This window comes from Denticeps clupeoides, chromosome 6 (genome assembly GCF_900700375.1).
Source record: "Denticeps clupeoides chromosome 6, fDenClu1.1, whole genome shotgun sequence".
Taxonomy (NCBI): domain Eukaryota; kingdom Metazoa; phylum Chordata; class Actinopteri; order Clupeiformes; family Denticipitidae; genus Denticeps; species Denticeps clupeoides.
In genome coordinates, this window is record NC_041712.1 from 1,787,259 (window position 1) to 1,931,437 (window position 144,179).

At 41.0% G+C, this 144,179-nt stretch overlaps 1 protein-coding gene and 1 non-coding gene across 3 annotated transcripts; both read right to left on the reverse strand.

Annotated features, from left to right (window-relative positions):
* Positions 1-553: 553 nt before the first annotated feature.
* kirrel3a (kirre like nephrin family adhesion molecule 3a) lies at positions 554-115,422 on the reverse strand. 2 transcript variants are annotated; one of them, XM_028983589.1, is made up of 16 exons: positions 115,084-115,422; positions 52,946-53,095; positions 47,429-47,578; positions 36,033-36,190; positions 31,884-32,034; positions 22,405-22,510; positions 7,908-8,056; positions 7,705-7,832; positions 7,458-7,584; positions 5,522-5,622; positions 4,780-4,978; positions 3,958-4,065; positions 3,720-3,800; positions 3,452-3,561; positions 3,257-3,343; positions 554-1,959 (listed from the first exon to the last, which is right to left on the reverse strand). In XM_028983589.1, the coding sequence occupies exons 1-16, from the start codon at positions 115,124-115,126 to the stop codon at positions 1,489-1,491; spliced, it is 2,319 nt and encodes a 772-aa protein (XP_028839422.1). In that variant the 5' UTR covers positions 115,127-115,422; the 3' UTR covers positions 554-1,488. The 2 variants fall into 2 exon arrangements, with proteins under 2 accessions (XP_028839422.1, XP_028839421.1); XM_028983588.1 differs by having other exon boundaries at positions 3,720-3,803.
* Positions 39,127-39,198, reverse strand: trnae-cuc (transfer RNA glutamic acid (anticodon CUC)). The gene has a single exon. It is a non-coding gene; the product is annotated as a tRNA-Glu (tRNA).
* Positions 115,423-144,179: the final 28,757 nt, after the last annotated feature.

The following is a 144,179-nucleotide window of genomic DNA, read 5'->3' on the forward strand; positions in this document are numbered from 1 at the left end:
AGTCAATTTAAAGCTGTCGGATAATCGCCTAACAAAATGCATGTCTGATTAACGTTTCAGTGCCGAAGAGATGGATGGATTAAAGACCTGGGACATGAATTTATTTAAATAGGTCATGATGCCACCAGCACTCTCTCAAGACAGAGGATGGACAGAAAAAAATATGGAAAGAAAAAAACTGAAATAAAAGAGTCTGTAATTTATTGAAAAAGATCATATTGAAAATGACATTTATTGAAGAAAAAATATAAAGATGTTGAAGATAGCATTCATCCACATTTGAATACGACTCTACCTTTTTGCATCAAAAATGTGCTGATGCTGTTGGCAGAGTCGTACTTCTTCACAAGCAATTGTCTCTTACAGTTGAAATGCACATTCAGCAAAGAGAGATTCAATCAAGAAAATTGGCGGCTTTGTCAGTTCAACTTCCACAGCACGGTCATACCAGTGTTAACACAGGATAAAAAACATGACTTACCAATAGCTGCAGGTGGAACTGTGGAACACAAACTCTATTCAGAACATTTCAAAATGATCAAGACCTTCTACACAAGCAAAGCAACCAGTTTATTCAGGTTTGAAATCATTTTTTGTTGCGAATGCATCATGCCATGAACAATGCATTTTGTTTATCTGCCTTTTGTCTGATTTGAAAAAAGTAAGCACACTATTTACTGCAGTGAAACACACACTTGACTCCCTCAATGGCAGCGCTACAGTCCAAAAAGCAACGCTGATGAGACTAAATGACTTTGTCTTCAGGGTGCGTTCCAACGTTTGCTGAGGTAAACAATATTCTCTTCTTCTTCTCCAGCTCATTCTCCATGTTTAGCTGTGCCTGGTTACCAGTTCCTCTTCAGACGTGCTTCCCTGTGGACAAACGGCTCAATAAAAATAAAAAACACGACAGAAGATGACAAAGAAGAAAAAAAGGGTCTATGCACATTTGAGGGACCTAATAGAGGTCAGAGTTCACATTAAATGGGAAAGTTCACTTGAGTCAAGCATTCCTGCTCTTTACTTGTAAACATGTTGTCAGGGTTTAAAAAGCAGGACTTCATGTGCCTGTGGTGCGTTTTGTGCAGATGTGAGATGTTCTTACAGGCCCGTTTCTGGAGGTAAAGGATGTGCATCTTCACAGGTGCATTTATTCCAGATAAAATTCGCTTTTTGCGTTAAAGAAGCGCTGTTGGCAATTACAGATAACTTTGTGCTTTGAACCACAACAGAGATGGAGGACATGAAGCCAGGCTCTTACAGGTTGGAAGGGGGGTTACGATGCAAATTACTGCGAAGCGGCCCCCTCCAGGCTAAAATGAAAGAGCCGGATGGGGACAGACCATTGGATCAGCCTCCTGATTGTCATGTGACTGAGCTCAAGCACAGCAAGTATCTGTCACGGTGGAGCTTAGGGGTTCCACAGACGTATACACAGCACTCGCCACCTCCCATGGAAAAAATGAGGGTCGTTCTTGTCACCCACAGCTAAACATGGGTCTGCATTCGCTTCTGCAGTGGCCGTGTCAGGTCTGAGTTCTGGGAGGAGGACTGAGAGTAGTGGGACGAGGACGACGCCGAGGTCTTGCTGGACTTGCTGTCGAACGGCACGTAGCCATCCTGCTTGCTGTAGCTGCTGACGCTGCTGTCGCACTGGGCGTCCAGGAAGGAGCTGGAGTCGCTGAGCGAGCCACGCTGGAACTCGCGCTCACACAGTTCGATGGAGCTGCTCCCCATGCCCAGCACAAAGCGCTGGCTGTAGTCATATAGGCGGTTGGGCCCGGCACCGAGCGTGTTGTAGATGTTGGTGAAGGACATGCCTGTGGGCACTCTGTGCTTGCCGATGGTGGCTGAAGCTGTATTTCGAACTTCACTGGTCTGGTTACTTCCTAAAGTGATGGTTGGGGTAGAATGATGCTCCTTGAATGTGTTGACACTGTAGTAGCCATTGGTTGGATCCTTTATCAATGAAGGGAAAAAAAATGTTTCTATTAAGGACCTACAGACATCTTTACAATGTATCCACAAGAGAAAAGACTTAATGAAAAATATTAGTAACACTAACCAACATTTACTTTTCAAATGCTCTTTCTTATTAATTTAGTCTGTAATGATCACATCCACATATCACAACAAGGCAATATACATGTCTGCATGTTCACAATCAGACAACGCCACCTGGTGGTGCTTCCTTATAAAGAACAGACTTTTGAATGGGGATCATCACCTTGTAATATTTTCAATTTTCTTGGCATGTTGTCATGCTTTTTAACAGTGTTTTTCACCAACAGTGAGTGGTGCACCATTAACCAGTACAAAAGAGGTGCATTTCACAAATGGCACTCCTTACAGACACAGGTAGACACTTGAAGTGCATTTTACTTTATTTTTATTGCAATTGGTTGATTCATGTAAATGTGTGAATTAGTCGTATTTAGCATCAGTCCAAAGCCTAATTATAGGTTGCTAATTTGCCAATCATTCTGTTTTGCTCTGTGTTATGAAGATGTGGGTTATTTCAGACCTTTAATATTGGGAAGCAGGATTGTTCGAAAGTGTTTTTTCAACATAGATTAATACATTAACCAAGGTCATGATGCACTGCCACTAATTCTAGCCAGATGTGATGTGAAAATGAAGAAAGAGACAGATAGGAGTAGCACGTGAGGATGATTACAAGGTTTAGTGGCGTGAAAGAGTCATCGACGGCAGAAACAGGGAAATCCTGTTATCAGCTAATTAAACGGGCCTTGATGATTCATGTTGCCAGTGCATGTGTAATGTAATCTGTGCACACCCATACTATTTATTTTTGGTCACGTCTGTAAGATACATATTATTTGTATTTTATCTCCACAGCCTCATTTCCCTTTTGAAAATGAATTGACTGTGGTATTCCGAGAAAGGAGAGACTTTTGTTGCCTGTGTGCATTCAGTGGGAGGAAAAATGCTTAATTTACTGCCAAGACTGCCAATATCTCTCCCTGCACTCGTGTCTCTGGGCTATTGTGAAAAGCTCTATTAAGGATTGCAAGATATACATGGACTCTATTCCTAGTGGCAGTATAATATGGAATCTTTGAAGGATGACAGACAGTAATAGGAGAAAGAAGACAGTAGCAGACAGGGGAGACAAAAAAGTCCTGTCATTATTTATTTTTTAATATGCAAATATTTGTAGTGACTTATTTATTTTAAACATATATGTAAATAAATAAAATATGTTCTTTATTATGAAATATTTGCTTCTACCCACTTTGATGTGTTGGAACTCCTTTTCTTCTTCCTGTAGGACCTCGAGCTGCTTCAGCACAGACTCCTGCTGAAATTCACAGCGCTCCATCTGAAAGACACAGACACAAATTTATATGCCATATTATTGTGTATATACATGTATGTACATATGTAACCTCTGCAGAGGAAGCTTCGTGGTGCAGAACATTATTCTCACCATTATTTGCTTCATGGCTGCATGCTCCTCTGGTTCCCTCGTGGCTGTATGATCCTTGTGAACAATCTCTACCCTGATATCATTTTTTGTGGCAACAACCCCTTTGAGATCTGGAACAGAGATTGCACTGAACAGCAAGTCTGCCACCTCCAACCCTTCAACTTCAAAGATCCCAGTGTTTTTGGAACCAAATATTATTATCAGATCTATCAAGTTAGCAGGTGCAATAAATAGTGGACATTTTGATATAATTTTTTAAAAATCTTACTTTCGTTTTTAACTGCACTGGAAATATCCCTCTGGTGAGCTGAGATGGAAACAGGCAGTGATGACATGACCAGGTGAACATCTTCTGTAGCAAAAACAGAACAACCCACCACTGAAACTAGCATCACACAAACACACAACATATTGAGGTTATTTTGGATGTTTAACTGCGTTACATACTAATGATGACAGATGGGCATCATCAGACACTAAAATAACAACGTGTGTCAAACACTTACTCCTTTGGAAGTGGGAGCAACAGAAAGCTCCCAGAGTACCCAGAAGAACAATGAGAGCCAGAAATGCCCCCACCGCTACCCCAATGATGACTGCAAGTCTGAGAGACCCTGACAACAGACAGATACAGAATGGGGAGCATGTAGTTATAAAATGACGCCGTTGTTTAAAAGTGCTGCTCATGCTAAATTGTAGACTTTTAAAAAACTGTCATAAATGTTATTTTTGAAGAAAAATATACTGTTTATATATATCACTATGGTGTGGTGAAAATATCAGAAAAAGATTTGATCAGCACAAGGTTTCAACTTCATCGTATCAAAGGAAGTCTTGAAGTTAAAAATCCAACTTGATTTACATTTACATTTATAGCATTTATCAGACGCCCTTATCCAGAGCGACTTACAATCAGTAGTGACAGGGACAGTCGCCCTGGAGCAACTTAGGGTTAAGTGTCTTGCTCAGGGACACAATGGTAGTAAGTGAGATTTGAACCTGGGTCTTCTGGTTCATAGGTGAGTGTGTTACCCACTAGGCTACTACCACCCTGGTTTTGTGTTGCATCCCTAGTATGCAGAGTTTCTGAATTGAATTAACATTATCAGTACAAGACTGTCAGCATTAACACCCAATTTCTTTGTCAATTCATTTGATTTCCCACAAATGAAATTAGCATTAAAATGCTATAATGCACCCCATATAGAACACAAACAAATCAAGCCTGAAAGTCCATACATTCTGAGACCAACCGAAACTGGGCTTAACCAGCATCTCAGTTCAGGTTCTGTCCCACCGGATGACTGTATGACCAGACTTGCTCCCACCTTGCTCCTTCAACCGAATTATTTCCGTGTCCGAGCCAAAACTGTTCCAGGCTGTGCAGTTGTAGATGGTCTGGAAGTCGGCAGGGACAATGTTGCTCATGGTCAGAGTGGAGATAACTCCTCCTTCCGTGGTTACCGTTTCCACCGTGTACCGTCCAGATGTCCCCGATTCCAGTACCGTCTCTTTCCAGGACCACGCCTGCCGCATGTGACAAACAGCAGCAGGTTGAACAACATCAACATTCAACAACCAATCAAAGAGTTGTATTCAGCTCAGCTTTAGTCACTAAATACAGAAATATGCACATAAACACTGGCGCAAGACATTTTGATGCTTGGGACAATCGTAGTAATGCTACTACTGTGCATCAGAGCTCTTAATTTTTCAACCACTCTAAAAAACAAAAGCTGTAAAAAGATGAAGTCAACACCAACTCACGTATTGATCAATTCCAGCCTATTCTGCAAATATATGGTCAAAAAAAAACATCACACACTGGGACGCAGTGTGCAGGAATTCTGCTATAAATTTCCAGCAATAAAACCTGTGACACAAATGCATCGTAAATATAGATCTTTCCATACAGAGGGCCACCGAATTTTATTATTTTAGCAGAAACGATTTTGTGAGAGTGGATTTTTGGTGAAATACAGCTGGCAGTTATGCAGCGAGAACACAGAGTCGCGGCCATCTGGTTATATGTGTGCAGGATTCCGCCAGTAAAAGATGCGAATGACTCACGATGCGGTCTGGAGGAGGGGTGCTGCGGATGTGACACTGGATCTGTCCCTTCTCGCCGTACAGAGCTTGCTGGGTACGAGTGCTGGCAATGGTAGGGGGGCCTGGAAAAATGGTGGAGCAAGTGGTCAGTGGCACACAGGGACATATGAGCTTTTGAAGGACAGCTGAAAATGGGGACAAGCAATAATTCATAACCTGATTTGATTTGTATGTCTCAAGGTGAGACAGGGTATTTTCCAGATAAGGCTATTTTTATGGATGAAGGCATGACGGATGATGAGAGGTCACTTTTTTTCTCCACTCAAATTCCTCATGATTTTTTGAAAGGCTTGGAAATATATGAATGTGATGAGAGCTCCGCTGTGCACTCATACATTTGTCTCCATTGCATTAGAATCCATGAAAACCTGATTTTATGCCACATACAAAAGACAAAAGCAGCAACCAGCTACTGAAAAGTACGTTGCCTTTGTTTCCTTCTGAAAACAGGTCAATGTTGCGGGAGAAAATGAAATGTGGGCTTGTGCTTGACGAGCTCTACAGCCACACTGGAAACAATGAACGCGCCTGCACTTTTATAATTACTCATGGCCACAAAGCCTGCAACTGGGGGTAGTGTAATGACATTCCTCGGGTTCCTGCGGTCGCTGCGTTTAGATCGGGTCTTCGGGGGGGAAGAGCCAAACAAATCTGACAGGGGATCAGGACTGAAAATGAAGACTATAATTAGATGGCTTTATCTCAGCGCCTCAGATGTAATGCTGCTCCCAAGTCTCCAGCAACAGGTGGCTGTGGAGAACGCGGCACAGTAAACTGGAGAAAAGTGCCATGTGGCTTCATTTCAGTGCCCGTGGTAATGAAAACAACAAATACCCTGTGTGAGCGTGTTGTGCTGCCTCAAAGGCACTGGTCCCTCATGTGATGGATTTGCATCATTTGAAACCAACAATGTAATTGATTAAAATAATTGCATCCATTAGTTAAGATGTGTAATGATTTTAATTACAATAAAAGGCTGTAAAGTCAAAAATATGAGAAATATGACAAATTAGACCATTATCAATAAACTTCTCATTACACGGTCACATTTAGAGGAGAAAAATGTATTGAACAAATATTTATTGTTTTCTGCATTATTAGGTTGTTTTTATTATTAACCAATCTCAGAATGCTATATAAAATTGAATATATGACTAACCTTGGAAGTCAGACTTATTTTTTTTTTCTTTCTTCTTTCATGTGAGTCTATTTATGAAAAAATGCTACTATATATGTAATGGCAGGAATTCCTTCCACTGATCTTAACAGAGTTCTTTCAGCAGCTGCCATCATATAGCCCAGCGCTTTACAAATAAAGATCTATGGTGATTGCTGGACCATACCCATAGAAGTCCAGAAAGAAAGCTAAAAAATAAACTGCCCTGGGGGCACAAAATCAGGATGAAAGAGATGAAAGCCTCTTGTGCACACAGTTCTTGACATTAGAGAAGCTGCAGATAAAACTCAAAATTACTTTTTTTCCACCTCCAGATGGCGGAAACAGGCTTCAACAGTAGCCTGAGTGCAGATTTTTAAAATAAATGTTTTTGAGAGCGTGACAAAAAAATAATAAGCCTGCGAGAGTCTTCAGGGTGGCTCTGGTGTGTGCGTTTCCCCATATTGATCGGTTAGACAGGCAAAGAAAGTGGGAACTGTAGTTAACCCTGCTGAAATTACGTGGTTCACTTGTGATGACACTTTTTTTCCTCCTCCTTTTTCATGACGCCTCATGACTACAGGCCAGATGATAAGATTTCTTTGCGCTTAGGGTTGATTAGGCAAGGAACAATTATACTTTGAGATGGCAGCTTTAGAAATATTTGTGAAAAGATTCCATGAACAGTAGACCTTATAAAAAAAAAATCAATGACATTTCTGTATTAGCTCAGCTATTTACCATTTACTGTGAGAGTCACCTCCTTTTCTCCTGCTCCAACCCTCGGGACCACCGCCCGGCATACATACTTTCCAGCATCCTCCTGCTTCACGGCCTTCAGTGTCAGAATGTTGTCGTTGCTGAGGACCTGTGTCAATTGGTTGATGAAGAACGTGAAAGGTCACTGTAAATCAGCAATTAAACGTGGTTGAAATGAAATGGGATATTTTTGTCTATAAAGAGAGCAGAAATTATCCATCAGACATACCACTCCATCACCTCGTTTCATCCACACAATGGTGAGGGAGGGGTTTCCTGTCCAGGCACAGTTAAAAATGGCGTCCGATCCCAAATCCACCTGCAGGGACTGTGGTTCAGCTGCCATGCGTGGCCCGACTAAAACAGGCAAAATAGAGCAAGTACTTCTCTAAATGGATACTGCAAGTTAGATACATGGTGAAGGTTACCCACAGTAGACGTCCACGTTGCGGCTGATGTTAGTGCTGCCGAGGATGTTGGTGACCTCGCACGACACTGGCTCAGTGAAGAAAGTGTGGTCCACCACGACCTCATACGTGTCCCCTGACACATCCTTTATTACATTTCCACCTTTGGCCCACCTAATTATGGATAAAAGAGAATGAGGATATGCACCTCATCGGTTCATCCTCACCTCGGTCGACTCTTCTCTGCTTTCTGCTCCAGACAACAAAAGCAGGGATGAAGGTGAAGACGGCTGGTAGCATTGCAAAGAATAATGTTTTTATGCTTTTAAAAGCATTATGATTTATGCTTTTTCATTTACTAGCTATGAATAAACAACAGGCACTCAAAGCAGGGAAAAAAAGGGTTTTTCTCTCATGGGTTCTCTCATTTTGGGTTTCTCTCATGTTGTCTCTGTTGTGCACGTCTCCTTTGATGCAGAAGACATTAAATTGAAATATAAATAAATTACTAAAGAAAAGGACCCTGGAAAAGCACTGACATTGCCTTTGTGACTGTGAAATTAAGATTAAACAGAGGCAACAATGGCTGGAACACATCTACAGGAAAAAGAGAGACATCTGTGGGAAAGGTCAGAGGTAATAAGTGGATTTTTCAAAAGATGCATTAGTCTATGTCACTACATGATTAAATAGAGAATAAAAAAAACACATGAAAAACAAAAAAGAAGATCGCATAGTGTGCATTTGATACATTTTTACACTTTGGAAATCAAGAAATTAGAATTTGGAATTCTTTTTTTTATTATTGAGTGACAGTGTGGTGGGAAAACAAACACAAGGAGCATTAATAAAATAAACACGACACACTCCAACATCATAAATAACAGAACGAGGACTGGACACAGTCAGGATCCATTAATACAAATTTGATCAGATAAAAGCGTAACCAGCGGAACACAAAACTCTGGTCAGGAAGACGTAGGTTCTTTATTAAAATGTTTCATTCTTAATTAAGAATCTTAGTCAACACACACACACAAATGACAAGACAGGGTTAGGACAAAATTTGGTCCCAAAGACTATGAAAAATATCAATGAAAAAAGCAATTATTTGGTGATAATATATAAAATCTACATTTCTATCAAAATGAACAAACCATACATGTGGGTATGGATTGTGTTACATCCATAGGGACATATTGGTGAGTTGTGCTTTTGTGTTCTACTTTCTCTGTGTCTGTATGTGTGTGTTTCCCTGCTAGGGTGCTGCTTACAATTGGCTGCCTCTGCCCACCGCACCATGAAGCATTTAAGGCAGCCTTGGCCCTGAAGTCACTAGGGGAAGAAGTTTTGTTGTATTGTGTGGTTTTTGTTTACTGTACCTTCTGTTTTGCTCTCCCTCCTATGTTGAATCTCCTTTGCCTCTGTGTGTATTTGTGTGTGTACCCTCTGTTCATGTGCCCGGCTTTATGCCATGGCTCCACCACTGCCTGAGGGTTGTTGGCTTGCGCATAGATGTTTGTGTTTGGTTGTGGGTTCTATCTTGTGGTACATAGCACACGTTGGTTTGGTTTCTTAGACCAGACTGTAAATAAATACATTACTGTACTTTGGTTTGGCCAGTGTGTTTATCATCCTCATCTTCCAACATTCCCAAATTGTTCCTGTTCTCACCCCTTAGACGGGAACATGACAACTATAACAGCATGTGTGTCTCTTGGAACTTCTGCACTTTTCAAAGCCAATTGGCCTTTCCAGCCAATCTGCTAGAGATCCGTTGGAAACATTTGATGATTGGCCAATTGATATTACTTTTATCCAAAGCGACTTACAAGAGGAAGACACCAGCAATTCTCGTTCGATTTCTATAGATTTTGAGTTTACAAACTAAGAGCCCTGATAAGGCCTGACTTGTCAGAAAAAGAACATGCTCGGAATTTGTTAAGTGCTAGACAAGGAAAACTTTTATTTATTTATTTATTTTTAAATTTTGTGCAGTGTGCATGTGCATGTGTAAGTGTTAGATTTGTCTGAATACTTTTTGAATAAGTGGGTTTTCAACTGCTTCTTAAAGGTGGTAGTAGTCTCAGCTAGTTGAATGGAGCAGGGCAAGTTGTTCCACCAGCCAGGGACAACAAAGGAGAATAGAGTTGATTGGAATCGGAGACCCCGTGAAGAGGGAATTTTCAGTCTAATTTCATTTGCAGATCTGAGAGGGCGTGCAGGAGTGTAGCTAGCTAGTAGTGTATTGATCGTGCACTTCCATTTACAGCCCTGTAGGTGAGCATCAAGAATTTGAAGAATTTGAGCAGCTACTGGGAGCCAGGGGAGAGAGGTGAGAAGAGGCGTGACATGGGTGTATTTTGGCTGATTGAAGATGAGACGGGATGCCACATTTTGGACCATCGGGAGTGGTTTTATGGTGACTGCAGAGGCTCCAGCCAGGAGAGAGTTACAATAGTTGAGTTTCGACATGACCATTGCCTGGACGAGGAGCTGCGTAGCCTGTTGTGAAAGAAAAGGCCTAATCTTGCGAATGTTGTAGAGAGTGAAACTGCAGGATCTGGAGATCGCAGCAACCTGATGGTTCAGACTCAGTTTGTCATCAATTCAAACTCCAAGGCTTTTTGCAGATGCCATGGGTGTTAACAGTAGTGAGCCAATTTGAATTGAGAGGTTTTGCTGAGGGGAGTTGTTGCCCGGAAAGATCAAAATCTCAGTTTTTGATAGGTACAGTTGGAGGTGTCGCTCAGACATCCATACCTACAGGGAGTGCAGAATTATTAGGCAAATGAGTATTTTGTCCACATCATCCTCTTCATGCATGTTGCCTTACTCCAAGCTGTATAGGCTCGAAAGCCTACTACCAATTAAGCATATTAGGTGATGTGCATCTCTGTAATGAGAAGGGGTGTGGTCTAATGATATCAACACCCTATATCAGGTGTGCATAATTATTAGGCAACTTCCTTTCCTGGGTCAAAAGAAGGACTTGACAGGTTCAGTAAAGTAAAAAATAGTGAGATATCTTGCAGAGGGATGCAGAACTCTTAAAATTGCAAAGCTTCTGAAGCGTGATCATCGAACAATCAAGCGTTTCATTCAAAATAGTCAACAGGGTCGCAAGAAGTGTTTGGAAAAACCAAGGCACAAAATAACTGCCCATGAACTGAGAAAAGTCAAGCATGCAGCTGCCAAGATGCCACTTGCCACCAGTTTGGCCATATTTTAGAGCTGCAACATCACTGGAGTGCCCAAAAGCACAAGGTGTGCAATACTCAGAGACATGGCCAAGGTAAGAAAGGCTGAAAGACGACCACCACTGAACAAGACACACAAGCTGAAACGTCAAGACTGGGCCAATATCTCAAGACTGATTTTTCTAAGGTTTTATGGACTGATGAAATGAGAGTGAGTCTTGATGGGCCAGATGGATGGGCCCGTGGCTGGATTGGTAAAGGGCAGAGAGCTCCAGTCCGACTCAGACGCCAGCAAGGTGGAGGTGGAGTACTGGTTTGGGCTGGTATCATCAAAGATGAGCTTGTGGGGCCTTTTTGGGTTGAGAATGGAGTCAAGCTCAACTCCCAGTCCTACTGCCAGTTTCTGGTACAGGAAGAAGTCTGCATCCTTCAAGAAAAACATGATTTTCATGCAGGACAATGCTCCATCACACGCGTCCAAGTACTCCACAGCATGGCTGGCAAGAAAGGGTATAAAAGAAGAAAAACTAATGACATGGCCTCCTTGTTCACGTGATCTGAACCCCATTGAGAACCTGTGGTCCATCATCAAATGTGAGATTTACAAGGAGGGAAAACAGTACACCTCTCTGAACAGTGTCTGGGAGGCTGTGGTTGCTGCTGCACGCAATGTTGATGGTGAACAGATCAAAACACTGACAGAATCCATGGATGGCAAGCTTTTGAGTGTCCTTGCAAAGAAAGGTGGCTATATTGGTTGCTGATTTGTTTTTGTTTTGTTTTTCGAATGTCAGAAATGTATATTTGTGAATGTGGAGATGTTATATTGGTTTCACTGGTAAAAATAAATAATTGTAATGGGTATATATTTGTTTTTTGTTAAGTTGCCTAATAATTATGCACAGTAATAGTCACCTGCACACACAGATATCCCCCTAAAATAGCTAAAAATAAAAACAAACTAAAAACTACTTCCAAAAACATTCAGCTTAGATATGAATGAGTTTTATGGGTTCATTGAGAACATGGTTGTTGTTCAATAATAAAATTATTCCTCAAAAATACAACTTGCCTAATAATTCTGCACTCCCTGTATATGTCTGAGAGACAGGCCGAGATTTTTGTTGCAATAGTGGCATCTTCTGGTGGGAAAGACAAATAGAGCTGGGTGTCATCAGCATAAGAGTGATAAGAGAAGCCATGTGACTGGATGATGTGACCAAGTGAGCGAGTGTATATTGAGAATAGAAGGGGGCCAAAGACAGAGCCTTGTAGAACCCCTGTGGTTACAGAGGTTCTACATGATACCTTGAAAGACCTGTCATGAGGATAAGAGGTGAACCAATTTGGTACGGTGAGAAGAATTTCATGATTAACTGTGTCGAAGGCAGCAGATAGATCAAGTAGGATAATGACAAACGATCTGCGGGCAGCTCTTGCAGCATGAAGGTCATCCATCGTTGCTAGCAGGGAGGTTTCAGTCGAATGTCCTTTCCTGAAACAAGACTGAAAAGGGTCAAGAAGATCATGCTCGTGAGGAAATGAAGAAAGTTGAGCCAGGACTGCCCTTTCAAGAATTATTGAAAGAAAAGGAAGGTTGGAGACTGGGTGGTAGCTATCCAATACAGATGGGTTTAATGTGGGTTTTTTGAGCAGGGGAGCAATGACAGCCTGTTTGAAAGCAGTGGGAAATGTTCCTGTTGTGAGTGATGAATTTAAGACGTGTGTCAGAGCACATCAGAGCACACCAGATACTATGGTGGGCTGTATGGACTGAAGGAGGTGTGAGGGGATTGGATTCAGGAAGCAGGTGGTGGGGTGACTAGACTGGAGAGGTTTAGACACTTCCGATTCAGAGAGCGGAGTGAAGGAAGACAGTGTTCTGGTTTCAGAGGTAACAGCGGGATGAGGTCTGGGGTTAGGGGGTGAGAATTGTTTGCTAATGTCAGTCAAATTCTCTGTGAAGAAGGTAGCAAAGTCTTCAGATGGGAAGTAGAGGGGGGAGGTGGTGGAGGATTCAGGAGGCGGTTAAAAGTAGAGAAGAGTTTGCGAGAGTCTTTGAAGTTGCTTACTTTGTCCTGGAAGTATCTAGTCTTTGCTGTAGTGACAGCAGCAGAGAAGGATGTCAGGAGAGATTGATACTTATTAAGTTGAAGTGGGCCCTTGGATTTCTTCCACTGCCTTTCAGCTGCTCTAAGATGGGCCCTGTGGCGGCGAACCTCATCAGAGATCCACGGTGAGGGTGGAGTCATACGTATTGGCTTTGAGGTTAGAGGGCAGAGTCTCTCAAGGCAAGAGGTTAGTGTGGAGTAGAGGATGTCTGTGGCACAATTCGGGTCCTGAATAGAGAGGATCTAGGGGGGAAAGCTTAGAGAAAACAACAGAAGACAGTCGAGTAGGGGAGAGGGTGTGGAGATTACGGCAAAATTGTGTTAAGTGTGAGGTGGGTGTGCTGCGTGCCAGGGGGGATAGTCTGAAATGAATAAAAGAGTGATCAGATACATGTAGAGGAATGAAAGATGTGTTGGCTGTGGAGCAGTTGTGTGTAAGTATGAGATCTAGTTGCTTTCCAGCTCTGTGCACTGCTGGCGTGTAATTTTGGAAACCAGCCTTGAGGAGGTCGATATTGAAGTCTCCTAGTAGCACAAGGGGTAGTAGCCTAGTGGGTAACACAGTCGTCTATGAACCAGAAGACCCAGGTTCAAATCCCACTTACTACCATTGTGTCCCTGAGCAAGACACTTGAGTGTCTCCTGGGGGGACTGTCCCTGTAACTACTGACTGTAAGTCGCTCTGGATAAGGGCAACTGGTAAATGCTGTAAATGTAAAATGTATAATGGTGGAGAGAGAGTTGTGTCTAGTTCCTCTACAAAGTTCCCCAGCAGACCTGGAGGACGATATACAGTATCTATGGAACTTTTTTAACGGATGTGTAATAGTTACTGCATGAAATTCAAAACTGGTAGTTTGAGTAGCAGAAATGGGAGTGAATTTCCATTCCTTGGAAATGAGCAAGCCTGTGCCCCCTCCCCTGCCAGTGTATGAGAGAGAAGTAGAAGTCTGTGGAAAGGGCTGCAAGTGTAGTGGAGTCGTGGGGGCGGATCCAGGTCTCAGTCAGTACGAGTACTTGGAGGTTTCGTTCTGTTGCAAAAGCAGGAATGAAGTCAACTTCATTTGAGTACTCAGGGTGTCAAGACGAGGCCTGGGAGAGTGTGCGCAGGTTGTGTGTTCTGTGTGTATTGAATCTGGAGCAAATGAAAGGAATAATCTGGAAGGACATGATCAGCAGGAAGATGCTGGAGAAGAACATATGTGATTTTACCTGGTTTTACTGCTCGGCTGAGTTGCGCAGGACGAGTCGCAGGTCTTTACCCAAGTAAACTACGGTAGCGCGACAGTAGTACCCAAAGTATAGGACTATTTGTAATGTATCTACAGGTGCGGTCCACACGTAGTGGGGTTGACTATGAAACTATGCCTGAAAGTCTGAAAGTCACTGTTGCAGGGAGCCGCTTTTTAACCGGTCTCCTGATGTGCCGCTAACTACACTCGTTTCACAACAAGGCAAGAGTGGGCGTGTATCTAGTTCGGGTAAAATTGACAGCGATTAACAACAATAATGACAGCAAAAGCTAATACATTAACTTAGCTCACCTAGTCACGTCAACAAAAACACAAGCACTTCTTAAAACAAGCTAATCCAAGACAGAGTCTTCAGAGAACCGCGCGAGAATGATTACCGCTGTGTAATCATTCTGAAAGTGAAGTGATTGTGATACACAGCAGCACAGCACACAGTGCACACAACGAAATGTGTCCTCTACTTTTAACCCATGTGCCGATTAACCTGCTGATTATGGGCTGCTTCCTTAACTGCTAGGCCACCACTACCCTGTAAATTTACAAAATTTTACTAAAATGCACATTTGGACAAGGGTTTAGGCCCCGTCTACACAAGAACGCTTTTCTCTAAAATAGTTTTTTGGTTCCTAAAAAACCTGTGTCCATCTGAAATGTCCACGCGGCCTGATTCCCTGCAGGTGGGTCTGCTGGCTGATGGGTGCTGAATAAAAAGGTAACCTCTTCTCTTGTCCCCCTCTACCTGACTTAGTCACATTGGTTCCACTCCACAACCATTACTTCCAAATGGAGCGTATAACATCCACCATTACAACGGTTACACTTTTTAAACCCCCTCCACACCAGTAGATACCGCTGTAACTCCCCACTCTTCTTGTTTGGTGTCTAGTTCTCCTCCGTGGTGGCCGGCAGTGGTGGCCTAGCGGTTAAGGAAGCAGCCCTGTAATCAGAAGGTTGCCGGTTCGAATCCTGATCCGATGCCGCTGAGGTGCCACTGAACAAAGCACCATCCCCACACACTGCTCCCCGGGCGCCTGTCATGGCTGCCCACTGCTCACTCAGGGTGATGGGTTAAATGCAGAGGACAAATTTCGCTGTGCTGTGCTGCTGTGTATCACATGTGACAATCACTTCACTTTTTTTTTTTTTTTTTTTAAACGTGTTGTGGTTCTCTTTCTATTAGAAATGTGCACCGTAGAGAGGCTTTATTGCAGCTGCTGCAGGACAACCACAACAGTGTTGTCTGCCATGGTTGGGGTTATAGGTCAGGTTGGAGGTTGGGCTAATATGTCAGCATTTTCACAAAAACGCTTTGCCGTCCCCACACAGAAAAGAGAAATTCAAAGAGAAGCGGCATCTCTGTGTGAACGCAAGGCCAGTTCTCATTTGGTCGGGCCAAAGAGGTCAATTATCACCTAGGTCAGTTTTTTCAGGTAAGCTTCCAAATTCAGAATCTGATGCTAATGTGCAATAGATGCTGATGTGCTATATGCGTAATCAATAAAGAAAACCTCCTCATCCCACTTCCACTCCATCGCCAAGACATTCCTATTAAACAGCTACGCTCAAGCCTCATGGTCCTACAAATGGAACCCCGGCAACAGTACGGTACGTTTATTAAATGTGGCGCTGGCACTGTGATGGATATTGGCACAGTGCATCATGGTACTCCGCACTGGAAATCAGGCCACAGACTGTAGGAGTGCAGGGATATTAAATCGCAGGAGGAGTTATCGCATCTAATTTCCCAAATTTGCCTTCATTTCCAGGCGCCTATTCAATTTTGCCATAGCAGTGTAAGCTGTTTATGAAAAAATCTGTGAAACTGTGTCACAGACCAATTTAATGGATTTTACTCTGACATTAAAATGCAAACCCATTTTTCTTGCTTTAATTTCATTAGACATTTGATTGTTGTTTTTAGAATATATATGTTCATAAAGCATGCTGATATGAACTAGCTTTTGCAGGATCTTAATAAAAATAAAACAGGTTGTCACAGCAAACACTGCACCTTTCCTCCTGTGCATGAGAGGAAATGCAGGAAAATGCATGCAGTTGCAGGGGGGCAAGAATTATGAGCCGAGAAAGAAAGTGTGACATGCAAATTGGTAAAAAAAAAAACTTCCATGGTGTGTCTCGTGTCTTTCAGAATCGCAGCCAGAACAGAAGACAAGGACGAGTGTGAAACGATGCTGTCAGATTTCAACACATCGCTGTTTAGCTGTTGCAGCTCTGAACAGCACCATCTGATCTGCACCGCTTGCCTTGAAGATGCACCTGCATTATTCAGTGGAAGGCCTATAGATGCGTATATACGGCCGAATTAACGTTGGGTGGCACAGGACACCTCCCCGGGGACCCCACAGCCACAACAAACAGCTGGACGGGCATGACAGCATGCCTTCTACCCACATCACACGCACCATGAGTGGGCATGGCCTGCACAATGGACCGTTCTTCCATTAGACACCTCAGAAGGTGACAATGAGGAAATAAGACATGACAAATTGGCTTCAAAACAAACAAAAAAAAAAAAAAAAACACAGACTGACAAACTCTCGGTGGGCACTGGAAGCATATTTTATTTGGAGGTGCCACATAAGAAACAAATATGACTTTCTTCACCCATGTCCCACTTTCTTCTGTCACAGCTCCACCAGGGACACGGATTAATGAACGGGAACCAGTACGGATAATGCATGCCAAGCACAGGCTGTCAGTCAAAAGCACACAGCTAGAAATCCTCATAAATGAATTACATACATTACTACATTAATGATCATAAATGGTTATCATTTCTTTTCTGATAACACTTCTGAATGTATTTCACAGGGCTGATAGAGAAAAAAAATGGCTGAGGCTGATTTTTATCCATACTTTTGACAGTGGCTTCATCAATAATGAGTGACAACATGACATTCTTTAAATTCTCAGACAGACATTTTTTAAAACTCTACAGAGATGGACAGATGTGTGAGGGTCACTGAGGGTGGAATATCTGCCGTGGCTATTGCCCCGCCAAATGTGAGGTGTGGTGCGTTGCTTGTATAGTTGTTTTTTGTCTCAATTTTAGTTTTAGTCTAGCCTTTGCATCCAGCTGTCATTTTAGTTTTTATTAGTCTTAGTCTCTTGTTCATGCTGATTTTATCGTAGTCAAGTTTTAGTTGAGAATTTTGTCTTATTTTAGTCAGATATATCAATGATTGTTTTAGTATAGTTTTACTCTGACATTTACTCTGACAAACCAATGACATTTTAGTCTAATTTTTGTCAATGAAAATTGTATTTGAGCCTATTTTTAAATAATGCAATTCTATTTAACTGAGTCGATATAGTACAAGTACCTAGTAAAATAGACAAAAGCAAAATTTGTTTAGTCAAACCCATTTCATAATTAAAACAAGGTTATCTTATTATTATTCTATTGAAACCTTATAAAATACTCTACATCCATTTCAGACACGGAAGACTATTTGATTTGCTCCATGTTTTGTTGTTTTCTTCAATCACATGACCAGCATTTGACGTTTATGTTGTTTTTTGTCACATCAAAAGATATTTCGTCACAAATTTCATCACGAAAGCAACACAAGTGGCTCAGACTGCGGCTTTATGACTAGTCTAATTAGTGCTGTGACAGCACTTTTTCTGGATAGTTCCATATAGCATCTTCCTTGCACACAATGTGCTCCTGGTTGCTGGAGTTTTTGGCTCCAGCTTCCAAATGGACATTTATTCCTCATGCCTTTACCAACATCTTTGATGTGTTACCCTGGCTTTTGTTGGTGTGTTTGAGAGTGAAAGCTACAACTCTCAGATCTAGTGTCCAATCACAGGCAAACATGATTTATTTTATTTTAGCAGCCACGTCGGACAGAGATCTGACGTGGCGCATGAATGCTATCAGCCCTGATATCAGAATCAAGAATGATCAAGGGCGATGGTCGAAAACTGCCTTGAATATTTCTTTAAAATGTATATCTGTTTACTCCTTCAGTGCAATATGGTAATTGTACAACCAGGCCATCATTTTATTCGGTTTAATTTGATTTTATACACATACAGGTCATTTCACACTTTCACACTTCTCCAAAACAGCAGGTGCTGATTACTATGAACATTTTAATCTGGACAAAATTCACATTAAATATCAAAAACCCATTACTAATTACTATTTTTAGACTGTGAAAATTGCATTACTGTTTCTATGAACAGATGAACAGTTGCTCCGTGTATATGTATATATATATATACACACACACACACACACACACACACACACATATATATATATATACACACACACACACACACACACACACACACACAATCCGACACATTCCCTACTAGGCAGTAATCTTTTCAGAAAATGTGATTCTCAGATACTAATCGAAACTAAAAGTTATTACTTAAATTCTTGTTTTGCATCTGCCGGTTGATGAAAATTTCCAGCAGAATACAACTGTTTTCAACTGGGACTCAGTGTTTAAATCCAATCTCAAAACCTATCTGTTTTCTCTGGCTTTTTGCTAAAGTCCTAGACCCTCATTTCACTTCATTTTGACACAGTGTCAATAAAGTCCAGTTTATCACAGAGTCCCCCTGTTAGACAAAGTTAAATTCACCCTAGTTAGGCTGTCCTAGTTAGGGTACCGGGCCACTGTAGCACCAATATACCACTATTACCACATATTTCAGTATCGGTCGTACAGTGCAACCATCTGCCGCTGCTTCTGTTTGTTTTTCTCCGAGACACGGAATCAAGCACCCAGACTACTGGCAGACCATAAATCCTGGTTCCTGACAACTGCTTAACAAGGACATACCATGAAACAAACCAGAGGGTCACCACAGCCACCACCACCATTACAACTAAAGCTATAGGGATCTTCAAATGGACCAGTAACATCATTATGGACACGTAATCCAGACCATGACACTGACTACATCCTGGACTTCTCCAACCCTACAACTGTAGGACTTATTATTATATCATCCCCAACCCTGCACTGACACCATTTGCAGGCTCACTCTACCCTGTAAGGGGGTCCCTCTCTGTATCACTCCTTCCCAAGGTTTCTTCCTTTTTTTTTCTTCTCTCTCCTAGAGTATTTTTTGTGTGGAGTTTTTCCTTGTGTGCAGAATGGTCAAGTGTGGGGGGTGTCAAAGCCCATTGAGACATACTGTATGTGATTTTGGGCTATATAAGAAATAAATGTTGATGTTGTTGTTTTCAACAGGCATTGCAGCGAAGAGTCCCTCACCAGGCTACCCGGAGGATCCAATGGATATATAAGAGACATTTTAATCATCGCAGCCTGCAAAAGTGGCTCCAGTGTTAATCCTGCAGCACCAAGTTTGCTAGAAAGTGTAAAAAGCTAGAGCACCATCTGGAAGAATTTCAGGTATCAGATGAAAGTGAAAAAAAAAGGCGTGGACATTCCCATTTGCAAGAAGTGCTTCAAAGATGTGACTATTCATTTATTTATTCATTTCTTTATTATCCCCTTGTAGAATTTAAAGGACTATTGAGTATTTATGTTAAACATCAGTGGTATATAGGGTGGTAGTAGCCTAGTGGGTAACACACTCGCCTATGAACCAGAAGACCCAGGTTCGAATCCCACTTACTACCATTGTGTCCCTGAGCAAGACACTTAACCCTAAGTTGCTCCGGGGAGACTGTCCCTGTAATTACTGATTGTAAGTCACTCTGGATAAGGGCGTCTGATAAATGCTGTAAATGTAAAAATGTAAATGTATGTGTGTGTGTGTGTGTGTGTGTGTACAGGCCAAAAGTTTGGACACACCTTCTCATTCAATGTGTTTTTTTTATTATCATGACAATTTACATTGGTAACTTCTCACTGAAGACATCAAAACTATGAATGAACATGTGGAGTTATGTACTTAACAAAAAAGGTGAAATAACTGAAAACATGTTTTATATTCTAGTTTCTTCAAAATAGCCACCCTTTGCTCTGATTACTGCTTTGCACTCTTGGCATTCTCTCGATGAGCTTCAAGAGGTCGTCACCTGAAATAGTTTTCCAACAGTCTTGAAAGCGTTCCCACTTGTTGGCCCCTTTGCCTTCACTCTGCAGTCCAGCTCACCCCAAACCATCTCGATTGGTTTCAGGTATACCAAGTGGAGGTCTACAATTTTTGTTAAGTTCATAACTCCATATGTGTCCATTCATAGTTTTGATGCCTTCAGTGAGAATCTACCAATGTAAATGGTCATGAAAACACATTGAATGAGAAGGTGTGTCCAAACCTTTGGCCTGTACTGTATGTATTGTAGACGGATATGATTAGATAGATAGATAGTAGGCGCTCACAGATCAGATAACCTCAAACGTTGTATATAAAAATTGTGTGGCCACATTGCCAGTGTCCTGAACGTCACAGAAGATCATTCATCCTCAACAAAGGTCAGAAGGCCAGTGAAGGCCCCACTCATAGTGGCCATATCTGAAGTAATCTCCAGAGTGAAATGCCTCCCTCCTTGAAAAGACAAAAAAAAATCCTATCCTTCTGAAGCTTGTGTCAGATTTTGACACTCACCATCTCTCTCTGGAACTAATAGTCCTTAACACTTGTTTATTTATAAATAAAAAAAATCCTAGCTGCTGTCATCTGTCGGAAAAATAACTCCTAAATTTCACTCACACACACACACACACACACACACACACACACACACACACACACACACGGAGTAAAAAGAAACAGAAGCTCTGAGTCATTGTGGTTTAGTCTGAACATCAGGAAAACCCCACAGAAAACACAGCAGTACCCACCATGAACGCCATCCCTCTTAAACAGTGGCTCCATCATTACCCAGACTCCCACACACCCTCCATTGACCCCAACTTATACTGATCATACCTCATACCTAACCGAGGCCAGTAGTGACATCACCACATCTGCCTGTAGAGTGGTAGTAGCCTAGTGGGTAACACACTCGCCTATGAACCAGAAGATCCAGGTTCAAATCTCGCTTACTACCGTTGTGTCCCTGAGCAAAACACTTAACCCTAAATTGCTCAAGGGGCAGACTGTCCCTGTAACTACTAATTGTAAGTCGCCCTGGATAATGGTGTCTGATAAATGGTGTAAATGTAAATGCCTGCACAGTACCAAAATTAACAGTCACAATTATGCACAAATTCCTCACCTTACTTTCAGAGAATGGAGACGATGGGACGAATGACTATGGTGTGTATAACTATGGTGTGCAAAGCAATGGATTGTTGTTATGAGCTGTTAATGCTAACAACAGCTAGCTGGTTTTTGGATTAGGATACAAGTGAGTTGTTGTTCCAAATGGAATGCAGCAGAATGCTCTGCATGCAGGACCTGCTACATAAACAAGTATAGATGTACTGGATTCATGTATTTCACCTAACAATCCATCAAAGGAAGGCTTAGAATTCCAAATGATGCTGCTGTCATTCTGATGATAATAAACCAAAACTTCTATGCTCCAATTTCTGCCTGGGTAAGAACATGAGCACTTTATAGCTCAAATTGCTGCTGAAAATGCATGATTGACTGTTATGAACTGAAAGATAAATTACACATAAAAACACAAGCATTCACAAGAATGCTATAATTATAAGAATTCCAGGTGTTTTTTTAATCATCTCAGAACCAAATCTTGTAATAAATTGCTCCACATTTCCTGTGCTTGTTTTCACAATTCATATTTATTTTGTGCTTAAATGTATTGTTTGCCAGATGAAAATAATGTTGTCTAACTAGCCATGCCAGCAATCACACAAAAACATGAAAGCATATGGACTGCCACCCACGCGATGAAGAAATTCAGCCTAATCCTCATTTATTCATGTATCTTTTAACATGGTTTAAGCACTCTGTGTGTGTGTGTGTGTGTGTGTGTGTGTGTGTGTATGTGTGTGTGTGTGTGTGTGAATGATTTTGCGCATGTTTACCTGTAAAAAGTGACCGGCGGATTGGCTTTGGCTGAGCAGTGGAACTTCACCAGGTTCCCCTCCAAAACAGGCTGAGGTTCTACCGTCAGGTTCACCAGGGGTAGATCTGCATGTAGGATGAAATGAAATGGTGTTCAGCTCAGACACTTCCAGAGCATCATGGACACAGAAAATACAACAGGACATGAAGGAGCTAAAACAACCCAAATGAATGAGACAAGATAATTAATTACCTCCTTAATAAAGGTGGAGATTAAATAAAGCTGTGTGGTGATTGCTAGTTGCTGAGTTAGAATTTAAATAACTGCACCTGAGTAAAAGGGCCTCTGGTTCATAATAAGCACAATCCAGTGAAACCCTGGATGCATTTTCTGAAGAAGTGTAATCTTTTGTGTTTTATGTAAATTATGTATACTCCCTCATTTTATGCAAATTAGTGTACAATTTCTTTGCACACTCTAATTGCAAAGGACCGGCGCAAGATTAATTGGTCCATGACTCAATTATCACTTTCACCATCAGGAGCAAAACAAAGGGTAAGCGTGTAGGGTGGGATGGGGCACAGTCAGCCCAATGCTGCCTGATACCGGGGGGAAAATTTGACCATGACCTCCCCTGGAAGTCAACGCCACACTCCTGAGATAATGTCACTAGAGGCGGGAACTCCTCCAAATGTTTCAAGAATGCTAATTCATGTTGTGAGAGGCAGCACTTGCTGAGAGGAAGGAGTTGATTGGTTTAAAGAGAAATGTAGTGAAGTCAACATGTAAGGATGTCAATTTTTTATAGTTTTGAACAATGAATAATTAAAACAATTTGAATTGGCACAAAAAACATCATGGGTCAAGGGGTAATGATTGGTAATGTTTTTCCACTGAATTCTTTTTTTTATAATGTTTAAAAGAATGTGGACAAATTTATTACATGGTTTTATTAATTTTTTCAATTACGACCAAGCCTGACAAACTTTTATTGTTATTTTCAATTACTGTTACTTTAATATTTTATCCCTAGATTTTAATTTGAATCTTTTGGGGTGAATTATTGTTTTGTCTTGGTAAAACCTGCAGCACCGCATGCAGTGACACAATGAATTGTGTCCTGTGCATTTAAACAATCACCCTTGGTGAGCAGTGGCCAGCCATGAAAGGCACCCAGGGAGCAGTGTGTGAGGACAGTACCTTGCTCAATGGGACATCAGTTGCACCTTGGCGGTGTAGGATTTGACCTGGCAACCTTACGGTTATGCGTTAGCTTCCTTATGCACTAGGCCACAACTACACCACAAATAGGGGTGTACTAATACACAGCAATCATTCCATGTCAGAAGACGTTTGAGCACCAGTCCATTCCTTCTCACTAGAGTGAAATCTGGCTTGATTTACTGACCATAAGCAATTGTGGAGGACACATGGGAACAAAAAAAATGATCTTGTGCATGAACCAAATGACTCCAAAGTAATTGGAAATGACAGCAATGAAATCAGTTTTCTACAAAAGACCCACTAGTGGTCATGGTTATTTTTGACCTGTCCAGCCAATAGAAAACACACAAAAAACAAACTCAAACTTCATATTGGGCTGCTAACAGGCTGTGCAATTTTATAAACAATTCCAGGCTAACTGTGAGCACTATTATTTGACTTCAGATCAAAATGTACATAAATGTGTTATACACTATGCATTCATAATTTCATTAGTCCTGAACTATTATAGAAATGGAAAGTATGTTTTTCATTTATTATAGGAACTTTTATCTAGGAACATTTATTAAACGTCCCCTGACATCAATTTTAGTTTTTTTGCTTTTATATCGGACTTAGTGGTCCCCTAATACTTTGGCTCAAAGTGTCTCAGTCTCACAATGATATTTCCCCAGGACGCACCATTTTGGTTCCTGTAGCTTTAAATGCTAATGAGGAGGAGAGAGGCGGAACTAGGAGGAGAGCCAAAAATCTAATAACTTTCTCTGATTTGTTGTTTTAATCTGAATATCATGTTACAAGTGATCAGACCTGTAAGTGATTAAGTAGAAAACAATATCTCACATAACGGCAGTTTTCTAAACGTGTGTCAGGTTGAGGCTAATTCCTCATTATCCTGTTTTTATTAATTGGGAGCATGGTACTAAGGCTCTAGAACAGTAGACCAGCAGACATTGCGTCCGGTTGGGGTTCTAGAATTGTCTTGGTTTTTGAGCTGATTAAACATTCATCACGTCACAGGCATCCTACACCATCCTTTGTCTATTCCTTTCACTATTCCAATTTATGCAAAGTAACAAAGCTATGAAATCATCAAAATTACACTGGTATTTGCACATCTAAAAAAACAACAAAGGACTTCTTTAAAAGAAAACATGAACTAAAATACTGAAAAGTACTGAAAATACAGACAAGAACAACAATAATAATAACAGTATCTATCTATATGAATAAAATTTCTCTATCCATCTATGTGGATGCGCATACATGCTGGTGGGTTGTATGCAGGGCCCTGCAGCCCCAAAGCCTGACATGACTGGTCCCCAGGACAAATAAGTTTGAGAAACGCTGCTCTAGGATGCACCTCCGGGCTTGTGCTGTCTGATTCCATAAAGATTGTACTTTGGCTCTTGAGAAATGTGTAAATTTTTTGGAGCTCTGCTTCATTGTCAGCTGCTACTTCATCAGCATTCTGGAAGAGTCCAGCTGTAACTCAGCAGAGCCATACAGTACAATACGTCTCAGCGGTGCCAGGATCTGAAAGAAGCTGAGCTTCCCCCAAAAAGTAAACCGTGAGTGGCAGCTGCCAGGCTAAAATACACCAACCCATACATTTATCCAAACATAAAAATTAAATGGTCATACTAAATGGAATTAGAATATTATCTTGTTTTTTTTTTTACATAAAATCAGAAAACAAATAAGATTACATTAGAGAATGATCTGCTTTATGATTGTAGCTCTGCAACTTTCTGCAAGCCATGCATTAAAAATAGAAGCACCAGAGGGCTTTAACAAAATTTGAGAAGTCGATCTACATTGCACTTTATTCACACTCTATATTCACACACTATCACTGTTTTTTTCAGCATCAGACAGCATCGTTATGTGGATAACCCCTCTGGTGATGATCTTAACTTCACTTTCTCAAAGAAAACTTTTAGACTCTCATTGCACCAGTGGGCAAAACAAATCTAGTACAACCCCTGATAAATAAAACAAGAAAACTTCATCCCCCAAAATCTGGCCACGGTCACTGTACATACTGTACCACAAGAACAGAGTGAACATGTCCTCATTTATATTTGATGGAATATCAGAGATCGCGTATATACTGAAGAAGAGTTCACTCATGTAATTAGAAAGGAGGTGGGAGTTCATGCTGTAAGTAAAATCGACAGACTACTGAATTAATAGAAAAGGATAGACCTGGGCCATATTTTCATGATCATCTGGAGGGTTCTTCAGTGTGCCTGTGTCCTCAAAAATTCTTATTATGCAGTGAAATAACAACACAAATCTATGTTGTTTTTCATACAATTATACTAAATAATCATTTAAAATAAATAATTAATCTATAACTGACTGGTTTATACATGATTTATGTGATCCAGAAAAGTATTTCATCCCTAGTGTCATTGTTATAATTGTGCAGATCAGTCATGATCCCCCATTTTCACATGAGCTGGTCAGTTTCCCAACACAATAGTGATCCACCTTAAACCTTGCATGTGCTATTCTATAACTTTTGATGGGGGAGATGAGCTGATCTTATTGTTGAGAAAGTAAAGAAAATAGAAATGAGCTTTGAGGCTTTATTTTGAAATAATATAAATGTACAAAACGTGTGAATCAATCCTTAAATTCTTTTGCGGTCTGTTTCCATCCTTACATAAGAATTGTCTCTGATTTTTGTGTCATAAATCAGAAAGTATGATCAGAAATGTTAAAAATGTGATTGACACATTCATTTTGACAACCTGAAATCTAAAATTCTGACATAAGAATTTCTTAAGTCGCAACAGCTGACCTGTAATATACCTAAACAATAATCTGAGATTTCGCCAATGGTGAGCTCTGCAGTTGAAAACTGTCATTCCAGAAGTACATTAGGCATCATAAATCATTAAAAAAAAATCACTGATGCATATTCTTCAAGACAAATGCAAGCACCATCTGTATATTTACACAAATCACACAATTTAGCAATTCTCACTAGCATGTCATTATGGGTTAGGAACATGCTGTGAGCACAAAGACAACATACCAAAACTCCAGAGGCTTCAGTGTGAATTCAAAAGAAAACACAAAAAATCAGATCCTGCTGGCAAGTTCCTCAACTGTCAATAGTGAAGAGCTAAGAAAACTGAATTGTGACACAGATGTGCAAAGCAAAAACATCGTCTTTAGCTAATGTAAACTGAGTTAACAACCAAAAAGGGGCAGTGTTGGCCTGGTGAGTAAAGAAGCCTGTAATCGGAAGGTTGCCGGTTCAAATCCCAAACCGTCAAAGTGCAAGAATGCCCATTGATCAAGGTACTGTACACAGACACTGCTCCCCTGGACACCTTTTATGGCTGCCAACTGCTCACCAAGGGTCATGGGTTAAATGCAAATGGTCTTGTCATGATTTAAGCATTCTGTATTTCCAACTTTGTTCTTTAAATATGGGGCTCATTTGATATCAAAAAAACATATAAGGGCGGAAATTCATTAAAATGAACTTAACCTACTTAACTTAACCTAGGGCTGTGCGATATGGCTTAAAATTCATATTGCAATATAAATCGAACTATATACACAGTAGATGGTATATATAGGAGTATATAATTTGATCTGTAAATTTAAATTTTACTGTTTTTGAAAGGGTAACATGTCCAACCATTTTTTACACATTTCAAAATAGCCGTGATTATAGAATATTTACTGTGCAAATCTGCAATTAGAAAAAAATATGATAACATTCGAACATTTCTCCCAAAAAAGTCTTGACCTCAGTAAAGTTAGCAGTGGGTCCTGTATTTGACAGACATTCATAAAACGTTGCTGGATTTTTTTTTACTCATTAAACAAAAACCTCGAAATCTCCACTTTCACAAAGTCATCTGTGTGAATTTACACACACACATTGATTTTTGAATTGCTGAAGCCAATAAATTGTGAAAATGTCGAATAATAAAGCCGCTGTTCCACTCTACAACATTTCAAAATAAAACCCCAAGCCTAACCTTAAACGTAAACATAAAAAACTACGTAAACATAAAAGTGCAAAAGTGCCTGAAGTACATGGATTTACACATGTAGTTTGACTTCAAGCTCAAAGGCACTATATTCATGTATATTGAATCAGTCCCTGTCTTTACATTTGGAACTTTTATTTTGAAATGTTGCATATCAAAAGCGCAGTGATCGCCTTAAATTGGAAGAGCAGCTGTATTAAAAAAAGTAGAGATTTGGCCCACATGTTTGTCTTACTTTTAATGAGTAAGAGAAAGTACAGCAAAAAATTGTGAATATCTGTTGAAGACAGGACCCACTGATAAGATTATTAGTCAGATTATTACTGAGGTCAGATTATTGATGTTGCACATCTAACAAGCTGGTCCTCCATGTGCTCTTGTCCATTTTCCAAAAATAATGCACCGTGCTGAAAGTAAGCATGGTTTTGCGCATGTGATGTGGCTGTTGCTGCGGTAGGCCGGTATGATCTAAATCATGGGTATGGCCAAATTTATATCACATAGCGTTCATACCACACAGTACTTACTTTATCTTTTTTTTCTCTCTACTATTTCAATTTACAGTTGACGCTGTCATTCCAATTTTTATTTAATTAGGCTTTTCTGTCACTAAATCTAGTTAAGAATGGCTGATCTGCATTTTTGACCAGCCACTGCTGCCGCCACCACCGTCACTCATCCACAATTAAATTTCCAGCCTGGACTCAGTCCAGAGATATGAAGAACGGCTCTATAATCATCTTAATTGTCTCCCTACATCCTGTAAAACAGCGGGCGTGGTTTTAAGTGCAGAGCGAGACACCGTGTTTGTAATACGTCAGATGCATGGTGTCTCACTGAGGGGCGTCTTCTGTGCCATGCTGTTTGTCAAAAACAGAGAATCGTTAGACATGAATGCCGGCAGATGCAGGAAAATGCTGCAAAGCAAGGAAAAAAGTGACAGGCAATGTGTTAACTTGCTAATGGGGACGTTTACCTAGAGAGACACATCTTTTGCATGGGTAAGTCTGGGTGTTTTAGATGGAGGGTGGGTTTCTTGGGCTTGATAAAGTATTTCCCTCTGGATACAACATCTGCATTTGCCCAATATGTATTCTTAAAAAAACATTCTTTTTCCAGATATCTTTAATTACACTGCGGTTTCTGTGTTTGGTCCTCCTAAGCGTGACCCACCAGTGATCCGTGAAAACCCATGTTTATGACTGTGTGGACTACGTGTGGGGCTTGAATGCTGATGTAATGTCAATGGGATAATAATCCAAAGTGAGAAATCACCATATAGTGTGAGCTGCCAATCATTGGGCTCCTCCTATTTTTAACTCTGTTCATTCACTCTATAGCTTGTTTCACTTCATACCAAGCGGTTCTTTCCTCTTTCTTATTTACATAAATCCTGAGGAAGCTCATAGTGCTACACTTAGAGCAATCTTGAAAATAGTGCCCAATGTGTTAAACTGAAAGTTAGCCACAGGCAGTCTGACAACCACAATTTGAGGTGTTCCATCACACAGTATATATTGTTATAAGTGCCAGCGTGGATATTGTCCTCGTTATTGCTGAAGTATATACATCTGACAGCGCCAAGCTGTTTCTTCCGTGGTGCATGTAATGGGTTGTGAAAATTGCACTTTTTTACTGAATATGAATGAATTGTAGTTGATAGGCGCCTCTCAGCTGTTCTGATTTCTGAGAATCCTGAGAGCCACTGTGTTTATCTTTAACATTCAGCCAGGTCTACTGCCATCACCCCACCAAAGTCAACAGCTGCTTCTCATGAATATTAATATGGAGCCACGGCAGGAGAGCGCCCCTGGTGGAGGCCAGGACCCCCAGTGGGCCCGAGTGGCCCTACGGCCCCACCACCTTGCCACACGCCATCATCACTTATTCATCAAACACCTGCTTTTTTCTGTTAAACTAGAGGGCCTGTGGCTCATAAAGATTTCCACTCTACCAAATTGCTTCCTCTTCACTGCGAAATTCAATTCTAATCTAGAAACTTTAAATCCTACAAATGCCATGTTCCTACTGAGGATGCACTCATTGGAACTTTTGTTCCAACATTATTTATAGTAATGCATGCAAGTAGAGAAATATTCCAATAGCTCATAACACACAAGTCATGATGAATTTGAAGCTGCTTCAAAACTATTACCTGTGATCGCTATGGCTAACTTCTAGCGACACAAATTTCAAAGTGAAGTGATTGTTGAAGTTGCGTCACAGTATGACAATTTGACACAACATCTCTAGGTCTAATTTATAAAGTTACCCTGATCACCTCGTATCAAGTTACCTGGATGTTTGCATGTTCTCATTCAGACGGTTTTACCCAGTGATGCTTCCTTATATCATAATGAATACTGATGAGCATTCACCATAGAACATACTAATTTCTACATATTTATTTCTGTCTTAAAAACACTGATACAATGTGATAATGTTATTGAATGTTTAGTTTTATTAGGAAATGTTCAACTTCAACATGAATGCAATTTTTACTATTGTACTGTATACAGTACTGTACAAAAGTCTGTAGGTGATTGATGTTGCTTTCAAAAATTTGAACTGTGCAAAAACTGTGTAAAAATTAAACTGTGAAAACAATAGAAAAATGTCATTCAAATAATTATTTGTCATTATTATCCTACAGCTTCAAACCGGTAAACTGTCTTAAAGGTACACTTTCACAAAGAAGAAGCACAAAGAAACAAGCAGTGTTGAAGATTGCAGACTCAGTGTTCATGCAACTGAAAAAACACAACAATCTTATTTTAATTCAAAATCGAAGGAAAGCAGCTGAGAAATGACAGAAACCAGTGACCCAGGTAAAGCCATCTTCTGGCCATTAACTGTCTTCATAGAAAAGTTGCCTCTGAAATGGAAACAATGCCAAGGGACTCAACTATGCAGGAAAACATAGAAAATGGGGTGCATAAAAAGCAGCAGATGCTCTGGTCTGATGATTCCAGATCATCTGAAATATTTGGCTGTAGCAAGAGGCAGTTAGTTCGCCAAAGGCTTGGAAAGTGGAAGAATAATGAGTGTCTGCAGGCAACAGTGAAGTATGGAGGAGATTCCTCACAAGTTTGGGGCTCCATTTCTGCAAACAGGGTTGGGGATTTGGTCTGGATTGATCATGTTCAAGAAATACAGGTATATAATTGTCCATCATGCAATACTATTAGGTAGGTGCTTGACTGGCCCCAATTTAATTCAGGACAACACACACAAATATACAGCCTATGTCATTAAAAACTATATTCAAAAACTAAAGAAGAAAAGGGAATTGATGGTATGGCCCACAAAGCGCCCTGATCTCATCGTCATTGAGTCTGGGATTACATGAAGAGACAGAAGGACTGTAAGAAGCATATAGACACAGAAGATCTGTTTAAAGATGTTTGAAACAACCTACCAACGGAGTAACTTCAAAAGCTGTGTGCAAGAGTACATAGATGAACCGATTTCATATAAAAGCTAGATATGATGTGTCATTGTAATTTAATGCATTATATATACATTTTAAATTATTTGTGTATGTAACGGGGCCTACAGTTGCAAACAGTTCATACCCTGGTTTACTGCTCCTACTTTATTGAACCAATTTCTTCTTGAACCTTGTAATCTTCTGAATACAAGGTTGAGAAGGCTGTCAGAAGTAATGGATCCCCGAAAAGCATTTTCTGCTTTAATAATCATACGCAGTGGCTTTTAAAGGACTTCTGAGTGATTAAAATTCTTTCTGCAAATTCCATATCCTGTCAAAAGATATTTTGTGAAAAAGTAGAATATTGTGACAATGGTGTTGTCTGGTTTGAAATAATTTAATCTGAGCGTAGCAATATTGACTGAAAGCACTTCACCACGTTCATATTTTGTAACACACATTGACATTTACAGCATTTATCAGACGCCCTTATCCAGAGCGACTTACAATCAGTATTTACAGGGACAGTCTCCCTGGGGCAACTTAAGGTTAAGTGTCTTGCTCAGGGACACAATGGTAGTAAGTGGGATTTGAACCCGGGTCTTCTGGTTCACAGGCGAGTGTCTTACCCACTAGGCTACTACCACCTGACGTTCAGCATACTAAACTTCAACACAACACACAATATTTACAGACATTTACACACAATATCAGATTGACTTGGATATGTGACTCTGACACGGGGCTTTAAAGGTTAAAAGGTTGTTATGTAAATGAAAATAAACAAAGTCACTCCTTTGAGGTAGTAGAATTTGTATGACTTACGCTGTATGTCAATGGTGACGGTGGCCTCTTTGCCATTGGGTGCCGCTTTATTCGAAGCGTGGCAGGAGATCTGCTGGCCACTCTCGATGTTAGAGGGAGACATATAGAGAGTGCTGACCGTGCTTTCCCTCCGGCCGTCTAGCAGGAGCGTCTTAGAAAACCAAGAATGAGAGCAGCGTTATACCTGGCCTTTAAAACACAATCAGATTGACCCTAACAGTTCAGAAGAAAAACACACACACACACACACATCTCATAAGACTACTTTTGGAAGCTAGAACAAAGATCTCATATTGCCTTTGATCCGAGGAACCCTAGTGCTTTTTTTCTTCCTGAACTGACATCAAAAACTGTTGGCACCACCTTGTCAAACTGGAGAAGAATCAATTTCTCCTACTGCTGTCTACACAGCAAAATTGTTTTTGTCTGTTGTAAATTCTACAAAAATCCCCTTGCAAAGCTGCAGTAGAGCAGTTAAAAAGAAAAATGCATTACAGATTACATATGCTTTATGATTTTAAGTATTTTTGTAATGTAATTAATTCCGACCTGGGAGTGACATTATCACAAGAAAATCCTATTTTCCACGAATCCTTTTCTCAATAGGTCAGAGTTGACTGATTGGTGTTTAACTACAATAAAATATAACAACATTTTTTGAATTTATAATTTTTTTGTTTGTCTCTGATTACAGAAGAAATGGAGACGTGCCGTGTCGCAAGCCTCTCCTCTCACAAATGGAGGAAAGCGGAGTCCTGGAAATGTCCACACAGAAACAACTGCACAAAGTCTTGGAGAAGAATGTCTGATTCTGTAACTCATAAAGTGGCTAAATATGTCCCTGTGGAAATATTTATTTTTAATCTCTCCTTTTATAGAGTCTATTGTTGACGCTTTTTTGGCTTTGTAGAATGACTCATGAAAGACACAGAATAATGTATTAAAGTCAGACTCAGAGATTTAAACTCCATCCTGCTGCATTCTGAATCTTTTGGAAAAAAAAGTATTTGATTAAAAAATAAACCTGTTTTGAGGCTTGCTTGCATTTCATTTTGAAACCTGTAATTAATGAGGCAGAGGAGCTCTTCAGTGGGGTCCTATGGGTCAGACTAACCAAGAATGAAGAGATTTCACTCCAGCAGCATCAGGGGAACGCTCTTTTAAATGCAGATCCTGCTTTCTCAATTCCCAAGACCTGACAACGTGAGCAAATTGTTCTAGAACACATCAATAATTGAGAACGCCAGAATGCGTTCCCCCCTTTGTCATATTTAACGGCCAATGTGATAGCTACCTTTTGTCCTGTGGATTAAATAAAAAATGGCATTCCAAGGCATTGTTACATTGACAGAGGCAACCCTTTTTTTTTGAGGTCATTCGTGCTCAGACCACAAGTTGGCAGAAACAAAATATATTTAAAAAAATGATGTGTTAATTTCTGAATGATTCTATCTTTATATACGTCGACTAGCCGTAACATTATAACCACGAAGTGAATAACACCATCTTGTTACAGTGGAACCTGTCAGTGGGTGGGATACTTGGCGGCAGGAGAACATTTTGTTCTTGAAGTTGATACATTGGAAGCAGAAAAAAAAGCAAGTATAGGCAGCTTTGCCAAGAACCAAATTATGATGATGGCTTGGTCTCCAAAGCTTATGGGATGTTCCTGGTCTGCAGTGGTCAATATTTACCAAATGTTGTTCAAGGCAGGAAACCAATGAACCAGTGATAGAGATATTGGAGACCAAAACCTCCACAACCTGCCACACCTCCCACATTGTACAGCAACAATGGCTGAACAAGAATGTAACACAAGGTTTTAGATATTGTTTATTTATTTATTGGTTGGTTTTAGATATGTGAGCACAGACATGACCAAATGCTGATATAGGTATCAGTGCATCAAGTTCAAGCTTTGACAAACCATGTGACACAGGCAGTGCAAGAATAACATTTAGGGCTAACAAAACAAAACAAAGAACACAGACAGCACTTAAACACCAGCTAAATTAATACAGAAGGTAGAAAACCTTAAATAACAATGCATGCTGTTCACACTCTAAGTACAGCAATAGGCCGTAGACCTGGTTCATTAATCTTGAGTCAGTTGATTCCATCCATCTGAACAGGAGCAAGACGGAGATGGGGTCGATTAACCACACCGCTGCCCAGCAACGAAAGCACCTATGTGAACGCTCTTTGGGACACATAACTCACTGCACGGTGGCTCTGCATCTCCGTGCAGCTCCCACATCGAAGACATCCATTTCCTTATCACCACTATCATCACCTCACCACTCCTCCTTGGGTTCCCCTGGCTGGCCATCCACGAACTGCACCTGTCTTGGTCATCAGGCGTGGTGTTGGGGGGGGAAGAGCATTGTCATCGCCACTGTCTTCTGCCACGGCCATCTCCATCCTCCATGCTGACATCAGAACAACCATGTCCCGTCCTTTACATGTCACTGACTGTTATCACGACCTAGCCACCATCTTCAGCCCGTCCAAAGCTGTCCAGCTGCCACCTCATCGACCAGACGACATGGCCATTGACCTGCTACCATGAACCATGCCACCTAGAGGACATCTTTACTCCCTCTCTAAAACAGAGCAATTGGGCATGGAGCAGTTTGTGGCAGAGGCATTCCAGACTGGCACCATCCGCCTATCCACCTCACACCGATGGTGGCAGGGTTCTTCTTCTACTCTCTCCACTACATGCTGGGACGGTGGGTGTAGGCCAACCTGAACAACCTGATCTACTCTGGAAACCCACATCCAACACGTGAGAGCAGTCCCAAAGAGTTTTTTTGCCCACCGGATGTACTGTAAGCTGGAAAAATGCACCTTCCACCAGTGCTCCACCACGTTACTGGGCTTTACCATCTTGCCCCAGGGTGTGGCCATGGAGCCCAAGAAGCTGGAAGCAGTGGCATCATGGCCCCTACCCACAATGCTGAAACAACTGCATTGGTTTCTTGGGTTTGTGAATTATTATTGTCACTTCATCCGCAGTCGCAGCCCCACTCACTGCTCTCACCAAACCTTAAAAACACCTTTTTCACATGACAACAGATGCTATCCACGCCTTCAAGTCCCTGTGTCGTAGTATCACCACCACCCCTGTCGGGGTGACGGACCATGAGCTGCTAGCGGTCAAGTGGCCATTTGAGGAGTGGCGACACTGGTTGCAAAGCTATGACACCCCCTTTCTGGTCTGGACCGACCACCAAAAACTCATCACCATCAAGTCCCCAAACAACTCAATCCCTGTCAGGCGAGGTGGGCCAATTTCCACCTGTCCTACCGTCCTGGTTCCCAGAATCAGAAGGCCGACGCCTGTCTCGACAGTATGATCCAGACTTCTCTTCATCTGAACCTGAATCAATCCTTCCATCCCACTGCATCCTAGCCCTCTCCGGGGGTTCCTGCAGACTAAGGTCCAGGCCACCCATACATCAGACCCGGGCCCATTCAACGTCCCACCAGGGTGCCTGTACGTACCCAATACCTGCCGGTCCAATGTCCTGCACTTGGGTCACTCCTCGGTTCTCTCTGGACATCCAGGATGCAAACGGACCATCTCATTCATTCGCCGGGTGTTGTGGTGGCCATCATTAAGGCAGGATGTACAGGCCTACATGGACACCTGCAGCGTCTGTGCTCCGGCCAAGACTCCCTGCGCCCTCTTTCAATTCCTCGTCGTCCATGGACCCACCTCGCCGGTCTTTCATCACCGGTCTCCAAGGCCCTGCCTGGCGTACCATCCTCTGCCACAACTGCTGACCTCGTGCGCAAACACATTATCTGCCTTCTCAGGTTTCCCCAGAACATTGTCTTCGATCGGGGACCCCAATTTGTCTCAGCTGTGTGGAAGGCATTCTTTTCGTCCAACACGCGGTCACCTTCTGATCCCACGCTGGTACCGTGACATCTTGTACATTACAACTTTCACTCACAGCTCACGTTTATACATTACACTTCAACAACTAGTTTGTTTTAAATGGTTGTAATCTTTTCATAAAAATGTTTATTTATTAAATAGTTCAGATTTGCCATTTAAAACTATTTCGCAGTGCCTTTTATGCATTGTTACTTTTTAAAAAATTTTCAAAACAGACAAATGGCCCAGTGCAGTGGCCTTACCTTTGAGTACATCGCTCCATTGAGAACCTCTCCATTGCGGATCCAAATAATGGAAGCTGCCGGTTTGGCATTGTCCACATGGCAGGTCAGGTTCAGCGGGTCACCGGCCCGCAAACTCACCACCGGGGCGCCAATGATTACAGGATCGTCAGGGGGTACTGAGAAAGGGGAAGAAAGCACAGTGTTCAGTATCCCGTGGCTTAATATCTGATTGCGTGGTTAATGGAATGTATATGGAGATCCATCTTTTCATAAGAGCGAGGGCATGGGAAAGAACCGGTTTGGGCTCCTGAATAGCAATGATTGCATTCTTCTCTTAAAACCAGCACTGATCACTCCAGCTCCCATTCAAATTCCAGTGAATTATTGATTGGGCACTCAGCTCATTAGAGAGCAGATCTGGGGCAAGCTTAAATCAAAGGCAACAAGCAGCTGGCACATCCTGAGTATGGGAGCAGGGGAAGGGGGAGGGTGGTGTATCGGAAGAACAAGGGCAGAGGGGAAAAAATGGGATGGGAGTGGAGACTTGGAGAGATGCTGACTTCATTAGGAGGTGGACTGGACCCCCACTCATTACTCTTCTCCTACAGATAGGAGATTACTCATTAGACCCTTGCGAGCACTGCCTTTGTCCGCTGTCCAATCACGTTGCAGCAAGAGTTTGGGTTCTTGTGCTATGTTGCTGTGCTGTCACAAATTTTAGGTTGCATATCTCAAAACACCAAAGCCGGTGAACCGGACCCATTATTTAAGACATAAGAGTTAGTGTTTAATAAAGCTCATTTCACTGTTTAAAATTGCAATCTGCTGACTTTGATGTTAAATCAAGACAAGCTACAGCAGTCGATGACAGACCAAACATAACCATTTTTTTTTAACACAACAGAAGCCTGAGTTCAATGATATCGAGATGTTTAACTTTTCTCCAGCTCAATGACACACCTGCACCTCACCGTGGTCATTTTGGAAGATGCAGTGTGACTTAATGATTCCAAATTGACAATTTAACATCTGCAGTCAATACCTCATGAGCAGGCCAACAAAGTGAATTAATCTGCCCAATTTAATTGTTATTCAGACCAGTGGAAACACACGTTGCTGAAACCTGCCTCCTAGTCACAGAATTACTTTTCTTTCTCCCCTCTTGATATAGCAAACCCTTGGGAGGGCACCAACTTCTTTAGCCCGTGGAGGAGAGGAGAAGAGTGGGGGGTGGTATAGGGGTTGGAATTGAGCAATTTCATTTTCGGAAAAACACAGAGACAGGGTGCTTGGGGGAAATATGACCTATTTTCTAATGTACCTTGGTCCGATCTTAGATCGCCTCGCAGGAATTGAAGGCATAGCAGATTAATCACTTTCATTGTGGATTCTCCAGTCATGGCACACCGCGCAATGATTAGACTACCTAGTTTTCCTGTGAATTAGTGGCTCATGGTCATGTGATTCATTTAGACAGTACGAAGCCTCTAAACCAATCAGATTTTTGATATTTCAGGACAATTGCTTGTAGAAGATAAGGAAGCCCATTATGTTGCAATGCCATGTCACACATTGTATGTGTTTTTGAATTCAATGAGGTACCTGGCAACACTGCTGGCATGTGATGGCAGTGGGCTTAGCCATCATTAAAGATCATCCTCTGGTAAGGGGCTGATATCTAGCAAGCCATGTATTTCTGAAAGTCTGTAAATCAGAGACTTAGAATGCTTCCTTGTCATAATCTAACTGGCTGAATGGCCCACCATGATCCAGATTCCCTTCTGAAAGGCATCTCAGTCAACCATGTCCAAATTACCTCAAAATAGATTTTCAGAATGAATTAAAATGAAGATAATCCAAATCTGTGCCATTTATATTATTATTATTTTTATATTTACTGTTTCACGTTAGTAACCAAAATGCAGAGATTGCAGCAATTCAGATCTGCTGTAGAATTAACACAGATATGTCTGGACTGACTGATCGTTTTTAAACACCTCACTTAAATAATTGAAAGCAGTCAGTGTTGAACTGGACCAGTTTAAAGCCATTCTGAACTAAAACCATGTTAAATTCCAGACCCATCTTTGCTGAGAAGAGTGAGTGGATACTGATGCAGCTGTTGTTTACTTGCATGCTAACAAAGCAGCATATTAAGAATAGTCTGTGAAAAAAAAAAGAGAGAGAGATTGACGTTGACATTATTTTATCGAATGAGCACAAACAACTCAATGACCCTGTACCTGGCTAAATATATCAGAGAGAAAGAAAAGAGCTGCGCGAGCAGCTGATAGGTTTGACATTTAACTCATCGACTGATGAGAAGTGCTTGTTTGATATTGTACAAACAAAAACAAACTTCATAAGCATCCAGAATGCGCAAGTTCATATTTAGCAGATAATCAATAATTTTCCTTTGAAGGTTCTTAATGAATATATTTTCTCTTACTCTGTCTTGATACCTGGAATAAAAGAACTAAAACATCATTTGACAGTTTCACCTGCCAAACAACAGTCAGAACAGTAAACACAAACTCAGTGAGTCTTTCGCGTATCTCTGAAGTCCATTTCGCAACCTTTGACCACAGGGCTTTCGCTTCTAGCATGCTGACAGAGAATGGCCCTTTTCCCCTCGTATTCCCTACATTGCTGGAGGGAAGTAATTAGCCTCGGGGGCCTTTCCTGGGGAACGTGTACCTGCTACACCTCATGCCTAATTCAGCAGTCGGGCCACTGCTGGATTAGCCTTCAGCGACCTGGATTACCCTTCTGTCCTCATATGGGTGTTCACAGTTCAAAAGTCACCCCAGAAGAGCAGTTTTCTCTCTCACTCTCACTCTCACTCCAAAACTACATTGGGTAGATCCACTGCTTAGTGAAAGTGATTAGTTGTCACATGTGACACAGGACAGCACCCAGTGAAATGTGGTCTCTGCAAAACCCATCCCCCGAGGGAGAAGTGGACAGCCATGACAGGCACCTGGGGAGCAGTGTGTGGGGACGGTGCTTTGCTCAGTGGCACCTCAGTGGCACCTTGGCGGATCGGGATTCGAACCAGCAACCTTCTGATTACGCTTCTTTAACCGCTAGGCCACCACTGCCCCATTTAACTTTCCCTGGTCGGCAATCGAACCCGGGCTGTGGCGGTGAGAGCGCCGAATCCTAACCACTAGACCACCAGGGAAATGATTATTAATAACAACAACAATAATAAAAGATTCTTTATTAGTCCCACAAGTGGGAAATTTGCATTGTCCTGACAGGAAGTAGACAGTAGAATATAAAAGCAGTAAAATTAAATTGAAAAATAAACTACAATAAAAGAACAGTATCAAAAATACATTATAAAACTAAACATTATTTGTACAAAATATATGAACAGAGTGGATATTCAACCTCAGCAAAAATAAATGAATTCTTATTAATGACATTAATATCTCAGGACACATTATGACTGGTCAAGTAGGTGTGTTGAAATTAATTATAATCGGTGCAGACGGGGCGATATTGCATCGATGCAGTTCAGAACATAATCAATCCTATCATATTGACGTTGCTTGGTGATTTTCTGGAGGCCGTATAAAAATGATCGCAAAAAGTAGTGCCGGTAGTAACCGTCGCGTCCTGATCTGAGTACAGTGGCGCTCCTGATCGGAGTTTCACGCTGTGCGGAGCGATACCCGGAAGCCTTGTTCTCGCACCGTGGTTATTTGTTCGGTGCGCGACCAGCGAAGCGGGCGAGTTTTATTTCTACCAATTGGAAACACACATGAAGCGGGAATGGAGGAAAATCTGACCTTTCTCTTGAGAGTCCAGATATCTTCAACACGACATTATCGTCTTACCGGGAAAAACATGCATATTTCTTGTGCTGAGCACGTTCATTTTGAAAGCGGCTTTAGATTTTCTCTTTCTCGCACTCATCCGATGCCATAGACGTCTGAACCATCCGTTTTCCTGCTGTTTGTAGCAGAAAATGGGCCGTGGTGGCCTAGCGGGTAAGGAAATTGACCCGTTATCAGAAGGTGGCCAGTTCGAGTCCTCAAACAGTCAAGGTGCCACTGAGCAAAGCACCGTCCCCACACTGCTCCCCGGGCACCTGTCACGGCTGCTCACTAAGGGTGATTGTTAAAAGCAGAGGACACATTTCGTTGTGTGCACCGTGTGCTGTGCTGTGTTTCACAATGACAATAACTTCACTTTCACAGCATCCACACAGGTGTACAAGACCTTAACTCTTGTGTTTGAAAACATGTGATCATGTAGAAAATGTATGGCATGCATCAGGATGCATCGATATCGAGGCAATGATAATTGAATCAAATTGTGAGACCAGTGAAGGTTCACACCTCTATGGTCAAGTATGGTAGTTAATCATTGCTTTTGGTAGGTCCACACAATCATGAGAAAACATGAATCATACAGGCTTTAATTTAAGATGTTATATTTACTGCCTAATTTAAGATTAGGCTCTGTATTTTCTTTCCCATTTTCCCAATGTATTCTGACATTCAGCTATCGGCTCATGATGTTCTCTCTTCTCTTTCTCACTTGTCTGAAATGTCCAGGCTCAAACTGCAGTTGTTTCTCAGATTGTTCGCCTCCAGCTTCTGCCAGTTTTATATCGATATCCCACGGGTTCCTAAAGGCTGAAGGGTTCATGAGATTTTAATATGGTTATCGAATTATTTATGAATGTATCTTAAGGTAAAATCTGTAACTAAAATGAAGGCATTGATCTTTTTTTTGTCCTAGTTCAAAGCCTAGCTGCTGAATTTTGAACCACATGCAACCTTGACTCCATCACCATGTCCAGTAATGAGTACAGCAGAGTATCTACAAAAAGATAAACCAAAAAGATTAGTAAAAAAAACACAGCCAAATAATGACTGATATTGTTTAATTTTGTTTATTATGCATTTTTTGGACATTTTTTGGAATCCACATTGCAAGACTGAAGATAAGTTGGTGAACCAACAGGATTTTGTCACTATAGAACCTAAAAGTACAGCTCCCTAAAATAAGTTACATTACACTGGCATTGCTGGGGTGTGTCCATACCTTCGGGAACCCTTGAAATCTGATTGGCCACCCCTCCACCAGAGATGTTAATCAGTGTAAGGAAAATTGAACCCAAATGTTTTTTTATTAATCAATTTGTGATTTTAAGTAAATTATTAATGAACGTACGACTCGTCCGACAGGTTAGTCTCGTGGTAATTTTAATAATATAAAAAGGCCATCCCCAGAGGTCATAAATGATTATTATAAGTTAAATCAAATTAGAGCGGGTCTGATCGGGGCCAGTGGGTGCCTAGCGGATAAGGAAGCGGCCCGTAATCAGAAGATTGCCGGTTTGAATCCTGATCTGCCAAAGTGCCACTGAGCAAAGCATCGTACCCACACACTGCTCCCCGGCCACCTGTCATGGCTGCCTACTGCTCAATAAAGGTGATGGGTTAAAAGCAGAGGACACATTTCATTGTGTGCACTGTGTTTCAGTGTATCACAATGACAATCACTTCACTTTCATAATTATCAATGTAGTGACCCAAGATTTTAACACAGATATTAAATTTGACTATACATATTTTATTACAAACAACATGAAAGAAGAAAGGGATGCAGGTTTCATTCACACACATTGATACAGCTATCTTGATAAATGTTAAGGTGCTGGATTTTACCTACATCAGATTATCAGGTACAAATTTAAGGAGCAGGCTATGATGTTAATAATACAGCTTGGCTTCATGAGTATCACAGAAGCAGACTTGTGCAATGAACAGTCAATGTTAATATACTGTGCACGATCTGTAACGTGTTCTCTATCAGATGGATGATTACATAGAATGGTCCTACTTTATATTTATTAAGGCTGGCTCTTGTGCTGCTGGTCTCTCGTGTCGACTTGTGATGGCAGGGTGTCGTTGTGGCTGAAGGTTGAAGAAGTGGCTGGTTCTGTTGCTTCGCCTTTTTCTTCTTCTGTGCCTCTAGCTGTTTTGTTCAGTTTTTTCTTTGTTCGTTCCTGCTTCCCATATCTCCTTTTTTTTCTGCTTCATTTCTGCTAAGTTGGCAATGGGATGCCAAAATATATATGCAGTAAGACCACACCCCAGGTTGAGGCCTTAGCCAATGGTGTGATGCTGCAGGGAGGGCTGGCATTGCTTCTCCTCCTTGACCTTCTGACCTGAGATGAGTTCTTTTTGATGCTCATTATAAGAAAGTGATAAGACTTATGCAATACACTCTCGGTATTAACTCATTCACTCAGGTTACAAATTGGTGGTTACAGAGACACCAAAAAGTACATGCAAATTCATCTGTATCATTACGTACTACATTCTTGTCAATAACCAGAAAACCTGAAGTTAACTAGGTATGTCCTTTGAACATGGTACATGGGAGATGAAAGTCTATTGTCACACCAAATTACATTTAGTCTAAAAATGTTCAATCCTCCAAAGAAAAGGATTTTTCTTTGTTCTCCAGAAGTTCTGGAGAACTCTGGATGAGCTTTGCCCCAGTCTCCTGGAGAGAGAGAGGTCTTGGATTTTTTTATGTCCCATTTGTTCTTATCTTTAGATCAACAAAGAGAGAGCTCTGTAATCCTTAGAGGGGTCATTTTGCCCTGGTCTGTGAGGGTTATCTTTGGAGGGATGTTAATGGACTGTGGAATGCAGTACTATCTCTGTTCCCCTACATCGAGAAGGGTTTCAAAATCTGATACCTCTTGGGGTGAGTAAACAGCTGTTTGCAATATTTAGTGTTTTAATGATTTGAATATGTTGACTTCTTTTCCTCAAACATGTCCGCCCGGGTTTTTAGACTTTTGTGGGTGACAAAACATTAGTCACGTCATTGGCTTCTATCTGCATATTTGTGCTAGTAATAAAACATAAAAAATGCCGTTCTGGCAGAATTCACCACCAGACAAATCAGGAGCAGACAAAAACTGTTTCACACAAATGTACATTATGTTATCATACAGATTATGTCACACTCACACAGTTAAATGTTTGGAAATACAAACAGCCTGCAAGCCTATTGAGTTTTCATACAAACAAAATAATCCACGAGCTTTGGACACTCTGTAAAGGACAACAGACATTCAATTTAGATCTATGATCATAACCATGTTGATCATCCTGAACATGAACTGAAAGTATTTAGCTTTAACTGTGCAATTTCCTATTTCCTATTGGTTATTATCAAATTGTTCACTGTGGGCAGCTTGCTTATTCACAAAAAAAGATAGTCACAGCTACCTGCTGCACTAATGGTATTCAGTCACTGAACCACAATCCTGACCTTGACCCACAAAAGCCCCTGGCTTGCTACTCTGTCCCTCTAAATTTTGCATATTTTGAAATACGGACATGTCCACAAATTAGATAATAAACGCAAATAAAAGTGGCACATTTTTCATATCATGTGTAAACTAAAAATGATATAAATAAATGTCTCTGATAGTCTTTCACATGTATCAGGCTGCAACATTCAGTGCAGATATAATCCATTTTGCATGAAGTATATTGAAAATAAATCTTTTTTTGTGTTTTTTAGGTAATTAAAATACAAATTCATGAATGTTTGGTATCTATAGATAGAAAGGATCCTGGGGTAAATAACAAACAAAAAGCCACTTTTGTCTCGAACTTGTAATAAATTACGTTTTATACCAGCGTATACTTAAGCAGGGGGACCTCTCAAGTGCTGCAGGATTACAGTAGATCTGTAACAATAGCTTGACATGGCGAGGAAGAAGGACGCATACGCACCACGTCAACCAACACGGGTTTAATACAGGATGGGGGAAACATCAAGTAACAATGACCCGATGGCGAACAGACACGAACTGGGCAGCTTTATACAATCACATACACGTGAAAACAATCAGGAAACATAATAGCACTGGACGGACATTAATCCAAATCCCAGCCCCGGAGTTGCCCCTTCCGGAACGGATCATCACAATTCATGTGATCCCAGCTCTCTTGAGGTCATTGACCAGTTCCCCCTGGGTAGTTCTGGGCTGTTTCCGCACCGTTCTAAAGATCATTTGTACCACACGAGTTGAGCCCCAGGTCGAGGGAGGTTGGCTCATCTTTTTAATTGGGACAACCTTTGGCACAATTGGTAGCAGCCAAATACTTTTTTTTCCCCACTGTATATTCTTTATACTAAACTATGCAGTGAATACATATGTTAAAATGTTATGTTTAATAAGAATTCTACAGAAAATAAAAAGAAGAATTCATTATTATCTTCTTGTATCATTCTGTAAAGGCAAAGGTACAGAATGTTCCTGTAGATTTCTTATTTTCCAAGTTAAAGAAAATCTTGCTACACTACCTCAATGTTACAGAAACATATTTTTCCACATTTCTGGGGAGACAGACAGGCAAACACTTTTGACCAATTGCAAAACACCTGCAGCAAGTCTCAATGTCTACAGCCTGAACTCCAAGATATACATCACTACTCACCCCAAATCACAAGAAACATGATCTGATAACTAGAATCCAGTAAACATTCAAAAACATGTAAATGAGCCACAGAAGTTCTGAGGAGCAATGAAACAAAACTGGAAGAGTTTTGGATCAGCAATATGCCTTGAGGAGTAATGATGGAGAATATGCTGAAAAGACCTGTGAAGCCTGCCGGTGACTCGTTTATCAGCATTATAACAGCATTTATCAGATGCCCTTATCCAGAGCGACTTACAATCAGTACTGACAGGAACAGTCCCCCCTGGAGCAACTTAGGGTTAAGTGTCTTGCTCAGGGTCCCAATGGTAGTAAGTGGGATTTGAACCTGGGTCTTCTGGTTAATAAGCAAGTGTGTTTCCCACTAGGCTACTACCACCCTTTTATTTGGTAGACAAGTTGGATTCAGTGAAGTATCAGGAATTTCTCAGAGAAAAGGTCAAGGCTCCTGTGAAGAAGCTTTGTCAACAGACCCAAGACATACCCCAAAGCCCACCTGGGCAATATTTAAATATAAGCCCTGTACGATTAAAAATGGCCATAGGACTTGAACCCCATAGAAACTGGGATTTGAAGGTGCTAGCAAGATGTGTTTGTAGCAAATGGCTGCAAGTTTGTAGATTTTGTACCTTTTGGCACAGTTGGTTAATCAAGAAACACTTCATCTGTAGTATGACTAAAAGTGCCTTAAAGAATACTGTTGTTGTTGTCGTTGTGTGTGTGTGTGTGTGTGTGTGTGTGTGCATTCCTAGAACAATTCAACTAACCCCACATTTAAAGACCTGTTATTTTTGAGCAAACGATTTAGTGCTATTCAGCAATATTCTGTCTCCTGAACCATTTCCCAGACGTCCTCATGTCCATGTCTGATTTGATTTCTAATTCTTAGTCCTGTAATGTAATGAGATTCTAAAAAATAAAACTTATAAACAAGGTAAATTATGTCATAGGGGAAATATATATATATAAAAAAAGTCATGTTTCATTAGTACTATTTTCTGATTGGTTTGGGCAAAGAAAATGTATTAATGATAATAAAGTCAGAAATTAAATACTTTTACCACATTCATCACTTATGCACAAAGTACATTTACATTTTCAGCATTTATCAGACGGCCTTATCTAGAGCGACTTACAATCAGTAGTTACAGGGACAGTCCCCCCTGGAGAAACTTAGGGTTAAGTGTCTTGCTCAGGGACACAATGGTAGTTTTTGAACCTGGGTCTTCTGGTTCATAGGCGAGTGTGTTGCTTTTTATATATTTATGTGTTATATTTATATGTTATATTAAGCTTCTAAAGTCAACAACGTATTATGAATTGATATTTACATAGAAAAGTGCGCATGCCTGATACACAGCATGGCAGGTGCATTTGGTGGTGGAAGGTGCATTCCTCTGACTCTGGATCTTTTTTGTTGTTGGCTTTGATTGCAGATATCCTTTTAAACTATACTATTAAAACTTACCTGTTACACCTCTGAATAACGACCAGTTAAGATAAAACTTTTTTTCCTCGATTTGGAATTGTGCAAATGATCTTTTTTTCAAAAACAAATGAACAAAATCGACTCATGGAACCCATGGATGCATTCTCAGCACTTTATTTGATATTTATTTCAAAAAACTGATTTATATACTGTGCGTATGCAGTAACACTTCTGTGAAACTGTCATGATCCGGTCTGGAAGGGGTTACTGGACCGGAGTTTCACATTAGTCCTGTGTAATGTTCCCTTATCGTTTTCACCTATGTTTAATTGTATAAAGCTGCCCTGTTCGTTTCTGTTCACCGTCGGGTCTTTGATATGTTACATGTTCACCAGTTATCGGATGTCTCCCCTGTCCTGTTCTTCACTGCTTAAACCCCTGTTTCGTGACGTCGTGCGAATGCATCCTTTTTCTTTGTCAAGTTTTCTCATCATTTCAGTTCACCTGCCTCTCCATGCCAGATGGTTGTGACAGAAACATTGCATGGGGTTTCGTAGACTGTGGTCACCAACTTGTAAATTAATAAACTGCGCATGACATACATACTAAGAAAGGCATCAAAGTCAGGACAATTGAAAAAACATTTTCCATCCATTTTTTGCCCTCAGTAACTGGCACAGACAGTCGGAGGCATCCAAGTGGGTTATAAAGGGGCTGCCTGTCAGAAGATGGGGGTAGGACGGGGGGGTCTCCACTGTCTCTAGGGGGCAGGAAACATCCCAGGATTGATAGTGACACCCTCCATACATTAACTTCATTACCTCACTCAGGAGGCAGCTTGTGGTTTTGTTTGCAACTTTTCAAAAGTAAGCCAGTGTGCTTGGGATTAAATGTCAGACTAATGGCTCAGCCCGGGGGAGGGGGATGATTTGTCTCTCCCGCCAACAGCCCCCAAAAAATAAAAAATAAAAATAAAAAACAAATGGTAGCCCTCTTATATATAATTAATCATTTTAATGGTCGCAGTATCATCAACGTCACTTCCCTCTAAGTAACCGGTTTTAGATTTGTGGTCCAAAAAGCTGCCTCTAAAGAGTAGAATAATGAAGTAATACCTCTGAAATTTATAATGGTTTAAACAAGAGGGATAAATCAATAATGCTAATACGAGCCCCTATCTCAGCCCAGGGGCAGATCTGATTCAATAAATTTACATTGGGGGAAAATCATCGATTCCGGCAGAATCATGGCAGATGGAAAATGCCTTTGACATATTTCACTTATGTCAATTATCTTACAACTGGGAACGTGTTGCAAATTTCCGTGAGTTAAGCAGCTTCCAAGTAAATTTAAAAGCCATCAAAGGTTGTTCCTCCAGACTCTCATCTTTCCATTAGAGGTAATAATGCTGGATCCTCAGTGGGAGAGCAGCTAATAAAGTCTGGTTTGAAATGCTGAGCTTAGAAATAATAAAAAAGACAAGGTATATATCTCACCTAGGACAGTCAGACGAGCTGGACGAGAGCGAATGGCCGCCTGGATTGCCTGGCACTCAAAGAGGGCGTCATCGGCGAGCTCGGTCCGCTCGATCAGCAGGTGGTATTCACCTTTGCTGTGGTCCCCAACAACATCATACCGTGGGTACCCTGAAACACAGAAATGAGGTTGATCATCACCAGATGTTCCTGGTTCAACGTCAACATCCTTCTCATTCAAGACAATATTTTTTATTGTTGGGGTATTATTGTTCTCCCCTTATTTTCCTGTTTTCGGCCATCGTGCCGTTTTCCTTTGTTGTTTAATAAATCTTTGTTTTCAGAATGTCCCGTCTCTGCACTTCCGTCCCCATCAGCTCGCCGATGTGACAGAATGCCGCAGCTCCCACCAAAAGTGCAGAGGAAAAAAGCAGAGGAGGAGAACCACCATGGAGAAGAACGCAGCCGAGTCCGGTGAGCACGGGTGCCAGCTAGGGAGTGCTGGATGGCGGGGTCGCCAGTGGGGTCATGGACACGCCTTCCCTCTGCCCAGACGTTCCCCAGCTGAACAGCAGTGCAGCACCAGCGCCCCCGCCTGCTGTAGAGGATGTCCACGACCCTCCACGCCACACACCCACCACCATCTCCAGCCACGCGCCCAACCCCGTGTGGGACATACCCAACATCCCAGGACCCTTCAGTGGAGCAGCAGGTACATGCCAGTCTTTTTTAACATCCTGTGGCATGTACTTGGCTGCTCCAAAGTTTTTTTGGGGGGTTGCAGTTCGGGTTGGGGCTTCTCCTGAGGGGAAGGTGGGGAAGCGACGGAGCTGGGTCCTCTGGTAGCCAGTAAGGAGGGGCGGAGCCCCACAAAGAGTGACTAGGAAGAGGCATAGAAGCAAAAGATGGAACAGGGTCATTGATATAATGCCAGACCTGGAACACTGGTGCAGGAATGAAGGAAACGGGCAGGAAATGAGGTCTGCACTCAGTGTACCAGGAATGATCAGGACCACACGAGAGAGAAAGCCAGGAGGTCCAATGTAACATGCAGATGAAAGTAATTACTTTTCCCACAATTAGACTCAATGTCATTTTTTATCTCTTGAACACAAGATCTAAACTTCAGTTAATCTACTAATTTACAATAACTTCAAGAGATTTTCAATTAAATTGTCAATATAAAATATTTTAGTAGCTAAACCAGGTAAGTCTGGTATTTAACAAATTAAACATTTCTACCTCATATGTTAATTGCAAACTGGATCCACACTTCAAAATGCTATTTATTATTGTTGTGAAAAATTGCTATATGGTACTCATTTGAAAAATGTTTCTGCAGTTTTTGATAGTTCAAAATAGTGTGGTGCACTGAGTAGGGGGAGAAACATTTATGCAATTCCTGGTTTACTGAAGTTCGGGTCAATTTGCTTGGTGCTTTTTTTTATTGTGTTGAGTTTTTATGATGTTAAATGCTCAGCTATTTGAATCTCTTTAGGTAAATGAAAGCAGTATGTTCATAATAAAAATCTGAGTAAAATAAACACTAATCAGGAAAATTGTTAATTTATTAATGTAATGTAGTAAAGACCATATTAATTAAGTTGAGTTTTAAATATATAAAATACATATTGCATTATTCAAAACAGAGTACTATATATGGACCTAATGGAAATGTATGGCATTTTAAGCCCAATAAAGAATGCATTCCTTGCAGACCCTCTGCATATTGCAACTTACAGATAAGATGGTATTTAGCTGATGCTTTTTTCACATGAGGCAACTTCCACCCATTTATGTGCAAAAAACATTAATGCTAAGACAAAGACATTCTGGTTTTCTGTAATCCTCACAAGGCAATTTTAAACTACCTTTTATGTCCTGTGTAATTTCATGACAATTTTCTAAATCAAACACTATGTCGTGAAAAGAGCAACAGATGTGCAATTTGAGAAAAAAGTTAATAATGAATTTTCTCCCTTAAATGGGCAAACCTAGGAGAAAATCCTAATTGTTTCTGAGACTGGAGCATTTTTTTATATATTGTATCCAAAATTACAGAATTATTTCCTACTGTACAGGTATACAAATGGCCTAGTCAACCCTGAAAGGATCAAACAACAACAATTTATTTTTCTTATATAGCGCATAATCACACAAAGTATGTCTCAATGGACAAACGATGAACTCTCGGTGGAAATATTCTTTCTGATGTGGTTCAAAATGTTCACTGCAAATTGGGGGTCACAAAATAGACAGCTAGATTAATAGGATCACTGCCTATCATACAAGTATAAGCCTTTGAGAATTCCTATGCCAATAAGATTGTACTTAATTTTTTTGTTATGGCACATTGTTTGCATCATTTATATTCATCATGTTTTGGGGGTGTGGAGGATGGGTCTGGAAAAGACCCACTGAGCAGAACCGAAATTCCATTCAAATGACACAGCATGCACTACAAATTGTCTTCAATCATTAAACATCACTGCTGCTCTAATTGAATATTGGCATTAGACACATTTCAATAGGTTTATTTTCTTTCCTACTTCACTTAATATCGAATTTCTCAATTTGTAATAAGTCAACTATATGCAGCTAACGCCGGTAACAATTACGTAAGTTTTTTTTTCTGCAGTTTTTAAAGTCTCTTTGATGGGTGTTACATGGGTGTATTTTATTCTTTCTTCAAGTTAAGATCAACACATTTTGGCTCAGTGAGATTGAAAGTATGTGTGAAACATCACTGCTGCAGACTCGAGCCTTTAAAAAGGTTTCATCCTGGTGCACCATATAATTTTAACCTCTGGCATTGGCTACTTTGTCAGAAAAGGCAACAAACAGGATGTGACAGGGTAGCAAAATGGGAATACTTTCACTTTTGCGCGTCCGGTTTCTGGAACATTATATGCATTTTGAGCATTTTGCTGAAGAGTATCCATCAAAAACACAAAGGCCATAGAGAACAGTCTATCGATTCATGTTTGGGTTTCTTCCATGACAACCCAATTTGTGTGTCATTAACATTGCACGGCAAGAAAAACACATAACTGAGTCATCCTTCCTCCAAGGATATCAGACCACTGAACTAGATTATGTTTCCGCCTGTTCTAAAAATGCTCCTGCATCCAGCCCAAATGAACTGCATTAATCACTCTACATACTTGGGCAAATAGTGGTATAGACAACGCTTGTCAATTAAATGTGACAATTCAAACAGTTCTATTAAAGCTAATTAATCCATTAGCTATGGATTTGACATCCTGATAAATCAATAGAAAGTCATTTATAAATGGTGATTTATTTTCTTGAGGAGAGTCTGACATCACTAGAAGTGGACATGAATGAAGACGAGGAGGCTGCTCTCATTCAAGGTAAAAAAAAAAAAAAAAGCGCTTCAACATAGTTGCATACATTAAAAAAGATCAATTAGTAATGCAGTGTCATCTGAAAGCACCACTTCTAGTGTTTATTTATTGATTATACGTATATCCATTACATATGCATATTCATTAAAAATGCATCATTTCATCTTACAGATTCTGCTATTACATTATCAGCTTCGGTGTTTTGTCACCATAATGTTCAGCAACACTGCAATCCCACCATGTTACTTGTGCCAGAGAAGGAGGTCAACAGCGCTGCCAATTTTAAAAGCAAATATAGCCTTTCCGGCATGTTCCAGCCTGCCATTGATCTGCCATAAAAATGAAGTGTTTTTTGTCCCATGGCATGGACCTACAGGTCTGCACAGGGCCCTCATTGGCCATCAAACTACCAATGATGTTTGGTTAAGCATCAGAGCTCTGTCCTCACCAGCACCCCCAGAGGCCTGGTCATTATGCAGAAATCCAATGACACCCCTTAATCCCCGAACACCATCAGACACCAAGAGTAAGGTTGTGTGAGCGTATAGGGACTGTGGGGACACTGCACCCCTTAGAGGCTCAATTAGGGAACACTGTCCATGTCTAAATGGAGCCACTGGCTGGAGCTCTAAAAGACAAACTTTTCAAGAAAAGAGAGTGTGCAGCCACATGCACTCTATCTTCTGTGACACAGCTGTCACCTCTTTGCTCTATCACCGTGGGTCTGTGTGTCTGTGTTAATAATAGCATTTTTTTGGTTCCAGTAAAGCTCCAAGCCGATACACACCAAGGCAATTTTAGTGCTGCTTGTGGAAATGATTTCCTCTGGCAGCCATCAAAGCGATGGTCTCTTACACAGCCACCAGTAACACTGTGGAAGTCTGCCAGTTTAGAATGAACAAAAAACAATTCGACCATCTGTCGGCAAAGCTGATGTTATAATAACTCTTGGTGAAGGAAGGAGACAAAGCGCAAGCCAAAATGAGTAGATATCAATATGAACTGAGCAGGTAACCTAGATGTCTTAGGAATCAGGATGTTGGATAGTCATGATTTGCACCATGATATGGAGATTTCCTTTCAACTGTTCAGAGCATCAAGTGGTGACCAACCTATCAACAATAAACTGGCCATCTTCAGAACATTAATTGTGAGCACTGGGAGGTCCATGGAGATATCAGTGGGACTTCTGAAGGAATATCATATAGTTTGGGGGTATTGGCTGTGGTCATTATGGGCCACCACTATTCTCAACCTGTGGTCAGCTTAAGCCCAACTGTATTAAAACAAATACAGACCAGGATATATACTTAAAATAAATTAATTTCACACATTTTTTGGAAAGATCACCAGGGTAGTCATGTGCCAGGCAGCAGTTGCACTGGGAAGCTCTCTTGCTGATGCCCCATGGCCCCCGAAGTGCTTTTCCACAGTGTGTGACCTCTAACCTGTCACCAGCTGGTGTGTAGGAGGCGGTCTTCATTTCCCCCACGGGTGGTGGTTGAGTCAGACTGCAAGACTCCCAACAGGCGTGATCTGTCAGCAAATCTTCAGGTGAAGATCTGGTATATGGGGCCAGACTGTAGTCAAACATGGGCTGTCTGCCTTGTAGGAGCTGAAGGGGCGGGCAAACTAGTGGGGTCACTGTGTCCCTGGTAACAGCAAGCCACTCGATGGCTTTTTCTGGTCAGTGAACTTGGCGACATATAGGGGATCATCATTATATAATTCCAAGAGGATGATATGCTAGTTGAGAGATGCTCATGCAAATGCTCTTCAGCTTTTCTCATGGTGAAGCACTGCTGTTGCAACACGCTTACCAATTCACAAAAAATAAAAAAATCTATACTTGTATACTAACTGACTGTACTCATTTATTTGCACCTCATTTTTGGGTAATTATCAACTGATTTTTCAAACCAAAAATATAGAAATAATGTAATGCTGTAATGGAGAACAGAAGTTAGATTTTGTTTGTTCCAGGTTTGCTTTTATTCCTTTTAATATATAATCATATGTATTATCTAATTGTCTATGGAGAATTTAAAGGTAATATTTATCTTATGCCGTTATGTACTTGGCATTTGCCTATATGATGTGTCAGATAAGCAGATCTCTCCAGAAGCTAATTCTGCAAAAAACCGACCCGAAATAAATCAGCGCTGTTTACCTGAAACATCCCGGTTAACTCCCAGAGCCAGGCCATCCTTGACCCACAGCACGATTCCGTGGTACCCGGGAATGGAGCAGGGCAGAGTGACGGGCTGGCCGGCCACCACCACTAGGTCATGAGGCTGCTGAGTGAACACAGCACAGGCTCCTACGTGGGACAGATGAATAGAGATGGAGGGAAAGGTCAGAGTCTGTAGACGTTTCTGTTGACATTTAAAGTTCTCCTTATTTGTCAGATCAGACTGATGGAGCCCTCATCGATGCACCTGCAGTCAGAACATACATGCAACATGATCCAAAAGCAGAGTTGCTTCCATTATTATAACCCTGAACGGTGCATGTCTCCAGAGGACTTACATGACAAACACTGCTGAAATGCTATTTATGTTTGAACACCCGACTCTATGGAATCGTCAGTGGGCCAAACGTTGATTCTCACTTTAATGTGAAAACTGATCACACACACACACTTAGACACAGAGAACAAATGAAAGTGCTACCCTGCTTCTCCAGTGTGTCCCCTGGTCGATTTTGCCTTCAATTCAATAAAGTGCTGCACCACGAGAAGTACCTTTCATAAACACTACCCAGCCATAAGTTGATTTAGGGGAGTTTTCATGGGACACGTTGACAGATAACAGACAGAGAGAGTGATGAGAAGCACTGGTGAACAGAACCGCTCTGCCTTCAATGCCATCAAAGGAAACACAATCACTTAATCATTCAGATCTGTCCATTCGCCGGTTACTACGGACTGCAAAGTAAAGGATTTTATTCCGTGGTTTTCTCCTTTTTTGTTTTAATTCATCGTCTTTACACCACAGGGGCAGTGGAAATGGAGGCTAGCTCTAATGAGAGTCTCAATTGAATGAATAAATCTCATTATTACCGAGGCAGTCTTTTACAGCTTCACAGTAGGAACAGACACCCCAAGTCATATCAAAATAAATGGTTTTAGATATTGGATTCCTGCAGTTTCCTCTCTTCATGCACAAACGCCTTGATTTGAGATGTGTGGTTGGACGTACAGATATGCACTTACAAAAATCTTTATTGAACTCTTATTAAAGCTTCAATCTCCTCCGTGTGTGTTTTATATAAACATGCATCATTCTGACTATAAAATAGATTTTTGAATATGCACCATTTTTCGCAATTGATTTTTATTTTATGTCTGTGCCTGTGGAGTTGCTGAGATGCAATTAGATTCACAGGCAGATGCTGGTTTCCATACCTGTTGAGGAGAGGCTACGGGAGGGAGGGAGGGGGGCATTATTTAATTGTTGCAGTGGATGCTAAAAGGTTGACTGGGGAGATGGAAATGCCTGAAGTAAACAGTGTCAGCAATTTATGCTGCAGATGGTTAAGCCTCATTAAAAATAGCCTCCTAGTCACTTCCCCGGGCACAGTGTGGCGGAGGAGCATTTAGCCGATAAAGTAGAAGAGGTGAGAAGACTGAGGCTATACAAGACAACTGGATGCTGCGCCCTTGTTTTTTAGAGGGTTATCAATTCCACGTTCGTAATGATTGAAATCACTTGCAAACAGGATTACGTTCAGTCGGCACACATTGTTACATACCCCATTTCTGGCATGTATAATATTGTTGGAAGGACAAAGGAAATGTCTACCTGTGGATGAAACAAGCACGCAGCAAATTAATCTAGCACACATAATGCAATAATTGGGGAAGGATTTTCAAGGTTCGCTGAATATGCATGGTGTGTTATTTTTGCATTTTCCAGCAATTTATTTCATTTTTGCAGCGAGAAGTAGACAAGTTGGACACAAACAGTAATTTGTTCTAATCTCTTAAAAAAATAAAACCTCTCAGGTAAGAACTGAAAGTAATAATCAAGCTTGTTTCTTCTTACATTTGAGACAGGCCATGAAGGATAAACTTAAAAGGGTTTCACTAGTCTTCAAATTGCAGTTCAAAAGCTCCTCTAACAGAAAAATAAGTTCAGCGTGCCTATTTGTTTCTTGTTCTTCTTCTTGATTTTTGATTCTTGAATTAAGATACATTTCAATGCACACAACTTTCAGGTACAGCTCAAGGTTATCAAGCCTTTTTTGGAGGATGAGTAAAAGAAATTTGGAATGATCTGCATATGATTTGAAATGCCACTACACAGCAGTGATTTGCATCTTGGTGCTTATAGACCTGTATAGAAATCGAACGAGAATTGCTGGTGTCTTCCTCCTGTAAGTCGCTTTGGATAAAAGTGTCTGCAAAATAAAGTAATGTAAAGTAAATAATACACCAATATGTAGAGTAGCTGGTGTGTGTGTGTGTGTGTGTGTGTGTGTGTGAAGGGTGGCTCTTTTTAAAAAGTCCAATAAATGGTTTTCAGAGGTGTGTGGGGGAGCAGAGAAAAAGAAGCACAAACAATTACCGTACCCCCAAGATGGAAAGAAACTATTGGGAACATAACATCAGTCCTCAGTCCTGGCTGCCCCAAAGGAAGATGAGTAATGCCAATATGCAACTTGTTAAATCACATAACTTGTTCACATCTAGTGTCAATACCTACATCAACCTCTCCATTCTGACCACATGTTATTTAAACTGAGACCTACTTTATAAGAAGGAATGTCAAGGACATAAGGAAACGTCCTAAATGTAACTCAGAGGGCTTTGAATCAATATCTCATGTTGTATATGGATTGTGTCTGCCTGTAAGATTTAAAGAACTTCAGTGGGGATGTACCAAATATAACAATGTATATGTCTCACACACACACACACACACACAGTATATATAAAAAATTACAGTTATTTGGGTGAGCAATGAGTAAGTATGGTATCACAGTAACCTAACAATCTAAGCTTAATTCTAAAAGTATGCAGAGCAGCTGACACACAGAGAATTTAATATTTAAGACATTATATATCAAATCCAGTTTATCTTCTGGATCTGTAGAATCCTATTTATCTGTGCCATGTCACAACCATCTGGCATGGCGAGGCATGTGAACGGGATGACGAGAAGGGATGACGAGGAAGAAGGACGCATTTGCACGACATCACGAAACCGGGGTTTAATTGATGAAGAACAGGACAGGGGAGACATCCGGCAACTGATGAACATGTAACATAACAAAAACCCGACGGTGAACAGAAACAAACAGGGCAGCTTTAAGTTAAAAGTGAAGTGATTGTCACATGTGATACACAGCAGCACAGCATACGGTGCACACAGTGAAATTTGTCCTCTGCATTTAACTCATTAACCTGAGTGAGCAGTGGGCAGCCATGACAGGCGCCCGGGGAGCACTGTGTGGGGACGGTGCTTTTGCTCAGTGGCACCTCAGTGGCACCTTGGCGGATCGGGATTCGAACCGGCAACCTTCTGATTACAGGGCCGCTTATACATTAGACACAGGTGAAAACGATTAGGGAACATTACACATGACAAACGTGAAACTCCCCTTCCGAACCGGGTCATGACATCCTTGGAACTGCTATGTGTTGATATGGAGTGTAGCTCTCACTCACTTACCCACCCACTATCCATTACAGGTGTGGACCTTCATGATTCAATTCATTCAAGATTATCAATGAATCACAATGCATCCCATTAAATGTTCTACATTTCTTCAAATTATGTTTTCAAATATGTCAGTGAGATGAGAGTTAAGGCCTCGGACATCTGAACCAGGCTGCAACGTTTGCCAATAATTTCAAATGAACGTCTGGACGAGGCCAAACTCCTACCTGGAGAGAGACGCTGTGCTAAGATTAGGCAGCCACAGTCACTACCATGAACACAAAGAGAGCAAGCAAACCACACGCAAAAAGCCAGAGATGAGAGTTGAGCTTATGAGCTTAGAGGTGTGAGCCACGGCACTACATTTAATATCCTAATATCCTTGCTGTGTGTTTCCACCTCCTTCATTTGCCCTCCATTATCTACACTCAAATTATAATTTTGCAAGTGAATATGTAACTAGTGAACATTCCCCATGTCTTACTTAGCATTGGGATAATATAGTCACATATTATCACATATATAGGACTTTATTGGTTGTAAATGCGGTGTTTTGTTTCTCTTGTGTTTTTGAAAAAATTTGCACAATGTTAATGTGACACCTGAACTATAATTGTTGAATTTGAAATGGTCGTGTTTCTCTTCTGAACATAGCATGTGCCGCCTTGCAGCACTTAGCAAGTAAAGCAGCACTCAGAAAAGGCAAGCTTGCCTGGCCGTAACATGCTTTGGCCCATTAGAAATCCCCCATCTGTCTTTAAGTGCACACCACTGGTGGGGTGGTCTCCTCCTCTGCACATCCTGTTTTATGGTGCAGATAAATTGCTGAATGCAGCCTGGTGCGAACACTTTGGTGGTGTTTAAGGGACACTTCAGAGCAAGCTTAGCGGGGTTGCAGGAATATAATGCTCAGTCAGTCGAGTCAAACAGTGGAGCAACATGACATTTGGAAGAAAAACAGCGCCGGCCTCCTCCAGTTTCTGCATGATGCACACAAACAACGCTGACAATACGGCATGGATCAGTTTAAGCAATAGGCTCTTTAACGCAATCCAACTCCATAAAGCAGTGGACTCAGCTGCATTGACATATCCCCAATATCTGCTGGTGGTGACTACACAGAAGCATTTTATAAATCCCCATGTCTCCATCCACTGGCAAGTCCAGCGGACATGAACTTGAATGTTAGCTGTGTTTCCCGTTCAAGGCCTGAAACAATCCAAATTCATATTCAGCAGAGAAAAATCCACTCTTCTTTTTTGTATATTCTCCCTCTGCAGTAAGAGAGTACCCGACTGAAATCTCTGCAGGAGTGTAAAGTGGCAGGAAAGCTCCCAGGCGCCCGCTTAAGCCCAGCTCTTTCAGCTTAATCTTGCCTGTGGTCCTTCTTTGGGTGCTAAACTGGCTTTGTGACACTAAAAAAAAGTAAGTGGTAAGTTTCCACTGTTTCCCATACAACCCTAGCCATTCAATCTCTTCTAGAAACCAGATTTTAGATATGCACACAGGCATAGAAATGAACACACATGCAGCATGCCCATCCAATTTATATCCTTTAAAAAATCTGACACTTTCTCAAATCTGAAAACATTGGTATATTATTTAATGGTTTAAAGCACATAGCAGTGGTAGATTTACACCATGCCCAAATCAACTGTAGCTAGTTTAACAGTAGATCAAGTCTCTAAATTATTCAGACTGTACGTGTTTTGGGTGGCTCATCGCTCTCTTCCTTAATTTGTTTCTGTTGTAATAAAGAGATTTTTACAATGTAATTATTTTTATTTGAAATATTTCAATCCAAATTTGAAAGCAGCACAAGGGAGACCCAACTGCTCAACTGTGATGTTCATTTAGAAGGCATCTGATCACATCAACTCACTTCTCAGGCCAGGGCAGTCTGGTGAAAGGGGTTTGATGATATAAGGTGTGTAAAAAGCATAATCAGAGGTGAAAAGAGGGTGAAAAAGATTTTCAGTACAATTCAGCAGCCACAACAAGTGATAATTGCCACTATAATGTTGACTGGAGAAAAAAAGTCACACAACAAAAATGGCACTGCGCTAAATCTCATTAATCCAATGAGCTCAGGAAGACATGTGAGAAAACACCTTCCAGTGGAGCCAATTAGAGGAACAGGGACAGAACTTCTAAACAGGTGAGCTGCCCTATTGGGTAAACAGCCATCATGGTGCTAATCGCCACTATTAGGACGCATGCATGTGAAATCGAATGGCAGTGAGCTCTTTTGCTTTGGCAAAATGGTGGATTTGAAAGGAGAGAGGAAAAAAAAGCACACCGGTCCATTCGGTGTAAACCATTCGGACGGCAGGGAAGTCAAATATACTCTTTGCGACGTGTGATTCACATTCCAGCAAATCTGCTCGCCCTGCCGGCCCGTAACAAATAGAGAGCGAGTCGGACTGAATTACTTCTGCTTTGCGAAGCTGTTGCCTAAAGGATGACTCCGGCCCGGTAGCCCGTATCCGCAATGCAATTTTCCTGAATGGGTGAATTACCGTGGTGACAGGTTGCTCACCGGGCGAGCCTCTCCTGCCGAACTAATGGAGCCAATGTACAGTGTAAAGGTCATGTCGGGGAGGATTACAGTTTACTCCAGCGCTGACAGTGTGACCTTATCATGACTAATGCCCCTCCAGAAGACCCTGCTATTGTCACCTGGTGGAACACGCCGAGTCCTCGGCTGAGAGAGCACGCTGCGCCCCCTCTTTCTAAAGTGGAGGTGACTGGAAGACCATGGATCTTTATGTAAATACGGCCTCGGCTCACAGGGTGGCCGCAGACTCGGGAAAAATGATGGAGGCCTCAAGCGGCTCAATCTTCAGTCACTGAGTGGGCTTTCATCAAAACACAATGCCACGGACAGGCAAGAGTGAAACCATTCGGTGATGAAAGCGGTTCAGCTCCCTTCACCTTAGCAACAGTGGAAAAGTAAAAAAAATGTTGAATTAAGTTCTGCAACTCCAGCAGCTCTCTCGCATCCACCTGGCCAGTGAGGATGCGGGCCTGTAAATAATGGAAATGTCAGCTCCGCTGTTTCCTGCCCTGTCACACGCCCCTCCTACAGTGTGCCTCCTACAGATGGTGTCATAACCAGATGTGTCACTTTCCAGCAAACAGTGCTTGTCAGCACCCCTACCTTTGCTTCAGTAAACAACACCCAACAATGTGGCAACAGTAAGGTCCCACTGTCATGACTAGGTAGGGGGTACACCAGTATGAGGTCTAATGTCTTGGCTCTAATACGCACAAATCTTGTACTAAAAAGGAGCCTTCATGAAGACTGCACTTTGGGTCCCATGAGATTGTCATGATCCAGTCCGAAAGGGGTTACTCCGGTCCGGGATCCACTATGATTCACTGTTGTCGTGTGTAATGTTCCCTAATCGTTTTCACCTGTGTAAAAGCTGCCTTGTTCGTTTCTGTTCGCCGTCAGGTCTTTGAAGTTATGTTCCATGTTCACCAGTGTCATCGGATGTCTCCCCTGTCACGTGCTTTACAATTAAACCCCGGTTTCGTGATGTCATGAGATTGCGCCCTTCCTTCCTCGTCTTCTCGTCACCTCTCCATTCTCCTCTCCGCTCACCTGCCTCGTCATGCCAGCATGGTTGTGACAGAGATAAGGATTTAGAAGGATCAATGACAAAATGTGTCACTTTATTTAGTCACAATTTGTACACTAATTAAAATTGTCTTAGATGTGATGTTATATCAAAAGTGCAAACAAAGTAATACCAGGCACTGGGTCTAATGCTCAAAATACTTACCATGAATAAGTAACATTTAAATAAGGCTTGTAATGTGTGGATGCAAAAAAAAAAAAAAACATATAAAGAAACTGTTGTCAAAATAAAACACAAGCTATATCTGTGATCCTGTGCTTCTGAAGCTGTGAAACTCTTAGCAATAGAATCTGATCTTATTCGCTATATTTAAGAACTTCAAGACCCTTTCTGCAGGCAACACTACAATCTTCCAAAAAAAAGAGCCTTGAGTGTAACACCAAAGAGCCTGGTTTGTTGATCCGAGAGTCAGAATGCATATACAAATATACTGAGAGCAGCCTACAATATAGCACTTAAAAAATGCCTCAAAGCAATGCTTGGAGCGGGGTACATCATAGAGCTTGGATAATTGCCACATTTTCATTACAAAAATGGTCAATCTTAATAAAGCATATATCATTTAAATAGGAAAAGCATTGAGTGAACAGTGTATAAAACCCAGTCAAGTGTATTGTAAACCAGCTGTTTTCACACATACCACCATTGTTACAGCAACAGATCAAAATGACCCAACTCACCACATGCAGGGGTAATTTGCAGTTATAACGATGCCAAATAATGTCAGAAAGCACTTTGGGAGAAGAGAAAATCTGTTAGCTCAAAATAAACATGAACTGGTGCCAGTGGACAACACTGCCAATAAAATCAGCATGGGTAAAAACTGATTAATAAAGGTTTAACAAAGTCCTCTCTAATTTCAAAGGTGCAACGTGCATGATTATACCACATGGTGAATTCACACTCCCTCAAATAGAGGGCAGTGTTCCAAACAAGAATGTGCACAGTTCTTCTCATAAATAAGATATATTTCTTTAACATTTACACGTCACAGACTTAAATACACATATGAATACAAATCAGTGTAATCACTGCCAGAAAACTGGTGCATATAACTGGGCCATCCAGCTGCACCTATGCACGTATTTTCCTCAGGCTACCTTGAAAACTGATCAGAATGACAGGTTATTGTTAACAACCAAGGCAACTACTTTCAGCATAATCAACAAGAGGATAGCATACATAATGCACCTACATTTTCATTATATATCTGCACAAAATTAAAGCAATATTATTAAATAATATTATGACCTTATGAGAAGAAGTATTCTCACCTCTCATGACAAGTCATCATGACAGAAATCTTTGGGTTATGGCATGTCTATTTATAGTGTAGTTTCTTTCTAATTGTACGTGATGCAGGCGTGTTATGGAAGTTACAATTGAAAGGTATTTATGAGCGATTTGTGTAATTTTAGGATGTTTATTTCTTAAGAAAATCCTTCTTTTGGACATACCATGCCATGTAATTTAGGAAGTCATTTCACATTTTTTTGTACATTAGCTGACCATTGCAAAATATATCTTTTTAAAATGGCCTATAATATTGCTTCTATTGCAATTTCAGGATTAATGGCAATGTAACTTTGATATTGCATCAAAAGAAATGTGGTGAATAATCAAGTGTATTTTTTTATATGATTGAATGTACATCAATATATTTACATTTATGGCATTTATCAGATTCCCTTATCAAGAGCTACCACCCGTACTGTCAGCCACCATCTTGTCATTAGTCATGTACCGTAAGCAAATGTCTCTGCATGAGGCGAATAGTATTACCAGATGAGTTTCAGCAAGTAATGAGAAAATCACAAACATCAGCTACAAATTTAAAGAGGTCTTATACTAAAATAACATTTGGCAAGAATGGATTGCAAATATTTGTGACTGCATACATGTGTATTGAAAATGTAATTTTCTATTGCCACCTTGTGGGGTTTAATGAGGGATCTCTCATTTGGCTAGGGTCAGCCCCAGCTTTACGGTCCTGGACATTTTGAAGGGCCCATCGGCCAAGAGCCATCTTCCCTTAACCCTGAAAACTCTGACATCTGTAGAGTGAAAAAGAGGCAAGAGAGCAGTGAAATGGATGTCTGTGCTTTATACCTGGAATACAGATTCACAGCCCCCTTACGCACAGAAGAATTTTATCATCCCAAGGCATGGTGGACAACCTCCAAAATCAGAATAATGGTGTTTTCAATGGAAGTACATACTTTAATTAAGATGCTATGAACTCGCCCAAAATGATTTATCTTGAACTCTACCTTTAAATACTATTTGAAAATGGGCAATTTTTATCATAGTTTAAAGACATTTTACCCCTGTTTTAATTCCCAATAACCAATTTAATGCTTAAAAAAAAGAGAATGGAAAAAGACTATTCATTTTATTCATGCATGGACTGCCTACATCATTATAGCCAGAGTGCCATCCACATTGTTGTTTCCACTGAGTTTGCTGCTTCACGGGGCCACATTGATCTTGTGGTTTTTACAAGTATTGAACCACCTTGGTTTGAAATTGCCTTTGAACTTGAACTTTGAGTCAGCATATTTAGACTGTCACCTCTTTAATTATTGGTATTATGGGAAGGCAACCTTGGCCTTCTGGAAGAAGCATTATGCCCTAAGGGGACAGAGATTTATACCCATGAATTAGATGTTCTGCCTCAACTGAACAAAGCAACAGAGTTTAGTAAGGCAGCTCAGCACCTTCTCAAACGAAAATTGATCTACGACTGGTGTACAGAGTGTTTTCGGAAAAGAAAACTGCATTTAGCTACATTAATAATACCTGATCTACAGCTCAGTACAGTTTGAGTTTAAATGCAGTTTCCAATAAATTGCCTGAGCTCTATTTTTATGCCTCTTGCTCCTGTTTCTTCTTTTTGCATTTTGAACCTCTACATACAACCTGGTAATTATCCTCCAGTGTGAAATTGGAATACTTGTAATTTTCCCCTGGTGTTAAGATTTGGTTCAGGAGAGTATTCTGTAGAAATAAAAAAAATGCTTACTACAGTATGGTGCACACACACTTCTTAGATATACACATAGAGCTGACTGTCATATGGTAATATTCAGCTCCCAGCAATAAATGCAGATGAAATTTGTAATGTTTGATTATGCATGCATTGCCAATTGGGATTGAATCAAGCAAAATTACAGAATTTACATAGGCTTTCATAAACTGACATCAGTGCTGTCACACCAAGGCTGCTAAAAACTGTTTGTGGAATATGGTTTTTCAACAAAACACCAAAGATTACCAGACATCTGTACAAAAAAACTGGCTTGTACAACTGTTCAATAAATGAACACAGCTGGTTACACTGAGAAAAACACAAATTTTGATACCTTTTACTGGTAAGAATCTCTTTAAAATCCCCCTTTAAAATGCCTTTTTATAAAGAAAAGCTTACAAATGCTGGCATGTCATTTAAATAAACAGAATATTTTTGCAATGTCCACAAAACAGAATAGGATTGCAGGCGGTGGAGCCACGGCGTGTGACATCACAAATCATGGTTTTGCCTGAGAGAGTGTGGCTGGGGTCTCCTCCTTACTGGAGGTGGGAAGTGGCTGGTTGCGGTGCGAGTGTGTCACAATGTGATGGATGCGATTGGACAGAGGAGTGCCAGGGCTGCCACATGGCATTAGGATCAGGGCGGGAGTGAAGAGCAAACAGCAAGCCCACACAGGGAAGCTATCTCAGATATTATTCTGTATTACTCCTTCTTGCTATACTGAGGTGTAGGGGAGGGGAATGGGGTTCTGCTCTAGAAACTGCAATGAAAGGCAGAGAGAGAGGGAGAGAGAGAGAGAGAGAGAGAGAGAGAGAGAGAGAGAAGAAACTTTTGGATAAAACCTTTCAAGGAGAGGAGGTTAGGGTTACTTTTTTTTTTTCTTTCTGAAGGAAACTGCTGGCCTGGTATCAATTAGTAATATTTAATATGAGAGGATGGCACATCAATATTTGATAAGTATAATTTGAAGCATGACCAAATCCACTTTCACAGTTCCACTTTAAAAGTATTATGTGTAAGTACGAGCGTCAAACTAAAAACTGCTAGAAATTTCACTCACTACGAATAATGTTTCGCTCGCCATAGCATATTTGCTAACACTTTAATAATTGCATTAATGTACATTCGTGGACATATATATAAAAAAATATATGTCAAAATTAAATCAATGTTTTTAATCTTTCTAGCCAATTTTATTGAATACAGCCAAACTGCAAAGCAGTGGGTAGCTGTAAGATAAGTGCATGATTTGTGCATGAGTACATCATGAGCCTTCTCTGTGTTTTACAAATATATGCATATTGGAAATACACTGCTCAGAAAATCATGCATAGAGGGAACACTACAATAAGACAACCTAGATCTGAATTAATAAAATATTCTTATTAAATACTTTGTTCTTTGAATGTGCGGACAACAAAATCACACAAAAATTATCAATGGAAATCAAATTTCTCAACCCATTGAGGTCTAGATTTGGAGTCACACTCAAAAATTAAAGTGGAAAAACACACTTTAGGTTGAACCAACTCTGATGTAATATCCTTAAAACAAGTCAAAATTAAGCTCAGTAGTGTGTGTGGCCTCCACGTGCCTGTATGACCTCCCTACAATGCCTGGTCATGCTCCTGATGAGGTGGTGGATGGTCTCCTCCCAGACCTGAATGTTGGGCCCTCATACCAGCCGGTTTCTGACCATTTGAGCAGACACATGCACGTTTGTGGTCTGTTCAAGGTAATTTTGCAAGGCTCTGGCAGTGCTCCTCCTGTTCAACCTAGCATAAAGACGGACGTAGCGGTCCTGTTGGTGGGCTGTTGCCCTCTTATGGCTCCACCATGCTCTGGACACAGCAAACCTTCTTGCCACAGCTCACATTGATGTGCCATCCAAAAAATCTGCCAGAAAGCATGGGAACTGAGAAGTGGTCTGTGGTCACCTCCTGCAGAACCACTCCTTTATTGGGAATGTCTTGTTAATTGCCTATAATTTCCACCTCTTGTTGATTTCATTTGCATAAAAGCATGAGAAATTGTCAATCAGAGTTGCTTTTTAGACAGCTTAAGACCATATCACCTATATTATTCAATCCTATTCAGTCATGAAATGCCAGTATTTTGGTAAAACAACACACCCTTTAAGCATTTAAACTTACTGAAATGCTTTGCATTTAATTTTATCGTAGTCTTCAACTAAAAGTCACATGGCAGGGAGTGTTGGCCTAATGGTTAATGCGATGGAAGGCGTTCTGAGCTGCAGTGGACTATGCCAATCGGGTGTCCATATGGTGTGATATGGTGCTCCTGGGACCACCAGGTCTGTAGGGGCAGTGTGGCCTAGAGGTTAAGTGGCCCTGTAATCAGAAGGTTACCGGTTCAAATCCCGATCCGTCAAATTGCCACTGAGGTGCAAACAAAGCACCGTCCCTATACACTGTAATGGATGCCCTCTGCACACCAAGGGTGATGGGTTAAAAGCACAATCACTTCACTTTCAGTTCAGGTCATTATTTCCAGGATTGTGCTTTCGGAATTAAGTGGCTTTCTACTTCACTACCAACATGTGTCCATTGTTTCTTAGTACTGGCTTGCTGTATTGAGTGTGTTTGTGTGTGTTATATTGTGATGGTTGGTTTATATTGCACTGCCATTTTATTCCTTACACAATCCTCCCCTAACCTGCAACTGAGCTACAAGAATGCAGTGCATTTCAAAACGTGTCAGTTTAGCACTTTCTGATGGTTTACTTAGTCTTGTTTGCATCTTACTTGAAAGATCAGAACATTAGCATTAATTACCTACCATACCCAACAAACGCACTCTGTTGTAACATCATGTCACTCCACAATGGTCTATCCACTGATCATCCTTATTTTTCGCTTGAATGTACTCAGCTACATATTTTAGATACATTCAAGAAAAGAGGTAAATAAATGAGAAGAACAAGACGCCTGAAGGAAAAGCGTCTGAAACGGGCATCTCACTGGACGCTTCACAAAATGTGTGGAATTGTTGTGCTTCTCCTTCATCACCTTGTTTTTCTTATTCCATCTGACTGATGCAGGGCGACCCACAGAGATGAAAGAGCTGTAGCAGATCTCAACCCTGTCTGTCTCGATGCCAGAGTCGCTGCTTCGCTGTTTTCTGGAGTGAAGCGCTAACACGCTGTGGCTCTGACAGTAGGGGGGTCTGCTGATGCACCAGATAACATGGTGGAGAACAAGGCTTCCTCCAGCCCAGAGCAGCTTCCTTCATTGTGGAGGCTGACAGAGGTCAGGCCAGGTTTGGGACGGGGTCCTGTCTTTCTTCTGGAAGGTTCTCCATCTCTCATGCAATAGCTCTGAGCTCCACATCTCCTTGCTTCAGCTATTTATCCTGTCCCACTAATTGTATAATTATTTTATTTTTTTCGTTGTAGATGTGGCACATTTTTAAATTGAATTTGTGTCAGGTTTTTGCGATGGGGATCTGCTGACTAAAGGCAGAATGGGGCTGTTTTATTAACATTTTAACGCGAAACAAACACAGTTCGCTGTGCTCTGGAGTTAATTGGAGAGGATGCTTGTGGGACCAGGGGCACGTTCCCTCCGGCTCTCCTGTGCTGAGCTGCACTTTCAACCCGAGCTGGGGCAATAAAGGCAGGCACCGTCAATTTCCATCAGACATCAGGTGTCAAGGCTTGTTGTGCTCCGAGGACGCCCACCCCTGCCAAGCTCAGGGCCTTTTTAACCCTAACTGACAGTCTAAAGGCCAGCCTTTTGTACGAGCCGATGGCTGCCATGGCAGGGTGTATGGTCCAGCTTGGTCCGGTTGTCTGGGCTGCATTCGACCCAGAATGCATCTGCAGTGGAGGAAATTCACTGCACTTGTGTGTACATTTCTACTAGGCAGAGAATATGGTGCAAAAGGTCACTTGTTTTTTAAATTTAGTTTAAAATGGGAAACCTTTATAAATATACTAGTTTCATTATATGGATGTGAATACAACGTTACAACATAATTTAATAAAATATTACCAACAATGAAACCAAAAGGATGCAACTTCACAATAGAAACGTTATTTACACAACAAATTTATTTCAATGCGCTTACTATGCATGGGAATGTAAAATTGGAGTAAAATATTGTTACTGCTAATTCAATGAAACTGAATTAGCCCACTAGCCCTTGTCTGGTTCCTAAGACCAGACAAGAAAACTGCTTATTAACAGAGCATTAACTAAAGAAAAATTGTGTGGCATGTTCTCACTAAGCAACATAAATGAATCTATCATTTTAATATGTAATCTAATTTTAAAATACATTGACCGTGAGATATTGTCACTGTCACTGGAGTCTGGAACATTAGTTTGAGGTTGAAGTTTATTGTCATATGTACAAAGTACAGTGTACAGAGCACAATGAAATTCTTACTTGAAAACCACTCCCACGTAGACAGAACATAGAACATGATACATAGAAGACATAGAAGACAAAGTGCAGCAGCAATAAGGAAGTAAACTAAACATGATGAGTTGCTGCAAAAACATGATCTAAAAATAAAGGGACCAATTAAGACAGTGATTAGCATAATCATTGGGACAAATCAGACAGGAGGACAAGTGAACGTCTTCCGTATTTCTAGTGAGCTCTTGGTATGGTTGTGGGGGTGTGTGGGCTAGAGCCTAACAGCAAAATAGATTATAAACACCCCAGTGATTGATTGGATTAGTTTACTGTAGGTCCTCGGCTCCAGCGTACCCATCAGTGCGCCACTCAAGTGAATTTTCACAGCGGCGGCCTGAAGGAATCCTTATTGATTTCAACCTGCAAGGTTAGCGCGAGGCCAAAACTCATTTATTACTGTCACCCTAACAAGCTGTACTATGACAGCCCAAAAGGAATATGCTGACCCTCCGACAAGTTTGCTACACAGGAGAAGATTTAGTGCAGTGTGGCATAAAATGGCTTTAAAACAAAAAAATGAAAAGCCTAAAATGATTGTAAATGTAGCAATGGAGACCTCAAGTCCACATGAACCATATTTAATTCTCTAAGATCTTTCTTCTAAAAGAAATACCAGCATCTAGCATGCCTCGTAATGACTGGCGATATTTATTTTCTGGAATTTGTAAATGATCAAGCTAATGAAGAGCTTTCAGAAGTCAACAAATGCAATCAATGTGTTTTGTCACAAATAGACATCCGGGTCCTAATCACTCACACGTCCTGTGGGTTCAGAAGAGGGGTGGTTAGGACTCGTTAAGTGTTGGGGAATAAGTGCAAAATTAACCTGTGTTTCTGTTCTGTGTTTTTTCTCTACCCGATGTGGCATGGCTGTTTGTTTTATCACGTTTTTCTTTTCATTCATTTTTTTGAAGAACATGTTTGCTGAGCCCCATTAGATGCCTTTAAAATGCACAGAGAATAAAATACAAGTGAGGTAGCGATACAACAGCCACGGTTACGTATACATAATAGAATAAAAATGCCACAGAGATGTTATACCGAGGAAGCACATGCCTAGTATTCACTAAGATTGCTTATTTGCATATTAGATTTAGCTTCAAAACAAAGGTGTAAATTAAGTTTAGAAACAAAAGAAAAGCCAGAATATGAGTGCAGTCAAAAAAAAAAAAACACCAAACCATCGGTCACAGCTCCTCATCGCTGTTCCAATGATTTTCATCTAAATGAAATATCAAAGGGAACACTTAGAGAAGCAAAAAAGATATGACACTTTGAGCAGGAGCACACTTTAATTTATTCGTCCCTGTGGAATACTATTCAAGAGGAACAATTTAGCTAAGGGCATGTCTGACGAGAACAAGACCACATGCCGAGCCGCTTCCTATGAAACTCAAGTCTCACATGCTTTTCATTCTCGGAATGTTGTGGGTTTTTTTTGCAGCCAGAATTTTATTCATGAGAGGTATGATAGTGATGCACTTGCACTAATGAAGACCCCTGGCTCCAGACAGACTCTATTCACCACTAGTTTAATTTTTTCATGTGTTATATTACACACAAGAAAGAGTCGAGTGTGTGTTTGTAAGAGAAAAATAAAAAAGTAGGATCCTGGGTGCGCGCCCCTTTTGTTGACCTGTATGAGGAAGATCTCAGAGGCGCTGCAGATGAGTGGAGTGGAACTGCCACTGCAGGGCAGATTATACCCGAGATCCAGCAGCCATAACAAGCGAGTGTCCCTCTGGCTCGCTGTCAGAACCCCCTCCCTCCCCCGGGACGAGTGGCGACGCTCTGCCAGCCTGCACCTTCTGACAGCTTCATCAGTGATCTGCACACCTGTCAGGGCGGCTGAGTCCGCACCATTCCCGCTGGCTGCGGTGCTGCAATACGGACTTCCTGCTTCTGCGTAGCCTTTCTGGATAATTGCTGTGCTCAATAGATGGCCGATGTGAAATTACTTATTGACTCCAACTGGAGGGTTGTACGTAACGTTGAAGGCCCGTGGCTCAGAGTGCCAGAGCTTAACATGCACGAGTGGGAGTGCGGCACGTAGACGTGCCTATTATTTCCTCCCACAGCCCAGCGGTGGTCTTTTTATATTGCCTTCTGAATGTGTTTATTGCTCCATGCTGTTTGTTTGTGTAATTGTAAAAATGCAAACATCCTATGCATAATTCACCCTTATTATTTAAAGAAATAAAAAAAAAAAAGAAGTGTCTCGGTTCTAAGTGTTTGTGTTCACCACTTTCAATGTTGTATCATCATTTCACTGTATTTGTATCAAAATATAAAAAAACCAAGTATAGTCAGACACTGACATTATTCAAACACATTAATCAGCATTTTCATCTCCACTGTCTACTTCCTCTTACTGAACAGGATTATTTTAAATATGCATCAAAACACTTTCAGGGTCAAAATGTTTCAGGGTCATCAAAGACAATACGATTCAGTCTGCTAACATTTGAAAGTCAAAGCAATTCTGTGTTCCACAAAATTTGTTTACGCCTAATATTGAAGAGATCCCCTTGAGTAGCTCATATATGAGTCATATATATGCTCATTCCTACGCCTATGCAGTAATCTCAGATTACTTATATTTCTAATGTTGTAAAATTTGACTAATTGCCCTTTAAGTTGCTGAGATATTTTAGCTATGCCATTTCAAAAATCCTTTGAAAAGTGCAAGGGCTTAACAGGACACCCTGTCAATTGTGAGGTGGTGCCTTATTTTTCCAGTACATCCCACAGATGCTTGACAGTAGAAAGTGAAAGTGAAGTGCTTGTCATTGTGATACACTGCAACACAGCACACGGCGCACACAACGAAATGTGTCCTCTGCATTTAACCCATTACCCTTGGTGAGCAGTGGGCAGCCATGGCAGGCACCCGGGGAACAGTGTGTGGGGACGGTGCTTTGCTCAGTGGCAACTTGGTGGATTGGGATTCAAACCAGAAACCTTCTGGTAACGAGGCCACTTCCTTAACCGCTAGGCCACCACTGCCCCCAAAGTTCGACGAGGATGAGATTCAAGAATGGATTAGCAGTCCATCGCCTTAACCACTCGGCCTCCTCGACTGTGGCAGGGTGTGTTTTCCTGCTAAACGAGGGCACTTCCATCAGGGAATACATTTTCCATGAACTTGTTCAGACAAATGTATGTGGTACAGATGTACAACACAGAAACACATAAATAGTGATCTGGTCAGCTGAAACGAGCACTGAAAAGGGCCCTACAGATTATCCCCACGTATCTAAAGAATGCGGCCATGAGAGATATTGATTGGTTTTCATCTGGCTGTTTATGCTGTAGCTCGATAGCTGAGGTGCATTCGCAATGAATCTGCCATCGCTAAGACAGACAGAGACCTGACAGTTCTGATTTACGTGTGTGTGAGTGCATTCATAACGTGATGAAAGTTTTTTCATAAAGGGAAAAAAAAAGCAAAAAACACACACCTTTTGTGTGTGTGTTTAAGTCCTGACATAGCTGCAAGGGCGTGTGCTATAGATTTCTATTAAACCATCTCTGAGGCAAAAATGTGGCAACAAAAAACCTTTAAAAGAGAAACTGCAGCCATTCAACATGTTCTGAAATGCAGTATTCCCATATGTTACAGGATCTTGTTAAGCATTAAAGTATTAAAAAAAAAAAATAGTTTTATTTCATTTTAAAATGCATCCATGATCCATATATCATTATGTTTTTCTAAAAAGTTGCCAGTGAAATGGTACCGTGGAGCTTGGTGGATATTACAATAACAAGCTGGCTTTATTTCATTTGCTGTAAAATGAAACAAGATTGGTTTCCTGCATGTCTCCTATTCCACATAATGAACACAACGCGTTTATACTCCCAAAACCAGCTACCAAAAAATACGTTTAATCTGCGCCCTGCGCTGCACAACATTAATAACCCCGCATCACGGTTCATGTTCAAGCGGCACATTATTTCAAAAGTTACATTCATATCGGCCAGCAGCAGATCGTGAATTCAGATCTTGCTTAATAATGCCAGGAAGTGAAGAGACGGTGGTGATATGAACAGGAATGTTGAAGAGCAAAAGGTTGTTCTTAAAGCAGTGCTGCACACACTTAAACTTGCTAAAATGATACGTCTGTACTGAAGAGCCAAGATTAGCACATATTGATGTCATGATGCCCGCTAGCCATTAATTTCATCTATTTGCAGTGGGGAAGTGGGCCAAAAACTGAAGACTGGCTGCATTTGGCAGCAAAAAAATCTGTGAAACACTGAAACAAATCAATTGATAAAGAAAAGAAGGCAGCAGGCCACACACGCAACAGCAGAGTGGCCTTGCAGGTTGTCAGTTAATCCTTTGATTATATTCAGGATTTTAAGGTCAATGTGAAGCGTGATGGGATTAACCTGGTCCGCATTTGGGTCAGCCCTGCCAAAATACTAATAAGCATGTTGCCACTGCCAACAGGACATTTTAACTGGCACAGCGTTTTATTCGGCTGAAAAAATACAAAGGCCGATTGTAGAATTTTTAAATTCTCCTTTTCCATGCACCTGATCCTGACTTGCGTGTCACCTGGAGACACGGCCAAGCGGTCGCTTCTCCAGACGGCCTCCGCGCTGTCCCCACCTTCATCCTGCCATGTCGGCAAGGTGAGGGGTCACACGGGAAGCCAGGGAACGCCGATTCCAGCAGCTGCCGCCAGCCCGGAGCCAGAGTCGCATGCGAACCACCTCCTGCCAAGCAGTCAAGTACTCTCACCTCGGAGACAGCTGAATCCTGGCAACGCCGGCCAAGCCGGCATTACCTCGGCAGCTGCGTCTGTGAATGGTTGCAATTACAGCTATTAGCATGCTTAATTAACAGATTGCTGTCAGCCAGAGCAAAGAAACGTTGCCTTTCCTTTTAGGCCATGTCCTTTCAGGAGCCAAAGAGCAGAGACACGCTCTGCTTCATTAGGGCGCCTAATTTGCAAATTGGGAAAATGTGCCGACCAAATTTGGACCTGATTTCAAAGAACCACGCACATATGATAGAATTGGCAGTCATCAAATCAGTCATTATGGCTAAACCTCTAGGACAAAGATGCTTTTTTTAACAAGATTTTGGAGGGAGACTAGTGTCTTGTCATCTATATTAATACATTTTAGATGTATTTATTTATTTATTTATTTATTTTCACCCTGATTTAAGCCCATTAATATATTTTTTAAATTCCACCTGGCTTATATATCAGTGCCTTTGTAAAGGGACTGAGAATGAGTCTTGCAAATTACGTTAATGCAGGCCCCGTGCTGAGGCAACATGGTCACTGGCATTTGATCACAAGAGCCAGAAGAAATGACCTAGCTCTGAGGAAGCAAACCTGCAGCCGCTGAGTGCATTGATGTCTGCCGTTATTCCGTAGGACACATGGTGGCTGCCTGTAGTCCAGGCCCTTGGCGAGGCTACTTCACGCCGCATGATACAGTGAAGTGCTAAATACATCCATGCACAATCAGGCCTGTTTAATGAGTCAGAGTGACGATATATTAGACTGAGACTAATATGGGGGTTAGAGTAATGCGGCCTCTCTCTGTGCTTTTAGCTCGGCATGTGGTACTCATCCGGTACTTAGCTGCGCTGCTGTTTAATTGAATCTAGAATTTCAAATTAGCATTCAGGCAGCATGCGCGTAACACATTCGAGCTATCGGTCTGTGGTCGAGCTGGAGGGGGTGCAATTTTAACATGATTTCCATGCCCACTGTGCCCCCCCTCGGGACCCCTCATACCCCCCGTTGACTGTGACCTGTGCATGGCCTGGTGAAGAGGATGAGAGTGCGTCTCCAGCCTCACTCCAGCTAATTACAACAGCAACTATTTATGTAAATATTCGTATTCTGGCCACGCTGCCAATTTGCATAGAGACAAATGGCAGAAGGAAGGGGAAACGTTTCGCTCGGTACCCGTCTGGGTGCTTGAGGGAGAGGTGGATGTCCTGGATGTGCATCCAACAAGTAACTTTGTCTAGAAAGTAACCAACAAAATATAAGTCTTCCTTGCATTATATTTAAAATGCTTGTATTATGAAGAAGCACCCTTGTAGCCCGGGTAAGAAATATCCCTTTATCATAATCATCTAATGTCACTGGGGATTAACATTCGGTTTACATGTCCCTGCAACACACACACACACACACACACACACACACACTCTCTTTCTCACCATTCTGTTGCCCCCAGCTGTGTCTGGGGAGCACATGGAATTGCAGCTAATAAGCTAAACAAAGCGTTTGACAATCCACATCTGTTCTTCGTGTCACACAACACATGACAGCCGGCTCGAGCCGCTCGCGCTTGTCAGAGGTCCGCTGTCAGACCACTGCATTCGCCAAGCTCGGAGAACCTGACAGCGCACGCACGCAAACGTTTCTTCTGAAAACGCAACGCCCGAGCAGACGGTGTTTTGTCGAATGCACACACGCCTGCTGCCTGATACACACAGAGTCAATACGTGCCACAATGGCCGGAAGCTTTGAGATGAATCTACTATCAAGAGCGGCACGTGAGTAAGTAAGGACTTAAAAAAAAAATTTCCTTTCTCCCCTCCTTTCACTGTGTTTTATATTAACACTCATGCAGCTTTGCCATTTGACTGACAGTGTTCTCTCCCACTCATTCCTATTTTAATGAGGACGAACGGAGAAAACGGAGAGGGTGCACAAATGGTGCCGAGCTGTCAGTCATGGGGCCGTCAACGTGACATGATCACGCACTGGGAAGACGGCAACTACACTGGGTCATGTTAGCCTTCGCCGAACTGTCCTAGGGTCATGGCCACCCATCTTCATCACTCATTACAGAACCCGCCACATTGTCAATTTAATTCTGCTGGCAGAATCATGCCCCAAGTTATGGGCACAAAGGGAGAAGGGGGGGGCACTTTATTCTTTAGTCAAGATACCAATTCTCTCTATCCCGGCTTCCAAATGGGAAATATTTTTACAGTACTGGTACAGAAAGTCATAAGCCACATTTCTGATATCCTATCACTGGCACATATTGAGACTGCAGAAAAAGGCAAACACACCCTGGCCAGATTAATGAAAGGATAATTAAAAGGAGATCCTTGGAGGAAAAAAACAAAAGACAAGTGGACTAAGAATGTGGACAACAATTCCATGAACACTGGAGGAAAATGACTAAATAGACCAGAAAACAAGAGTGAAGAAAGAACAAGACGGATCACTCTCCCTCACTCACTTTTAAAATCCACATTAGGGTCATGGGTCCCAGAGCAAATCCCAGGACACACACAAACACTCACATCTACGGTCACAATCCACCTAGTGTGCATAGTTTTGGACAGTGGGAGACCTGAAATATCAAACCCCCAACCTGCGTGCCACCGTATGACCCCATGTTAAGGTTCATTTGATCATCTTTTATTAGTTAAACACTTCTTGAAATGTACAGTGACAGAAACTAACATAAGCAAGAGGCTATGCTCAGAGCCCAATCAATATTGACTGAACTCCCAGAGCAAACATCGAAGGAAATCTGGAGCAGAACCCCTGTTCAGCACTGGTAAATAACAAAGTAAAGGAAATTACTTACTGCAGTATTAATGACAGTTTTTCAGGGTGAATTGCTATTGAGAAGCCTAGTTGAGAAGTCCGTACACTAGAGGCCAGTGGACAAAGAGTTGTTAACTAATTAAAAACTTAGTCAAGCATTAACATTCGGACAATGCTGTTAATTAGTGAATACTGCCAATCCTCCAAAAAATTAATTATCAGTTCAGTCCTTACATGTGGTCAAAACCAAACAAAACTGTCAAGAATGTGATGCAGGGAAGAAAGGATACAATAATAAATGAGCAGGGTACAGGGACACTAGTGTCAAAGTGAGAAACAGGGAGCAGGACTCCATGGGCTGGGACTGGAAGAAGGGGCGAGACGTTCAGGTTTAGGAAGGGTAGGGCTGGAGGGCCATGGGGTTTGTTGAATTCTTCATAGTTACTATGGTGGGTGTCGGGCACCAGGGGACAGGAAGTCAGGGCATCAGGAAGCGTCAGCAACAACGGTGAAAAGCAGTGCGCAGGTGGAAACAGAAACAGGCAAGGATAATACTAAAGAACATGAGGTCGATCTGAAGCTTGGTCAATGGTGCAGTGATGGCCTGGGGTTTAAGGAAGCAGCCATGTAATCAGAAGGTTGCCGGTTCGAATCCTGATTCGCCAAGGTGCCACTGAGGTGCCAATGAGCAAAGCACCGTCCCCACACACTGCTCCCCGGGCGCCTGTCATGGCTGCTTACTGCTCACTCAGGGTGATGGGTTAAATGCAGAGGACAAATTTCACTTTGTGCACCGTGTGCTGTGCTGCTGTATATCACAATGTTCACTTCACTTCACAATGCTTGCAGCACTGGGGATAAACACACAATTAGCTTGAGGGGCAAGATGGCCGCCGGATGTTTCTAGGCCATGCTGAGCCCTTCCCCTTCCGAGTTGACGTACCTGCAGGGCCTGGTGGAGGAATGGTAATTATAAAATCCCAGTCCTCAAATGTTCGGAATGGTAATTATGTAATTGGGTTTATGGATTGTCAGTAGATTAATATTCTCGCCTCGGCTTGGAGAAGGGGCTGATCAGCTGTCCTGTTGGAATTAAACGACTAAAGGAGCAGCTTCATTATTGTCCTCATTAGCACGCTTACCTCATTAGCACACTCACCTACTCTGCTGTACACATGGGCACTCTGTCACGTGGAGAGTTAAGTCTCGTTGCTGTCAATGCAAACTCTGCCGCCCCCCCCTGCCTCCCATCCAACCTGCACACCTGCTGCTCACGGTTGCCAGCGCACAAAATATCCAGTCGGCACAAACGCATGTAATTAGGGTCGAGTCCCTGGACTGCTGCCTCGCCGTCCCTCCATGAATATTCTCCGTGAAAGGAGTGTTTCTCTGGCGTCCGGGGGAACCATTTTGCGACAGAACAAAAAGAGAATGGCTAATGTCCTGCCCTACTACCAAGAACAAATTGAGAGGAACGAGTGAAGGAAGGAGGGAGTGGGGAGAAGAGAGGCCGGGCAGAACAGTCCTCTTCCGTCCCTTTTGTTTACCCCTAAATCTGCATTCCTGAGAGCTGCTCTTTATTAATGGCATCAGATGCAAATGAGAGCGTGGAAAAGACACACCGCCATGCTGCTCCTACAATACAATCAAAGACGCCTTGGCTTGGGCTCTTGTTCATTTAACCCGCTTCAGTGCTTTTTCATTAGCAACCTCCAGCTTCCTCTGCCTCCCCCCTGTTCTCATCATAACGGGTGGGACCGGCAGAGAGTGAAGTGACAAACGCAGAATCCAATATCAGTTGGCGCTCCGACGGAAAGGGAACAGCTCTGTGTCTATCGGAAAATGTTATGTTAGACATGGACCGCTGCAGGAGTCTCGTGCTCGGTCCTATACGCATAAAGCCTCAACTTGCGCTAATCAATTGTTTAATTGAGCCTAATTCTCTGACTCCAGTTACACCCCTTTAGACTGATAGGAGGCTGGAAATGTCTTTTCACTAAAGAGAAACCAGTTTTTGTCAAAAAGTAATATTTCTGTTTTTCCTGCACCCATTCTATGTACAACAACACACCTTCTAAGCAACTGATGAGATGAACACAATCTCACCAAACCAGAATTGGTCTAAGAATGTTACCCTCTTTGGACTCAACCCCTTAATGGCTGCCTGTTTCCATATCAGTTTATTCCATTGGGTAGCAGATCGATTGCGGGGCACACCTACCAATCCCTCACACATACCTACAGGAATACTGTGCAGGACGCCGGACTGCTTCATGTACATTTTCAGCAAATAAGCATGTTTACATTGAATACAGATTAAAACAGTGAACAGTCGTTTATTCCAGCAGGCGTATATGCATAAATCATAAATAAGTCAAATAAAAATGCTCCAGTGTGGGCTTAGCATGAGTAATCTTTATAGATTGCATTGGACTTCAAAAGCCACAGCAGGTTACTGAGTGCATAACCTTTTGGGAATACACAAATTATATTCAAATGCATTCAGAAATCAAAGCGATTCACAGGGTCAGTGTTGGCATCCAAGGATAATGCGTCTCCAGACCCTGAAATCCACCATCCAAACATCAGCATATTTCACACGCAACTGGTTAGAGCAGAGCAGCCTTGGGTTATCAGGTAGCCACAAATTATTCCGGCATTTATGTGAGAGAAACATCTGCATAGTCCATCGGAGAATACTTCAATATGGAGGCCCGAAGGTGTGGGATACTGAGCAGCAGATAAGAGCTGACATTTCCACCTCAAAACAAAACCACGATCGCTTGGCGGTCACCCAATGACAGAGAAGAAGATAGGTTTCTGGTGTTTTGCATCAAAATAATCCTTAAAAGAATAACAGCCATGATGACTGGCAAGTATCAACGTTTCATTGAGTTAACTTTAGAGTTTAATAAAATGAAAGAAGAAAAGAATCTGCAGTTTGTGGGAAGGGACCTTTTCCCAACCGTTTCCCAAAGAAATGAAACTGAAGCCCTGACTGGTGTCACGTCCCACATTCATGTAGAAGCGTAATTAAAAAAATAGCACATTCTGTTCCTGGTCCAAGACTCAGAGAAGTGATCTGAGGGTCCCTTCTCGACTCCGGCGACAAGCTGCAATTTAAGCGTAATTTACATCTCATTGCAGAACTCCGTTGGTGCACGACACCAGCTGGATATTTCAATGCCACTATTATTTTCTGTGCTCTGGCCACCGAGAACGGTTTTGTTTCTCACACCCTCTTTGTGCCATTCATGCGCCGCCTCCCCAAACTAATTTGAACTTTCCCATGCGCTGCAGCCTAAAAGGAAGTAAAGTCATTTTGGTTTACTCCGACCGCCTTTTTAAATGCAAAACAACGCCTTTAATAGAACACGGCACAAATTGCCACCATTCTCCAACAGCTATCTCACAGAGGCATGGAGAATGAAAGTGATAAGTGCACAAAGTAGTCTGGCCTGAAGTGAATTCTAAGTCGGGTGAGGAAATGAGATAGATGTGCTGGTATTTCCATAACTATTCACTGGTATATTTGCTTTTAAAGCCTTTTAATGCCTTTAATTCACCAACCATTGCCCCGACTGCCGTCAGTTCTACAGAAATGAAGGAAAAACACCTCAACTGTGATCAGATCTGAAGCCAGTAGAGATGAGAGGTGCCACAGCCACTCTTTTCCAATCAATTCCTGTCACTCATTGAGTCCCACACCTTCATACAATAGAACTTTAAATGCTTTGAAAACTTACTTCTTTAGGAAATCTAAAATATTCCCTACTTCAAATCTGCACAAAAATGAATTTATTTTGAAATGACTGGAAAAAACTTGTCCAAACTCTCTTCTTTATTCATATGTATGATTTTAGCATAACATGAAATAAACGAAGCAGAATGGTATGTCTGGGGAGCAAAATGTATGTGGCCCATGGCTGATTTGAAAAAGCTGGGCAATCGGACACCTAAATGTAATAGTGACCCATTTACAGTATACCTTTAATGTGGCAGAATTTAATAAACCACAAGAAAGCCTTCAATGGCACTTTTGTCACACCCTGACCCATTTGGTTTGACTCTTGCCCCACAGACCGTGCATTTACAAATGCTTCTGGCTTGCTTGTATAGATCTAAATCTGTGCGACTGTTCCCATTTCATGTTATTTTTGCAAAGAGGAACAAAAGCCTAGCTAAGCATAAAAATGACCATTCTTGTCCTTATTTTTTCCTCTGTCTTTTATCAGGGTATGTCAGGGTGTGTCATTCTTGTCACTGCAGACAAATCAAAGTCCTTCAAACTAAGTAAAAGACAGCTTTAAATATGCCAGAAATAAGGCAAGGATTTAGTGGGAGAGGCCACAGAAGGACCTTTGGCATTTCAGAAAAAAGTTACTAGCGGGGAAAAAAACAAGTCGCCCACAAATCTGGGTTTAAGGGTGGGTGGCAAAATGAAAGTCATTGTTGAGAATAATAAATAAATAAAGCAAATGAATTAAATTAAACTCTCAGCTAGTTTGCCAAGAAGCATGTGGGAAAAAAAAGACTTCTGGTCTGGTGGGACCAGAGCTGAGCTTTCGGGCCTTAACTCTGAGTAGCAGGCTTATGGAGCGTGACTCATCTTGGGAGCTCTATACCTTCTAAAAACATGGTGATAGCAGAGTTAAACTGAGGAATCTTCTCTGCTTCATGAACTGCACAGGGCAAGGCAAAACATTATGGTTCGGAAGAGAAAGTGGCTTAGTGAAGAGCTTGTACTACTGTAGAAAAAACATATATACTGTAAAAGTCACACCCTCTCACATTCAAAGACAGGTTCAATAAGGTTATTTCCCATCATGTACAATAAGAGAAACTTTTGAATGAATGTTCTTGTGTGTGAAGAGGTTGTTTCTGAGAATAACATGACCCTATGCCTATGTCGTTTTATTTTGGTGCTTTGGTGCCGGTCCGAAGCCCAGGTAAATGCGATGGTTGCATCAGGAAGGCGGAAAAAAACACAAATGCACTTGAACTACAGCTCTCTCAACCCTCATGATCAAGACCTGAAATAGGATATTTGTATGGGTGTAAGGTCAGCTGTATATGTGGTACATTCACATTGGTGAATAGAGTGTTGAGTTGCTTTCACTAGAGGTTTGCCAGCTAAGGGCAGGTTGGTGTGTCTAACAAAGAGTTTAATAAAGTGTCTAATAAACAGTGCATAAACCATACATAAGCAACATATTGAGTAATGAATTAGCTGACAATTATTTTAATTATCCATAATAGCCAATTATATCAGTATTTATTTCAGTCCCAATAAATCATTATTATCAATGCATGATGCATTGATCCTGAGTCAATTAGATTGTTTTTTGGATAATGTTTTAAATGGTAAGTGTAAAAAAACCATAGCTCATCGTGCTGCCTTTACAAAGGAACTCTTTTCTTTAAGCCTACCCAAACACACTTTGCACATCCATGAAATATTCCACGTGGCATGGCACTATAAATAAGTGTCACAGGGACACATGAAAAGAAACGGGTTAAATTAATGATCTGTATATTACTAACAGAAGACTGTTTAGCTGAAAGAACTTTCTTTTGTTCCCTCCACACCTTTCAGCGACGTTTTCAATTTGTGCTCCTTCCCAAATTAACTGGAATGAAGGCGCAAATCCCATGGCAGCCAGATCTTGACAGTTAAAATGTCATTACTGTGTTTTCCGTTCAGAGTCCGCCCACACACCCTTAGCACTCATGCTCTGTGAAGTGCTAAAACGCATCAGCCATGGAAAACGGTGGGGTAAAAAAAAAAAAAACAGATTGTGGGGTCTGCCACAAAATGAACCTTTTTTTAGTTTTTATGTGTTGACTTTTGCATCAGTATGTAAACTTTTGTACATTTGTCTAAGCAATGATGCTCTGAACAAAGCGGAAAAGACAATGTTTGGCAGGAACATGTGCAGAATACTTTCTGGCGAGTTGGAAAATGAGAACGGTTTTCTTTTTTTCCTCGTCTCAAACTCTGGCTCAACATGAAATTATTGTAAGCAAACATCTTGTGACATGTATGGCTGAGCAGCACTGATTTCATCCTGCGTCTCCTTCTCTCTCGCAATGAATGGTTCCGATGAAAATGTGCAGTCCAAATAACAGCAGATGACAACTTTCTGCCGCTGTAAAATTCTGAAGGGATCAAGTACAAATTGCAGCTCACTACTGACTAGAATGACAGATTGCAGATAGGTTCCTACAGATGGAAGGCAGGCCAAATAACACACATTATTACGTGCTGCAGAATATTTTTTTAAATCGATAAAAGTCTGACACACACTGATTACCGAACAAAAAACAATGTCTTGATCTGGAAATGCATTTCAAGGAATCGAATGCCATCATGAAATATGCATCATGGTATTTTTTTATAATTTACTGCATAAAGTCGTTCCTAGCATTGATTAGAATTGTTCTTCTTTCTCCCAAATAATGAAATGTGTCTAATGAATAATAGAAACCGGCAGCGCTGCCTGTCCGATTATTGATTTACTGGGATTACTTTACCAGATTATTCTGCAATGGATCTAGCTAACAGATGCGGCTGAACATTGAATAATATTGGGTCACGAGAATATATATTACGCCGAATAATTTGATCTGATTTATGAACCTCAGTCAAAATGACAGCAGTGCTCTGTCTTGAAGATTGGTCAACATCATTAACCTCTTATACTTCACCTGCCTTACATTCATTATGCTCTTTTAGAGCTGACATGACAAATTGCAACAAGGAGGGTAATACTGCGACACAAGAATCATCTTAGCAGTGGCCACACTCTGGCCTATAGACACACACATTCAGAAAAACATACAACATTTTAAATATGAATGTTACACAATGACTATTTGAAACCCAAGCCTCTCTCCCGAGCCTTTATGATAGAAATTGAAATTTGTAATTGGTATCTTTGCTCCTGGCTACAATGCCATTACAGTACTGGAGTGCATTGAACATTTTTACACTTTAGATTTATGGCATTCATCAGACGCCCTTATCCAGAGTGACTTACAATCAGTAGTTACAGGGACAGTTCTTTCCCCGCCATGTATGCCTGACTGTAATGTTTTGTAATCTCCCTCATGAACAGCTGTACCTGTGCATTTTCAAGAGTTTGAGGAGGGAGAAAAGACTTCACTTCACAGGATAAAAAACTTATTTTCTATACTGAAATGCATTTTTTCCCAACTGAATGGGACAATGAAAAGATTTTTTGTATCAAGGACATCGTATTATCAAAATCCTTCAATAGAATCCCTCACAATTCCTCCAGAATTTCTAATGTAATTTATTGCAGTCTTACTCTGGTTTTACATGCAATAAAGTTTTAAAAACGCAGTTTATCAGTGACAATCATTTGGCTATAATCATTAGTTATAATGACATAAACATTATAAGGGCCTTAGAGTCAGACACAAGGTCATTCACTGATAGAACCCCCGCAGGTGGAATTGAAGAAGTGAAGGAGGTGATTTTCACTTGGACACGCAGCTGCGCGCAAGGCAGCAGCAGATACGGAATTAATCAAAAAAGAGAAAGTATATGAAGATGGGCACCTTATTTCTGTGTTCAGGAGAAAGCCAATCATAATGCACTGAGCTGTGTGCCTCATCCATTTTGTTGAGACTGACGAGTTACCAGAAGTCAGGAAAAGAGCTACATATCATAAATCAAACTTGACAAGTCCTTCTGCTGAGATCTCAAGCACAACTTCTAATCCATCCATCCACCCTACCCCACCCGCCCCACTCCTCCTCCAAAAAAATAGACACCACCATAGCTAAGGGTGAACAGACAAGTTCAGACCAAACAAATTAGGCTCACAAGCGTCTCTTTTGGACCAAATATTAATTTGTCTTGCAGGAGCAAGAACCAGAAATGAGGAGGACATCCTTGAACAAATTTAGTAACGGTTGTAAATCTAAGAAAGCCTAACACTCAACCCTTCCTTATGCATTTGAACATTCTTTACCACTGTTATTCCCTTATAATATATTTCTGTGAGAGCATCTCTGCTGCAGTCACATCGGAGCACTAGAGGCCCCCTGCTACTGTCCATTATGGAGGTGTCAAAGTCCTACGGGAGAAATGTCTCATTACACTGAATTATTAACTATGATAATGTGTTATGTACACACTGGCAAACATTTTTCTTATGCTAAGACGTAAAAAATGAAAGAAAAATCACTTTGTAAAGAGAGAAATAGTTTCAGTCACTGCAACAGGTGGAACAGGGGCAGTGGTGGCCTAGTGGGTAAGGAAACGGACCCATAATCAGAACGTTGTCGGTTCAATCCCGAACCTCCAAGGTGCCACTTGGCAAGGTGTCATTACTGAGAAAAAGCACAGTTCTCACACACTGCTTTTTCATGGCTGCCCACTGGTCAATAAGGGTGATGGGTTAAAAGCAGAGGACACATTTTGTTGTGTGCACCGTGTACTGTGCTGTGTTTCACAATGACAATCACTTCACTTTCACTGTTCCACACTGTGTCAGCATTATTCAAACACTGAATCCTTTTTACCACAGTTGAATGATTGTCATTAACATTATGACAGTGTGATGTACGTAAAAAAATGTAAGTGTTGATTTGACTATCAGTTAGTCCAGTCCAGATGGTTGCCTAGTGTGTAGTGAGTTCAAAGTGTGCATGATTGGTTGGCAGGTGCAGTGTCCATTCACACTGTGAGTGATCTTGATGTACGGGCACATAGGTGAGCGGTTCACACAGTTGAATGTAGTTTCACTTGCAGGAGCTTCATGTAATCTAGTCATTATTCCAAAAGCATGCTTCTTCTAATGATCACCAAGCTATTGTGTAGTTCTACCGCTGCTGCACCAGCTCATGCAGAGCAGGGCACCTCCGGGAGAACTGATGAAGTCAGGCAAGCAATTATCTTCCCAGATGTTTCACTGTAGAATGTTAAAAGAGCGCTAACCAAGCAGTGAGAATAAACAAATGAGACCCCCCCCTCACTAACAAATCCCTCTGAAAAGGGTCTGGAGGAGAAACATTTAGTGTTTGGTTCACCAGAGATCACAGCTGTCACATTAGAAACAGGCAGAACAAAACGACCCTTTTCACAAAGCTCTAAGCTCACAGGAGAGGTGACTGTGCTGAAACAAATGTTCACACATCTGCAAAATCTTCAATTATCAACTACGTATTAATAACTACTTATTGAAGACTATTTCTGTGAGCCAAATATGAAAAATCAATGGCAATAACTGGTCAAATGTCATTTAAAGTAAACTGATTTTTTGTTTTAATATAAGGTGGTAGTAGCCTAGTGGGCTAGGGTGGTAGTAGCCTAGTGGGTAACACACTCGCCTATGAACCAGAAGACCCAGGTTCAAATCCCGCTTACTACCATTGTGTCCCTGAGCAAGACACTTAACCCTAAGTTGCTCCAGGGGGACTGTCCCTGTAACTACTGATTGTAAGTCGCTCTGGATAAGGGCGTCTGATAAATGCTGTAAATGTAAATGTAACCTGGAAGTTGCGAATTAAAGACTTCTTGACTCAATTCAAAACATTACATGTTGTTAGCTTTTCAGTGTTACTGTGACAGAATACGTTAAGAGTTATGGGATAAGAGTTAAGATGGGATTTTACATGTATTAATTTCCTGCTTTGATTCTCAAACTGTGGTTCATGAGGTTAATGCCCCATCAATTATGGAGTTAATGTATTGAATAAGACATCTTAAAATCACAATTTACATTTTCATTTCCTAAAAATAAATGCATATCCTCAGTGAAGCTAAGGCCGGCATTCTGTGTGTGTGTATAAGAAGCAGTGACAGATATTAACTATATCTAGACAAATATGACTCAGATATAGTTAACTGCAGCCCTTTACATCATAGAGAGCTGAAACCATTCTCTCCAGCCTTGACTTGGGGCAGTGGTGGCTTGGCGGGTAAGGTTGCCGGTTCGAATCCCGATCCGCCAAGGTCCACTAAGCAAAGAACCGTCCTCACACACTGCTCCATGGGCGCCTGTAGGGCGTCTACAGCTCACTAATGGTGATGGGTTAAAAGCAGGGGTTATCACAATGACAATCACTTCACTTTCACTCTGTCCCTGTATAGACACTTCCGTAATTAAAACCCATTCTCCTGATCCCCTGCTCTCTAATTTACTGACTTGTGAAAACAAAGCCGGCAACGTCTGTTTCTGTACATCAGCATGCTACACATTATTGATCTTCTGTGAATTAAGCCACAACCTGAAAAGACAAAAACAGTAGTAAAGACTACTCAGCACCAAGATGTTGAACATCTATTTAACAACATTATTGATTACAGTCAATATGGGATATTAATATGGGCATGAATCACTTTTTAAAAATGTAAAATAAATGGCATTGATCAGAAGAACTGCAATCTCACCCGTACCGTACAAGAAATAGTTACAGTTCATTCCTAGAAAAAAATAATGGTATAGTATAAGAAATACAATAAAAAAAGAAAAAAGCAATAGGACCATATTTTCAAATGCAGCTCAGACACACATTGCCTGAAAGTTTTTGACTAAAACCTGACTGAAACTATTCAGAGAGAGGCCTTTCCCAACGCAATGTTACTGCTGTAATAATAGCTTTAGCCTCTACTAATTGACATCATGCTGTGAGTAAGTGCCTAAAAAAGGTCAGTGTGTCTTTTATTGAACACATGTGCAATCCTTGCCGGAAAGGTCACATCCCACCTTTGAGAGACAAAAGTGCTTTAAATGGCCCTTGGACGAGCACATCTCAAGTGTGTTTTTAAAAAAAAAAATGTTTTCAAAATGCATTTCTGTGTGAATGTTGGAGTCACAAAGGTGTTTCCAGAAGAATGAGACAAAAATTTGAGCATTTATGCACAAGGCTAATGAGGCTGCGCCTCCACCGCATGTCACAGGCTGTAAAGTAGAAGCTCACTTGTTGTTCACAAAAATATGCACAGATCTAAGCTAGAGGAAAACCTGTAATTAGCTCAGTAATTCACCAGGTTTATTCACCAATTTCAGAATCATACATTAGTCAATTTACAATAGGTTTGTCAATATCTATTTAAGGTTTGGGTCACATGACCAGTTCAAGTTGAAAGGTAACAGTACACAAAAATTACAATATGTATGATCAGTCACAGTTTGGTTCGGTGCAGTTTGTTTTCAGTTTTCAATTATTTTTCAGTTATTATACTGAAATTATACGACCATTTGGCACCATATCACTACTTGTTTCCCATAATTACCTCTCAATTGTGTCCATTCCAAAGTATTGAGTTTCCCTTAACTTAAGCCCTAAATGAGAGAATCTGGCCTTATGTTCTAGTGTTGATTAGCTGTGAATCTGTCAGCCCATGATATGCCTTGATGAAAAGACGTCACAACACCAAGGAAGGAGAGGAGCAGGTGCAGGTGGAATACCAACAGTTTTATTGAATTACTTGCACAAACAAACATAGTGCTCTCTACTTTGGAAAAGGGGAAGTGGAAGGCTCAGTCTCACGGGGACACTCCACACTTGTACCAACCACACACAACTAGACACCAAGACCACTGAGTTACACAAACCAAGTCTGTTTTACCAGTAGTGCTTCTTCCTTCCTTGACTGATGCAATTTTTTTTAGTTTAATTTATTCCATCAGTACATTAATGGTGGGGCTTGGCAAAAATGTCCTCATACATAAACATAAGCTTATTTTACTCAAATCCACATAAAAGACCAGAGCTGCCACGATGTGTTATAAAGCTTGCTCCATGGTCACAGTTCCTTATGACTTGTGTATCAGCCAGGTCCACACCCTCCTCCGACACGCATGAAGACACCAGCCTCCAGACAGTAGTTAGCCTTTACAGGCAGCACTGACCCAGATGGGGGTTCACGCCCTGCTGACTACATTCATCCATCACTTGTTCCAGTTCCACCAGCTAGTACCAGCAACTGGTCAGGCCAGTGTGCACACAGTGTTCAGTTCTCATGATAGACCCTTGTTTAAACATCCTTTGAATTATACTGATTACTGTGATATGTGATTTTACCTGTTATTTACACATCAGTAAAATTACTTATTCAATTTAAAATGGAAAAATATGTCTCTCAATTAAACCAAAAAATACATTTATATAAACAAAACTTTGACATCATATCCATTATTTTTATTGAAAGAACATTTATATATTAGTTGGCTTATTTTTTTCAGAACACAACATTGTTGGTATGCATTGCATATCAAAGCAAAATATCCAAGGTTAATATGGTGTGTCTAATGGGTTCAGTCCAATGTGAGTGCCAGTGAAATCTCATTAGAAATCAATTTAATACCATATTAAGGATGTTATAATTTTTTTTTTTAAAAAGTCACATTTTGGCAACTTCATGTGACTAGTCAGACATTGAATCACAGGGACAACCACAGACTCCCCATCTACCTGAGATATTAAAGCAAAAGTCAAGTGTCTTCACTTAAAGAGTGAAATACAGAATAGGAACCTACACTACCAGTTAAAGGTTTGGACACATCAAGTCTGTGGTAATTTTGGAGACTAAGATGGAGCCATTTTGTAGAATACAATGCAAGAAACATTTAGTATTTGTTGTATTTGGAGAAAGTGTTTGATGAATCTGTTTTTTTTCCAGAGTCACCTCTTTTTACCTTTTTGACTCTTGTCATCGTCAAAAGCTGCTTGATGACATGCTCATTAATATGAGTGAATGTTAAGAAAATGTTCAGCATAAAAGCTCCCTGGAGAGACTCAAATGTTTTTGTATGATATTTTTGTTTGTTTATTACATAACCTCTTGTGCGCTATTTCATGTTCCATAAGTCACTGATGTTGAAAACACTTGGTGTTTTTAGTGTAGTTTTTGATGATAAGGAAAAAAGTTCTGAGGAGTAAAAGCAATAAAAAAAAAAAAAACACAACTGAATCCTTAACATTAAGCAAAATATCAACTTGTCCAAATTGCTTAGGAGAAAATGAAGAATAATGCCCCCCCCCCGGACTAATAGTCCTAATTCAGCATCTGCATTTCTGGCCAAAAATTTTAACATGTTTCATTGATGGTTTTTCAGGACACAGTCATCAATACAATTATTCATGTAAACTGTAAAAACTAAACTAAATCAGAATGACTACATGCACAGATAGATAAATGCGGAAAATCAATTAAAATGGCAGCACCGTCTCCAATCAGACTAAATGATGTAGGATTGTGTGTGTGTGTGTGTGTGTGTGTATGTATGTGCAGGGGGAGTATTGCCATTTGCTTCTGCTCAGATACACTCTTTGATATGCACTTATAACATTAAAAAAGGGTCCCTTTTGAAATATTCTCTTTGAAAATAATTTTTTTTTGAGTGGCGGGACATCAAAGAAGACAAAACTGCATGTGTATTGTAATTGGGTTGAAATTCAATATCTCACTTTGTCACCTGTGACTAATAGGACGCATGGTACGAGAAGCAAAGCATGACAAATTCCCAGGGCTGCTGACTGCAGCAGCCCGCGTGGCATTAGTCTGCAGGTGCTATCAGCTCTCCGCCTCTCCTGTGTGCACTTAGCCCACCGTCAGTCAAGGAACACACCAAATGAAATTAGCATTGTTTTAACCGGGTGCCACCATCCCACAAGCGATGTGTGAAATTAGATATCAATTCACTGTTGCGTTGCTTTGTTTTTCAAATTGCCAAAAATGTCAATTTGGCTGAAATTAATGAACTGCCTGGTGTATTTCAGAGAGTACGGAAGAGTTCAGAAATTCTCAAACCTCCGGCAGGAACAGTGAAGAGTGTCTGAACACTAATGACTGATTTGTATTCAGCGAAAGAGATGTCGGGAATGGGGAAGGGGGCTGGAGCGGCACTGTATTTCCTTAAAGACTTGCCTCAATCACAACTCACCCAGTCCCAGTGTGAAAGACCAATCCCGCCCAGACATGAGAAACAATCACTTTCCAAACAGCTAATAAGACTTCTGTTTTGAAGTTCCAAATGACTTGAATGATTTTACTCTGTGTAATAATTGCACATATTGTGTTATTGGTGTGGGGGCCAGTTGAGTGTGACGTGGGAATGTGCTGCTTTTGATTTAAATCACAGTATCTTATGGCAGTGTTGGAAAACGGCTTTCAGCCACATAAACAGCACAGTGGAAGCAGTCACTGTTTTATGTGTCAAAACTTTACGTGCCATTATTATACTCAGGGATATAATTCTTATTACAGGTCTTTATATTGTCTCAAAATCTGAATGATCCCACAAAGATGACAATAATAATTTCAATAGAGGTTTATTGTCAGTACAACAGTATACACAGTATAAAGTATACAGTATACAGACCCCCATAGTGCAATTGTAAGAGAAAGAAAAATAATATATTTGTATATACACTCTAAATTAAACTATACTAACTAAAACCAAAATGTAAATTCTGTACAGATCTCTATAGAAGAAAAGTTAAACTTTTCTGTACAATGAACAGTACAAGCAAGACAACATCATGTAGGATGCTTGTAGGTGGAAATTTACGTGAACTGTCTCCTAACCAAGGTCCAAACAGGCATTTCAATATAAGACAGTGAGGGCAATAAAGTGATGAAATTCTGTGTACACATGTGAACTTTTAAATATTGATGCTATGCACCAAACAGAACCAATACCATGAAAGAAATAACAGAATATTTTAAATGCTGCACTCTGTTCAGATAATTGTGGGCATGTTTGTGTAATGAGCCAAAGATTCAACCAATTCAAATTCCTTAAAGTGAAATGAATAATTTGTTGAAAAAAATTCATTCAGACCCAAAAGCAAAAACAGCTATAAAGCAATGATCTTTTTCTTCAGCACAGTTTCTTCAAATGACTGTAGTTAAAGCCAAGCTCAAGCTCTTAGTGGGAAACATGTAATGCAGTTCAAAAACCAAAAAGCCAAGATTGCGCAGTAACCACAGCCAAATTAGCATTATGTCAACATCAGCTTGAGAAGTATCCAAAGGAGCTAACTGAAGCGAAATCGATTGTTAGGACTGTAATGATTAAGACCTTGTGTTGCGGTTTCCAAAGACAGAATTGCAATGCAGCTGCTATCATTATGTTACCATAAAATCAACTTTTTTATGAAATCTGTATTATATTTAGTTATTTTATTTGGGATATAAGACCTGGTGCTGGCAAGCATGTTTTGCTTGGTCTCAAAATTTCTACAGCAAAGAATTTGCATTTGTGATGTAAAAGGGGTAAAAGACACTAACATGAGATTAACAAACACTCCCCATATGAACAACAATGTGACAATCAGTCCCATTAACTTACAACTGCATGTCACGTGACTAGATTTTGAATCATGTGATGAATGATGGCGAACATTGCAGCCATGGTTTGAGGAAAGCAGGCTTATCCGATCAGAAACATTGCTCTTTTCCAGTAAAATAAAAACCTGACGGTGACCCTCTTATGTTTCAGCTCAGGGCAGTGGTGGCCTAGCGTGTGTCCCCACACACTACTCCCCGGGCGCCTTTCATGGCTCCCCACTGCTCACCAAGGGTGATGGGTAGGAAGCAAGGGACACATTGCGTTGTGCACCGTGTGCTGTGCTGCAGTGTTTCAGAATGACAATTCACTTCACTTTCACTCTTCATGCCAACTTTGAAACGTAACAGAAAACAAAGGTGACAGTGATGAAGACACTTTAGACTTTCTGGAACTCAATGCAGCTGAGCTGCCAAAGGAATTACTGCTGTTTCCATATGGCTGCAGCAACTGAGGACTCAGAAGTGCTGCGCCTAGTTAAACATCACTCTGACAAGGCTTTCACAGTCTGTTTAATATAATGAGGTTTGCATCTAGTGGTTGACCGACTGATTGATTGATTGATGTCTCACTTGTGGGACATCAACAAACCGGGCAACATAAAGTAAAAAAAAAAAAATGGGACAGGGGCTGTGCAAGACAAACAGTGCAGGAGTAATAAGAGAACATCAAACAATTACAACAAAGAAGACAAACAGCGCTAAAAACCAGTGAAATAAGCAATTAATGTGCAGAGTAACAAATATGCAAAATGATACAGATATGTCTGTTCATTATCTGTTTTAAATATGTTTTCTACAAACTTGTCATTTATGATGTTTTTTGTAAACTGCCAATCCTCTTGCAGATAAGGCAGCCACAACACTGATGAATTATAATGCTCATAATCGAATACATTAAATGTTCACTGAGCCTCATTTGATATTATCAGGGGGCAGTGGTGGCCTAGCGGTTAAGGAAGCGGCCCCGTAATCAGAAGGTTGCCGGTTCGAATCCCGATCCGCCAAGGTACCACTGAGGTGCCATTGAGCAAAGCACCATCCCCACACACTGCTCCCCGGGCGCCGGTCATGGCTGCCCACTGCTCACTCAGGGTGATGGGTTAAATGCAGAGGACAAATTTCACTGTGTGCACCGTGTGCTGTGCTGCTGTGTATCACATGTGACAATCACTTCACTTTATTTTATTTTTATTATTTTTATTTTATCAGTAAACTGTTGTGCTGTATCAGGGTCGCCCACCCCACTCTCTTAATATCAGTTCTTTCAAAAATAGAACCAATGATAGATCGACACTTCATAGGTATTCTGAGCATGACTTTTCAACAATAGTTTCAATAATATATTTTGATGCAGATAGCGATCTTATGGTCTCAGGATCATAAAAACTCTTCGGTATCATTCAAGATACCACAAGGAAGACTAATTAATAAACAATCTACATACATTTTCTTATTACCAATAAATAACATTTTACAAATAGAAGTGCAAGTAAAAGTGTTTGTAGGCTGCCACCAGGTGAATGAGGTCTCTCTCTCACCCCTCCCTTTCCCAGCATTCACTAGAACCTGCATGGATGGTAAAACTTTGGCTCCAGCTCAAGGTTACTGTCTACAGAATAGTAAGAGCCAGAGGGCACTTCAACCCACTTCACTCTTATACCTATCGTGACCCTGACTGTGTCACGCACACCCATAAAACCACAACCTATTGTTCAATGTGACAATCAGAAGGATTCAAATGTTCAGAGGATTTTTAAGGTTTTCATATTCTTGAGTGAAGTGTTCATTGAACCAATCCTCTGCCTGCCATTGTTACAGTCAAACCTGACAGTGTTCAGTGGTTCTTTTTCACCAAGAAAAATGTGGTATCTATTGTTTTTTTTTTTTTACAGTTAATGGGATGACAAATTGGAATGATTCATAATTCCCACTGCATTTTGGATCAGAAGACCTTGTTAATTACAGTTTTTTTGCTTCGCTGGTAGCCCTGGGAGGAGGCTAGGACAGAGGAAATACTTTAGTTCTCTGTATATCTTATACATCATATTTGAGTTTGTTGAACAGGAAGAAAAACATTACGCAAGTTTAGGCCAAAAAAATCTAAATTAGGCAATTTTAGGCCAAAAAAATCTTAATCTATTCATATTTACTTATGAAAATTACATAATTGCATTAGGGCATCATCAAAACATTTTATTTAATATTATTTTTTAATTTAATTAATTTATTATTATTTAATATTTTATTCTATAATAATCGAAAACTATTACAACACTGTTCCACAACACATCTTGTATATGGCAAACCTAATTTCACCCCCCCCCCCCCCCCCCCCCCCCCCCCCCACCCAACAGAACAATCCCCTCTCACAGGGCCATGTGAATAAAGAATTCTGCAATAATTCTTAACAAATACACCTAAATGAATAGCAGTCATCAGAGCACAGAGGAAATTTCGCTTTACGCTACAATATTGGGCAGGCAATGAATAGCGCTTTATTCCAGGAAAATTTTTAGAAAAAAGAAATATTTGGAGTAGTGTACAGATTGTGGAATTCTTTCTAGGTCATTCTTTGAGGAAATGAAATGCTTTAGTTGCTGTGTTCCAATATTCAATGTCACAATGCCCATTCAGCCCATTCAGGTAGTTTCATTTGTCTTGCCAGTATTTGTGAAGTGAAATCTCTCTTCCCCCTAATTCTTTCATGACAATAAAATTCATTTTAGTGGTCAACACTGCTGCCTGGCAACAAGGACGCCTGATTCTGGCACTTATGTGTGTGTGTGTGTCATGAGTTGTCCATGCCAGTGCAGGATTGTCCCTTGGACTAGCTGTAACAATCCAGCTTCGCAACATCAAACAAATTGGAAAAAGTGGGTATGGAAAATAGATGAATGTAAAAATTACCCTCATAATGTATTTTTTCACTGTAAGAAATTTTCCTGTGACAACAGTATATACACAATCCAATAGATGACCTCTACACAGATTCTTAACAGCTTCACATAATGCATAATGCCCCATTTCCATATTATGAATGAGTTACATAGGGCAGTGGTGGCCTAGCGGTTAAGGTCCCTGGGCACCTGTCATGGCTGCCCACTCCTCAGTAAGGGTGATGGGTTAAAAGCAAAGGACATTTTGTTGTGTGCACCATGCGCTGTGCTATGTATCAAAATGACAAGCACTTCACTTTCATAGACCTTGAGTCCCTCAAATTAATATTTTTTCCCTCCGAGTGTCCTCAAACCGCGGTTCAGCCATTGAATTCAATTCTTCAATTCTTCCTCTGCTGGGGCTATTTTCTCCCTTCCCAGTCTAGACAAGTTTTGACACTGTATCTAAATTGCATCAGTGTACGTACCTTCTGGCGCGCCTGTCTCTGGCCGCACTGCCTTTGGTGTCCCTTTGAGGCTGCTCTGGATCGTTCCCCCATGTCCACTGACAGGTTAGGCCCAATTACCGTGGTAGTGGATACTGAAGACAAATGAACGACTGTAGTCTCTGGGAGAAAATTGGCCTTCAGCTGCGTCGAATGTTGCCGTAAACCAGAATAGTTCAGCATTTTGTTCAGCTGGGGTCAGTGATAATTAATTCATGCACTGGGCGAGCCGTATGAAAGACTACGTCCTATTTGTACGTTACAGTTCAATCGCTTCGTCCTGTACAAAACACGAACATAAAATCATCAGTGAAATTAACCAGCGCGAGCCTCCTCAGAGAGCATCCCTTATTTGAGGGTGATGAATAATTAACATGCTGTTCACTTTTATCTCTTTCATCACAGGGAAGGGCCACTTGTGGAGTTCATGCAGCTTGATCTAAGAAAGACTTCTTTCCATCTTTTTTCACTCAGTGAAATGGAAGATCTTGACAGACCCAATGCTTTGAGATGAAGGGTTGCCTTAAGGTTGCATATTATTTCACTCCTTTTTTGGGGGAACCCCCTATTTTATCTTTTACACCAAAATATCAAGGATGAATACAGAGATTTTTTTAAACTCTGATTGAAATGCCACACAATGAGAGAAAATGAAGGGCATTTGATTGCATATTCAATTCATGACATAAACTTGGTTCAGGTCTTATTAAAAGACACATTTCAAAACTTTATATGAAAGTTTTTGCCTTAAACTGGAAGTTCTCCAGAATCTTATTTTAGGATTTCACTGGATGCATGATCTAAAGATGAAGGGTCATAATTCAAATCTGTGAAATGTTACTACAGGTGAGTATGACTGAAATTAATTCCAAATAAATTAAATAAACATTAGCCAGTCAATTCCACAGATCATTGGTTATACGTATGTATCATTGACCTGAACTTTCCCAAAGTGAATATCACTACTCCACATATTCATTTCGTGTTTCTTAAAACACAAAGCCATGTGGAGTGCAGACCTCAATGTTGACTTCTATAGTGTGCAAATCTGAGGCTGTAGGTGGAAAATAACCTCAATGACTGAAGTGGAATAAAACCCACTTATGAATCAAGAGGAGAATGATGCATACAAGTAAGAGGAAATTGTGGTTATTGGCTTCATGGATCAGTTACAAAAACGCTTGCTATAAAAAAAGATCCTCCATCTATGGTGTATCTGGTGATCTGGAACATTTGGGATAGAGTTGCTGTACATTTTCTTTATTGCAAAGGCACTTAAAAGGTTTGGCTATGTCTGAATACTGAAATACTGTATTATTGCCGTATTATATTTTCATGTGATCAGCAGAAAGGTTTTTAAATGAAATAAAACTCTTCAACAGAGCTTTATAAATTGAGGAAAGATTAAATACAACATTATAAATTGCTTCAATTATTCAGAGAAGCCCATATTGTAGGCATAAAATGTTTAAAGCAATCAAATATTCATAATTACATATTCACAATGCAAACAATGCAAAATGTCTATTCCTGGTTTATCCACATCTGAAATTTCATAGAAATGAATCCCAATTCATGTAAGTGAACTGACTATTAGGATTATGGTTTCTTATAATGTCACTATTGGCAGTTTATAGATGATTAGCTGCTGACTTACTGGTTATTTGTAGAGATAAATAAGTGGATAATGGTTATATGGTGCTTCCAGCTCTCTGTGGCCTTGCTTGAAGAAGGAAGTCTTCACTTAGGCTTGAGAACATGTATCCTGCATCAGTGATCCTTGTGTGGGGGTGTGCTGCGATTCCTTGGTCAGTGCAATTCAGATAAATGTCAATGGTTGTGGGTGCACTGAGGATTAGGAAGACAATAAACTGATTGTGGAGATTTGGGAATTTTGGGGGAGGTATGGAAAGCTGTGTGGGGATTTAAGGTGAAGACTAAGATCAGATGGCTATAAATTTGTCACACTTGTCTCCTTTCATTGTCCCACAGAGCTCAGCAAATCAGAACTGTGACCAAAAGAAAATAATACTGAAAACTGAGCACTGAGCCTGCTGTATTTAAAATGCAGGACCATGCACAGACCTTTGGTCCTCTCGCAGGCCAGTGTTTGTTTCTTTGGCTATTTTAAAGCATGTGGCTCGAAACCTGGTCAACAGGTTTCAGCAACGCATGGGTGCAGGCAGGAATAAATCATTTACATGTCACCGAGTCAATGTCTGAATCTGCATGAGGTAGGATGTACACTGTGGAACAAAGATACTCACAAGAGGTTCATCTGATGCCCTAATGTCATTGTTCTCCACTGACTGGATGCTAGCATACCTATTTGAGCCTTCAAATTAGAAGCATTTAGTCATCTGTGCTGCAAGCGGGGAAGCATCTATTCTCAATTACCAGGCTGGAGATGTGTTTTCCTGATAGCAGCATGTGAATGATGTGTGTTATGATTAGATGATTGAAGCATTTTATATTCTAACTGGCGACACAAACAGTGACCAGCAGGTGGTAAGGATGAAAGTACATGATGCTTGTAAAGTGATTGTCACTTGTGATACACAGCAGCACAGCACACAGTGCACACAGTGAAATCAGTAAAATATAATCTGAACAACAACAAGTGAAGTGATAGTAATTGTGAAACACACATTAGGACATAGTGCACACAATGAAATGTGTCCTCTGCTTTTAACCAATCACATCATGAGCAGTAGGCAGAAATGAAAGGCGCCCGTCAGTTTCCTTCCCCACTAGGCCACCACTGCCCCTTCAGAGCCTGTATTTTAATGCAAAACTTGGAAAGTCTTTGCTCTTGGGTCATGCAAGGGATCATTCCAGAGAGTTCACACTTCATGAATGCTTATAATCTAACTGCAGTTTTATGCAATTCCTTGAATTCATGTTCCAATTAGGTGGAAATGGCCTCAATGTCACAATAAATTGCTGTAACAGCAAAACTGGGTTTCCTAAATGTTTTCAACAGCATCCTACAAAACTAAATGAGGCATCAGTTAAACATACCATGACTTAGAAGAGCTAATAAACTGAGGCTGAGGGAGGATGCGACACCTCAGATGGGAGTAAATATACAAAAAAGGGACTCTACGCCCATAATATATTTATGATGAGTTTTTCCCAATATACCTATAAAACTTGTAATTGGGTTATACTTGCATTCACAGGTGGAGTGCCGGAGCTAGAAGACCAGTCTCCAGAACAATTGTCATCCTTTATGTTGAATGTACATGAATCAGTGTAGAGGTTTGAAGGCTTCCTCCTACTTTCAGCCTACTCATCCCTAAGCCTTCCTGAATCCGGATGTCCTCTGCAAACTGCAAGCCGCTCTGGTGGACGTCCTCCAAGAAGGACTGCAGCAGTGCTTTAGTGGCATGCTTACAGAACCAGAGCTAATTTAATGTAATTCTTCTGCCAGAATTGCAAAACATCTCAGAGAAAGGATGGGAACATTCTTAACACCAGTTAAGTCTGTTTTCAGTCATCCAGGACAGTCTTCCATGGGTTCTGCAAATGTCTGGTGTGTGCACCGTGTGCTGTGATGCAGTGTAACATAATGACTAATCACTTTCACTTCACACTTCACTTCAAAACATTATGTTTTTGAATGAGCTGTGGCTAGATTCATGTCTGTGCATAGTTTTATTAAGGCAGCAAACTGACATTGTGCATTTTACCAACAAAACCCACATATAAAATCATGGGCTTGATAAAGTAATATAAAAACCGCATCTTTTTCTTCATAAGCACCATGATGCGACAGAGGAAGGAATTCTGCTTTTTTGGTAAAAGATTTGCGACTGGAATATAAGATGGTTTTCTTGGATTTCCTAATCTTCAATAGGTACATATATAGTGTACAATTAGGTGGGACAGGTCTGAAAACTGATCTGGTTCATATAAGAGCGACAGAGGATTCATGAATAAATTTGTTGTTTGCGGAAAATATATTCCTCTGCATAGACAAGCAGAAAAGTAATGCCTGCGGTTTGGTTTTAAATATCAAATTGTTTCATTTGAATATTTCAGTCAGTTGAACCTGAGATCTTACTTTTACTATTTTTTTTCTTTTACATAGAATCTATTTTAAAATCACATAGCTTATCACCGTTTTGGCACTCCTCTCAGCTTCTGTCATTTGTCACTTGTCACTTCCTCCATGGCAAGTGACAACACAACCTCACTGGATTAACACCACATCACACACATCGTGCATCAGGAGGAAATCATACACAGTGCTAAAGAACCAAAGTTGGTTTTCTGGGCCAATTTGGAAAAAAATGTTATTTTGTTATTGAATAGAATTTAAAGCGTAATGGTGCAAAAGTGTTCTCCAGAACATTTTATCATTCCCTCATCAACAGTCAGCCATTCAACAGACAGGAGCACTTAAGGACAACTCCAGCCACCAGACGGAGCCCATTGTTGTGGAGCCAGAGGAGGATCCAGGAAGATCCAGGGAAAATCATCTCAGACCCCTCACACCCTGGTCACAGACTTTATGACCTGCTGCCCTCTGGCAGACGTTATAGAAGCCTGCAGACCAGGACCACCTCCTAAACAGCTGAAACTGTCACACTGCGAAACACTCTGTTAATAGGATTTACATTTTTGCCTATTTATTGCACTCCACATTGTTTTCATCGATGTACATTCTTACATATATTTATACTCAGTAGACATATTATTTATAACCTTGTACAATAATACTTACACACATTCATGCACATTATTGTTGTTTTTTGTTGTTGTTGTTTTCTTTTATACTGTACTTGAGAGACACCATCTACTGGAATCAAATTCCTTCTATGTGCTTGCACTTACTTGGCCAATAAATACAATTCTGATTCTGAGGATAGAGAGGAGAGTTTCGGAGTGTTGAGTTAGAGAAAAGCCTTTTTTTTTGCGTGTTAGTGGTCAGTGTTGGTAGTTGTGTTTTCGTTGCGTAAACTGTATAGTCTCTCCTTTTATGGTGTGTTGTTCTCCTGTGTATTGTTGTTGTGTACAGCACTCTAGGTTTTGTTTGGTTGTTCACTGCTCACTGTAAATAAAAGCCCATTTTCACTTCCGCCTGGTACGTGTGTATTCCCTCCTCACACATCCCTCTACTTTGTTGTCATGTTTCCCAACCCCTAGACCGGGACATGACAAGTGGGGACTTGATCTGGGATTGTCTGGGATTCTTCATTTTCTGTTGTTGGCTGACTATCCATTTCTGTGCCAGTGGTGGTATTTGTGGACGTGCAACTCCAGTCGGTAGAGTGCTGCAGCTGGTTTGCTTTCAGGCCTTCCTTCGTGGCTCTTTTTTTATGTTATTATTTTGCCTTTCTTATTTTTGAAGTGACTCCGGGGGTAGTTATGCGGTCAGGCTGCTGCTTCAGTCTGAAGTACGCAGGGCTGACATTGCATGTTTAAAGTCACCTGCAACTGGTAAGCTTTGAAGCCTAGTTAGAGGGGTTGGTAAGGTTAGTAGGGACTGGATGGTTTTTGGGTGAGTGCCGTTCTGATGTTTTGGGGGTGTGAGGTAGTGTGAAGCTTGTGTTTTGTGTGACTAGGTGAGTGAGTTATGTACTGTAATCCAGTATGGAAGGTAACCTGTCAATGCTAGAGGAGGTTCTATTGTCATGCTTTACTTTACTTTACTTTAGACGGGGACGTGACACATATCTTGATCAAGGGTGATGTAAGCAGCACCATATTACTCGTATATTAAATCAGATGAATGATAATAATATTTCATTATTGGTCACTTTGTTCTGCAAGATGTCAATTCTATCTACAGACTGAAACTGGCTTTGGTTTCAGTGTGTTCCCAGACGAAACTGCAACAACATAGCTGAAATATGTTTTCCCATTGTCTTACGTTCCAGAGATGACTTAGAAAGAAAATAGATTCGCTCCAGGCGATTTTTCTTTAGTTGTGATCTCAATTTTCAGTTAAATGACTTTTAATTCAGCTAAGCGCTTTCATTCTCTGAGAGTGTCAAGGCCTTCTGTGCTTTATGCTGCATTTACAGGCCAAGTGCGGGGGAAGAGCTGACGTAATCCGAAGACCAGGTACTACTGGGCCTCGCTGAAAAGACTTTCTATCTTATTCCAGCACGCCTGCGCTTAACCAACTGCTCTCTGTACAGAGTTCCTGTCCTACTAATGACTGCCCTTCTGCCCAGGAATTATTTGATGAAGACGTCCTCTAAGGCCTACTGCAAAGAGGGAGATGCAGGCTTACAGGGCAGACAGGTTAAGGAAAGAGCAGCCGTGCCAACTGAAAGGAGTCAATGAGTCTTCCCCGCTCTGCACTCCTGTCTGCCAAGCATATTGCCAAGCAATATGCTTTTCAACCCCCCAAGGAGTGATTAGAATAGTATGATTTGTGGAGGATTTCCAGTGCTTTTCAGCAAAGTGTGAGGCTTGTTTTTAGCACATGCCTTTCGGTCACATTTTATTTTAGTTGCTGCCCTAGAGGACTTGCCATCAATCAGGACCCACCATAAATAATCGTGGACATGGATAAATGAGTATTACAACCTACTGACTGTGTGTAACAAATGGTCCACATGCCAATAGCTGTATGTTTTAATACAATTAACAACCAACCAAAAAGAATCAGGTTTAGGTTTCTGGTCATATTTTAATAGGAGTTGAACATTCATTGTTCATGGTTTGAATTTCACATTGACTTTTTTGGGGAGCTCTGTTTCGCCCACTGGCATTCACACACATACAAATAAGAGTCTGGTGTCAAAATTACTTAAAGGGTTACTGCAAAAACAATCTAATTTCATATTGGTACAATAACAACATAATAATAATGTGTTTATTGTTGGAGATGAATGTTTCCAAAAAATTAATGAAATAAGCAGATTTTAAAAAGGCATTGCCATAATTGTACTATACTAATCATTTCCGGAATTGTAATGTAGGAACACCAAAAAAAACTATAAACACCAAAGTGGACAAGCAAAGCTCTCCTGTAATTTTAACCATAATATCCAATACTACCATTTGGCAAATTAAATTTTAGACAAACTGATGATGATATAAATGATTGCCAGTGTTTATCATTATCTATTGTTCAACCATGCTACTTGATTAACAGTTATCATGTAGCACACCCTCCAACTTTCAGTTTTCTAGGTTTGTGTTATGCTCATCTCTGTGTTGTATATAGAACCCCAGTTAAAAAGATGACTTTTTTTGTCTCAGTTTTACCATTTGATATGTTCTATTTTGAATTTATGATTAATGAGAAAAACATTCTGTATTCTGCATTCAGTTTTTATTCACATTTTACCCAGAATCCCAACTGGTTTGGAACTGGGGTTGCAGTAAATCCTGGTTTCATTTTCACAATTCCAACATCTGTAATAGCTACGGTCACCACAACCCTGAATGACACTGAGCGTGATTTCAAAGAAAGCATATGTCAGTGTGGCTCATGTCATGTCACATTGCTTTAGAAACAAACGCTTTGATGTCCTGCCACAGGGTATGGGGACACGTGTTCACTGGCACAAAGTCCAGCACATCCAGGTATATTTACAGGGCATTTGCTAATTAAATAATATTTTATACCTAGAAGGAACTGCAGAATTTTATACCCAATAATACTCAATGTATGATCACACAGAAGTGTTTCAAAACTGCCAAACACACATGAACACTGAGAGGTTGTCAAGCCTCCCCCTGAGTTCTGCTTATCCTCTTTGTCCTACATAAGTTCTCAAGGGCCTACGGTTCTGTCTCAAAAAGCCCTCTAGATACTTATACTATTAAGGCAACTGGAAAATTCTGTGTTGTCTTGCGCATGCCCCAGATTTTTCACCAAGCTAACATGAAACCCCTCACCAGGCCTAAAAAATAACCTTGCCACTGGCTGGGTACCCTTTCTAAAACTACACAAGGAAGGAATATAATCCACTTTAATGTCAACATTAAATCCCCATTCTTCAATCCCCTATGCTGTAATGTAAGCATTCTTTTCCGTTTTAATCAGGCTACTGGATGTCCAAATTATTATGGCACAAAACAACCCTACAAAAAGAACCATAAACCCCTAAAGTTTGTGGTGGCCATCTCTTTCCAAAAACGTGGGGTACTGTGGGGGTACTGTCATGTTTACCGGGAATTTTTCCTATTTAAATGAGCGTCAACATCAGTGGGTGTTGAAGCATCAGCTGTTACACGCTTGTGTGAGTAAAAGGTGGAAACACTCCCACCTCTATGCGCCTTACCGAAAACTGAGTTAACCGTTTCCCTTTGCAATTGCTCTTTCTATCTGCCCCGTTCATCCAGTATGACACAATTCAGCACTGTGTGATGTTACAACTTTATATGTAATATATATTACAAGTCTCATTAACTGGCAGTTTCCATCTCACAGCATTTATAATGCTATTTAATTCAAAATTAACAAAGGAAGTGAAAGATTGAAACAGGATTCACCTCCTGGGGAATTGGGTAAACAAACATTTTAAAGTATGAAACATCTGAGAAAACAAACAGTGAGGTGCAATCAAAAGATAAGGCCACTGTTGCTGTGAACAGAGGTTCCTTTTACTGGACCAATAAAAAGTAGCATGCAAATGTCCAAGGCAATAGATGGTGAAAGATGTAAGCATTTTAAAGCATTTTTGATTCTGTTGTAGACTAAATTAAGTAATGAGGGAAAATAGTCAGTTCTAAATAAGAACTTGCTAAAATGTGTCAGTGGAGTAATATACTGTAAATTATACGCTTACATGAGCACATGTAAGCACATGTAAGCAACAAAAATTTCGGCCTGTCTCTCAGACATATCAGCATGGATGTCTGAGCGACACCTCCAACTCAACCTGTCCAAAACCGAGATTCCGATCTTTCCGGGCAACAATTCCCCTCAGCAAAACCTTTCAATTCAAATTGGCTCACTACTGTTAACACCCACGGCATCTGCAAAAATCCTTGGAGTTTGGATAGATGACAAACTGAGTTTGAACCATCACGTTGCTGCGATCTCCAGATTTTCTTTCTCTCGCAACAGGCTACGCAGCTCCTCGTCCAGGCAATGGTCATCTCCAAACTCGACTATTGTAACTCTCTCCTGGCTGGAGCCTCTGCAGTCACCATAAAACCACTCCAGATGATCCAAAATATGGCAGCCCGTCTCATCTTCAATCAGCCAAAATACACCCATGTTACACCTCGTCTTACCTCTCTCCACTGGCTCCCGGTAGCTGCTCACATTGAGTTCAAATCCTTGATGCTGCCTACAGGGCTGTAAATGGAACTGCACCCTCCAATATCAATACTATACTACCTAGCTACACTCCTGCATGCCCTCTCAGATCAGCAAACGAAAGGAGACTAAAAATTCCTTCTTCACTGGGTCTACGATTCCAATCATCTCTGTTCTCCGTTGTTGTCCCTGGCTGGTGGAACAACCTGCCCTCCTCCAGACGACTAGCCGAGACTATCACCACTTGTTTAAATGTATTATAGACAAATCTAACACTTACACACGCACATGCGTACACATTGCACAAACAATACAAGAATGTATAAATACATTATAATGTTTCTTCGTCTAGCACCTAACAATCTCTGAGCATGCTCCTCGCTGACAAGTTGAGCCTTATCAGGGCTCTTAGTTTGTAAACTCAATATTCTATAGAAATCGAACGAGAATTGCTGGTGTCTTCCTCTTGTAAGTCGCTTTGGATAAAAGCGTCTGCTAAATAAAGTAAAGTAAAGTAAAGTAAAGTAAAGCACATAAATTAATAAAAATGCTCAAAAATCCAGCAGTCTCAGGTGGGACCTGTTAGGACCTGTTGATCAGCTGTATGAGCGGCAGCTGATTTACAGCATTTATCAGACGCCCTTAACCAGAGGGACTTTATACAGAGCTGCATGAGCCCAGCCGCTGGGCATCACAGGATCGCTTTTAAATGGGAAAAGAAGGTTTTATTCTCAGGCTGATAACCATCATATCTCCTGTTGTACTGTGGGATTGTGAATACACCTTTTTGAAGAGGAAGGTTAATTCTGGTCCTGGCCTATTGTATTTTTCATATTTCACCAAAATTTGTCCCATCACAGAGGGCTCACCTGCCCTAAATTTCTTTGTCCAATAATTCCTTTGTGTTGGGCTAGCTCCTGCTCATCATTTGTCAACAGACCAAAAGTCGACAGTTTGCTTGGAAGTCGCTCCTGTTTTATATTCTATTCACTTGGATTTCAGCGGACTCCTTATTTTGGACCAAAAATAATATCCTGGATTCTATTTCCCAAAATATTGATACACGACTTCTTATCCTGATAATTTCCGAATGTTGGTAAAAAGGATAACACTGGTTTAAAACCCATTTTGACTTGATATTAGTGGTCAATTTAAGAATTGTAATGTTTCTCACAGGACAAATTAGTATGGGCCTTTTGGTTGGATAAACTACATTTTCTGTTTTTCCCACAGTGAATTAACAGAAGTTACTGAATAAATTGTAGTTCTGTAAGAAATAATATAATGGAAATGCAAGGAAAGGAAACCAACTCCTTCTATCTGAAATCATGTTTACATGTTTTTTGCTTCTTAAATCAGAGCAAAAGGAACCACTCAATAACAGAGTTGTTGTTTCTGAAAATCAAACCCACACATTGAGGCTGATTTACTTCAAAACCCATTGCCTCTTAAATCAAAGACTTTGCTATTTGTGTATGAAAAGAACGTGAGCACAAACAGAGAAAGAGAGTGAGGATGGGTAGAGCTTGAAAGAGCAAAGCAAATGCAGGCACAATTTTACAGAAGAAACGCACCGTCAAACACCCACCAAGTCCTTACAAATCTTATCCAAGTTTCAATCATGGAGGTCTTGCATTATATTCCTCACTTAGTTTCAACCTGCCATTTACATTGGCTATGAGGAATCTTAGCCGAGTCTGTTTCATTCTTTAACAGCTGCCACTTCGTTATATGAAGCTCATAAGGTTTTTGCTCTTTGCATCATCAACTGTACAATTCTGAATTGCAGCATAGCAATACTTCTCACAATAATGGCTCTGTGGTGCCTTATTACACTGTTTACAGTGGCAACATCACAGGTTGCTGCATCATAGAAGCTGAATCTGTAGGTGTAGGACAAAAGCAGTTTTAAATTCAGTTTTCAAGAAGTTAGAAGACAAGTCATAAATAAATCACAGGTAAGAAACTAGGCAAAAAAAGTATGATGATAATTTTCTGTGTGCCTTTTTATATTCTGAAATGGTCCTCATTTGGGTTTAATTGCGAAGGCGAATCATACCATATAGGGTCTTGAAATCTGTAGCAGTAGTCACATGATGCAAATCCTCAACACAACAGGCAATCAAGATACAAACAAGCACACTCAACTATGGAGGTCACATGATAATTCTTACCCCCAGCAGAACAAGGAAAATGTTTCAGTCAATATCCAGTATGTACATCTATAAACATGCAACAAGTCTAACACTACTAAAATTATGCCTTGATGTGTGAAAACACCCTTACACTGAATAATGTTAATGTGGTAATTAACTGTATGTTCTGTGCAAATTATAAAAACATTAATAGTCCTATAGGGAATGTGTAAATCAATGTGTTTTTTCAATTGATTTAGTTGATAATTAACCTATAGCAACCTCAAGTTCACTACAGTGTGAAAAAGCATATAGATCTGAAATGAAGAGCATAACCTGTCATGCAGAGGGAAAGGTGTGAAGGCAACAAAAGTTTTTATTCTCAAAAACCAAAACAACACATGCAAAACATAACATGCAAGGTCAAAATCTCAATATTGAAGATTGGACCCCCGCAGCAGGGTGCAGTTGGGCATCACATAACCTGTGTCTTACTACCTTTCTTCTATGCTTCCATTTTCATGCTGGGTTGGTAATTCTTCTGATTTGTGTATGTGTAGTCATGAGTGTTTTTATGGTAATCATTTTATATAACTGAATCCCAGTGGGACTCGGAAGGCCCAGTTTGGTACCTTTAAACACCTGGTTCAGCTGGTGAGCTAATTACCAAAGCCTTCAGGGGTCCAGGCAGCTGCACTGGACCACAACACGGCAGACACAGAGGAACCCTGCTGTTGGAAAAATGTGCTTGCATGTCAGGTGATTGGTCTCTGGTGGCTGGCATATTTAAAGAAAGATTATATTTATTTCTATTCTAGTAATAATAATACACCGAGTGGTTTGCATTGCTCCCTCACATGCATGCGCATGAATGTGAACCATCGATGGGTCAAGACGTGGGTTGTTGCTCCCTGGGACTCTAAACTGGAACAGATAAATTGTATGGATGGGAATCAAGTTGTCCAAACCACAAAATTACATATATGTAAGCTATGAGTTGATCAATGTGGTCATTGTAGTGTGGGATGAACATGGGATGAAGTGCTATCTTATTCCACTCCTAAGCTTGTGTGCTGCAGTCTGGCAATTTAATTTCTTAAACCCATATCCCTAACTGATGCAACATACTCCTCAGAGAAGAGACAGAATCGTCCAAATCTTAATGGACGTTGGAACATTACCATTAAGACCAGGATGTAGAACCCTGCAGGTTTTCGACATTCGTGCCCAGCCCCATGCCTTGCGGAACATGGGGCTCAGCTTTGGTTCTGCACAACAGGCCTGCAAATGGTTTCAAAGAGTAGATATTTAGGGGCAACATTCATCTTGCACAGCAGGAAATAGATCCTGGGCACAGGGGGGTAAAGTAGTGTAAATCAAAAGTAAAAAGGACCAAGAACGAGGACAGCCAACATGAAGAGCCTTCAAGCTAAAATAAAAACCTCATGTCTCTAAATAAAGGTCATATTTTCTTTTTTGTGCAAACATGAATATAATTTAGTTCAAACTATCAGTCAAACTACATTAAGTTGGCAGCTGAAGAGGAAATTAAGGTTTCAGCTAAATGAACCCTTCATGTTTGGTTTGTGCATATTAAGTGTATTAAGTATGGACATTATGAAATACTGTTTTTTTCCAGAAGTTCCATAAATTATAGTCATTATTTTAATAGTGATCTCAATAGTCAAATCTGGACCGTTGAAGTTCAAGCAGCACATCTGACAGATGCGTCAGCCTCACAGTGTCGTTTAAAAGTCTAACCTCGTTCCTCCCTCGGCAATCGCTTTCAATGTTTCCTCCCTGGCTAGCACTGAAAAAATATTGAATGTACACTCCAGTCCTCGCTTCCTGCTATCTGATCTGACATTAGGCCTTTTATGAGGTTACTTCCCACTCATCCCTCATTACACGGCCCTCTGTGGTACCATTATCACTGCAGATAAGGCTACAATAAACTGCACTCCGCTCGAAAGGTTTGCTGTTTATCAACTCCTTTCCAGTTCAAGCTGTATCTCCTCCTACCATCACAGCACATTTTGACCAGATCTTAAATTAATGTCTCTTCTTCCAGAAAAATGCAACAGCAGTGACAGCAGACAAGGCAATATGCTGCTGAAATTTGGAAGAATATATGTTTGTACAGCAAATGTTCTAGCTTGTGGTCATGAAGAGTTGTACTCTTCCTAGCTTGGGTGTGTTCATTTATTCCCTGCTGGACTGCTGTGTTAGAGAATGAAAATTGTCCCTTCGTCCATATCATAGAAAGATTCTTACTCCTATTTATGTATATGCTAGGGTGTGTGTGTGTGTGTGTGTGTGTGTGTATACACACCCTATATACACTGAACAATTGGCAAGGGACCTAAATCGGACTGTCTTTAATCAGACAGATTGATTGACTGGTCAGTCTGACATATTTCCGGGCTTGCTGACGTTTTTACATGGGCTTGCGTGGTAAATGAGTGGTCAGGTGATGCTTTTTCAATTAGCATGAGAATGGTTGCAAAATGGTTGAAACAGATTCTAGCCTCTGGCGATTGTGTTTTGTTTGCAGAAGCAATGAAAGCGATGTCTGGGATTTGGGAAAACTTTGACCATGAAGTTATTTGGGGCAGTGGTGGCCTAGCAGTTAAGGAAGCGGCCCCGTAATCAGAAGGTTCCCGATCTGCCAAGTTGCCACTGAGGTGCCACTGAGCAAAGCACTGTCCCCACACACTGCTCCCTGGGCGCCTTTCATGGCTGCCCACTGTTCACTCTGGGTGATGGGTTAAGTGCAGAGGACACATTTCACTGTGTGTGCTGTGCTGCTGTGTATCACAGGTGACAATCATTTCACTTAATTTTAAACATATAAACAACCCATTCTTGACATAAAGCAAAAGTGCTAAGTGCATGCGCATATTGAATAACTGGCGTGTTTTCGCTGAACCAGGAATAAGAAATGCTCGGCACTCATTCTGGCTGGAAACAAGAGCTTTTTATTTGTAAAAGCTGGTAGGCAGAGTCAACAATACAACACACCCACTTTTTGCTTTTAACAAGAATGTGGCTGCTCTTATTCCCCAGCACTGCGCACCACTGGCCTACAATAAACTTTGAAGTGAAGGGTTATCAGCCACACAGTTGTCATGCACGAACAAGACAGAGAAGAGACAGTGCGTGTCGGTAAAGACAAAAACCCCAGAGAAGGATGATGCCACGGAGGCAGGTGAGTCCCCAACCCCCCCCAGGTCGAGGGGTTTAGTGTGCTGGGACAGTGATGGTGGTCCCCCCGTGAAAGGCATCTCCCAACAGGTAAAAAGCATCAGGCTTACTAATGCAGTAGACAGCAGCTGAGTCGTTTCTTAGGTGCAAGAATTTGGCTATCATCTTAGACCTGAGCCTACTTCCATGCTTCACAACAGCTGTCAATGTTACAATCTCTCAGTGTCTTTAACACTTTAAAGTATTCAACCTTATGCTCACTTACTCAACACCTCCCGCATGCCAAACTATGATTTAACCTTCCTCACACAGAAACTGGGTCTATAATGTGCCGCAAATTTCAGTGAATAAAGAGACAATTTCCATGCTTGACTTAAAATTGTAAAATTGCAAAAATTCTTCATACCAACTGACAATTCTCACGGTCTTTGAAAAAATTCAAGTTTTGATACCATTTCAAATTGTCCATGTTCTTCTAAACAATCCTAATAACCTTGATTAATTGGGAACAGCCATTTCAATCAACTCATGGTAAAAAAAAGTTAGTCAAGTGGGTTTTACACTCATCTATAAACCAGAAGACTACAAAGTCACAGGTTGAAACCCCACTTACTACATTTGTGTTGCTGAGCAAGACACATAACGCTGAGTGTCCTGAACTGTCCCTGTAACTACTGATTGTAAGGTGCTCTAAGTAAGAGTGTAAGAGTGTCTGGTTAGTGCCGTAAATGTAAAAAAAGAGCTCAGTGAAGACCTGTTCCCAATTAAAAAGTAATTCCACACTATGGAAAATCTTAGAAGACGTATTAGGAAATCAAAAGTGACACCTGCTCTGGCATGTGCAAGAGGTGAAGATGAATCCAAGGATCCAAAACAAGGCCAACATGAACAATGAGGGCCATGCTAGTGCCAACATCTCAAGGCAAGGCATACTGCTGGATTCCAAGGATGCAGACCACGAAAAAGGGAAAAATGTCACCTGATGCCTTCTGGTCTTCTATTTTGTAGTCAGATGATAAAAAAATGAATTCTTTGACCACAATATAGGCTTTATTTGGTGTAAAAAAAAAAGAGAAGCATTGAACCCCATGAACAGTCAGGCGTGGTGGTGGAAACATAATGCTTTGGAGTTGTTTTTCAGTCAAGGGGTCAGGAAACCAAATCAAAGTAAATGGCACCATGAAAAAACTACATCACGATGACTACATCACGATTCTCAACATCAGGCAATTTTCAGGGAGACTTGGCCTTGGAAAGCACAATGACCCAAAACACACAGCAAAAGTGGTGAAGAAGTGGTTAGCTGACAAAAATATTAACGTTTTGCAGTGGTCCAGTCAGAAACCTTACCACAGAAACCTTTTCCACTGATTATTGAAAAGGGTATGAATACTTGTGTATGACATTTTTTGTCCAAATGTAAATAAAACAAGGCAATACTTTTTCACAATGATATTCCTTATACATTTGGGAGATCCTGTATCATTTCCAGTCAGAAAGTAACTTCTTGGTTAAATAAAACTAACTATAAGTCAAAATTTGGTTAAGGAAGTGGCCCTGTAATCAGAAGGTTGCCGGTTCGAATCCCGAACCGCCAAGGTGACACTGAACAAAGCACCGTCCTTTACCGTTACTTTAAACACAGATTTCTTCCTATTGTTCAGCAGATCACCATTTGCATCACGTTGACGGCCGCCACCCTAAAGGTAAAGCCAAAAACGAGAACCACACCTCCCAATGGCAGACATAGTTCCAAACAGGATAGTACATTACATTGCACATTGTAGTCAGCTTTTAATACCAATGCCCTACTTTTGATGTGCAAATTACAGAAATTGTGCACACACTGGATTACAGAAACATGTTAATAGTTTCCATTTTTCATTTGGAACTGATGCAATTTTTAATTTGTAGCTATTGATAATAATTTATGTTTGAGTGGTCAATGTAATTATCTTCAATATGACCAATAACAGCAGTTTAGCTATTGCTTATTGTATTGCTCAGGAAAAAATATATATTTTATATCTTAAGGACAGACAGTAAATACTGAAACTTTTATAAAAAAAGAAACACACTCCCACGGTAACAGCTTGTCTATGTCAAACGATGGCATCAAACCCAACAGTTTACGATCAGAAAATAATGAGACAAAATTAGCCATATGTACTGGGAAGCGTTTTGTACCTCACACACACACACAACACACAAATGGCATCATATAATGAACAGTTGCTTATTTTTAAGACTGGCGGTCCGCTGAGAGTTTGCTGTTTGTTTGAGATGGTCAGCCCAGCTGGCCATTACCAGCCCAGAAAGGAAGTAGATGACATCAAGACCTTCTCAGCTCTCTCTGTGAGAGGTGCATCATGATGATACACAAGTAAACATAATTGTTTGAAGGTGAATGTGTGTGTGTCTGTGTGTGTGTGTGTCTGTTGGGGGTGAGGGCAGAAAATGCTTTCCCTCTCCCAGATTCCCAAAGTATGAGCTAAAAGGCTGATTTACATTTATATTGCGAGCCGAGCTCATGACTGTAATTTCTGTCATGCAACACACCACCACCCTCTCTCCACACACACACACACACACACACACACACACACACACACACAGACTCTATCATGAACAGCTCTCACTGCCTGTACCGGACAGGGAGAAAGATGGGTGAAAATGTTCAGGTGTGATACCGGGCTGGAAGATTCCGGCAGGTGCTGAAGTAGTTACAGGATCAGGAGCTCAATTCGTCAAAGTGCCTCCCATCCCACCACGCAAAATACATCTCCCGTGCTCTGCTCCATGCAGGATTTAACAGGCTTGTCAATGCGTTTACTTGGATGTTTGCTCACATACTTCAACACCTGCCAAAAGGCAGACTGTAACAAGCATTCCGACGACAGGAAAAAATGTCTGGCAACAACAACATTCCATGATAGAGAAAGACACCACAAGAAAACAACAACATTTATTTCTTATATAGCCCAAAATCACATACTGTATGTTTCAATGGGTTTTGACAGGCCCTACAGTTGACACCCCCCACATTTGACCCTTCTGCGCACAAGGAAGAAAGGAAGAAACCTTGAGAAGGAGTGATACAGAGAGGGACCCCCTTCCAGGGTAGAGTGAGCATGCAAGTGGTGTCAGTGCAGGGTTTGTGATTGTCCAATAAGAAAAAAAGGCCTATAGTTGTAGAGGTGGAGAAGTCCAAAATGTAGTCCAGTGTCATCGTATACATTACGTGTCCATTATGATGCTACTGGTCCATTTGAAGATCCCTGAAGCTTAAGATGTTATGGAGGTGGAGACTGTGGTTACCCTCTGGTTCATTTCATGCTAAGTCCTCATTTAGCAGTTGCCAGAAACCAGGATTTATCTCCTGGTCTCTTCACTGGAGTCTGCCAGTTCTTGGAGAGAACAAACAGAATCAGCAGCAGACAGTGGCATTGTACGATACTGAAATATGTGGTTATAGTGCAACAGTGGCCTGGTACCCTAACTAGGAGAGCCTAACTAAGGTGAATTTAACACTGTCTGTGCTTAAAAGGGTGACAGTGTGATAAAGTGGACTTGTTAATTGACACTGTGTCTGGGACTTTAACAGAACGCCAGAGAAAACAGATGTGTTTTCAGTTTAGATTTAAACACTGAGACTGTGTCTGAGTCCCGAACACTGACTGGCAAGACGTTCCACAACTGCAAAGCTCTATATGAGAAGGATCTGCTCCCAGCTGTGACCTTCTGTACTTTGGGTACCAGTAGTGACCCTGCACCCGTTGATTGGGCATGGCGAGTCATAAATAACTAAAAGTTCACTCAGGTACTGCAGGATGAGATCATTTAGAGCTTTATAGATCAAAGGTAGGATTTTATACTCAATCCTAAATTTGATGGGTAACCAGTGCAGTGATTGTAAGACTGGGGTGATGTGGTCAAATTTCCTAGTTCTAGTTAGAACTCTGGCTGCAGCATTCTGTACTAGCTGAAGTTTACTCATGCACGTACTAAAGCATCCAGACAGTATTGCGTTGCAGTAATAAATGCATGGACCAACTTTTCGTGCATTGAGATGCTATTTTTTATTTTTGCAATATTTCTAAAATGAAAGAATCCTAGTGATATTATCTACATGCAAATCGAATGAGAGACCTGCATCAATGAGGACATCTAGATCCTTTTTTCAGTATTTGGTGAGATAGAAAGGCTATCCAGAGTTATGATGTAGTCGAACAGCTTGCTTCTGGCTGCTTGAAAACAAAATAGATAACAACATTTATATTTTCACTGACCTAGGTTACTGTATCTCATACTACACACACACTCATAATCAGAAACAGAATTGCATTTCATTCATTATGAAAAGAATGTCCATAAAGAAGAAATTAAGAGGTTTGGAGACATGCCTCCTTCAGTAAACACATTCTGAATATAATAATCTTATTAATGCTCTTTATTGCATGCTAGCTGTAGTTACATTATCTTCAGCTAAGGTTAGTGCAGCGAATTCTAAAGGGTTGATATTGTCAGCAGATTAAATCTATTTAACCTGATTATTGATTCAGTTTGTGCGCTCCAACTGAGCAGCAACCTGTCCAATCTGGCAACATTGCAAGGCCATTTGAGCATCAAATGTGAATAGTTTAGTTTGGGACCAATACATACATTGTAAAAGTATAGCAATATAGATCATAATTATGCTTTTATCAAAACATACACTACCATTCCAAAGGCACATTTAGAAATGCATCAACTTAATCAAAACCCTCTACAGTGAACTGGCCAAATCCAGTTGAGTATTAAGATTATTCCTCTATGTCATTATTTCTAACTTTGCAAATAACTTCTTTTTTTAAGGAAACCAATGAAATTTCAAAATGACAAATGCTAGTGTACCTTAACTTATAAAGGGGCAGTGGTGGCCTAGCAGGTAAGGAAACTGAGCCGTAATTGGAAAGGTTTGAATCCCAAAACGGCACGGTTCCACTGAGGTCCCCTTGAGCAAGACACCGTCCCCGCACACTGCTCCCCGGGTGCCTTTCAAGGCTGCCCACTGTTCACCACTGTTCACATTTCTTTGTGTCACCCTGTGCTGTGCTGTGCTGCAGCACTTTCACCTTCACATTCGAAATTATGCAACATTATAGTGTGTTAGTCCATATTATAGAGACTGATAGATAAACTGTGCTCTCAACTTCTCCTCTGGAGTTTTCTGGACTCCTGCCCCCTGCTGGAATCCTTTGCTCAACCCACAACTATAATGTATGTAGACTGCAGGATTTCACTTGGCACAATATCCAACCAGTTCCCAGACACAACCATTTTTGGTAAATGAGTCTTCACAAAATATTCTGCTGCTGCTTTATCAGCTCTGTGTACAATGTGTCCGGCAAAATTTCCATTCCGCGGTTTTATTATGTTCGTCTGTTAATATACACACTGTTGCAAGACAACAGAGAGGAATTAGTTCTGTCCATGATGCGGAATAGTTTTTGTCTTTTGTGTATTTCTACATAATCACAGGATAAAAAGGATGTGCCATGTTGCTAAACCATTGCGTCCTATACAGACCTAAGACATTTGCACACATAAAATGGAATCATCTGCTGCCAAGAAGCCCATTTGTATCTCAGTGTTATATATCGAGTTAACTCAGGGCTCCAGAACACACGGATCCTGCGGACTCAGCGGCAGAACCGAGCTCTTCACATGCTTGTAAAGTCAAATGTAAGTTTCTTCCTCCTCTTTTAAAATGATTTGTATTGCATTGGTTTTTGTTGCACTCTTGACTGCCAGAGGAGAGTCACAAAGCCGCACGCTGCTTGGAAGTCGGAGTGTGGGCTGATGAATGCAGAGCAGCAGCAGCAGCGCCTGTGATGGGAGAGCGGCTCTGACAAAGCTACAGGCTCACATGGCGCTAAGCATTGCACCATAATTGCTTTCAAACTGCGGCGCCAGCAGCAGGGAGGAGGGAAGAAAGACTGCGTGATTTGTTTCTGCTTAAATCATGCTGTTTACTGTCCTGTAAAACACAGCAACCCACTTAAGTGTGTAGTTTGTAAGCGGGGGACATTTTTTGTTTTTTGTAAAGGGGGTAGGGATTGAAAAGGCCTTCTTTAATTGTAACAACACTCTCCTGAAAAAAAAAAAAAAACACAAAATTGTATTAACATCTCTGTGCCAACCCTCTGATTCTGCTGACACCATGTGCAGATATTTGTAACTTTTCTTCTGGCGAGGGCCAGTCCACTGGTGTCTGGAAACTGTAAAAACCCAGAGAAACTCCCCATTTCCACTGGCCAGTGGTACGAGGACGACTCAGGGACGCACCATATTTAACAGAGGAGAGTGGAAACAGAGTCTGGAGACTGGGTACACAGATCAGGCTGGAGGGTGATGTGGATAGAAAACTGGGCCCAGAGCAGGGGTGTGTGTGCAGTGTGTGCTGTGCTGTTTGCCAGGCTCAGAGCCGGACCTTGTAAATAAGAGTGGAGTATACGACCACCACATGTTGACATGCGCGTGCATGAACCCACGCTGACACCGCGCGCGCGACCCGGGGCGCGTCCCAAGCGGCTTCGGCAGCCCACAGCAGATTTACACTTCGCAGTGACATAAACACGACCGCGCTCTTTCTTAACGCGCCTTAACGTCCGCTTCTAAAGGGAAATAAGAAGGAAGACGGGCTGGAACTGCACTCACCGAATCCAAGGAGCCACAGGAACGGGAAGACCCTGGTGATCATGGTCACCGGGAAAAGGACGGGAAAGTCCCTTCAGTGGAGCTCAGTCTTATTAACAGTGTCAGAGGAGACACTATATTATCTTTTCTCCTCCTTCTTCTTCTTCTTCTTCTTCTTCTTCTTCACCGTTTCTGGTAATCTCCCCGCGCGCGCGCACTGTTTTCTGTCCAAACGCAATGAAAGTCCAGCGCAGCTCCGTCCAGATATATTAATGTTTGTGTGTGTTTGTGTGTGTGTGAGAGAGAGAGTGAGAGACGCATACACACAGTTGGTGCGCTTGCACGTCTCCTCTCCTCTCCTCACTGGTCTCCACTAGTGCGCTCCCAGCATCAGCGGCGGCGGCGGCGGCGGCGGCGTGACTCCGCCCCCTCCACCCGTCCCTCCCAGCGCAACGTTCAATCAAGTAACAACGTAAATACACAACTGTAACTGTTGAAAAAAGCACTACATAACAAAACATAATTAGAATAAGGAGCACAATAATAATATTATACATTCCAATAATAAAACAATACATTATGAATGTTGTTTTGTTCTATTGTTAGTAGCAATATGACCAATAATATTATTAGTAGACCAATATTATTGTTATTACACTACGAAATAACATCAATACATTTCAGATTATATGAAATATTTGTACAGTATAAATTTGCTTCAATTAACATGCAAATTGCACTCTGTTAAGGTAGAGCACTTCTGTATGTAAATGTCTGTCAGTAAGTCTTCAGCTGTCCAAGGAAGGTTTTTGTGGGGTTGTGCTGGTCAAACCAGCTAATACATGCCACAAAATGTTGAATTTTTCAACAGGGGAGAGGGTTACTAATTTGTTCATTTCTTGTTTCTTCATTATGTGGTCTTTAAAAAAAACTGATTGTCAATATTGTCCATTTACTAACTATAAAGCTATTGTGGCACCCTAAAGCCAGTTTGGCTGTGCCTTAAATTTTTGTTGGACGTGTGAGTGAGTAAAATATTCAATAATGATAACACTCATACCATACCATATTTATTTATAAGGCACTTTAACACTTTAACACATTAAAATGAAAATTAACCAGAACAGGACAGATATGGACAAAAAGTTCATTAAAAATTAAGAATAAAAAGAAAACAAAATAAAATAATGATGCAATTTGAATTAAGCAAGGGGTTGAATAAAACAGAAAATATTTAAGACAACATATTAAAAGAAGAAAGAAAGGACTAAGAAACCACATGAAACACTGCATAAGAACACCGTATAAGAACCCAGTCACATTGTGTTAAAAGCCAGGGTGTAAAAGTGAGTTTTTAAACGAGATTTAAACACAGTGATTGACGGAACCTGTCTGACACTGATTGGTAGGTCATTCCATAGACATGGGGTGGCCACTGCAAAGGCTTGTAATTTGACCTAGGAACAGACAATAGTCTCTGGCCTGAATGGATGGAATGTAAGAACAAAGAAGGTCTGACAAATAGGCTGGAGCTGAGCCATTCATTGATTTAAAAACAAATAAAAGAATTTGTACCAGTGAGAAAACGTACAGTTAAAAATGTTAAAAACAGACCCCTCTGAATAAAATTAAGTTTGGCGCACACAACCATTCTGCCAACATGGGTTATAGACACAATGAGAATGCCTTGAAAACTATGGTTTTAGGCAATGAAGGCTTTGCTCAGTGGCACCTTGGCGGTTCGGGATTCGAACTGGCAACCTTTTGATTATGGTCCGTTTCTTTCCCGCTGCCTCTGGAAAAGCTTTATCTGCCCCATGGACACCTCAATGATTTCTGTTCTTCATCTGTCTGTGAGATGAATAACTGCTTTTGGCAGCAGTATAGCATGCCAGGAGAAATTTCAGAGGCATTGTTTCAGAGGCAAAGTTGTTACCACTCAGCAAACAATAAACTTTTAAAATGTACATTCGGAATTTAGCTATATTTCGAACGCTGGTGTCCCTGGGGAGAACCAAGCATGAATATCAAAACGCGAATATCCTGGGTAACCGTATAATGTCAGTGACAGTAGCTTATGCTTTATCTTTCCCTCTCTATGAATATGTATTTTGTGCTGCCCCAGTGAATGCGTGGAACGCAATCAAACGTATTTCTCCAGCTAAAGTCTCCAGAGTCATCTTCATATTTCTGTAAATCCATGCAATCGATGAACAACAGAACTGCGTCTTCAGAGGACTGCATACAAACAAGTTCAAAGTCTTTTCTTTTCAGGTCAAAGTGTTAAAGAAGCCAAAAAATAAACAAAATCAATGTTCCTCGTGTTGGCAGATTGGCTAAATATGAACAACTTGTAGTCTTGAACTTGTGACATAAATGACAGTTTATGTAAACAGAGTTTCTTTTGTAAGTCACGTGCAGGTATGCATTATTTCAAAACATGATGATATATGAAAATTAAGATGAGTTGGAAACAACCAAACGTCTCAAAGCATTGTATGCATAGAGGGCATGGGAATATGCATAGAGGGCATGGGAATATTTTAACCTCTGTGATTAAATAGTCATTTTCTCCTTTGAAAATAACTATTTAAAATAACCTTCAACAGTAGCATTTTCACCCCATTGGTTACCATGGCGATTCTGATTTCATCTGCTGAAAGGGCTTGACATGGGAGGTCAAGGTCTGAATAAAGGTTTAATGTTCTTTATTTGTCCTGTACATATTAAATACATTTTGTGAATTTGCTAGTTTAGGTCACGTTGCTCTATTGCTGTTGATTTTGGATTTTATTCATTAATTAATTTCATCAATTGTTTTCAGCACTTTATATACCAATACATTGACAGATATCAATTCTTTTATTGATATGGATTTGTGATTATTATGTTGAAATGTGACATTTATCTTCATTTTCAGCTTTCTAAAAGCTGTCTGATGGTTTTTAAAGCCCCATTACCAGAAAAGCCACCAACTACGACTTTAGATTGTTTTTACATCAAATGTATCTTCTGAAATTGTCTCATCAGACCATAACACATTTCTACATGCTTTTGTGAGAGTTGATAATGTTTGGTTTTTTTGGTTTTGTTAATTGTAACTGGGTCAGAATGTTTTTCTTGATAAGAATATTATTCCATCTTGCAACCCTACCCTATAGTCCGGATATACTTTCATCAGTTTTCCAAAAAAAATCCAGCAATGACACAGTTGTTCCTTAATTTCTCCACTTTTTGATGACTGTCTACAGTCGTCCATGGTATAATCCAAAACTGTGGAAATAATTTGTACTTTTCCCCTGACTGACACCTTTCAACAATTAGATCCTTTTGATCCATTAAGCTCTCTGTGAACCATGGCTTTTGATATAGCAGGAGTAAATGTCATGAAAATACCAGCACAGTTGAACTTTATTTGAGGTTAATAAGAGTCTCTTAAATTGATTAAAGGTTCTCTATTATGAAAACATCACTTTGAGAGATTATATAACATTGATATGAGTACCTCTAGCCTGTCTATTGTCCTTCAGTGCCTAGAAATGGCGATAGGTATAAAGAGTCAGAGAGTGACAGCTCAGACGGTTGGATCTGGAATTTGTCCCCTTATGTCATCATAAGGGGAATGGTTACCTCCCCTTTCTTGTTCTTTGTCCACCCAGAAAATTTCCCACCCCTCCCCTGAAAAAGGAACTCCACCAACTGTCATGTCTTGAATATGTGCGAATTAATTTTTTTCTGGAAAAACTCTGACATGACTTCCTGTCTGTGATAAATATTGTGGTTGGTGAATGGTGTTCGCGCCACCTCTCTCCACCTCATTAGCATTTAAAGCTACAGACACAAAAATGGCGTGTTTGCCCGAAGGTTGCCACTTCAAATTCCACACCACCAAGGCGGCATTGAGGTCCAACTGAGGAAAGCAAAGTCCCCACACACTGTGCCTTTCATGAAGAGCTTCTGAAAGAAGAAGTAACAGGTCTGTGAGGGCCAGAATTCTTGCTTGCTTGTAGGTGCTAAATACTTATATCCGCAACATTATACAAATAAATTATTTAAAAACCATACAAAGTGATTTCCTAGGATTTTTAAACATTTTGTTTCTCACAGGGGCAGTGGTGGCCTAGCAGTTAAGAAAGCGGACCCCCAATCAGAAAGTTGACGGTTCGAATCCTGGTCCATCAAGGTGCCACTGAGGTGCCACTGAGCAAATTACCATCCCCACACACTGCTCCACGGGTGCCTTAAAAGGCTGCCCACTGCTCACCAAGGGTGATGGGTTAAAAGCAGAAGACACATTTCGTTGTGTGCACCGTGTGCTGTGCTGCAGTGTTTCACAATGACAGTCACTTCACATTCATAGTTGAAGAGCACCTATAATGATAATTACAGACTTTTCTCATCTTTTTAAGTGGGACAACTTACACAATCAGTTGCAGAGGCTCAACCTGGGGCTCATATGAGGAACAGGTGCCATATTGAGGTAATTGTGAATAAGGTGTTTTAGAATCTTACAAGCATTTAAAAAATTGGTGAGGTACAATTGCTCTTAGAATGCAACCCAGAACCAGAACTCTCTTTTGATATTATTCAGATCAGACAAAACTTGTTTCTTTGTCCTCTGCCTGATGGAGAGACCTACTGAGCCACTGCTGATTCAATAGAAGGATCGTACAAAAACATTGTAGATACATTACAAGAGAAACTTTCCGTCCTCACCCAACAGCAGGATACTCTTCTTAACTGTCATCTCTGAGCAGATGTCAAGGGAGCAGAAGGCCTAGTGGTTCACACATCGATGGCACCGCATGTGTGAACAGTCAGCAACACAGGAAAACCACAGTTATTGAGTAAACCAATCAATACATTATTGATAGGTATGAGCTCCCTGTTGACTTGTCCTACTTCATTCTAGCCAGGCCAAGAGCATTTTGCTTTCTGAAGTGATGGATTAGTCTCTAATACGGCAAGTATGAGATTACCATTGTTCCTTTAAACATCACACACACATACACATTTTAAGGTGAATCCTATATTTCTCATTTATCATCACTGTATTTTTCACTTCTTTATATCCGACATAGCAACTGGCAAGAGATGTAACAATCCCACAGCTTTCCAGAATGGAGGACAGATTTTTATTTTCTGTGATGTTTCATGTCAAAACACCGCAGCTCAAAACAAATTCATTTGTCAGCCTGTTGCAAGTTTGTGGATGGGAGCGGAGATCAGGACTCCCACTTGGCCAAGGCAGAGCGTTCAGCTTTTTTTTTTTGCAATAGGTTTGATTGGTTCCACATTTCTTGCATTTTTATTGCCAGAAGCAGGTCCATTTTGCGCATTCATTTTGTCATGATTTGTAAGAATAAGCACAATTTTTCATTCTAAAAACTAAAAACCCCCCCAAACCAGTATTTTAATTACATGATTTTAATTGGTCAACATTAAGGTCAATGTTGCATGCTGAATTTAATCATGCATGTCACATACATGACACTAATGGTGCCCAAAGGAAGACATCTACAGACAAGTGTGATGTTGACATGTCATGGTTTCCGCACAACCGCCATGCCTGCAGGGAGTGCCTGGCTGCCCCCGGGCCTTCTGCCTGGTAGCACAGTTGTGGCCAAAATTTTTGAGAATAACACATTAACTGGTTTTCACAAAGTTTGCTGCTTCCATTGTTTATGGCAATTTGCATAAACTCCAGAATGTTATGAAGAGTGATCAGATGAATTGAAGTCCCTGTTTATCATTAAAATGAACTTACTCCTAAAAGAACATTTCCACTTCATTTCAGCCCTGCCACAAGTGAAAATGAAGTGATTGTGTTTGTGTGCTGACAGTGCACACAACAATGTGCAATGTGTCCTCTGTATTTAACCCATGTGGTCCGATTGTCCGAGGTGGGGGAGGGGTGTACTGTTGTACGCACGCTAGATGTTTGTGTAAAAAGTTTTAGCATGTTGTACCCTCATGTGAAGTCAAGTAGTACTGAATTGAGTTTTGCATCATTGAAGTCTCCCTTAACGATGAAGAAGCCGTCTGGGTGGACTGTCTTTAGGTTGCTGGATACTGGCTTGCTTACCATGCTTCTGCCTCCTCGCGTACCACTTTTGATGAACTTCTGCAAGGCCATGAGGTCTTGGTGGAGCAGCGATCTGCCTGCTTGGCGCTTGGACAATATCACCACAGTCAGTGGTCATTTACAGTGGGTACGGAAAGTATCAGACCCCCTTAAATTTGTAACTCTTTGTTATATTGCAGCCATGTGCTAAAATCATTTAAGTTAATTTTTCCCCTCATTAATGTACACACAGAACCCCATATTGACAGAAAAATACAGAATTGTTGACATTTTTGCGGATTTATTAACAAAAAATCTGAAATTTCTAATGGTATTCAGACCCTTTGCTATGAAACTCATATATTTAACTCAGGTGCTGTCCATTTCTTCCCATCATCTTTGAGATGGTTCTACACCTTCATTTGAGTCCAGCTCTGTTTGATTATACTGATTGGACTTGCTTAGGTAAGCCACACAGCTTACAGCTCATAATGCATGTCAGAGCAAATGAGAATCATGAGGTCAAAGGAACTGCCTGAAGAGCTCAGAGACAGTATTATGGCAAGGCACAGATCTGGCCAAGGTTAGAAAAAAAAATTCTGCTGCACTTAAGGTTCCGAAGTGCACAGTGATTTCCATAATCCTTAAATGGAAGACAAAGAGTCTTGGAGGGAGATGGGAGAAAGGAGAACGTCAACCATCACTGCAGCCTTTCGCCAGTCAGGGCTTTATGGCAGTGGCCCGACAGTAGCCTCTCCTCGAATGGAGTTTGCTAAAAAACACCTCAAAGACTCCAAAAAGGTGAGAAATAAGATTCTCTGGTCTGAGACCAAGATAGAATTAAGGCCAAAAAGTTCTAAAATAATGAAGAAGTGGCTTCACAACAACCGAATTGAGCATCTTTGGAGAGACCTAAAACTGGCTGTCAACCAACATTTACCATCCAACCTGCCAGAACTGGAGAGGATCTGCAAGGAGGAATGGCAGAGGATCCCCAAAGGTGTGAAAAACGTGTTGCATCTTTCCCCAAAAGACTCATGGCTGTATTAGATCAAAAAAGTGTTTACTACTACATACTGAGCAAAGGGTTTGAATACTTACAACCAACATGGGGTGATGTGTGTACATTTAATGAGGAAAATAACAAACTTAAATGATTTTAGCAAAGACGAATATAACGAAGAGTGAAATCTAAGGGAGTCTGAATCTGTTTACAGTGGGTACAAAAAGTAATGTTGCAATGTTGGAGTCTCACTAACTCATCTTCATCAGGATTGATTAGATGGTTTTCAGTGTTGAGAAGTTGTTGACTATTGTCAAGGTTTTTGTCTGTGGTTCTGATGGTCATAATCATCTTTTATACAACACCAAAACAAAAATAATATACGTAAAGTGTACTATGGCCAGGACCCGTTGTGGCCACTGCAACCTAATGTGCCATCATCTTGGGTATTCAACAGTTAACTACTGTATTTTCCCAAAATTTAAAAATAATAATGTTTTTTTATAATACACTTTACATTTAACTAATAAAAATCATTTGGCTAAGATACAGCATTGAAAAACCTGACAAAAAAATTATACAAATATTTGCTAAATAAAAATGTTTTCAGGCTTTTCTTAAAGCAGGTCACATCCTGTGGAGCCTTCAAATGTGGAGTGGTAAGTATAGTAGGGGCAATAGGGAGAGTAGCAAGTGATGATTGGATTATTTGGATCTTTTTTTTCTTTTTTTTAGTTTATTATTGAGCAGTCAGTGAATGAGTTCGTGGCTGGAGAAGATAAGGATTTGTAGAAAAGAGTGCTTTGGAGTTAACCAGGTTATTGAAATTTATGGATGCTTCTTTGAGGGTCCTTGCATACCATTTGTGGTGCTCCTTGTACTAGTAGACCCAAAGCTAAACCAGCTGTCTTTATGTAACCAGGGGATTAATATCAGTGAAATTTCTGCGAGTATGCGCAAAAAAATTGCAGACAAATTGTGAGCGTGAACACAAAGTTGAACCTGTTTGTGCTAGTTGTGGCAGAAGCATGCATTGTTTTCTGGATGGAAGCTCTTCCAGGAGGGTTGAGTGAACGGGGATGCAACTAATTTTTGGTGTTACATGACGAGACTGTATGCTAATGGTACTTTGTGTTCTTTTTAGAGTGCCACTGCCATATTATTTAAAACTGTAAGTGTTGTAAAGTTCTTTTATGCTGCATCCATAACTTATCTCTGTTGATTTTCTCATCTGCCATTTGTTAATTGAGGTGGATACCAAAAGCTACAAAATTGTGTCTGGTTAAAGAAAAAGGAAACAGCAGAAATAACAAAATCCTTTGAATAATTATTAAATGTTATTTAACAGCACACAGTACTAATTGTCCCATGACTGTATGGACCAGCACATAACAGGACGTGAAAACAGTGACAGTTAATTCCCAACATTCTTAATTTGAACTGTGTTCTCTGCTCAGTCATTGAGTTCCTCTCATGATCCACATCAACTTCACCTTAGTAAGCCTGATCCTTGTTTTTTTTCCTCAACCTCATTTTCTCTGACATTCAAATTTTGTCACGTACACAGTCATACACAGTATGATATGCAGTGAAATGCTTGTGCGACTGCTGTTGACCTCAATATTACAAATATGCAAATATAAACAAATATTACTAATTATTTTTTTAAACATAACGAGCAGGGAAATATTTTTGGTAAAATATTTGTTGTATAGTGAAGATGTGCAAATGTGTAAAGTGAAGCTGTGCAAATGGATTCAATGCTTATACAGAAATATTTGTAGTGGCGGGAAGATGTTCCATCTCTGAGTCCAGAAGTTGTTTGAAAAGTGCAGGAGTGTATTCGTGTTCTGTCCTATGTAGTGTTGTGGTTGAGAGCTCGTATAGCCTGCGGGAAGAAGCTCCTCCTCAGAGATTCTCTCTGTGTTGGACCTCAGGGAGCAGAAGCGCTTCCCTGATCGCAGCAGAGAGAACAGTCCATTGTTTGGGTGTTGGGGTATCTTCCTGGCCCTGGTCCAGCACTGCTTGCTGTAGATCGATTAAAGGTCAGGGAGCTTGGTACAGATGATGTGTTCAGCTGATCGAACCACCCGCTGCAGGGCTCATCTGTCCTGCATGGTGCTGTTCCGAAACCAGGTTGCGATGTGTCCCGTCAGGATGCTCTCTATGGTGCAGGAATAGAAGGTTCTTAGCACCTTGGAGGGCAGTCTAAAGTCTCTCAGGTGTCTGAAGTGGTAGAGATGCTGCCGGACCAAGGTCCACTCTCTCCACTGGGCTCCTGTTGATGACAGGGTAGTTTCGCTCCTGCTTAGTACTAAAGTCCACTATCAGCACTTTTGTCTTGCTGAAGTTCAGATGAAGATTGTCCCTCTGGCACTAATTCTCCAGATTTCCGACCTCCTCCAGGTAGGCTGTCTCCTTATTGTCAGAGATCAGGCCCACCACGACAGTGTTGTCAGCAAACTTAACGATGTAGTTGCTTGCACAGTCATGGGTGTACAGAGAGTATAGCAAGGGGCTCAAAAGACAGCCCTGGGGGGCTCCAGTGCTGAGAGTGGCTGAGACATGTCCACCCATCCTTACTGCATGTGGTCTCCCAGTTAGGAAGTTGGAGATCCACTGACTGAGAGATGAGCTGAGTCCCAGCTGCACCAGCTTGGTGGTGAGTGTGGAAGGGATTATCGTGTTAAATGCTGAACTGTTGTCAATGAAAAGCATTTTAACATTATTTCCCTTCTGAGTGTCCAGGTGGGTGAGTGCGGTGTGGAGGAGATGAGAGAAAGAACCTCATAGAGAGAGCTCCTGCTCTCCCTCTTGTGACAGCTCCCGAGCCACAATCGGCACTCCCTAAGCAATGAAATGGGGTAGATTGTGGCTGTGAAGTCCAGAACATCTCTATCTTTTTTTAATAGAGCTACAGCCATACAGATACCCCATGCCTCATACACAGATCGTGATATTACTATTACTGCTCACCGGGCAGATAGCCAAATGGGCTGCTCCACGTCTCACCTATGAAAAATTTGTGAAAGAACTCAAAACTGAATTATGTCATTTAGACAGTGAAGTCTACACCAGGGCACGTCCTCCATCAGAAGTTTCACTGGACTCCACTGCCCTACTTATGCTTTTCCTCAAGGGACTGAGTGCAAAATTGAGTGCAACCTTTAATTATTATTAACAATTATTACAAAATATTGAGTTTAAAAGCAATAAACATGTATTGGAATATTATGGGAATGTATTTTTTCATTCAGATATGTAAATTAGAAAGTATACATTGTTATAATAGTCAATTAATTTGGAAACCAAATTGAATAAAACTGATTTGGAAAAATTAGTCATTAGATTAACTGATGCATTATAAAAAACATAAAATTTACATTATATTACAGATCTTACCTGTCAACCCCAACAGCTCCTGCACTTCCCTGTTATATATACCTTGACTTTCCTCATACCCTTGTATGTCGTCAACTTTGTCTTATCCTGTTTTTTTTACAACATTGACCACATTAGTGTTCTACTCTACTTCTTCTAGTTTTGGCTCCTGTGCCATCTGTTTGTAAAATGTAATAAAATAAACAAATGTCATGCAATTGTGCCCTCATGACACATTTTCCATTGTGTAACAAATGTTTGTTTTGTTTCTTTATATGAATTATACAAAAGGTGTAGGGCCAAAAAAGTTTATCATCACTTATTTATTATTCAACAACTGAGGGATTAAGCAGACAGACAAAGTCTGAGAAATTTTGGTAAGGCAAACCTCATTTTGATGCAAACAGTGGTTGAAAATGACAAAGTAAATGTAATGTACTACTGTACATTAATAGCTTTTTCATATATAAGAAAGTATTGAAATTTAGCCAAATGTATAATTCTTTCACTGTACTAAATTTCTAAAATCCAACAATATGTGCACATATGCAGTTGTGAAAGGCCTGTGACACAAAACTAAACAGATCAGTGTTTAAGTTTATGCACAAAATACGGATTTTAAATGTTTAATGAAGTTACACATTAATTTTAATCTGAAACTTTGCCTTTCTAAAATGATTTTTCTTTATTGCCTTCTATGTTTGGGACATATATCATTATCTCATCTTTCTAGAGAGATATTACAGTTGTTTCACCTAAAACAAGATTTCTATTACAAAAAAATAAATAGACATAATAAATCAGGATAAATTTTTCTTTTAATTCCTGAGTACATTAGAATTGCAAATTTAAAGGTAAGTCCTTGAATAACTCTGCCTATCTAAAGTACATGATTTGTGTGTACATGATTTACAGCTGGCGATACCACATATCACCTCATATGCATACGGGAGGGGGATAAGTGGAAAACCGGCTTCATCACCCCCTTAGGACATTATGATTGCCTGGTGATGCCCTTTGGGTTGTCCAACAGCCCAGCTGTCTTTCATGCACTCGTTAATGGTGTGCTGCATGACCTGTTGAACCTCTATGTTTTTATCTATCTTGACAATATACAGTTTTTTACCAGACCCCCCATCCATGTCAGAACAGTACTCCAGCATCTCCTCCAAGATAAACCCTCAAGTCTCCATTGGAACCCCCGTGCTGAACACCTTTGACCACAACACCCATCCTGACAAAGCCGGACCCACAACTACCCTTCACCGTTGAGGTCGACCCATCCAACCTGGGCGTCTGGGCCGTCTTGTTAAAGCGGAACCCTACTGACAACAAATTTCACCGCTGTGCCTCCTCCCACTAAATCTCAAAATTATGACGTTGTTACCCGGGAGCTCCTGGCAGTAAAGCTAGCCCTGGAAGAGTGGCTGGAGGAGGCGGCACATCCGTTCATAGTTCTCACCAACCACCAGAATCTGGCCTACATCCAGGAAGTCAGATTCCTCTACCCCTGTCAAGCCAGGTGGTCGCTATTCTTCACTTGCTTCAACTTCACCCCTGCCCTACATCCCTGGCACACAGAACATCAAGGCAGATGCCTTGTCCCGTCAGTACATCTGGGACGATGATGCCCTCACCCCCCACACAATTCTCCCAACTCCCTGCCTGTTAGCTCCCATGCGTTAGTCCATCATACAGGAAATAGTAGCCAGCCACGCCCAAGAAACACCTCTGCCTGACACCCCACAGACTGCACGACTCTTCCCCTAGTGCTTCACAAGTGGTCACCAACGCACACATGAGATCATTCAGTGGGACTTCTGATGGCTAGGGCCAGCCTGTGTTGGGACAGCCTGCCCTGTGTGCCCTTCCAACAAGGCTGACACACTGCCCACAAGGCTGACCCAGCCCTGATCCCATGTCTTATTGTCACAGGCTGCCATGGTCTGAACGCAACACAGTCATCCTCATCCTAGTGAATCATTTCTCAAAAGCAAATCAATTCATAGCTGTCCCTGGGCTCCCCACAGCTGATGTCGTCCTCAGGGAAAATGTGCTACATTATACCCCCCACAGGTCTCTTCTCAAACCAAGGGTCCCAGTTCATCGCCTGCTTCTGGCACTGCTTCTGGAAGCAACTGGGGGTATATGTCAGCCTGATGTCAGGTACCACCCAGAATCAAATGGTCAGACCGTCCAGATCAACCAGGAAATTGAAGAAGTATCTCCGTTGCAACAGTTTGACCCAACCAACCTTCTGGTCCAAGCACCTCCTCCATGTGAAGCTGGCTCTCAACCAGCATTGCACCTCAGTGACTGGCCTCTCCCCATTTGAGGCTCCTCCCTTTTGGTTGGTGGCCATTTGACAGGTCAACGGTGGCAACGGTGCATTCTCTTTACAAAATGTGGGTTTTGTGCCCTTTTGAAAATCAAAGCAAAAGCCCATATTTCATTCTCACAAAAATATGTACAAGCACTGCACTAACTTCTAAGTATTAGTGGCAAATTGCTTTTCAGATTTACACAGGAATAGGGATAACATAAAATATGTTGTCCAGTCACAGTCCTGGATGATCATAAGGGATCACAAGGGGCCTAGCAGATAAGGAAGCAGCCCCGTAATCAGAAGGTTGGCGGTTCAAAAGTTGCCACTGAGCAAAGTACCGTCCCCACACACTGCTCCCGGGTGCCTGTCATGGCTGCACACTGCTTACTAAGAGTGATGGTGTCACGTACGAGAGCTGACAGGAGAATGAAGTGCAGACGTGGGACATACTGCAAACAATGATTTATTGAACACAAAAACCAAAGCGCCGCGAGGGCCAAAAACAGGGAAAACAAAAGGGAAGAACATGAACAAACCTGCAGGCATGTACTGATTGCCAGAACTGAACAGAACAATTGTGTACAATATGTGTTTAACATTGTTTAAGTACTCAAGCGCTAGTTTTTGTGATCAAAGTGATATGTCACATGAGGGCTTGGAAGGCGCATATGCAAATATTGTAGAGGAAAAATTGCTTGGAAAATTGGGAGGGCTGGAGCAGGTGTAACAGGGGTGTTTGGGTTGGCGTGCACAGAGAGGAGATGAATTGGAGCAGTAGTGGAGAATCGTGGAAGAAGAGGCTGCCTCCTGCAGTCATGCTGCAAGGGGGGCTTCAGCACACAGTGGTGAAACAAAAGCAGTCTTTACAGTGAGGCACTGCGTGGGGGCATTTGAACTCTGTGTCTTCAGAAATGGGTTGGTACCAGCAGGATCCAGCAAACAATAGGAAAAGGCAGAAGTGGTTTCAGGGGGCTGGCGTTTGGTTTGTACCATCATGGTCAAAAATTGGTCAAAAGGCAGTCCAGACAAGAGAGAAAAGAGAGGTGAGCAAAACTGGACAAACCACTAATTATGAGTGAGTGAAAAACAACATGGCAGCCGGAGCTGACCCAAAGTTTGCTGATCCAGTGCTTTTAGATCTAAAAAGATCTGGAAACAACTGACAGAAACAACTGACAAAAAAAAAGATCTAAAAGCACTGTTGTTTCATTGTTGTCATGTGTAATGTTCCCTAATCGTTTTCACCTGTGTTAATTGTATAAAGCTGCCCTGTTCGTTTCTGTCCGCTGTCAGGTCTTTAACGTTATGTTCCGTGTCTACGTCTCGGATGTCTCCCCTGTCCTGTGATTCACCATTAAAACCCCTGTTTCGTGATGTCAGGTGAAAGCGTCCTTTATTCCTCGTCACTCTTCGTCCTCCTCTCCGTTCACTGCCGCGTCATGCCCGCATGGACGTGACAATGTTAAATCTGCCAAGCATGAAAAAAAGCACCTGTAACCTGTTGTTTTGTGGACTTGATGTGGCCCAGCACATCTTATCTTTTGATGGTCTGATTACTCTCTTTTGAACACTGCAGTGAATCTGTCAACTGTTGACAATGCAGATCAAGATATTTATTTCTCCATTGTGTGGGTGAGGAGTCGTGCAGTCACCATTGGGCTGAGTTATAAATTAAAATGCATTAACATGCATAACATCACTGACCTCACATTTTGGCCAAGCTGACAAGTGGAATTTAGCTCAAATGTGCTCATTTGCATTGATTCCTACAATTAATAATCAACATTCAGCATATTCCAGAATGTACATGACATGTTGACATCAAAGTGATTCATTTCCCACATTTCTCCTTAGAATAAAATGAGATGTAAGTGCTGTAGTGCCATGGTCATTGATTTGTAAATGTTACACATGCTTAATGTATTTCATTTGACTAGTCACTTATATATTTGCCAGTCCAGAATATGTACTATATTATATATGAGTATGAGTATATATATATGAGCACATGTATGTGTGTGTGTGTGTGTGTGTGTGTGTGTGTGTGTGCCACCTTGGTGGTTCAGGATTCAGAATATATAGCACTTATTCTGAACTGGTAAATATATATTAGGGGCAGTGATGGCCTAGCAGGTAAGGAAATGGACCCGTAATCAGAAGTTTTGAATCCTGAACCACCAAGGTGCCACTGAGCAAAACACACTGCTCCCCAGGCACCTATCATGGCTGCCCACTGCTCACCAAGGCTGGTGGGTTAAAAACAGAGGATATATTCTGTTGTTTGCACCACAGCTGCTGTGCTGTGTTTCACAATGACAGTCACTTTCACTTTCACTGAGGGTCACCAGTGTAGAGTCTACATGACGCAGACATGGGTCCTTTCCAAGTCTAGCTCTATCAGCCATTGCATAGAAGTTCTGGAATGTTCTTAGAAGGTTCTTGGAGAGAAGATATGGTAAGGGCATTTGTTCCTAAACACAAATTCAAACTGGATAGATGGGATTTTCAGTTTCTTTATGATGTCTCAGGAACAGAGGGTCGGTGCAGCTTGGAATAAGATGCATACACTTGACAATACAGGGCTTTTACTCATAACAAAAGCACATGAGACAGGACTGTGGAATCACATGGACAAACATCTTCCAATGTGCCTCAAACTCACCCCTGGGGAAGTCCGCTGATTTTCTCATCTTGGGTATCGCCAGGAGCACCAGGACCATGTGACAGGTCTCCTCAACCCCACAATAGCTTTTGGGGGCCATCAAGGTTCTGTCATGCTAGAGATAAACGAGAACATGGCATGTTCATTCTGTCAGGAACAGAGGGTTGTACAGCTGGATGCATGCACTCGACTTTCACAAAATGGGGGATTTACTCATGAGAAAAGAACATAAGACAGGACTGTGGACATGGACAAACATTCAATGAGAGTGCAGACTTCAAGAAAAACTCTTTTTTTACTCTGGATTTGACTCCCCAAAAGGTAGCCACAGACCAATCAAATTGTCCTTTCAATGTTTCTGCCTTGTCCAAACAAATACAGGAAGAAAGTGGTTATCAACCCCAACAAGATTTTTCCGTTGTGGCAGCTCAAGCCATTTGCTGGGGTTTTGGCATCCTGATAAAGATAAAAGCAGGGTGTCTTCATTAAAAGAAATCATAAAATGCTTTTAATCTGGAATTTCCCATCATAAATACCGTCCTGGTTCCTGAAACATGAAGGCTGGTGCCCAGTCTCCAGAATATAAAACCATAAAGCCATATCTGGAACCTGCACCCATCCTCACCCCATCCATGGTCCTAATACTAGTCTGAGTTTTGACTGTAGTCTTGTGTCTGTTGTTGTTTATATTCTGGTCAGGTTTGTGTTTTATGCCCATGCCCTTGTTTCCTCATTTGGCTGTTCTTGTTCTCCCTGTCCTTTGGTTTCTAATACCCCATGCTCCCTTTGTTCAATGTGTGCGTTTACTTCCCCTACTCCCCACCTCCCTGATCCAAAGTACTTACCCTTTATGTTGTATGCCCTCACTTTTTATTTTATCCCGGTGTCTGTTCCTGCTCCCTTGTTTTTTATTTTATTTTATAAAATCATTTTTCCCACATCCGTCTCTAGTTTCCATTGTCTGTCTGTGTCATGACATCAAAATACACAGCTTAACTCCAGTTTCCAGTTTCATTGGCAGTGGTTCATGCATACTCCCTCCTCAAAAAATCAGCAACATGGAACAATATTTCTCCTAAACCCAAGAGTAATGTGGTAATGTGATTGGTCAGTAATGTTTTCCTGGTGCTTCCTGATAACACCTGGGGGTCAAGCACCTGCATTTTACACCAGGAATCCCAGCTGCACGCCTTTTGGCCAACCCAGGAGTATGATTGCTCTCCTGGGAGGAATAAATGGCTCAGATGGAGAAAATGTAGTTCTGTATTCAACGGGGCAGTTTCAGGGTGAATATTTCATCAAGCGGCCTTTTCTCAGCACTGCTGAGACACTAGCAGGTAAAAAAAAGAGGGAGAATGTGGAAGAATGCATAGAACATCTGCCCGTTGCTTTAACCTGACCATCCTTAGTTAATGGATAATGATTAAATCCAGCCAATGTGTCTTTCTCAATGCCAGCCCCAAGGCCAGATTAGGAAGGGCATTCAACAAAACTTTTGCCATGCCAATTGTGCAGATAGCCAAACCAGTTATCTGCTGGGACAAACCCTAAGGGAAGCAGCCAAATGAAAAATAAAAGTTATGTGTAAATAATTTGTTGCAATTAGCGGAATTATTTTTTTTTTTTACTGGAAAAACACAGCCATAAAATGTACTATCTATACAGTGGTGGACCGAAATAAAGTAAATGAAATTCGCTGCTTTCAAATAGTTTTTTTCAGCAATCCGTACTTTCATAAAGTATTTTCCTTTTGAAAAGACGTTGAACTTTTACTCCACTGAATTACACATTTATTTATTTTGCAAAAATTTGCAATGTTGTTCAGAAGTTATAGACCTTTTTATCGCTGGGTCATGATGAATCCAGTAGTTCACAAACAAACTTTTTCTCCTTGTCCCCACTTTATTTTAATCTTCATCCTCATGGTACAGAGCATCTTGGAAAGTTCACCAGAATCCAGATGGGAGTCCAAACTTTGTGAACCTTCTGCTTTTAAATGCAAATAGAATCTTTTTCCCAGTGCCTTCATCCAGAAAGCAACATGTTTTATCTCCAAAAGACACACTTTTAGACAGTTGGTCATTTTTGCAGTGTCTCAGTTTACACTAATTAGACTTTCTCTTCTGCACATCCGTCAGAGCGGCTGTGATTTTTCAGTCGCTCTCTGCACTTGCCCTCTCAGCTCATCCGACTAACAGGGGCTTCAGCCTTTCTGTGGCTCTCTTTAAACTGTTCTTTTACTGTCTGCTGGGTGAACGGACCTCTGACAAAGTGTTTTCTATCAGGTTAGCTTCTCTTTCTCACAGCATGGCAGCTTGTGAGGCTTAAGCTGAGACGAATTCAGCTTATTGCTTAGCACCTTGCGGCAGAAAGTGTTTTGTGCGCTCACACCCTGAATACATATGATTATCTGCTAAAGGTTACGGTCTTCAATTCGCTGTGGCCTGGAAAAGGGCTGTTAAGGCCAATTACATAGCACCTACTCAAACTGCATCACCATGAAAAAGATACCATTACTGTATTTAACAAGTTATAATCCTGCCAGGATGTAGAATTTTTATTTTATTTTCTGTCACCATTCTGCTAGCAGAACTGCTAGCAGTTGTTCTTAAAGAACAAACTAAGAGTTGCAGCTAGTGCCCACCTTGGACAGTCCACCCACTATAGGTACACCCACCATCCTTGACCAAAATTTCATCTCCGCCTCTGACACCATCACTGCATCCCATTTACATTTCATTTACATTTACAGCATTTATCAGACGCCCTTATCCAGAGCGACTTACAATCAGTAGTTACAGGGACAGTCTCCCTGGAGCAACTTAGGGTTAAGTGTATTGCTCAGGGACACAATGGTAGTAAGTGGGATTTGAACCTGGGTCTTCTGGTTCATAGGCGAGTGTGTTACCCACTAGGCTACTACCACCCTATCCCATCCTGACCCAACCTGTCCAAACTACTTCCAGCTTTCTTCCAGCTTTCTACACGCTCAGTCCCACACCTTTGGGCCTGCCTCCATTGCTCCCACCCAAAAATCCTACACTGTCTACCTTCATGTGATTGTCTCTGGATAGGATCAATTTTACAACCATACATATATTTGATCAGATTAAATTGATCAGAATTACACAGGAAGTAAATATTTATACATTTTATTTGCTAGTGAATAAATCTATTGCATTAAGTATTTAATGGCACAGTAGCAGACCAACACAATTGTCACGTCTCGGGTCGGATTGGGAAGGAGACACAGAAGCGGGACATGCTCAGAAAAAGGGTATTCATTCTAAATACAAAATAAACAGTCAAATTAAATGGACTTGAAGGCATGTGTCATAAACAAATACAAACCCCTGGTCGTCACAACAATACTCTTGACTGGATGTCAGTTTTAGCCTTTTTAATCACAAACTCCTGGAAAAACTATCATACTAAAACACAGAACGTTTAAATAAAATTAAAGAGAGTTAATTGCTTTAGCCTGTGAGAGTTTTGTATAAAGTTGATTGCACATCAACTGCACATAAAACAGGTATCCTAGCCTGTGGTGGCAGCTGACTTAACCAAACGCATCAGGAAGTCAATTCATAACTCTCGCTTTCAGAGAAGCACCGTTTACTATGAACCAAAAACTGTTTTCAAATCAAACGTGAAGCTGTGCAGGTGGTTTTATGGTTTTGCTAAATCAGCCATTTTTTCTAAAAAAAAAAAAAAAAAAAAAAGGAAAAGAAAAAAAAACATTTGATGTTTTTTTGTTGACACAAGATTTAAAGGAAAAAAACACCCAGAGAGCAAGGAGCAGCATTTTTATTTGTTTGTTTATTTATTTATTTTCCCTGAACTTTCATCCTCCCTCCTTGATCTGGTATCTTTTCAATAAAATATGTTGTTGGTGGTGTTTCTTATCTTTTGGACCACTTCTTTGCTTTTCCCATCTTTGGACTGTTGAAAATGTTTCCTCTCTAGGTGAAGAGTGGGAGTTGGAAAAAACTGAGAAATGTTTTCACCCCTTCGCCAATAAATAACTTTCTGCCATGCTCCAGTTCACTCAAACTCTGCTGGCAGAGTGGTGCTATTAATTCAAAGCCCCCTCGCTCAAAACGTACCCGCTGTAGTTCTTATTATAAGGCATTTGCCAAAACAACAGAAGAGAAGCAAACCCTACATGCTGAGCCGTTTCCCAGTACTTGCTCTATTCCTCTCACTTAAACACACACACACACACATACACACAGCTCAGTTGCACTGCCTGTTACATGAACAAAATGCCAGATTGTGTTGCGCCAACTTCCCAGCTCATGGAATGCGGTGAACGGGTCTTTATCTCTTGAAAACAGACACATCCGATTGCATCCTGGGGTTTTATGGATAGGTATGTGGGTGTACGTCTGAGGAGGGGATTTAATTTCGAGGTTTTTATTTGCAAATTGTCCAAATCTCCCGTTTCCAAACAACTGGCGCTGGAACTACTAAAATCTTGATATACACATCACTTTGATCTAAAGCTCACACATATAGAACTTGTGTACCGAGGCCGTTATCATCTACTGATATCTAATCTTCTCCCTGTCTTCGCTTCACCCACTTTTTCTTCACCCTGGGGTTAAAATGAACCTTAAGCCTTGTTTATTCACAGTGACATGGCCATTCACAATCATTTACATTTGATCGGCCTAACTTTTTCATAGAGTGTTAAACTCATAGGTAATTTTTTGAGCAAAGTGGACATTTTTTTTTTTATCTGAAATAAATAACCAAACATGGAAGCACAGTTGCCAAAGCTCTGGCTAATATGATAGTTAGAACTGTGATTGAGGATGATACTGTGTGTGATGACCAACATGGAAATCTTCAGGAGGATCCAGTCCTGGTCCAGTTTACGTTGTTGCAATATACAATATTAGTTGGATTTTCATGAGAACAACCACACCAGGGTTTATAGGGCACAGGTCTCAGACACAAAGTGCAGTTGGTGAACTGTAACATTTACATTTACATTTACAGCATTTATCAGACGCCCTTATCCAGAGCGACTTACAATCAGTAGTTACAGGGACAGTCTCCCTGGAGCAATTTAGGTTTAAGTGTCTTGCTCAGGGACACAATGGTAGTAAGTGGGATTCGAACCTGGGTCTTCTGGTTCATAGGCGAGTGTGTTACCCACTAGGCTACTACCACCCTACCTGTAACAACTATTCATATAAACCCTTGTGTGGGGTTTGGGCCTGATGCAAATCATTATAATTATATTCATTATAAGATTCTTTGACTTTCTTCATTTTCTGTAAAGAAATATGGCATAATTTTTTTTAAATGATCTCACTTCCACTGGGGCAGTGGTGGCCTAGCTGTTAAGGAAGTGGCCCTGTAATCAGAAGGTTGCCGGTTCGAATCCTGATCCGCCAAGGTGCCACTGAGGTGCCACTGAGCCAAGCACCATCCCCACACACTGCTCCCCTGTCATGGCTGCCCACTGCTCACTAAGGGTGATGGGTTAAATGCAGAGGACACATTTCACTGTGTGCACCATGTTGCTGTGCTGCTGTGTATCACAATGACAATCACTTTACTTCAATCACAGCACGCCTTCCACTGGACCTTCCAAAATATGAATGCCACATCAAAATCAATGAACAAAAACTCTCAGGACAATCACTACTTACACAGCTGTCTGAAACCTTTTTTGCATCACAGATGTAGCGTCTGCGTAGGATCACAGATGGTCGATCTTTTAGCCTTTGACATCTACATATAAATTACAAACCAGGACACCTCAGCCTACACTTATATTGATGCTTGATTGACCACAGTCTTCCCCCAGGGTGGGGCTCCAAACTTCAAAGCATTCCAAAAGACCTCCTGCCAGGCCCCACCCTTGCAATACACAATCACGCACACACTTAAACACATTTTCTGTATCTTGTGCTAGGAATATGCGATTATAAGTGGATCCCGTATTTGCATGCATTGTGTGTACGTTCCCTTGTATTAACTATACTAGTTACAACTTTCTATTTTGAATTAGGTAAACTCTAATTACCTATGTAAGTGTATAAGTGTATCTCTACTTTCCTACTTCCTAAAGGTCCCTTTCTTGGTGTCAGAAGGAACTTCTCTTTATTACTGAAACAGTGATGCATACTATGTGATCACAAAATGCATCATACAATTTCTATAAGGTAGAAATTGTAACTGTAACTGGGCCAGCCATAAAAATGTCAATCAGTCGTAAACCAAGACAAAGGAAACTTCTCCCACTAAAAATTCACACTTGTGATTGGCCATTCAGGCCACATGATGGGCGTGCCAGAAAGCATCAAAAAGCACTTCACACAGGCCACGCGGGGGCTCAGAAAATCTTTCTTCCTCCTGAGACACGTCTTTTCAACACTTTGTTAAGCTCACCTCGTGGGCTTACTCTTTGGCAAGTTTACCTTCAAGTAACTTCAAGGAAGACCTCCAGCTCACACCTAAAGGTCGAGGATCGTGACCCTACCGCATCAGGACTCTTTTGCATGAAACAAGGACCAATGCAAGTAACGTCTATAACTATTTAGGTGCGTGTTTAAGCTTGAACCCCTTTTTAAGGTGAACCTTGACTCTCTGACGATTCTCAGTAGGCTGTGGTTAATTGATGTGTAATTCTGCCATTCTCTTTTCCTTACTTTCCTTTATCCTGTGTGTATATGTTTGTTTAATTGTTGTATGTTAGCCTAGTTTATTAAATTCTTTAAATTCACAATCGTTTGTTTTTGTGTGCTGCTTGCAATCTGGAGTCACTGAACGTTGACAGTTTAAGCTACATGCTAAATTACTGCTAGCACTGCAGAGTGGGAAAAGTTATTTTCCTTGGCCAGGGAATAACCTTTTCTAGAATTGATAAATAATTATATTATCTGCTCGGTGGACGGACAGATCAAGTAATTGTAACATTAATTCTGCTACAGTTTATCCTAAAATCTAATCTAAATGTTTATTGTTAATTATAACCAGTTATAATTAATTATAAATATTTCCCTTTGAGCGAATTCGTTACACAGACCTGTGTCAATTAAGGCCCTTTTCCACTGACCTGTGTTGGGCATCAACTGGGGACCATATTAAATGGGGACATGCTGAAAGGGATGGTAGAAGAGTCACTGATTTCTTAGATAAAGTATAACAATGTCACACTGACATACAACTCAGTATTTTAACATGACTCAGGGAGATATCAGGGAGAGGAAATGTGCTCTAGTGGAATTAACGCTTTGCTAGTGTAACAACCTTAGGTCTTGATTCAAAGAAAATTGAAGAGTAAAGTAAGAATTAAGGGGCAAGCATTTGCTAAATGTATCTGCCATGCTGATGCTAATTTTGGATCTTGGTGTAATTTAACCCTTACTGCTCAGTGTGAGAAACACAAGGGATGTGTAACCTGGTTCACGTGTGAGACTTGAGAGTCCTGGCGACAAGTGTGGGGAAGAAACACAGTCTAAAGTGAGTGGGAGATCATCAGGTGATATTTTCTAAATATAGATTTATTCTTTCTTTGTGGCCCTGGGCCTGTGCAAAACATTTGCAAAGATGAGGTATGAAGTATGTGGCCAGCCAATGCAACAAATAATCAAAACTCTTCCTACACTCAAAGCAATGTAAACCACTTCAACCTGAAAAGAACCTTCGCCATCCATCGTCTTCTTTAGACATTCATACTCAGGCATGACAGTGGCGAATACTATCTCAGGAGCAGGGGGATGACTTGGTTTTCCAACAACAGTGGCGTTAAGAATTAAACAAACATGACGAATTGTTCTTGTCAGTACATCACTTAAGCTGGTGCATAACATAAAACATTCATAATGTGTCACCGAAGAACAAAAGTAAGCTTGTTAAAACTCTAAGACTGTTTGGTTAAAGTAACACAAATAAATGTTTTATTCCAGCTGTGACAGTGACAAATTACTTCTACACACGCAGCTTAATTGAGCATACATAGACACAGTGAAATGCTCTTATGTTATACAGTACATAAAAAGAATTCCTCTATGCACAGATTAAAAAAAAAAAAAAAAAAGTGTAGTCATATTATTCACTGTTATCCTGAGCGAAAGGCCTTCTTGTTGCACACTAACAACCATCATGATTCAGGACATTGACTGTCAAGCTCTTATGGACTTTTTCGGCTGCATAGTATTGGACAAAAAGTAACCCCAAAAGTAACCCTGATATCTGTAGTGATGATCACTTTCATCAGGAGTTCCTAATCCTGTTCCTGCAGCCCATCTAATAGAATTGTTTCATTCCAATATTGTTATTTAATTTAATCTTCACAATAGAGGCCTTGAACAGAATCTTTGTATTATTTAAAGTGATTGCCTGTAACCTTTTTTTAAAAGAAAATGTCTAATTTCTATGCTGAGTTGATAAACACCCAAAAATTAACATTTACTCATTTCACTGTTCATTTGTATTACAGTAGAAAAATAATGTCAAAATTCTTTTTTTAAGCAGGCATACCATCTGGATGAGAACAATACAAATATTTTTCTGCTCATTGTAGCAAATCAAAGTGTCCACACAGGTGTACGAGACCTTAACTGAAAAACATGTGACCATGTACACCCTATGCTATTGACTAAAAATAATGATTCACTAAATTTAAAACTATGGGCAGAGATTTGTGCCAGTAGAAAATGAAATATATTTTAAACTGAATTGCACAAAAATGACAGTTGAATTGTACGTACTGAATCTTAATGTATTAAATTGCATCTGAATTCCAAGAAAATTGAAACTGCATTCCTAAAAATGCATGGAATTTCAGTTCAAAAGGAGACTTTTTACTTTCAAAGTCAAATACCTTACTTTTTAAACACTAATTTATGCCAAATCTGTCATTCCTTTTTATTTATTTTATATTACATCTATACTGATCACTAGATCAGAATTAAAAGCCACACAGCTTTCCAGAGACGACATCTTATTCCTGTGAGTCTTTATCCCATATTGCTTTCAAGAGGAGTAGCATAGAATGCTGACAAATGTGGTACAAAGGTGCAGAAGCAGTAAATGTAATTTCCCCCCTCAACATACGGCATGTGTTCCCTTGCATAATGGTGCTGCCTGCATGAATTTCACTCTTATCCTTTCCAAGCGAAACATGAAAAACTGCTCCCGACTGCGGCTTCAGCCCTCAGCATGAGAAACGCAGCGAGGTGTGAGACCCTCTCAGGCTTTTGTTTTGGCACTGTGTGACACAGGCCAACAGTCGGAGAACGAAACATTCAGGTTCTCATTAGTGGCCAGACAGCAACAGAGCACCCAGCAAATACAGTCATGGGGCTCATTACCAAGTGCCAGAGAGCCTCGCTAATGCGGTGCTTATATTGTCATCTGCTCTGCACATCAGGGTGACATGGCAGCTGATATGCACATCACTCAAGTGAATCTGACATGAGGCACATCTGACAACCTCCACCTTAGTGTGTTAGGTTATGTTTTTTTGGTGGTCAAAATTCAACTCAGCCTCAACTCATCGCATTATGTGCATCCATAAAGTGATTATCCTGGAAATGTTTTTTTTAATTTTATTTTAAAACAAACTAATTATATTTGCTAATCCTAACAGCTGTATTGTGATGTAAAGGCTTCCCTCTGGTTTTAACATGCTAGACCACAAAATTGCATGGTGCACAGCCTGGTCATCTATTCAGATTTACAATGTGTTTATCTGTCCAAAATTCGTATTAATTATTATATCAAATGAATTACGTCAAAAGTAGCCATCTGCTTATTTCCTCAAATACTGTCAATGGAAAATAGTTTCCATTAGTGAATTAATTTATGAGTCACTTTGCCCAATATAATCCTTTGGAGAATGGAGAAGTTTAGAGACTATTTTTATTTATACAAATGCCTGATCGGGTGAAGATGCACTGAGGTCATGAGGGCATTATGTAAACCACCTTTAAACCACATCATTCAATCTCTCCTGTGGCCTTTTAAAATATATGATCACTTGGCAGCTGAAAACTAAATAAAGAAAATATGTTTGGAGAAATAAAAAAGATTTGTCTGGAGTTTCAAGGAAACAAATTACCACAGTTCATTAAATAGATATTCATGTTAAATGAACCTTACATCATCCCATGCTGAATCAAAATCATAGGCAATTCATTTAAAATAATTATAAGTTACTTTAAAGAGCTTATTATCATTTGCAATATGCAGTGAAAAGTTTGTTTATGAGATGCCAACATTATTGTGTCATCAAAATTAGAGAAAATCCCAACTGCTTACTTGGTAGATTATCTTATTTGTTGAATAAAATATGATATGTCTGAATTGTCTGAAAATGAAATTTGATATAAATGAATGAACAAGCTCAGTGCCATACATCATCTTGAATGATGTTTTAAATGAAATACTTCTCAAAGTAGTATCCTTCTCTACAGGCCTTAAACCTTAAAATTGCAGTCTCTTACATTTGTTACAATGTGCTGATAATGGAAAAAAAATGATTAGGGCCATTAGTTAATTAGCAGTTAATAATTGGCTGGAGGCTACATGAATCCATCGTTTTTTTTTTTTTTTCTCGTGTAGAATAATCTGTCATTATAGGAAAGGTGTCACGTCCATGCGGGCATGACGCGGCGGGTGAACGGAGAGGATGACGAGGAATGAAGGACGCTTTCACCTGACATCACGGAACAGGGGTTTTAATGGTGAATCACAGGACAGGGGAGACATCCAAGACGTAGACACTGGTGAACACGGAACATAACTTCAAAGACCTGACAGCGGACAGAAACGAACAGGGCAGCTTTATACATTTGACACAGGTGAAAACGATTAGGGAACATTTCACAGGACAACAATGAATCTCCGGTCCGGATCCTGGACCGGAGTAACCCCCATTTCGGACCGGATCGTGACAGAATCCCCCCTCCTATGGCACGACACCTGGCGGGCCAGAAGAAAGAAGTCCATGAAGGAGGGAGGAAAATCCAAACACAGAGTCTGAATGGGTCGTGTGGACAGGAGGAATCGAACGGAATCGACTCGAGGAGAGAAAAGATGATGAACAGGGAGGAATGATAAATGACCGAATGAATGAATGAATGGTCCGGTATTCCAGATGGACGAGCGGTGGATGTCCAGCGCAGACGGATTCGGGCCAGTTTGGTACCGGCACCTCGTCCGCCGTCCGCATGCGTCCGCCGCTCCCTGTCAGTCTCCGGCTCGCCCCGCTGAATGGCCGCTCCTCACCTTCAACACCGCCAGACACGGGACTGAGAGGCAGGGGTCGGGACCCTGCTGAACATGAAGCCATGGAAGGCCAGGGACAAGGAAGCTGGCGGCGTCCTCCCGGCGAGTCACGGCTCCTCCGATCTCAGCGGGGCTGCGTCAGGTGGCGTCCAAATGCGGGTCAGGTCTTTCTGTCACGTCCATGCGGGCATGACGCGGCGGGTGAACGGAGAGGATGACGAGGAGTGATGAGGAATGAAGGACGCTTTCACCTGACATCACGGAACAGGGGTTTTAAAGTAAAGTGAAGTGATTTGTCACATGTGATACACAGCAGCACAGCACACGGTGCACACAGTGAAATTTGTCCTCTGCATTTAACCCATCACCCTGAGTGAGCAGTGGGCAGCCATGACAGGCGCCCGGGGAGCAGTGTGTGGGGACGGTGCTTTGCTCAGTGGCACCTCAGTGGCACCTTGGCGGATCGGGATTCGAACCGGTAACCTTCTGATTATGGGGCCGCTTCCTTAACCGCTAGGCCACCACTGCCCCGTGGTGAATCACAGGACAGGGGAGACATCCAAGACGTAGACACTGGTGAACACGGAACATAACTTCAAAGACCTGACAGCAGACAGAAACGAACAGGGCAGCTTTATACATTTGACACAGGTGAAAACGATTAGGGAACATTTTACAGGACAACAATGAAACTCCGGTCCGGATCCTGGACCGGAGTAACCCCCATTTCGGACCGGATCATGACAAAAGGAGACTCTAATTATGTATCTGAAAGTAGCTGGGGATGGCAAAACACTTCTCAGGGATCTTTTTGGTGCACAACACACACATTGAAAGCACTAGGCACTGCGGTGCACAAAATGTTAATAGATCAAATTAAGTGCCACTTAGCAAAGATTAACTCCAGCGTGCAGTTACAGTGGTCTTCAATATACTATACTAAAATCAGGAAAAAACATATTAATTGCTAGAAGTTAAACTATGCCTTGAGGAACATATTCTTCCTTACTGAGGACCATATTCTTTGTTTAGCTATTTTAATCGACCGGTAAATCGAGAGCCTTGCTTTCTGGCTCAGCTCCCTCTTCACCATGACAGATCAATTCAGCGTCCACATCACTGCAGACGCTGCCCCAATCTGCCTGTCGATCTCCTGCTCCCTTCTTCCCTCACTCGTGAACAAGACCCCGAGATACTTAAACTCCTACACTTGGCAAGCCACCCTTATCCGGTCGAGAACCATGGTCTCAGATTTGGAGGTGCTGATCCTCATCCCAGCCACTTCACACTCGGCTGCAAACCTACACAGCAAGAGCTGAAGGTCAGAGCCTGATGAAGCTAGGAGGACCACATCATCTGCAAAAAGCAGAGACGAGATTCTCCTGCCACCAAATTCAACACCCTCCACACCATGGCTGCACCTACAAATTCTGTCCATATAGGTTATGAACAGAACCGTTGACAAAGGGCAGTCCTGGTGTAGTCCAACCCTCACCGGGAACAGGTCCGACTTACTGCCGGCTATGCGGACCAAACTCACGCTCCTTTGGTACAGGGACTGAATGGCCCTTAACAAAAGGTCATCCACACCATACTCCTGGAGCGCCCCCCATAGGGTTCCCCTGGGGACACAGTCATAAGCCTTCTCCAAATCCACAAAACACATGTAGATTAGTCGGGCAAACTCCCATGCCCCCTCCATCACCCCAGCAAGGGTAAAGAGCTGGTCCACAGTTCTACAGTCAAGACGAAAACCACATTGCTCCTCCTCAATCTGAGATTCAACTATGGACGCTCCTCTCCAGAACCTTGGAGTAGACCCCATTCTTAAAAATGGCGACCACCACCGCAGTCTGCCACTCCAACGGAACTGCCCCCGATGTCCACGCAATGTTGTATAGATGTGTCAACCATGACAGCCCTACAACATCCATAGCCATGAGATACCCAGGTCGGATCTCATCCGCTGTGTAGCAGTTTGACTACCTCAGCAACTTCTGCCCCTGAGATTGGACAGTCCATACCCAGGTATTCCAGCTCTGGTTTCTCCTTGGAATGCACATTGGTGGGATTGAGGAGCTCCTCAAAGTATTCCTGCTTCCTGTTTCCGGTGCTGCACTGTTTGGTGTGTTTGGCGCGAGCCTGTATTACGTCCAAGGACTTCCTGAACCACCTCAGAATTAATCGCCAAAAAACGTAAGTTATGGCTCCTTCGCTAATTCCATGTGCAGTGTGTGAGATGTACAGCTTGACGAACTCCGTCAGTAGTGAGGATTTCACCTGTGGGAAGTGTAGGAGACTAGTGGAAATGACGGAGAGAATAGCCGAGCTAGAGGAGCGCATCCGAAATGTATATTTAATTAGGGAAATAGAAGTCTTAATTGACTCTTTTCTAGTCCCGGACGCGCACCAGCCCAGTCAGCCGGTGAGT

Excerpts from the sequence above, each read along its gene's own strand:
- kirrel3a (XM_028983588.1), bottom strand. The coding sequence starts at position 115,126 with ATGATCACCAGGGTCTTCCCGTTCCTGTGGCTCCTTGGATTCG. Across the intron at positions 36,191-47,428 it reads AGCTCGTCTGACTGTCCTAG|TACCCCCTGACGATCCTGTA; the intron begins GTGAGATATATA and ends CCCCTTTCTCAG. Across the intron at positions 5,623-7,457 it reads GGTGACTCTCACAGTAAATG|GCCCCCCTACCATTGCCAGC; the intron begins GTAAATAGCTGA and ends CCATTTTTCCAG.